The following is a 140,532-nucleotide window of genomic DNA, read 5'->3' on the forward strand; positions in this document are numbered from 1 at the left end:
CAGAGAAGCTTCATCTCATGGCTCGGCATTGTTTGTGAGACAAAGCAACATTTACATCCTGCTATTTCTTTCCCATGGCAATCAAAAGAATTAAAATGCAGTTCAGCCAAGGACTGAGTTTAAAGTGTTTAAATGCACACTATTCTTATAAACATACACTCTATTGTAAATACACATACACAGTTTTTTTTTTTCCACAATATAAACCTTTCAGCAAACAAAATAAATTATACCATACTATTCAGAATATAGCTTGGGTACAAAGTGTTTCTATTAAAAAGCCTGTGACTATAGGCTGGGCTCAGTGGCACACACCTGTAATCCCAGCATTTTGGGAGGTCAAGGCGGGTGAATCACAAGGTCAAGAGATTGAGACCATCCTGGCCAACATGATGAAACCCTGTCTCTACTAAAAATACAGAAATTAGCTGGGTGTGGTGCCAGGCACCTGTAATCCCAGCTATGTAGGAGGCTGAGGCAAGAAAATTGCTTGAAACTCGGAGGTGGAGGTTGCAGTCAGCCAAGATCGTGCAATTACAATCCAGCTTTGGTGACAGAGTGATACTCTGTCTCAAAAAAAAAAAAAAAAAAAAAGGAAAAAAGCCTGCAACTTATTATTCTGAAAATCCTGATCCAAGGATCTACGTTTTTAAAATAGAGTAGATAATATCTACCTGTATTTTCATTCTGCACCTCTAAATTCTACTTAGGATTTTGAAGTCATGGGGTAGCACCCAAATCAAAATAATTTTTTTAATTCATCTAGTTAGATTTTCTTCAATGAAAAAATTACAGAAGATCTTAATTTATGATGAAGTTATGTCCCCATAAACCTATAGTAAGTTGAAAATACATTTAATGCACCAAATATCATAGCTTAGCATAGTGTACCTCAAATGTTCTGAGAACACTTACATTAGCCTCCAGTTGGGCAACATCATCTAACACAAAGCCTATTTTATAAGAAAATGTTGAATATCTCATGCAATTCATGGAATACTACACTGAAAGTGAAAAAAACATAATAGCTCTGTAGGTACTCAAAGTATGGTTACTACTGAATTTATATCACTTTTGTACCACTGTAAAGTAAAAAAATAGTAACTAAAACCATGGTAAGTCAGGGATTGTCTATTGTGAAAGGAGGTGGTAATATGTACCTAGCAGAGAGTTGTTATTTCACTTCTACTAAATCAAGGTAGTAACAATTAAGAATGCATAGCTATAGGCTGGGTGTGGTGGCTCACATCTGTAATCCCAGCACTTTGGGAGACTGGGAGGGGTGAATCACTTGAGCCCAAGAGCTTGAGACCAGCCTGGGCAATATGGCGAAACCCCGTCTCAACTAAAAATACAAAAAATTAGCCTGGCATGGTGGTGCACGGCTGTAATCCAGCTACTCAGGAGGCTGGGGTGGGAGAATCACCTGAGCCCAGGAAGTTAAGGCTGTGATGAGTGAATATGGCACCACTGCACTCCAGGCTGGGTGACAGAGTGAGACCCTGTTTTAAAAACACAAAAACAAATACAAACAACAACCACAACAAACCCAGAATACATAGCTGTGTATCAGGAATTATATACTACATTCCAAGGTCCCATTGGATGTCTGAAACCATGGATAGTGTCATACTCCATAGACACTATGGTTTTTCCTGTACATATGTACTTATTATAAAGTTAATGTATAAATTAGGCACAGTAAGAAATTAACAACAGTAACTAACAATAAAATAGAACAATTATAACAATATATTGTAATTTAAAATATACAAATATGGTATCTCTCTTTGTCCTTCAGAATATCTTATTGTACTGTACTCACCCTATTTGTGATGATGTAAAATGGAAAAATGACTACATGATGGGATGAAGTGAAGGCAATAACACAGGCATTGTGACGTAGGTGGAAAATTCCAGAAGTAAACAACTCATAAATTTCAAATGGTGCACTATTGTGAGTAGTGTGATGAAATCTCTCACCCTCCTGCTTTGGTCCGCCGGATGGCAATGAGTCTCTGCGTAGGCGCCTCGGCTATTAGAGCAACCGTGGCAGTATGGCAGTGCTTGTGTTCAGGTGACCCTTATTGTACCTAATAATGGCTCCAAAACACAGGGTAGTGATGTAAGATTTTCGAACTATAGTTGGCCCCGAGTAACTGAAACTATGAAAAATGAAACTGGGGCTAAGGGAAGACCACTGTACTATACTTCTAGCCGTATACTGTTTATCACTGGTTATATAAAATGGTAACATGTTATTAGCCATTACTGTGGCATGGATTAAGTCAGGTTGTTCGCATAGTAATTTCAAGTTACATGATTCATCCATGTATATGTAAAAGTCCTCCCAAAAGTCTTAGTGAAACTGTAAGATTTAGTACCTTTGGAAGCATAAATGCTACAAATTTTTATATAAAAGTTTCAAACAAACTTTATTTAAAAGTGTAATGACTTACATATATTTTACATTTATACAGCTTTGTTAATTTTGAATAATACTTTATAAAATTTTTAGGTTTTAGTCTCTGGTTGAAGATGGGAAATGTTGACTGAAACAAGAAATTATGTCTTTTAGGACAACTTGCATTTCCAACTTGGGCTTATTAAAATGCTTAGTAAATAACCAGAATTGTGGCTGTGGCCATTACCAAATTTGAAAGAAAAAAGTGGCTTGAAATGAAAGTGCGTTGCAGTTCCAGTAACAAATAACTCTTTTATTTCAGTTTAATTTAGTCAGTAACTTAAAGTTGGAGTTACCATAAAAATATTTTTTTCCTGAATCAATAGGTTATTGTTACAACAAAAATATTTTCTACATAAATACAACAAACCGTCAAAGTTGAGAAATTAACAATGGTAGCATCTAATCTTCAGACTCCGCCCAAGTTTTGCCAATTGTCCCAGTAACATTTGTCTTTTATGGAGAAAGGAACCGGTTCAGGACCATGCATTACATTCAGTTGTCACGTCTCTAAGCTCCTCCAGTCTAAAACTGATCCTCTGTCTTTCCTTGACTTTCATGACTTTAAGACTTTTGGGTATTATTTTTGTGGCATGTCCCTCAATTTGTTCTTTCTTCATTATTAGATTCATGTTATATGTATCTATAACAAGAAGTATAACGAGAGTAATGCTGCAGTTTTGTCATTTCATCTTATTAAATGGAGTAAAATTTCTATTTAACGCGCTGCAATGGAATGTCATTGGAAATGACCACTTGATTAATGTGACATCTGCCAGACTTTTCCACTGTAAATTACTCATTTTGCTTTCATTATTCAGTAGTACTTTGTGGGAAATTACTTTGAAATTATGTAAATACCCTTCCTTATCAAAATTTTAATTGGTTCATTATTTAGCTCATGATTTATTATTTTATTCCTTTACTGCCTTTATTATTATGATTCTCAAAATTTCACAGATTTGGCCAGTGGTGTTCCCTTCAAGCTGGCTTTTGTGCCCATTTGGTATGTCCCTATTTTTTTTTTATTACTTCCTTGCTTTTTGCTTCAAAAGATGTTCCACTTTTAATTGTCCCTTTCCTTTACTGTCCTGGCCCTAAAAGCAGCCATTTTTTCAAGGAACGTTGGTTTTTTTTTAGTGGAGAATGGCATCTAGAAGCCAAGATATGGTCAGTAGCTGTGCTCATTATTAGGGTTGTCTTAGTTTGAGCTGCCATAAAAAAATACCATAGACTGGGTGGTCTAAGAAATAAATATTAATTTCTCACAGTTCTGGAGGCCCAATATCAAGGGGCCGGCAGCTTGGGTTCCTGGTGAGAGTTCTCCTCCTGGCTTGTAGGCAGCTGCCTCCTCTCTCTGTGTTCACATGCTGTTTTTGGTGCACGCACATGGAGGCACAGAAGATAGTCTGGTGTCTGGTCCTCTTCCTGCAAGGGCACTTATCACATCATGTGGGCTCCAACCTTAAGACCTCATCTAAACCTAATTACCTGCAAAGTCCTCACCTCCAAATGCTATTATTAGAGCTTCAACATATGCATTGTTGGGGGATACATTCAGTCCATAACTAGGTGTTCCTGCTGCCACTTCCTCTCAGAGGAAAGCTGGTGTCTCAAGCCATTAGGTTGGTACAAACATAATTTCAGGTTTTGCCATTACTTTTACTCTTTCTTTATCTCTATATAAATAGAGATAGATCTAGATGATGTAGATATAGATATATTAGGCTGCTGTAAAAGTAATTGTGGTTTTTGCCATTAAAAGTAATGGCAAAAAAATGATTTTTATATACAGATAAAGAGCAAAATATATCTATACATATTACAGCTATTTATTGTATACTTTACAGATACTTACAATTCCATCTAGATATTGAAAACCGTGAGTCCACACAAATACTTCCAATTCCATACCAGAACAGTTCTTTCTTATTCCCTCCATTTGAATCTCTGTAACTCCCTTCTCCAACAGTGAGAAGCCTGGTTCCTATGATTATGGATATATTTTCTTGTTTGACTAGTAACCCCATGGTGACCCACCTCTTATATCTGCCTCTCCCCTCCCCATGAGGATGCCCTCCTTACCCTCCCCATGTTCTGATACCTCATACTAGGCCACCTTCCAACATATGGGTGTCCTCCTTACCCCACAAGGACTTGAACTGCCCATTCTGGGTTACCCCCCAGCCCCCATTAGACACCCATCTCACCGTATCTGGGCTCTAAGTCACCATGTCATAATCCCCTCCCCCTCTGTGTGGTGACCCTATTCACCCTCTCTGGGTTCTGACATCCCACTGTGTTCTTCCCTCCTCTGTGTAGATTCTTCCTTTACTCCCCCTTCACTCCACTCAAACTCTTATGCCCCAATTTGGGTCATGGACCACCACGGCTCCCCCTCAGTTCCCAGTGGTTCACCTGCCTACCTTGTTCTCTATCACTTCTAGGACTGACTTATTTATGAAGAAAAGGGAAGAGGAAGAGTCCAAGTAACTCCTAAATATGTGTGTTGTAGAGATTACCTTTGCTAAATCTTGTTGAATTAGAAGAATGAGCCAAAGGCCACATTTGTATGGTTTCAAATGCTGCTAATTGTGCTATACATCATTCTTTGTGTGGGGGAGGCAGTTATATTTACTTGTAAGGAGCCCTTAAGGCTTTGCTTTAAACATGGTAATCCTGTTAGAGTTTGGATGAGAAAAAGATAGCATTTATTGGAGTAAAGAATGGATTAAACAAGAAAAGTAACTAAGAAGAGCTGCCTTTTAAATCTCATCTCACTTCGCTTCTTAATGCATTCCTCAAAATAAATTGCTCTACAGATTAGTCCCAGAGAGCTAAATTACAAAAGATGTTGAACATCACACCACTAAATTCTTTCATTTGCAGTCAACAATGGCGAGTCACAGAAGGGGGATGGACCAAAAAAAAGGGGCATAAGATTGTGAGAAAAAATTTAATTTCTAATTACGAAGTTGGAAAAAATCATGACTCTATTGTACATCTCGTTAATTGTTTTCAGGATGAAAGCTATACAATAAATGGACTGGGTCAGGGAAATTGTTTTATAGTTGGGGTGCTAATAGATAAGCTGTTTTTATTGGTTAATCAAGTATTTATACCACTCAGACAACTCAGTATCACTCCCTCACTTGTTACTACATGATTGCTATCACAGAAACCAATCAACAATTACTTGTTTTTACACTTTGCATAAGGTAAAGCATAATAAAATGCAGTGCTTAAATAACCGGCTTCATCCAAGTAAGAAAAAAGGTATATAATCCATTTTTTCAATATTTACAGGAAAAACTATTAATCAAATATTTAGGCATTTGATTTTGGAGAAACACCTTCAGCACTGTTTAATTACTACAGAAGCTAAGATGCAGCAGAATTCAGTTTAACTTTTAACAGTCTGGAGAGACCAGCCTACATGCTCTTCTGGTGAAATCAGTGGTTCTTGGCCATCACCCAATACCAGGCATCAGAGCCTTCTTGGGCCTGAGTGTCAGTCCCAAAGCACACTTGGGGGACTGAGAGCCTGGTTGGGGTAGCAAGACCAAGGACAGAGTATAAGAACAACCAGGCAGAAGGAAGGCAGAGATTACTGGAAAGAGGAGAAAGGGAAAAGGGAAAGAAGGGAAGAGGGAACTTCAGGGAGAAAAAGCAGAAATGGAAATAGAGGAGAGAGCTATGGTTTGAATGTGTCCCTCCAAGGTCTTGTGTTGAAAACTTAATCCTCAACACAATTTTGAGAGCTGGGACTTTTAAGAGGTGATTAGGTCATGAAGGCACTGCCTTCGTGAATACATTGATGCTGTTATCATGCGAGTGGGTTAGTTGTCTTGGGAGTGGGTTTCTGACAAAAAAAAAAATGAGTCAGTCCTCTTCCCTCTTCCCTGTTCTTTCTCTTGCCCTCATGCCTTCCACCGTGGGATTGCACAGCAAGAAGGCCCTTGTGAGATTCAGGCCCCTCGACCTTGGAATCTCCAGCCTCCAGAATGGTAAGAAACACATCTCTGTTCTTCATAAATTACTCAGTCTAAAGTATTCTGTGACAGTAGCACAAAATGGACTAAAACAGAGAGGAAGAGGAGGAAGAGAAAAGCAGTTGAGAAGACATGTGAAGACAGTTATTGAAAGATGAGATTCATTATCAGAGGAAATATGGGAAATATAGAATGAGTGTTTAAGAAAAAAACAGGAAAGTATCTCACCTACAACACTTTGAAGGCATGCAGTTATTTTATTGCCTAAAATTTACATTTCTAAATTTGCAGAAAAAAATTCTCCGACCTATGACCTGTGGCCAAGGCTGAGTAGCCTGTGCTTTTAGTTTGTCCACATGGTGAAGTCCCACAGCCTCCCCCGACACTCAGGGAGAATTCTCTTGTGACGCAAATATAAAAGCAAACATTTGTATCGTATTTTCATTTATGGCTGCCTTAACTTATACAAGAAATAGGAAAAAAGCCTTAGGTGACATTGCTTAGAACTTATAGAACATCTTTAAAGACTGTTAATTGACATCATACTTCTTAATCTTTACAAATCATCCTGAGGTGGAGATCTATAGGTTTACCTCCATTCTACAAAAATAAAAATAAAAGATTAAATCACATACACAAAGTCTAGAAGAGGAACGATTAGCTTTAGTTGTCTTGTTTAATCAAGCATGAGAAAACTAAACTAATTCCATACATTGAGACTGACGAAAATATATAAAGTAAGTTGGTCCACATTACAAGTAGGTTCAATTTGGCCAAAAGACACCACGTTTCAAACTTAATCCCCTGAGTGCAAAACTGTAAGGATTATGCTCCAGTTAGACTTTTAGTTCTGTTTCCTTCATTTCAAAATTCCTTTTGCCCTAAATAGTAGCTGGTACTTGCTATCATCTTTTGACATCATTATTTTCACTCATCTGCTTCGGCTGAAAGTATGTCCATCCCACAGGTGAATACACAATCAAGAGCTGCAGAGCAGAGCCTTTATCTCCACTGTGGCCTCCAGCCTAAGTGCACTTCCAAGGATCCTACAATCATTTGTCTTTTTGTGACACCATAAAGTTCAGTAACTAGCAATGCATGGTTCAGTGCAGGACGTCCTGTGGGAGAGAGAAACGGGCAGAAGACACACTTCTTGCCTTTAGGGCTCATTCAATTGTCCACTGTTTCTTTTCTCATCTTGCTTTGCTTTGGCTCTTCTGTCTTCTAGTGAATATACTTTTTGAGTGTCTGTTTCTTTATATTATTATGCTATCCTCAATTTTCAATGTCGAAAAACCCTAGGGCTTTGCAAAACTGTTATTTCCCTCAGCAAAGAATGTGCTCCTCATCAATGCCAATGATTTCATATTCCACTGGCTTCACAACGAAATAAGCAAGACTTTCTTAGGTACATTTGTTTTTACATGACATTTAAAGTAAATTCTGTGGGATTGTAGCCTAACATGAAGCGACATCTTTCCCAGAAATACAGCCGCATTGGCAAAATTGTCAGCAATCACCCAACCTCGGGGCCAAATGTAGCAATATGGGAAGAACGACACTCTGATTAATAAATGTGACTGAAACACAAATAAAATGTGTGGTTTTCCAGACTCACAAAGTATTGGAAGACAAAACTGTGAGCAAATTCCATTATAATATGCAAGAGGAGCGCTGAAAAGTAGACCCAACCTATGTGTTTCTCTTTAGCCACTCAGCCATCCTGTCTCTTTGCTTCTTGATTTTCAGATTTTCATTCTTTATTGTCTGTAATTTGGTATGAACTTTGATCCTCTGATCTTCCTCCAACATGTTATTGAAAAGCTGCTGTAGCTGGAAGGACAAAGAGACAGCTGATCAGTGCAATCTAACTTCTCATTTGGACCAAATAAACGTCTAAATGCTAAAGTAGCAACACGATTTTGCAAACTGGTGATGATGAATGAGTAGAGATGTATACTCCTAGATTGTGTGTCCCTGGGGAGACTGTGACTGGACAATGTGATGAACACCACACCTACCCAAAAGAAGCAAATGTGACAGGAAGGTCCATGAAGCAGAAACTATGTCTCATTCATTGTTCTATTCTCAAAGCACACGTTAAGTCTCAACGAATATTTACTGAATGCGTATAGAGTGTTACCTAAGATTTGTCAACAGAGATACAGTGAAACCCCCCACTGTAAATCTCAAAAGAAACTGCTACTTCCAAAGCTCAAAACTGGTACATAATATTTGCATCTTTACAAATGTCATGCTTTACTTGAGAAAACTTAGATAATGGATTCATCCACTGGTAGAATTACCTCACTGGGTCAGGTCAAGCATTCACTCATCAGAACATTTGCTGCAATATTATGGATAAGTCATACTCCAAGTGAATAATAAATTATATTATAAAATATAAATAAGTTAGAAATTTTTTCAGTTTTCATTTTACCAAAACTCTATTTTTGTATCAGTGGATTAGAACTCCAAACACTTGCAGCCCTAAGACATAGCTCACAAAAGCTCACTTAGATCCTAACATATTTGAAATTGCATAGTAATTGGGCTATCAAGCCTAATTGCAATGTAAAAGAAATGTTTTGGAGGAAAGTAAGTTAAAGAGCCAGGAAGAATCCTCCCCGGCTCTTTAATTCCCTGCTCACATCTGCCAGGAGGTGGTAACCACCAACCCTCAACTCCACATCACAGATAGTGTGTCCAGGGCTCCTGTAGCTGTGGGAGGGGAGTGGGGTTGGTGTGTGGGATTATAGGTGGGTCTCGCATGTGCTTGAGAGTATGTCTAGCAGGGGAAGCAAAAATCCAGAGCCAGAGATGTGGAAGGTGTTGGAAAATTGTGGGGAGGGACAGGCCACACAAATCACTTCATTTTCATTTTCCTTTTTAGCATTTATTTTAGATACTACCCTGTGAACTGATGCAGCCTAGCAGCACTGCTGGACATGAATAGTTGTTCACAAGAATATTCATCTTAGTTAATTCATAAAAAAATTGCAATCATTTACTGCTAAATCCATTTTTGCAATTTTGAAAATCTGTCAGTGACTAGAGTTTTGAAACTTTAAAAATTACTAAATTTACAAACCTCGTTTATTCATTCCTTAAAACAACAGCAAAACATCACTAGACTCTGTAGAGGCAAAGGTTGAACCGATGATACACACACACACTGAGTCTTGATTCTCGGAGCTTTTTGTTCCAGTGTGTTCTGGGTGTGGTGCGCTTTTCTTTCCCTTGTCCAGGGAATCCCTGATAAATCAGGTCCTGACAGCTCAGCCTCAGGCAGGCCAAAACTCAAAAAATGATAGTTTCTTCAGGAATTAACACTTCTCCTTCTCTTATAATCACAATGACATGACTGTCACCTTCTCCTTTTTTGTTGTTTTTGCTTAGAATCAAATTTCAGGCTTTTATGACCTACACATATATTTGTTTATTTGCTTAGAGAGAGTTGATTTACCTTTATTTACACAGACCCTTCTTGTTCTTATTAACATAGTTTCAGGCCGTGGTGTTTAATGTTAATCAGTGTTACTGGGATTTAATTTATGTACAATAAACTAGATCTACTTGAACTGTACATGTCAATGAATTTTGACCAATGTGTACCCCTTTTAAATCACAGCCACAATCTACTACATTTCCTCTACCCCGCAAACGGGTCCTCAGGCCCTCTTGCAGTCCATTGCTCTCTGTCCCAGGCAACCACTGATCTGCCCTTTGTCACTATAGATCCATTTGCATTCCCCAGAATGTGATTTGCTTCTGTTACTAAGCATAGTCTCCTTGACATTCATCCATGTTGCTACACAAATTTTAACATTTCACTATAGTATCCCATTGTGTGGATATATTACTTTTCCTTATTCATTCACCTATGGATGGGCATTTAGATGGTTTCTAGTTAATATTTTTTAAAAACTGCCTCTTTTCTGACATGGTCGTGCCACATTACATTCCTCCCTGCTGTATAAAAAAGTCCCAGTTGCTCCATATCTTTGCCACCACTTGGTACCATAACTCTTTCTAATTTTACCTATGCTACTGTAGAGATTGTATTTATATTGTATCCTTGTTTTACTTTCTGTGAATGCATCTTTTTGTAGACACTTGCTTTTGCCAGCTTTGTTTACCTTCTGGTTACAGCCCTTTTGCCTTCCGGAACTACCCCTTCCCCTTCCCGGTGCCTGTGACTGGGGTGGGGCTGTTGCCTAGTGTGGCCACACGACTCTGGCTAGACCAATCAGAGTATTCCATCTCCCCCGACACAGCGATTGCTGCGTCTGACCCAAGTAGGACCAACTGAAGTGCTTTTTACCAGGGCAGGAGCTCCTGAAGCTCTGAGAAAGCATCCTTCCTTCTGCGACTGAGAGTGCTAAAGATTACGTAAGCGGAGAGCTATGCTTCTCTCCACATGGAAAAAGGCTGCCTAATAAATATTTAGCCTAGAGGACAACAAAGCCAGGAAATGGCAAGAATCTAGAACAGACAAAACTAAGATATGATCTCAGTCCTCAGGGAACTCATTATAGTCTCATGAGGTAGACATATTTACCAGTGATTACACTATAATGTAATAAGCACTATGGTAAAACTATATTCATAGGATGACTTGAAAGCATGGGTGAGAAGAGGGTATAAATCAGTTCATTAAAAAGTTCCTAGAATAGGTGGTAGGCACACGATCTTAAAGGATGATTAAGAATTATCCAGTCAGGAACAGGGATGAGGAGTGTTCTCCTGACAGAAGGCAGGGTGTTTCTGAAATTCGGAAAGTGTGAAGCAATGCAATAATTCAAGAAAATGTGTAAGTGGTACAGTATAGCTAGAGGAAAAGTGTTTAGGGGTGTCTGTCCATCTCTCTTGCTTTCTGACACTTGGCGGTGATGTGAGCAAAATGAAGACAAACCGTAAGGCAGGGCCAGATCATGAAGGGCCTCATGTGCTAATCACAAGATTTCAAAATTTCTTCGAGAAACTATGAAAAGCTACTGAAGCTTTGGAACAGGGCAATGACTGGAAGTGACGGCAAAGGTGGGATGAAGGGAAGCCCAGTTTGGAATGGGAACCCTGGGCCAGAGTCCACTGCAGTAATTCAGATGAGAAAGGATGAAATACCACCCTCCATGAACAGGTGATCTCTATTTCAGGAGCAGGATACACTTAAAAACTCCTCTCTCACAGTGATACAGCACCAATAGAAGCATAGAATGTAATGATTCAGATAAGCATATTATTTTTAATTTTAGCAAGTCCCAATTGCATAAAAAGTGGTTTCCGAATTATCATTGTATTTCATAATATTTAAAGTACTTACCTCCTCAATCTGTATATCTGTAGTTATGGCTCTCCCTATTGTATAGATTAGATTAATCAATGATTGTGTTCCATACCTACAAGGCAATAAATGTTAATCAAGGGTGGAAAGAATTTTGCAAGATAAAGCTATATTTTAGACAGCAGATGCATGCCAAGTGTACAGCCCCTATTAATTCCTGTCTTCCAAATCTAAGTAAAAATGTGTATGAACTAGTTTAGCTTTGTCTTTTAACAGAAAATCGTATTAACACTAAGGAAATATTTATAGTTAAATACTTAAATGTATTACACATATCTATTATTTACATCTAACAAGCTCTTGTTAGAAACAACCATTATCTTTTAAAATGAGGTAGTTGGAATACATGTCACATGTTCAAATCAATACAATTTATAAGGGAATAAATAAATATGTAAATGATACTCCTTAAAAAAACAGTAGTTTAAATAGAGGCTCAATTTCAGAACTGCTGACTAAAACCCCCGAACATGTATTTAAAATGTTGCATTTATGCATGCTCTTTTGGAGAGAGGATCCATATCTTCTGATGTTCTCTAAATGTTGGTGATCCTGAAGGCTGAGCACCGTGGCTCTACCTGTGCTTGTTTCAATAGGCACAGTAATGGAAACTTCCCCTCTAGGTTACTGTCCTTGAATATCCAGAAAAAAAAAAAAAAAAAAAATCTTAAAATAGCTGTGAAGTATTGCTATGAAAAAACAGGAGATACTTACCTGCTCAAAGTGTGGCTGTAGTTAAAAAAGTATATAAAAGACTTTTGGGTGCATTAAAAAAGAAAGAAAAATTAAAATAGGGTTATTATAATGGACTGACCAAGAGATGGTTGAATAGTTAACATATACAATTGATTTACTTCAAAAATTTCTACTTGAAATAAAAAATTATGAGAGTTAACTTTGGTATAATATATTAATAAAGATGAGAGAAAATAGTGCTGCTGTTTTTCTAAGTTCCTAGTTGTAACTTACAGTGTCTACCTGAGCAAAGCAAAGAACAATATAATTCTGCATATAATTTAGGCAAGCAAAACTGTTTCTATGAAGAAAGAGGAATATTTCTTAGTTCTCTGTTATAATTGGCCAGCTAGGCAGAAAAAGCCTATAAAATGACTCAAGAAATTTGAGTTTCAAAGAACCCAAATTCCAACCTTAAAAATAAAAATAGAGGCCCCGTGCAGTGGCTCACGCCTGTAATCCCAGCACTTTGGGAGGCCAAGGCAGGCAGATCACATGAGGTTGGGTGTTCGAGACCAGCCTCACTAACATGGAGAGATCCTATCTCTACTACAAATACAAAATTAGCCGGGCGGAGTGGCACATGCCTGTAATCCCAGCTACTCCAGAGGCTGAGGCAGGAGAATCGCTTGAACCTGGGAGGCTGAGGCTGCAGTGAGTTGAGATCGCCCCATTACACTCCAGCCTGGGCAACAAAAGCAAAACTCTGTCTCCAATAAAATAAAATAGAAAACAGAGGAAACCTATCTTTGGTGTTAAATGTGTGAATTTCTGCCAGACACAGGAGAAAGGTTACCCAAGGAGGCAGGACTGGGTTTGATATTACCTTGGACAACTAATAAATTGTAAAAATGAAAAATACCAGATCGTTAGAAGCATTGTTCTGGAGTGTAAATGAGATAATGCTCGTGGAAGCACGTATTAGATTACCTGGCACACCTCATTTCTTCCTGCTCTTGTCAACTTCAAGAGGAGTTACTTTTGAAACAGAGATTATTTATCATTCTTGTTGAGAAAGTAATCTCTTTCAAATATTCCTCAACAAAACTGCATTTCACATAGTTTACCCCCATCAGGGTTCGAATACATTCTCATTAATATAAAGTTAAAAGCCAATATGTGTCAATAGAGTAATCGTTTTTAAAAAGTTGATAACATCTAATGTTAGTGTGGGAACAGTGACTTGGGTACTCCAGTATGGCTCACCTTTCTACTTCTCCCCCTTCTCACATTTCCCCTGCTTCATCTCCCCTACTGTGTCTGATTCCTTGTGGAAAGGATGGTCACGAGTCAAGCATGGGGACACCAAGGCATCTGGCCTGATCCACACCATGGGACCAGGCCCCCCAGTGCTTGGACTCTCTGCTCTGATAACCTCTCACCTTGCTATGCTCCTGTTTAGCCTTTTCAGCTGTGTTCCCCATCATGAAATACAACCAAGTAGAAGTGAAAATGTTTTTAAGCTTAAGTTTTTAAGCTTAAGACTTTAGGGAATATAATAATATGTGGAGAAAGAAAATCAAGTGCTTAGTGAATGAAGAAGGTAAGATTCATTTTGGACAGGTTGAGTTTAAAACTGATCATGCTCTGTATTCTATATTCAAATTAAACTATGGTTTTTCTGTATGCTGTGAAGCCCATTTAACAGAGATGATAAAGGCACAAATAACGCTTCTACCACATCCAATGAAAAGTCACAAAAAAATCTATTGCTTCATCCCTATTTACATAGATAGGATCTATTCATAGCTAGGTGTACCTATTGACTTTTCTGTAACTTGAAAGATAGCTTTATGACCAGTGGAATCTTTGTCATTGGAATAAGTATTCAAGAGATCGTCTTTGGCCCAATAATTAAGTAAATTTTCCCACAGCAACCAGTGCAATGCTCTGTCTATGAGAGTTAGGGTAAAGATCAAGCCAAAAGTTGCTTTATTCAATCAAATATTTCAAAATGTATTTCCAGATTAGGCTTCCTGGGAAGAATTCTGGGCCTGACTGAAAGGGGCAGAGGTTCCTGCACCACTATGGATGATGTACTCAATTCCAACATGTGCCTCCGTGTGGAGATGATGCCTGTGAGCCTGCATGTTATGGTGAGATGTGTGCCCATGAGTGCTCTGAGACAAGGGAGAGACATCTTCAAAACCACAGCATTGTCCACTTCATGCCCAGGGCCAAGCTGGACGTAAGATGGTATTTGTTTGTTTTTGCATTTAGGCAAGCTGCCTCTACCAACCTGTCTCTCACCCTACAGAAGTGAAGCTCAAGATCCCAGCAAGCTACCACCTTACAGGAGGGGCACACAACCCTTCTGCTCATACTCATCCTAACTCTATCTCCCATAGCCAAGACCAAACCAGCAACCAAAAGCTCAACACATTAAAAAAATAAAAACAAAAATGGACCTAAACTAAGAAGATTATTCAAACATTTTTATAAAAGAGCAACTGACTAGGGGCAGAGGAAAGGATGAATAGGCACCGCACAGAGGATTTTTAGGGTAGTGAAAGTGTTCTGTATGATACTACAGTGGTGAATATGCATCATTACACATTAATACATCGAAATCCATAGAATACGCAACAACAAGAGTGAACCCTAATGTAAACTAAGGACTTTGGGTGATAATGATGTGCCTGCTTACATTCATCAATTATAGTACAGCTAAGAGCACATAACAATGTTTCAATCAACAATGGACAGTATGTATGAGGGTGGTCCCATAAGATGAAAAAGGACCCGAAAAATCCCTATTCCTTCACGACGGCACAGTCATTAACATTGTAGCGCAATGCATTACCCTTTCTATGTTTAGATGTATTTAAATACACAAATACTTACCGTTGTGCTACTACTCTTCCGGTATTCAGTAACATGGTGTACAGGTCTGTAATCTAGGAGCAATTGACTATACCATATAGCCCAGGTGTGTGGTAGGCTCTACCATCTAGGTTTGTGCAAGTACAGTTTATGTTGTTCACACAATGACTAAATCACCAATCGAAGCATTTCTCAGAACATATTTCTGTTGTTAATCAACCTGTGACTGTAAATGTAAGGCTTTGATGCAGGATGTTGACAGAGGGGGAGGTTATGCCTGTGTGGGGCAGGGCTATATGGGAACTCTGTCTGCCCAATTTTGCTATGAACTTAAAACTACCCTAAAAAATTAAGTTTATTAATTTTTTAAAAATCAACTGAAAAGCCACCTCATTTATTTAAACATTTTCTGGAATTAAGATAAATAAATCACTTCATAAGATGAACTTTCTAAGTAAAACAAATTTAAAATATTTGAATAAATCTCGGCATCTCAAAATGTTTAAAAGATACATCTTTTTTTTTTTTTTTGAAAAGGGGTTTCACTCTTGTTGCCCAGGCTGGAGTGCAATGGTGCAATCTTGGCTCGCTGCAACCTCTGCCTTCCAGGTTCAAGCGATTCTCTTGCCTCATCCTATTGAGTAGCTGGGATTACAGGCATGCGCCACCATGGCTGGCTAATTTTGCATTTTTAATAGAGACAGGGTTTCTCCATGTTGGTCAGGCTAGTCTCGAACTGCTGACCTCAGGTGATTTGCCCGTCATGGCCTCCCAAAGTGCTGGGATTACAGACGTGAACCACAGAAGATGTAGATGAGGTGTTAGTTAAGATCACATCAAAAGATTAAATATTTTCAGGAGTACTCTCAAAAAATAAATAAGAAGGATGCATCTTCTTACTTAGCAGGAAGTAAATAGCCAGGAATCAGAGCCAGGGGACATGGGTTCTAATTCAAGTTCTTTTATTTACTAAGTATTGAGTTTAAGTTATTTAATTTCTAAGTCTTGGTTATTGGTTGGTAATTATTTTATAAGTGGCCGTGAAAATGTAGTTATTGCATATATAAACACATTATTTTGTTTTTTGTTTTTCAATTTTTTTTGGTAGAAATAGAGTCTTGCTATGTTGCCCAAGCTAGTTTCAAACTCCTGGGCTAAAGTAATCCTCCTGCCTTGGCCTCCCAAAGTGCTGGGATTTTATAGGCATGAGCCACCATGTCCAGACTAAGTATGTTATTTTGAAGAACAACATTATTATGTGTTTTTCGTTCGAAACATGAGATTCTAATACTGCTGAGGGATGTTATCGATTTCATAAAATAGAAATTAACAATATTGAGAAAAAGAAATAAATCATATAGGGACTTGTAATAAAGCAGATACAACATATCATCTCAGTAAGATAATATAATAATGAACATTAAACATTCATTTTGTGGCAATCACTTTAAATAGCACATTATTAAATTATCTTAAAGCCTAATTATCATTATCCTCATTTTATGAATGAGAAAACTGAAGCCTACGTTAAAAATCTTGTTTAAGGTTACACATTTAGCACTTGATTTGATTCCAGTATCTATTGCCTTCACTTTTTGACATACCATGTCTCTAGTGGACACATGAAAAACGAAAAGCGCAATAAATAAAAGGACAAAGGAAAGTGATGAAGAGACACTTTCCATAGTTCTTAAAAAAAGAAACCACCACTTTGCTATACTACTCTAGTTTAGTCTGTCCCCATGCCCCAATTCTAGAATTGACCCCCAGTAGTGTTAACACACTGTCATATGCAGGACAACCTTAGAAACAGGAGATCACCAATGAAGATCACACAAAACTCCTTGACATGCTATTCAAGGCCTGTTATCACTGGTCCTTCTCCCTGACCCTAAACTTACTTTCCCAACTCCTATCTCCTCTCCAGTGCTCTAAGCTCCAGCCAGTTACTTTAATTAGTCCCAAGTCGAGCTCCCAGCTCTGCCTCCAGGTATTTCCTGGTGTTAAGTCCTCCAGGTAGAAGGAGGAGATTTGCATTTGTGCTTGTTCAAATCACATGCACCTCCTTTTCTTCCACTTAAACCCCCAAAGCCCTTGCCATCTCTCCTCCACAGCATTTATCAGATACCAAGTCCTAATCCCTTTACATCCCCAATAACAATTTGAACTGCATCTTGACGTAGAAAAACTAAAACTTTTTATTACCAGGAAGAATCTTAGAATTTATCAAATACATCTAGAAGAAACCAAGACCTAAATGTTAATGAAGGGGTTTTTTAGTTACAGTTCCAAATGAGGAGGTTGGAAAATTGTGTTTCTCCCATCTGTGTTTCTTCTGGAACGACTACTCTACTGGCAAAATTGCACTTTGTTTACATCAGCATATCCCAAGCTGGAGTTTAGAAGAACCATACCTAGAAGATGCTATGTAGTCAAACTGTATGGAAAACTCTAGGTTTCCTTCTGCAGGGCTTCTTGGAGACTTTATAATGCTAAAATACACTGTGAGTTTGCAAAAGTGAGGGTTAAAACAGTTAAACTGATTGAGCTATTGTCTCTGTCTGTCCCAGAAGGCTTATCATCCCCATCTTCATAAGTAGCATCCAGTAGGATGTGCTTGAGAAAAACTTGTTAGTGCTGTCACATTTTAGCAAATTCGGTATAAATACTTTCTACATTTTAATATAAAATTTAATTTGGCATAAGCGTTTTTTACTCAGAATTTTATACTATCTTCATCATTACATGAGGACTAGTGACATACATATTATCATGTCAAATATGTCTAACTAGTGATAATTAAATATTTAGATGTGCAAAAAACTAAGTATTCCTGTGCCATTTTGAGTATAAATAAAATTGTAATTATTAAGTTGAAATTTTATTTCCTTCTAACAATTCATAAATAATGTTATTGTCTATTCAAACAAATCTATTAGCAAAATTGAGCAAGACTGCTGAACATAAATTTACCCTAAAAATAAATGCATAAGATGTAGAAAGCAAATTAATTTGAGTCTGAAACACTTTTTGTAGCCGAATACACAAGAGAAGTGAACTAAGGTGAATTTACCAAGTAGAATAGGCATCCTCATTTTGCCAACTAAATGGTAAAAATATTCAAGCCGTAGTTAAAAGTTCATGCATTGAACTTCCATAACACAGGCAGTTCGTAATGAGAGTAAACACAGGAAAAACGATCACTTTTCTAGTCAATGCAAAGGACTTTTGTGACCTAGCTAGACTAAAACTGAGCTTCTACCACCAAACCAGTGACCTAAATCAAAGCAAGGTCTCACTTTCCTTCTTACCTTTTACTCACAGCTTTCCAGTTGTTGACTAAGAAGTCTTTTGCGACGTACCAGCCAACGTCAGATGATGCCACAACCTCAATTATATTTGTTTCATTAGAAGTGAATAGGGATGTGCTGAGAGCATACTCCATATATCTGCAAAGGCACATTTGCAAAAAACACATTTTAAACATCCAACATAAAGAGTTAATTTAAATAAACGAGATAAAATCCCACGGTTCTAAGGTAGTGAGGCACAAGTATGCATCATTTTAATACTTACATTAGCACATTTCTATTTTTTCCCTTTAGTTTATTAATTTCATTCCTCCAGCAGAAACTCTCAAGGTAAGCTGACCATACTCACCTGTTAAGTATCCATGGGTCTTTGCTGCAGCTCATTGCATAAGCAAGTTGAAACTTTTCTTCTTCCTTTGTTGTATTAGTGTAAATATTTAACAAGATGTCCCACTCTTTATCACTTCCCAAGGCAATGCCATAGCATAAAACCACTTCTTTAATTGGATAAGGTATTCTGTAAGATATAACATACAATGTTATTTTTCATAGTAGTTAAGTTATATGTTGATCCAGGTCATTATATTTTAGAAGTATGAATCTAGAAAAAGTATTTGAAGACACAGATAAAGTTCAAAAGTAGGGATCTAGAGAGGCAATTGTCAAAACTGTCATTAGCATTAATTCTATGAGAAGAAATCATCAAATTCCAAACTAAGGAGCTTTAAGAAAGAAGTGAATTAGAGTAGTATAGTGTATATTGATAATACAGTTTGATCTTGTATCTCATTATCACATTTCCTAAGAGTACATCTGGGTTGGTATATGAAAGCTAATAAAACCAAAATGGGTGTTAGTCTCAGCACTCAGTGAGGCAACAAACTAAGAGGGAGATGGAGAGAGAGGTGCTCTGCTGCACTCTTAGATAGGACAACCATAAACAATCATAAAAAACAACCTTTTAAGACTCAAAACAAGCATAGAAAGCTAAAAGTAAGTGCTTATTGGAAGAATGCACTGGGAATGAGAGGTCCTGGATACTCACTCCCTGACCCCACGCATCCCAAGTCCAAGCTGGTGGCAACAAGCTAGAATTCTGTGGAAGTGCAGTCTAACTCCCGAGGGCTGCTCTGAAGAGAACTGGCCCTGGGATGCTATAAAAAGTAGGTCACTTCAATCCAATTTAGGAGAGCCAAGGATATGTTTGGTTAACAAATATGCTCTCTGATTGAGCACACTGCTTACCCATTCACTCAAAGAGGTCCTGAGAGAATTTATTCATTGTATAAATTCTAATCTGTTGTTATACACACACCCACAATGAACACCGTTTTTTTTTTAAAAAAGGTATTTTAAAAGAATAGTAGGAGAAAGCGCTTAGCCAAGTGAAGGCAAAACACTCATTCCCACAGTGAGTACATCAAAAAGGGAAATTGCTCGTGCTAAAATACGAGGACAAAAACGTGAGGAATTATATTACTCTTACTCATTTTCTGGATGGTCCACCCATTTTGTGAAGAGTTCTTTTGACAGCTGAAGACAGTCTTCAAGGCCCAACCAACACACAGTTCCAAAAAGTTTTTCCAGTGATATTCTTGAAAAAAAAGTCAAAGAAAAACAGTTTATTTTGCATTACCACCTTCATTTTCTCTGCCTCCAAGAATGTGTGTTTTATAAAAGGATGGGTATTTTTAAATATCTTTTCAATGACATCAAGTTTGTTTAAAAAAATTGCTTTTGTGGATGACAGATGTATTTACAATTTGGAGAAATATTTCCCGAGAGCCTCTTAGGCACCAAAAAAAGCTTCTAAGACTAGTACTTTTTGAAAGAAACAAATTGCTGCCATCCTTCATCTCCCTCAAACACACATGGGTGTACCCAGAATCCACAGCTGTTGTCAATTTATTTTTCCTCCCTTTTACTAGAATTGCCTTATGGATAAAAAAATGATTTTAGAGTATCTAATCTAACAGACTTTAAAATAAAGTTCTTTCTCTACACAAGAAAGGGAAAGGGAATAGTTCATTTCTCCCTTTCTACAGTTTGTTTTCTCTTGTTTGGGAGTTTCTTCTACTCCCCCTGGCTGTTATGTACATGTTAAAAGAATAAAGAAAAAGAATAATGGTGTTTGGTGGGTTTGGTTGGTTTTTACAGCTGAGAAGGGATATACGTTGTACTTCAAAACAAAATAAGTTCAAAAGAATACAGTGAAGACCAGTAATAAATCCAGGTAAGTGATGCCTTGTGGTCCCTACTCCAGTTTTGGGGTAAGGGTAAAGAAACGCAAATTGGCCATAAGTTTCCAGAAAATGCAAGAGCCAAATTTCTGTTAGTCCATCCTCCAGTTTCAACCCAGCCTGACTTGACCTTCTGATAAACTAAAGAGGAATGTCCAAGGCTGGAGGCCCTCTGAGAGACAGTTCTAGGCATTCATCTACATGCCGTACTCACTCCCTGACCCCACCCATCCCAATCCCAAGCTGGTGGCAACAAGCTAGAGTTCTGTGGAAGTGCAATCTAACTCCCCACGGCTGCTCTGAAGAGAACTGGCCCTGGGATGCTATAAAAATTAGGCCACTTCAGTCCAATTTAGGAGAGCCAAGGATATGTCTGGTTAACAAATGTGCTATCTGATTGAGCACACTGCTTACCCACTCACTCACACAAACTGCCTGTCCTCTCTCGATCCCAGCTAGTCCTTACCAATGTCCACCTACTCATCCATTCCATTTTATGTCCTTCCAGTCACATCCCTAAAATTTTGGCCCTCTCAGAAGAGTACTATTGAGAGAGAATAATCATACTTTGTATATTTTGTATTTCTTGCTTGGTCTAATTGCTTTGAATTTGACCAGAAGTTGTAGGTATAGTCCTCTTACTGTTATTGGCTACAGAGTCCCTCCCTAAATCTAGAGACCATTCCACACACAAAACTTAGGGTACAAGAAAGACAGAAATACTACCACTCCATTTTGCCTCTTGCCTCCTTCCCAGACCACCATGACAACATGCTTACTCTCCTCACCCAACCAGTAATATGAAAGTCATTTGTGATATTAACTCATGCTCACACACCAGTAACTGATCTATATCGCTGTCTACCTACCTCATCTTATCTTCATAATGACAGGATTTCTGTTAACAATAATATACAGAGGGGACCCTTTCCCCTATGGCTTTTCCATTCCCATCAACTCACTGGTATAGGCTAGCTTTGCTGAGCAAATCTTCACCAATAGTAGGACACATTTATGATTTCAACCAGTAGTCTAAGCTTTGAGAATACAGAGCTATAAGCTCCTGTGTGTACATGCATGTGTTTTGCAGGTAAATTAAGATGTCAATTGACTATCTTCTCTTAGAATACATGTAGCCCACCAATCTCTGAGCTATTGTTCTCAAATATTAATAGCATACAAAATCTCTCAATGAATAACAGATATGAAGATTTTATTTTATGACTTCTGGAAGCCTATTAATATGAATGTATTTTATTCAATTACCATTTCTTAAAATATACTTACAGAGCTAAGTAGTCATCTTGTAATACCAACACATTTTCACGAATTATAGTTACATAAATATTCCATATTGAATTAAGTCTCTTTAATAGGTACTTCTATAAACAACAAAGAAAATACACTGTTAGTTCTGGCTTGCAAAACTGAATTTTCACTATGTTCCTATTTATTTATCTGAAAAGACATTGAGGAGTGGCATATACTTCTTCAGAAATTATCTGTTACTAAATATGTAACTGGTTTATTTTTTACATCTTTGGGTTTAGTTCCATTTTACATAAAATGTGGTTTACCATGATACCAATGTTACAGTGTATTATGAGGATTAAATAATATATTGCAAGCACATTGCCTGACACAAAGCAAGAACTCAAAAAATATCAGCTATTATTATCACTTCACATCATCTGATATATTTCCAGTTATGTTCAAAATAGAGAAGAAATGTCAAGAAGCCCTGATTTGGAAATAAAGTTTCTCCAACCAAGCTATCAGATGGTAAATATAAAATTATAAAAGTTAGACATTTATTAATAAATTCCTAAGAATTAACTAGATGCTGCTCAGTGCAATTCTTTAAAAACAAATATTAGTTAGACTTCTTTACCCAGAACAAGTCATCAGATGTTATCAATGAGCTCCCTCAATCCCACCAAAATTTCAATGCCTTCTTTTATTAATCACCATCTCAAGATCAGCTAAATTCCCACTGGTACTTTGATTATTAGGAAAAAGAAAATCTGGAACTGTAAGAGGTATTTGCAATCTCACCCTCAGAATAGCCTAGAAATTCACTTGAAATCATCACCTAACATACTTTTTGGTTTGTGTGACCCTTAACGCCCCGAAGAGGGCTCCCTAACTTTTGCATTGATTTTATCATTACCATTTTTCCCTATAATTACTCTTTAAAACCTAACAATGGATAATATATATTTTCATTTATGATGGCATGTCATTTCTCTGTTCACTAATTCTAATTTCCCCCTTTCTTTTCCTAACATCAAAAGCATCTTCATATTTTTACATTTTCTGGAATATATCTCTCTGGTTTTAAGTGCTATTGCTATGGATAAGAATATTGCAATTACAAACACAGAGTTGTTAAAAGTCATTCTGTTTGCCTAGCAATCTATCAGGAAAATAGGTGCTAATAAATATTATCCTTTTTCCTAAAAAAAAAAAAAAAAAAACCGGGCATACCATTTCCATCCACTTCTGGTTTCTTACGACACACTTACTTCAGCAAGAATGAAGTACCCTTCCAAACCTCACTCATCTCCTAGACCAGGTCTAGACTAAGGTATTTGCTTCCAAGAACAATCAGCCATTGTCAAGAAAAAAAAAAAAAAATATATATATATATATACATATACATACATATATATGTATGTATGTATATATATATATACATAGACATACATATATATGTATGTATATATATTATTTTAAAATATATTTTTATTTATATATTTATTTTCTTTATAAAATAAATGTATATTTACTTTCTTAACAATGGAAAAGACCTGTCTTACGGATGCTGGCTACAATATGAAAAGAAGAAGAAAGGATTTATTTAAAAACTACATAAGAAAGATGAAATTACCTTTAATAATGGATATAGATCAGAGTTCTTCACATCAGAAATAAGATCCTTGGTTACCAAGTTTACCAAGACTGTATGCCACACTATGATTTCGTCTTCTTCAGCAAGGTACTTGGTTAACTCAAGTGCTGTTTCAATTTCAATATAATTGTTTCTGTTTGATTTAAAAACACATACACTCAAAAAACCTTCACTTGCTAAATAATTGGCATGCGTTTGATATTTATTCCATGTTTCAGTGCCTGACTTCAATAAGGCATGTGACTACGTTAAGAAACAAGAAGGTAAACGTCTCATCTTATAGAAAAGATGAAACCGAAGCGAAGTTGATAAGCCCTCCATTTCAATTTGGTACTTTAACATGTCCAAAGTCTTGAAAGATAAGGAACATTCAGGCCAATGTTGGACTGATTATTAGGAAATAGAAGAGTTATGCATTTAGTATGCATTCTTATGAGAATATAATTTGCACTCGACAAGTATTAATTTGAAGTAATTCTCTATCTAATGCTCTGCCAGCTACTTATGTGCACATCAACTACAGGCATACCTCAGAGATACTGTGAATTCTGTTCCAGACCACCACAATAAAACAAATATCATAATAAAGAAATTCATATGATTTTTTTGATTTTCCAGTGCATATAAAAGTTATGTTTACAATATACTGTAGTCTATTAAGTGTGCAATGTCATTATGTCTAGGAAAAACAGTATACACACCTTAATTTAAGAGTAGTTTATAGTCAACAAATGCTAACAACAATCTGAACCTTCAGCAAGTTGTAACCTTGGCTGCTAACTGATCAGGGTGGTGGTTGCTGAAGTCTGGGGTGGCTACGGCAATTTCTTAAAATAAGCAAAAATAAAGTTTGCCACATTGCTCAATTCCCTTTTACAAAAGATTTCTCTGTAATATGTGATGCTGTTTAATAGCATTTTACCCACAGCAGAACTTCTTTCAAAATTGGAGTCAATCCTCTCACACACTCTGCTGCTGCTTTAACAACTAAATATACACAATATTCTCAATCCTCTGTTGTCATTTCAGCAATGGTCATGGCATCTTCACCAGGATTAGATTCCTTCTCAAGAAATAACTTTTCTTCCTCATTCATAAGAAGCAACTTCACCTCTATTCAAGTTTTATGACGAGATTGCAGCAATTCAGTTGCATCTTCAGGCTCCACTTCTAATTTTAGGTCTATTGCTATTTCCACCATACCTGAAGTGACTTCCTCTGCTTAAATCTTAACCTCCTGAAGTCATCAATGAGGATTGAAAACTTCTTCAAAACTCCTATTTATACTGATTTTTTTTTAACCTCCTTGCATGTATCACAAACATTCATAATGGCATTTGGAATGATGAATTCTTTCCAGAAGACTTTCAATTTACTTTGGCCAGATTCATCAGAGGAATCATTATCTATGAAAGCTATAGCTTTATGAAATGTATTTCTTAAATAATAAGATTTAAAAGTAGAAATTACTCCTTGATCTCTGGGCTGAAGAACCAATGTTGCGTTAGTAGGCATGAAAACAACATTAATCTCCGTGTACATCTCCATCATAGTGCTTGTGTAACCAAGTGCATCGTCAATGAGCAGTGATATTTTGGAAGGAATCTTTTCCTTCCTGAGCAGTAGATCTCAGCAATGGGCTTAAAATATTCAGCAAGCCATATTGTAAACAGATGTGCTGTCATCCAGGCTCTGCTGTTCCATGTACAGAACACAAGCAGAGTTGATTTAGCATAATGTTTAAGGATCCTAGGATTTACAGAATGGTAAATGAGCATTGGCTTCAACTTAAAACTACCAGTTACATTAGCCCCTAACAAGAGAGTCAGCCTGTCCTTTGAAATTTTGAAGACAAGCATTGACTTGTCCTCTCTAGCTATGAAAGTCCTAGAGGGCATCTTCTTCCAATATAAGACTGTTTCATATTAAAAACCTGTTGCTTGGTGCAGCTATTTTAACAATTTTCTTAGCTAGATCTTCTGGATAACTTACTGTAACTTCTACATCAACATTTGCTGCTTCATCTTGTGCTTTTGTTATGGAGATGGCTTCTTAATCTTCATGAATCAACCTCTCCTAGCTTTAAACTAGAACTTTTTCCTGTACCTTCCTCACCTCTCTTAGCCTTTATAGAATGGAAGAGAGTGAGGGCCTAGCTCTGGATTAGGCTTTGGTTTAAGGGAATGTTGTGGCTGGTTTGATCTTTTATCCAAATCACTCAGACTTTCTCCATATCAGCAATAATGCCACTTTACTTTTTTTTTTTTTTTTTTTTACCATTCATGTATTCACCGGAGTGGCACTTTTAATTTCCTTCAAGAACTTATCCTTTGCATCTATAATTTGGCTGTTTGGTGCAGGAGGCCTAGTTTTGGCCTATCTCAGTTTCAACATGCCTCCCTCACTAAACTTAATCATTTCTAGATTTTTATTTAAGGTGAAAGATACATGACTCCCCCTTTCACTTGGACCCTTAAAGGCCATTGTAGGGTTATTAAATGGCATAATTTCAATATTACTGCTTCTCAGGGAATGGAAAGGCCAGAGAAGAGGGAAAGAGGTGGAGGAATGGCTGGCCAATGGAGCAGTCAGAACACACATAATTATTGATTAAGTTTTCTGCCTTATACAGGCATGGTTCATAGCATCCCAAAACAATTACAGTTACAGCATTAACAAACCCTGATCACAGATCACTGTAACAGATATAACAATAATGAAAAAAAGTTTGAAATAATTTAAGAATTACTAAAATATGACTCAGAGACATAGCATGAGCACATGCTGTTGGAAAATGATGCTGATAGAATTGCTTGACTCAGGGTTGCCACAAACTTTCAATTTGTAACACATGCAATATCTGTGAAGTGCAATAAAGCAAAGCCCAACAAAATGAGGTATGCCTGTAGTACATATGACACTGCCCTTGAAAACCATTGAGAAGCTTCAGTGAAGAGCTGAGACTTATGCATAAGAAGCTACTAATGAAAGATCCTAGAAAAGGCAATGAATACTGTAAAACAGCCAAGAAGAAAAATATGCACATGGAAAAGTCAGGGGTAAAAGAGAAGAGTCAGGGAAGGCTTTATGGAGAAGGAACTTGAGAAGAGCAGAGAAGGATGCATAGGATTAAAATAGGTAGAAAAAAAGGAAGGCAGCCCAGGAAAAAGAAGATAAGGTAGGAATTAGTATGATGGGCAGACCAAGCTGAGGCAGGCTATTTCCTTTGTGTATAGTGAGAAATGGGGCCTAATAGGTAAGTTGGCTCAGACGTGTGCAGATCCTTGAATGTCAGGATGAAGAGTTTAGATAAGGTGGAAAGGTACTCTAGGCATTAAACAATTGGAATAGCATAATGAAATTGATGTCTGATAATTTTATTGCAATAGTGTTAATGAAGACAGATGAAATTCAAAAGGACTGAAGGCTGGAGGCTAATTTAATAGGCCAGGCAAGAGATGATGAAAGCTTGGCTTAGTGTGGAAGCAGTGAAAGTGGTAAGGTGAACCTCCAAAAGACATTGCCAAGAATGGAGAGACAGGACTTGGTGACTGTGCACGTAAGATGAAGGAAAGAGAGGAATCAAGGATATCTCTGTGGTTTCAAGTTTGGGTGATGAGAAGAACAGTAGTACCTTTAACATGCAGAGAGAAAGTAAGAGCAAGGTAGAGGCAAAAATGAAGTTCAGTGTTTACGGCACTGAATTTGGATGACCACATGATACACCCGAGACAGGTGGAAAGATAAGTAGCAATGTAGATTTGCAAGTCATCAACATGTCCTTCCACAAACGTTTAATGAGGACCTTACATCTGTTGGCACTCTACATATACGTAATAAAATGATCACCAAAACCCAAGAGTGAACGAGTTATCAAAAGAAAGACAGAAGAAAGTAATATAACTGCAAGTAGTGTTAAGAGAGCTCACAGCAGCGGAAGAGGAGTCAGATACGGGAGGTCCCGTCTCAAGAAGCAAAAACGACATTTTCAGGACGATATAGTAAATAATATCAATGTTACGATAATCTTAGAAAGAGAGAGAGAGGATTTTCAGCAAAGTATTAGACAAGGAAATGTGCTGCAGGTCACAGAGAGAAAAAGCAGTAAAGAAGGACAAAGTAAGTAGACATTTATTCAAGAAATATGGCTGGCCAAAGAAAGAGAAAAAATGCTAGATAATTTATTACATATATTTCTTAATTTTATTGGCTGAAAATTTAAATTTTGAACATTTATTAACCTACCTGGTTAAACACTTAGCAGCATATCTTACACTGAGTAAATCTAATATACATAAAATAAATAATTCTGCAATATACTAAAATACAGGCAAGATTGCATTAAAATTATAGTCATCACCCTTGGATAACAGAAATCACTGCAAAATCTCAATTGGTAGTCTTTTTATTTCCAGCAACTTATTATATTGTAAAATTCCACTGCAGCTATAGAACTTCATCCTAATCTTAATAAGTTAGGGCCTATATATGCTAAATAATCAAATTCATAGTGATGAGGCTATTATTTTTATAACGGTCTCAATGTATATTCTAAAATCATGAAAGAAGAAAACATACTCACTTAGACAAGAAAAAGGCATCATCAATCAACTGCAGTCTGTGAATAATAGGAATAGCCTGCAAAATTAGACCCAAATATGTGCAGAAAAAGATGAGAACATTTTCAGTAAAAAGTTTTCAAAATAATAACAATTTAGAGATTACTGCTGCCTATAAAGCACCTTCACATGAATTATCTCAACTGCAGAGAAACAATAATTACTAGGGACAGACCTCATAATCTATTTATCATACATCTGTTTTATTTTTTTTAATAAATGACCCCTCTGGACATCAATCATAAAGTTTAAATAGGGCAGAGAGTTTTGCCAAAATACTCCAGAAACACATAAAACAGGTAGAAGACCTTTCCAAAACAAGTATACATTAAATTGTATTACAACATCTAAATTAGTTTCAGGGAAGTTTTTGGCATAGAAGTCCTTAAATAAATATTATTTAGTGCTACTTTGGTAACATTGAGGTACCATATTTTTTCACATGGTATTTATCTTAAGATTTTACTAATGTGACAGAATGCCACCAACAGATCCCTTTATATCCATGAAACAGCAGGGGCCAATTGCCAGTGTACTTCTTTAGGCTTCTGTTTGAACTCCTTGGCACTGCCAGGCCACAGGACTCTGCTCTCAGCTCAGTCCCTAAGGGTGCCCAAGGCCTCCTACATCACACCTTCAGCAACTCTCGGCACTGTAATATATTTGGTCCAAAGACTTTATCTTCACAACATTTCTTTAAGCATCTGAGCAAGTCAAGTTTAATTCTTCAGCTAGTATAGTCTAATTTCTTCTCTGGTAATACTAACACATTTTCTCGATATTAATCGTAAAGATTCTCTTTTATTTGCTCACCAATTATGTTGTAGAAATAAGTTGCATTTGTTTTTCAATAAATAAATCTACAACAGTTTCAAGAAATTACTAAAATGATATAACCTCGTGCTTGCATGGCTTAGAATGCTCTTAGAATTGTTATAACTATTTAGCCACTCTGAAAAGATTAGGAAAAAAAATATTATTGTAAGTGACCTTTGTGGCTTTATTCAAAATCCCAATAATTTGTTTTAATTATTGAACATGTTATGAATCCCTGAATTGTGTCAGGCCTCTATTAAATATAATACATATATTATTTTATTTAATCTTCACAATAACCCTTCAAGTTTGGTATATTATACCCATTATTACACATATAAGAAACTGAGGTACAACCAGGATGCCTTCTCTAGCCTTTTAATGGTTGATCTTTCTGTTAGGAAGAGAGTCCACTTTAAATCCCACCCCACTCACCTCCAGGCATACTGAAGAGATTTTTTTTCTATATTCTTAAAAAGGGGAGATCTGGCTTGAATGTGCCATACATCTGGCAAACAATGAACAAAATATGAACACAAGTCTTTCTGACCCAGAACCTAAGCTCTAAACCAATATGCTAGAGAGACTGCTGTGTGTCTCAGAGAACTTTCAAACACAGAGACACTTAACATAGAGACATCTCTTAGTTCAACACTCAAGTTTTGTGAATGGAGTCTAAATGAACCACCCAAGGGTTCACAGCAAGCCACAGCGGAGCCAACTGTACGGACTCCTAAGCCAGCATCCAACTCTGCTCATGGAAATTTAGTTTAATCAATTAAAATCTGATTGATTAGAGATGGTCAACATTTTAGTGTTTATACACTGCATAATTACTTATAGTTATTTTATAATATAAAGTGATATTGGATTATTGTTGTTTTGTGAACTAAATTCTCTCTTTTGAGGTAGAGTGGAAATATATTTTAGAAGTAAAATTAGTATTTTCTAGCATTTACTGAGTACCTATTATGGGTTTAGAAATTTTAAGTATACTTTTACCTACATCATCTCTAATCCTCATGATGAATAAAATATGATAATATTCTCATTTTAAAATGAGGAAATGGAACCAGAACATTTAAGTAACTTGCCAAAGATCACAAAACTAATGATGAATAGAATGTATTCTGATCCTTACCTGGAAATATTTTGGAAAAGTAAGATGAATGTTCAAAAACACAACACATTTAATCAAAATCTCTACTTGCTAAGAACAAGAAAAAACATCTCCTTCATATGTCTGGAGATGAGGGGTGGGAATGGGGTTGGAATGTCTTCCCACCAGAATGCTCAATCTCTAAAACACTAGAATAGGCATTATAAACTATATTTAATTAAAAGTATCAAAAGTAACCTTACCTTAGGATCCTTTTCAAGTAGTTGATTTAATTTCTTCCAACCTAATTTATCATAATTAACTCTATAATATCCAGTCATATTCAAATTCAAAATCACCCAGTCATGGTCAGAATCTGAAACTTGCATTTCAGGGAATACTTCTATAAAGGAATACGGGAATAATTTGAAATGATACGATTTAAAAAGATTTTAATACCTATTTGTACTACACACTTGATTCTAAACAACAAACCAATAAAACAAAAATTTAAAGGAATTCTAGAATATATATTGCTCTTACCATGTAATTCTATATTTTTCACATAAAATGGCTTTTGATTTGACACTTTTCTTTAAAACTCTATGTTCGACAAGAGTGATATTTCAGTTTGAAATGAGATAGCTTTTCGGCCGAGCATGGTGGCTTACACCTGTAATCCCAGCACTTTGGGAGGTCAAGAGTTCGAGACCAGCCTGACCAACATGGTGAAACCTCACCTCTACTAACAATACAAAAATTAGTTGGGCGCAGTGGCGTGTGCCTGTAATCCCAGCTACTCAGGAGGCTGAGGCAGGAGAATCTTTGAACCTTGGAGGCCGAGGTTGCAGTGAGCCGAGATCACACCACTGCACTCCAGCCTGGGCAACAGAGCAAGACTCAGTCTTTAAAAAAAGGAAATGAGATAGCTTTTTAAAAGCTAGACATTTCAATATTTTATTCTCTGCCTTTATATACGCACATATGTAAAGATGTTTGAAAAATGCGTTACTTACTGCTGCTTTGATCTAGCCATACTAAAGATTGTGTAGTTCCATTTTTTATCCAAAGAATAGGGACAATCCACGTGCCACTTATTGGAAGAAAATAAAAAATTTAGTTACTTTTTGCACATGAGAACATACACTCTGAGCCACTATTAAAGAGATGATGAAATAGCACCCAGAACTCAGAGTGTTCGGTCATTCTCTCTGAATACGCAGGCCTTCGTTCTTAGGATTATTCACTGCTGTTTTTATAAACCAGTTTTACTTTGGCTATTGTTTACTCCTCTCTCCTGTTGAGTTTTATGGATTTACTTCTTTTTATGACTTAGGGAGCTACTAAAACTCTCTTATATCTGAAACCTTCAAGTCCTGTGTATGTTAAATTATAGACACCTGGCTTCGCTCAAGGGTAGTTCAAATGCTGCAAACAGAACCCGATCTAACTGAATCCATGCCCGGATAGATAAAAAGTAGTTTGGAAGAAAACACTTGACTAACACTTCAAAATACTTTCAACCTCAAGTGTTCTCCCCATCTGAAAAGTATTCAACAGAAACCAGCCAGAACGTTTATATTTATTGAATGCCTGCATTCTTCCCACATTGCTGAACGTGACCTGGATGAAGCAGGCAACCACAGGAAGCACATTTGTCATCTGAATATTGCCCAGAGTTTAGGCAATATTTCCAATCTTGCTAAGTTTCCACAAGCCTGGTGTCTTCAAGACTGTCAACTGTGAGTCTGTGTTTATCTACATAGCTAAGACACACACATCTTTTCAAAAGTCACAGAGTATTACAGGGAAAAGGAACCTTTGAGTCTCCCATTTCTCCCTCCTGGGGCTTTAAAGAAAGAGTAGAAATAACTGAAAATTTTCGTGATGGTATTTGAAAATTAATTACTCATTTGTGTTGATATTGCAATGAAATGTGAAGATTAAAATCATCAAAAACAGTTGAAAATCAGCTAACAAATTAAGAAAGGGAAGAGAAGAATAAAGGGATAAAGGCTAGGTTATTTTATACTCATTTCATTTTTACGCAATCTTTTGGAATACATGCTATTGCATCTATATAGATAAGGCAATGGAAACTCACAGAGCTTAAATAATACCTAAGGTTTGAATTTTGGGGAAGTCAGTATTTGAGCCCAGGTCTAATTGACTCTAAAGACCATAATTCTAATGGTGTGGGTATGGCTACAAATACACAAACGCATTCATGCACACACATACATGTACAAAACCAAAAAGAATTTTCCTCAGGGAAATAGTTACCATTCAGCTTCATTTCCAGGGAAGAGAAGAGTACTCTGCAACAGGACTCCCTTTCCTCTTTACTAACATGTGGCAATCTGTGGCTCTATCTTATTGCCTCCCACTCAGAATCCCAAGGAATGCATTACCTCCGTCTGAAGGACGAAGAGAAACACACAGTACCCCACAGCTGTGGTTGCCGATGTAACCCTAAATCTCAGGGTAGGGGCACTGTCTTGAATCCCTAACTTCAGGTCTCTGGCATTGCCCAGGACACAGGGTCTCTGCTTCACCCCAGTATACAGCCACACTGCAGAAGTGTATGTGCTCCTTCACCCACGGGCTGGATCCCATTGGACCAGAGCTCAACCCTAAGGAAGATGAAGACAAAGAGGAGCAAAACTACTTACTTGTTGGTTAGAAGAGTCTGATTTTTAACCTTTTCAAGATAAAATGGCTCCTGTTTCATGATGCCAGTAGACACATTTAAAGTGATCACTGGAAAACCGCTCTGGTGTGTCCAACTGTCCATTATGTTTTTTATTGTTGCTGGCAAAATAACTGTACTCTGGTCATCTATGGCCTGTTTTAAAAAATCATCACAAAAGCAAGTAAGATTATCAGTGAAATGTTTTGAAGTAGCAATCTCCAAAAGGAAACTTGGTATCTATTCACTTCCTCACTTATGTAGTAGTCCTGTGGTGGGTGATCTTCTGGGCCAAATTTAGAACTCTGTTTATCTGTATATAGGAACGGTTCTTAAGTTCATTAATTCATTCTCTGAACACATATTTCTTGTTCTAACATGTTTCATGCTCTGTTCTGGGCACTGGGAATACAGTGAAGACTAGAAACACAACCCATGACCTAAGGCAGTTCTATAACAAGGCAAAGTTGTTTTCCTATGGAACCGCCATTCACCTATGGCCTCCCAGTCATATCCTGTATCATACAAACCAACTCAGCAAGAACGTGTCAGAAAGTAGGACAATCACCATTTGAAAATGCCTCCATAGATCATCTTGCTCAGCATTTGAGTAGGAAAATGTCTTCAAATATGACTGTAAAAATAGAAGAGTTAAGGTTAGAATAAATAACATTCTAATGCAGTTTATGTTTACTGCCATCAAGGCAACAATTATTTTGCAAACTCACCTTGAGTGCACTGACAAATAAATGCTTATTCAAGAAACTGGAAAGCATTCGGGCCATAGACGCTCCCTAGGACAAAAGAAGTTGTCCATTATTTGAACGAAATTCAATATCCATATACTGACATATTCCATATTTGTAAGCAATATTCTGAGCTGTGCTCCTGATTGCATTTTGCATTTTAGTTGAATGTTTCAATTATTTCAAAATGTGTTAATAAAATAAAATAATAAAATAGTAGGCTGTCACTAATTGAGAGGTAAAGGGTAAGCAGATGTCCCACATGTAAAGAGTACACAAAATTTTAAAAAATTGAGATATTTACATGGCAAGATTAAATTTCCACCAAGAGGAAGGGTTCACCTTGAAAGTAGAAAGTTGTTAAAGTCTATGGTCAATGGTACTAAGCATTAATATGGGCTTGATTGATATTTGCAAGGTGAGAACTAATTTAATCATGTTTTCAGAAACTCATGAATTGAATTAAAATAAGGTTATTTTCATAAAATGTTTTAATTTGCATATTGATATTAGGACCTTAGAATCCATTTTATGCAACTTTCTACAAGAGTACAGAACCAAAGGAAATTTCTAACTGCTTTTACCTTGCTGTAAACAAATATGTCAAAGAGTTCCTCTATTTCACTTGTTTTGAAATTTTCCACCTTCATGGCCAAAGCTCTAGTCACCAGGGCGTGATCTTCTCTGAGGACATGACGTAAAATGTTAGAAAAAAAGACCTCATTCTATAAAGGAAAAGATTGAGCCACATTAACTCCTGAGGTGTCACAGAAAAACAAACTGCAATGGTCCTAAAATACTTTCAAAAACTGATATTGAAGAGAGGAAAAAATTCAGTAACTGAGAAGTTGAAATATGCCAAATAAGTCAGAATTCCTTGAATAACAAAACTGTAGGATACTTTCCCTCTTATTTGTATCCTTTTTCATTTCAATTTTTAAAAAGTCAATTACAAAAGTTAATGTGGTTCCCAAAAGCCACTGCATTTCCCATAGGGAGGTCCATGGCTCTCCTAACAAGGCCTTCCTTAAGGTGGTTTTAATTCTCTAAAATTTCATTGGTAATTTTATCAATAACTCCTTAAAATTAATCAGTCTCTCTTTCATGAATATTTACAAACCAAAAGCATGCCAGACCTATAAATTCACAAAGATGCTGATGTAATAATTGAAAATTGAAAACAAATCCATGAACTGGATACTATAGTTTATAGCTCATGCATTAAGAGAAAGCACTTTATTATATTTTAATGAGAACCATAGGACTCTTCAAAAGACCAGCTCTTTCTCTCAGACAAATAAGAGCAATTTCTTCCTGAAGTAACGCTAGAAGAAGAATCTAATATTTCTAATAAACTACCCCATGATGCTGATGTTGCTGGTTTAAGAATCACACTGAGTAGCAAGGATTTGGAGGAGTCATCTGCATGGGTCTGATCCTATCAGTAAGCATGGATTTTATTATTTTAACACTCAAGGCTTCTTGAGAGTGTCTCACTGGTGACCTATAAGCACAATGTGGAAAATAGAGAAAATAAAAAACATCCATAATATCACACCCTAAGATCACCACCATTAAAATGTTAGTGTAATTATTTTCCATCTTTTTTCCTATGTACTATTTATTCCCATAGTTGTAAAAACTTGTTATCTTGCTCATATACTCATTATAGCATTTTAAAATTTTGCTACCTCATCTTTATAATTATCCCTTATAATGGCTGCTGCATTATAAGGAAAATAGAAACATAAATTGAAAGGAAATAAACCAAAACTTAACAGTGATTATCACAGGGTGATCACATCACAGATGATTTTTTTTGTTTCAAAGTACAGCAGATGAAACTTTTGCAAAAGTAAAACCTTAAAATATATAAATACATAGCTCAGCTGTATAATAACCCATCAGGTCAGTGGACCATAATTGATTTAATAACTTCCTTTTTATTAGCTAGACATTGAAGTTGCTTTCAGCTTTTTACTATTTTGACCAGTTTTAATGAACATTCTTGTTCATACAGCTTCTCCATATTTTGTGGGTCGTCCCTAACCCCATCAGAATGGATTGTCTTTCCTTCTTCTGCCTGCCTGGTATAAGGTTCTATGTAACCTTCTTGATATCACTATAACCATATAAGGTAACTGATAAATGAGGCAACACCTCTTCATCAATATCCTAGAGGTCTTTCTACTCTGGGCCTCCCATCAAGTGATGCTGTCCGTAGCCTGTTTTGGTTCTGTTGGAAGGAAACACTGCATAAAACATGATGTCAGTTTTAAAAACACACACGCATACAAAAAAAAAATTAGATACTGCATATAGTGATTAGATAATATGAATCCATATATTCACCATTACTTTATCCCACAAGCTGCGATATGCCAGAGAAGACCTATCAAAATTTCTTCCTTCTTTTTTTTTTGGAGACAGAGTCTCACTTTGTTGCTCAGGCTGGAGTGCACTTCCATTTCCCAGGCTCAAGCAATCCACTCACCTCAGCCTCCTGAGTAGCTGGGACTACAAGGGTGCATCATCATGCCCAGCTAATTTTAAAAATTTTTAGTAGAGACGAGATTTCACTATGTTGCCCAGGCTAGTCTTAAACTCCTGAGCTTAAGAGATTCTCCCACGTTGGCCTCCCAAAGTGTTGGGATTACAGGTGTGACCCACCAAACGCAGCATAAAATCTGCTCTTATCCTTAGAAACATAACACTATTTATTGTAATAAATTTGTAGAGAAAATTATGGTGGTTAAAAACACAGGATTTGGAGTTAAGGTGTCTGTGTGTGAATTCTTCCTCAGCCCTTTAGGAGTTATGTGACTCATCAAAGACCACCGATTTTATCTCTCTGAAACTCAGCTGCCACTGGAAAATGGGTAAAACAACAATGTCCTCAATGGATTATTATGAGAACTAAATTAATTTACATAATATTCTGAGCACAATGGGTAGCAAATAGGATATGCTCAATAACGATTAACCACTGCTGTATTTACTTGTCATTATTTTTATTATGATCCTTCAGAATTATCCTGAGGATTGAATGAGATAATATAAATAATTCTAGCCGGGCGCGGTGGCTCAAGCCTGTAATCCCAGCACTTTGGGAGGCCGAGGCAGGTGGATCACGAGATCAAGAGATCGAGACCATCCTGGTCAACATGGTGAAACCCCATCTCTACTAAAAATACAAAAAATTAGCTGGGCGTGGTGGCGCGTGCCTGTAATCCCAGCTACTCAGGAGGCTGAGGCAGGAGAATTGCCTGAACCCAGGAGGCGGAGGTTGCCGCGAGCCGAGATCGCGCCATTGCACTCCAGCCTGGGAACGAGAGCGAAACTCCGTCTTAAAAAAAAAAAAAAAAAATTCTGTATAAGTACATAAAACTAGTGTTTAGTTTATGGTAGTTGTCTCAATAGTACCTAGCAGATGCCATTATCATCTGTGGAATGACTACATGAAACCCATTTTACAAGTGAGGCACTAAAGCTCAGAGGTGTTCATCTGCTTGCCTCAGCTTATGATCATAGTAAAGGCAGAGCAATATCTGATGGCTACAGTGCCCATATGTACCTTTTCCCTTCACCAAGTCTGCTGCTTTCTTAGATCAGGCAGCAGAAAGATGGAAGAACATCAGTAAGTGGCAATGTGAGGTCTAGAGCTTCAGAATTCCAGAAAGCCTTCCTCCTTAATGTTCTGACCTCTTGACCATAAGCCATTCATATCATGCTTTGGTGACTTTGACTTTCAGCTGAAATTAGACTTTGAAATAGAAAAAATTGAAAATCTGTTTCTGGACAAGGTGAAATTAGACTTTGAAATAGAAAAAATTGAAAATCTGTTTCTGCATAAGGGTCTAGGACTCGGTTACTCAATTTCAATCATATTACTAGATTAAAAAGAGGTTAAAGTTCTTGATCTCCAAAAACCACTGAAAGGAGAGCTTAAGCTTTTTAAAAACAAAGATCATGGCAAGGTCCTCAATTGCCAGGATCTGATGCTTTCACTCAGCTCCACAAGCAACTAAGAGATGTAGATAAGAATGGCTAAGAAACTAATGATAAAAAGAAATAATTAAAAGGCACAAAAAGAGATTACTGTTGTAAATCTTAGTTTCAAAAATACCAGAAATATGTTTTGGGGAAGTTTTGCTAGATACTGATAATACTTAAACCATTTTAGTTGTTATAAGAGGTAACTGAAATTGATGTTCATGATGGATTCTATCTACTTAGGAAAATACGGTAAATTTCATTGTCCTATGGAAATTAAACTTCTCCTCTTATTTATTCTATCCACAGAGTTAATTTAGGATCTAAGCAACTGCTTTTGAAAGCACTTAGAGATGGCACTAACCATGAGTGAATGAAAGCTATGAAAGAGAGACACAAACAAATTTGTAGGCATAGAGTAAGTGGAAAGGACTGTTCAAAACAGCTAAGACAATAAAGACATACTATATGTAGATAAAGTGTGTGTATATATATACATACAATTAAATATTGAAGACACACACACACACACACACACATACATCCCCCCCCACCACCACCAATTAGCTTCTTGGGGATAAGATCACTCCATTGTGTTTTTGCTATAGAGCACAGTGGTTAAAAGCATGGGCTTCACTGTCAGCGTGACCTGGAATTGAATCACAGCTCTGACATTTAATAACTATGAGACCTTGAGCAACTTCCTCACCTATAAAACAGAAATAACAACAGCACTTATATGGTTAGTCTGAGGTCTGAGTAAGATGATGTATGTATAGAGCTCACACTGCCTGGCACTTAAGTTCTAAGTACTCGTTGAATGGTAAATACAGTATTATTGCTGTTACCATCATTATCCTTGTCATCAGACTAGACCCAGACAACTGGTTATAATCTCAGTCCTGTCCCAATTGGGCAAATTACCTTGGCCAAGTCATTTAGAGTCATTTAACCTTTCAGTACTTCAGTCTATATAATGATGTCCAAACTTTCTATATAATGATGATCTATATAATGATGTCCAAACTTTTCTCCAGGACAAGCAGGGCCTGTGCACAGTCCAGGGAGAGGAAGAGAGAGGCTCTGCAGAGTGACTGGGCTGGGGGCATCTTATAGGATGCCTGTAAAGGGTGGGAAGACGGCATGGAATTCGGCTGTTAAAAGCCTGCACTACATCAGTGCTTCCCAGATACTATGATTTCACAAATAGATGAAAAGAGGTTTTAAAAAAGGTTTTTGTGGCACCAAGATAGGCTTGTCAACTTTTTTTCCTGCCAAACTATCAACCAAAACAAGTACCATCTACCTACCATCCATTATTAACTTCCATAAAAGAAGAAAAGCTTACTTCCAAAATAATAGAAAGAACATCATCTGAGAATCTCCTTCAGAATGAATAGATTTAGTCTGTATAGAAGATCCAAGAAGTGGAGATAGTATTTTAACATTAATAAACCTTTGAATAAGTGAAGGTAAAGAGAAAAGAGTTGAATAATCTAGCCTCAACTGGGAGCTGAGATGAGATGGAGACCAGCAAAGAAAGGCAGGAAGGAACAATCCTGAGGACCAGAGAGGAGAAGATGCAAACCAAGAAAGGACCTCTGGTTTATAAAAGAAGTAAGGTTTATATCAGAAGATAACATGGGCCGGGCATGATGGCTCACTCCTGTAAACCCAGCACTTTGGGAGCCCAAGGCAGGCAGATCATGAGGTCAAGAGACCATCTTGGCCAACATGGTGAAACCTCATCTCTACTAAAAATACAAAAATTAGCTGGGCATGGTGGCACATGCCCGTAGTCCTAGCTACTCTAGAGGCTGAGGCAGGAGAATAGCTTGAACTGGGGAGGTGGAGGTTGCAGTGAGACGAGATCGCACCACTGCACTTCAGTTTGGGCAACAGAACAAGATTTTGCCTCAAAATAATAATAATAATAATAATAATAACATGAAGTCTAAACATTTAAATATCTAAATTAAATCAATTTGGCTTTATCATGGCATTCTAAAAGCACTAGCTAATTACATAAATTAAATATCAGAAGTGAAACCTACAGTTGAAAGAATTAGATTTGCACATGTATGTATTTATTTTTCAATATTACTATTTACTCAAATTAGCAAAACAATATCAGCAATAATATTAAATATGAAATAGCATATTACTTATAGTAAAAGTCATACACTACCACACTACTTTTAAATATGGCCTAGGTTGGGCGTGGTGGCTCATGCCTGTAATCCCAGCACTTTGGGAGGATGAGGCTGGTGGATCCCTTGAGTCCAGGAGTTTTAGACTAGTCTGGGTAACATGGAGAAACCCAGTCTCTACAAAAAATACAAAAAGTATTTGAGCATGGTGGCATGCGCCTGTAGTCTCAGCTACTTGGAAGGCTGAGGTGGGAGGATTTCTTGAGACCAGGAGGTTGAGACTGCAGTGAGTCAAGATTGCACCATTGCACTCTAGCTTGGGTGACAGAGTGAAACCTACACTATATATGTAGTAGGAATAAGGAATATATATAGTAGGAATAAGTAAAAATAATATTTGGCAGTCATTTAAAATCTTCTCTTTAAAAAAGATCTAATGATTGATTGGTAGAAATGCTCATGATTATGAAATAGAAATATGAAATCGAATCTGAAGTAGAAAAAGCAATACAAATTTTTATGTAATTTCCTCTTTCAAAAACATCTGCAATAAATTAAAAGCCTGGAATAAAAAAATCAAAAAGATATCACAAATAATTTCTGGTATTACAGGTAATTTAGCATTTCTTGTATTTTTCTGTATTTTATACATTTTTAAGAATCAATAAGCCTTACTTTTCTAATTAGGAGAAAAATGTTAAATAAATTTAATAAACATACTTACTCTTGGGAATTTAGGATGAAAGTAGTTAATTACTTCATACTCAAAATAAGATGCGAAACCCTCCTTGAGCCAGACGTTGTTCCACCAATTCATGGTAACCAAGTTTCCAAACCACTTTTAAATGAGAAAAAAAAGAGTTTTCTTAAATTTAATTTTTAAGTTATATTCATTGTAATTACAGTATTCATTTATAAATAAATGTGAGGTTATAAGACATAATTAAAATGCATTTGCCATCAATAACAAAACTTGAAGATGGGACACCAGAAAACAAGATGTTGTTTTCACATAATGAGATATTAATCATGCATTTCTCTGAAATATTCCATGTCCAGTGACTAAAAGCAATTTTTGTTTTAAAAGTGCGATGTTTAAACATAAGGTCAGTTATAACAGCATTTCTTAAACCGTCTACTTGGCCCAAAAGTTGTTTTTAGCTCCATAAAACAGAAGCCCTGAATGCTGACTTACCACCTACTAATTCTAGCTCCTTATACTCTAAACAGGCTGCAACTGGATTTTACTTTAAACAGTTGTTTATGTTTTAAGATCCTTTTGTAATTTGATCTGTGCCTTGTACAAATCACTCAAGTAATCATATTGCAATATGGCTCAGCTGTAATTATTTTCTGTTTGAGCTAAACAGAAAAAAAAAAATCAGTGTCAAATGGATGATGAACAGGATTAGGATAGAAAAACAATGATTTCCAAACTAACAAACCCAAGCCCTGGATTTAACTAAATTCTTATAATGGTTATGATTACTAATAGCCTGTATTCCAAAACAATGTGTCACTTAGAATATAATAAAAAAATGACACTTTGGGTGACTTAATAAAACTTGTGAATGTGTGTGTTTTACTGTGTACGAGGGAGTTATTCAATCCTAGTAAACTGCTCTTTTCCAAATTTCTTATGGAGCCACATTGCTAAGATAACACAGTTGAGATTATTTCTTTCTTAACAAACTGGTATGAATGGAGTAGACATTGAAATGCAGACATGAAAATCATCATCAAATTAAACAGCTAAACTTCTAAAATCCTAATGCAAAAGCAAATAGATCTGATGAAATGAATTGTCATTTATGCCACCATTGGGAATGTGGCCCAAGGGCTAATTATTTGCACCTTGTTAATGTGTTACCTGCATCCATTTAACCTCTCTCCAACAACAACCACAAGTAGAAATTTATAACAATCTGCTGATGAAATGAGGGTATCTTTCAGTGATCCTTTTGAATATCCTGTATTTTAGGTGAAATGAAAAAAAATTACTCCTGTGTCTACATGGGTTACTTTTCCTGTAGGACTTTGTGGAGCAAAGTTAATTGTTGGATATAGATACCCAACCGTCAGCTCAACTGCAAGGTCTCTTCACTAGGATCTGCCACCAATAGCTCAAATCCACCCAGAATCTGAGTCTTCCCTGTTTTTACTCACTGCCATACTTTGGGGTGTTTTTCTTTTTAAAATGTGGTATATGGCAGGGTCTTATTAAGGTTTTTATGCTATTTTGGTAGAGCACTTGAAGAATAACTTCACATGAAATAAAAAGAACATTTTACCACATGCCTGGTGTGCAATCTCGTGGGAAACGATGTTGGCGATCAGAGTCTTTTTTTCTGTCAGTTGATCTTTTGGTTCCAGCAACAATACTGATTCATCAAATACCATTAGTCCCCAGTTTTCCATTGCATGGTTGTCAAAACTAGGCAAGGCAATTATATCTAAGTGGATTTAAATGGAGGAAAAAATAAAATAATCTCTTCCCCAAAATGGAATTTGTAAATATATCTCTCAAAATAAAATCATAAAATTATAAAAAAAACCAAGGCAATATTTATAATCTGAAGGAGAGAAAGCTTTTAAAAGACTAATAACAAAGACAAAAGCCAGCAAATAAATTATTTTGACTGTATTAAAATGAAATATTCTTGACAAAGGACTGTATTCAAATATACAAAGAATGCTTAAAACTCAGCAGTAAGTAAACAACCAACTACAAAATGGGCAAAAGATTTGAACATACACCTCACTAAAGAAGATATATAAATGGCAAGTACACATATAAAAAGATGCTCAACATCGATTGTCATTAGAGAATTGTAAATTAAAACAATGAGATACTACCACATACCCACTAGAATGGCTAAAATGCAAAACACTGGCAACACCAAATGCTGATGAGGATGTGGACCAACAGGAACTCTCATTCATTGCTCTTGAGGATGCAGAGTGATACAGTCACTATAGGTTGACCATAAGATCTGACAGTTACATTCCGTGGGATTAACCCAAATGACCTGAAATATTATGCCCACCCAAAAACCTGCACACAAATGTTTACAGAAGCTTTATTCATAATCGCTAAAAGATGGAAGCAAACAAGATGCCCTGAAATAGAATAATGGATAAACAAACCCCGCAGTGCACCAATACAACAGAGTGTTATTCAGTGGTGAGAAGTGATCTATCATGCTAGGAAAAGATATGGAAAACTTTAAGTGCATGTTGCTAAGTAGAAGAAACTGATCTGGAAAAGCTACATACTATGCGATTCCAACTATATGACATTCTGGAATAGGCAAAACTATAAAGATAATAAAAAGATTGGTGGTTGTCAGGGATTCGGGGGAAGCAGAAGAAGATAAATAGATGGAGCAGAGGGGATTTTTATGGCAGTGAAACTATTCTGTATGATACTGTAATGGTGGATACTGGTCATTACACACTTGTCAAAACCCACAGAGCTGTACAGTGCAAAAACTGAACCCGAAGATAACCTAGGGAGGTTAGTTAATAATAATGTTTCAATACTGTGACAAGTGTAGCACACTAATGCAAGACGCTGGCAACAGGAGGAAGGTGGGAGAAGGAAGGAAAGAAAGAATATATGAGAACTCTGTATATTTTGCACAATCTTCCTGTAACCTAAAACTGCTCTTTAAAAATAGCCTATTTCAATTAAATACTGTAGCCAGGCATGGTGACTTCTATGCATAATCTTGGCACTTTGAGAGGCCTAAATGGGCGAATCACTTGAGGTCAGGAGTTCAAGACCAGCCTACCCAACTAACCTGGCCAATGTGGTGAAATACTGTCTCTACTAAAAATAGAAAAATTAGCTGGGCGTGGTGGTGAACACCTGTAATTCTGGCTACTCAGGAGGCTGAGGCAGGAGAATCACTTGAACCTGGGAGGCGGAAGTGGCAGTAAGGTGAGATTGCACCACTGCACTCCAGCCTGGGTGACAGTGAGATGCCATCTCAAAAAATGCATAAATAAAAATAAATAAATACTTTAGTTCACCAAAATATACTATAAACTAATTTAAAAGGCAAACAATAATCTAGGGGAAATATTTAAAGTATATATCACAAATAATTAGACACCTTTTTAATATTTAAAGAACTCAAACAGAGAAAAAAAAATGAAAGGTGAACAATGCAGCAAAGAAATACTGCAAATAGCCAAAAACCTTATTTAAAATGTTCATCAATTATCAAAAATCAAAAATTGAAATGATATAACTTAATATTTAAAATACATAGGAGACTAATAATTAGTCTTGGTATAGGTATAGAAAATCTGGCACAGCCTGCAGGTAAAGGTGTCAACTGGCACAATAATAACCCAAACACCTAGCTCTACCAGTCACTATAATATTTTGATATTCAATCTAACTTTTGACTTGAGAGTGAATTAAAATGATAGCAACATGAGAAAAAATACTGTTCTATTTAAGGAATATATGAACACAGCTCATATAATCTTAGATTCTAAAGTAAAAATTCATTGAGCAAGTTACAAGAAAATACGCTAAAAGAACAACACAGGAGAAATAAACCAAATAGTTTTTCACCGAGGGTAAGAGTATGGCATATGTGGGAAATACTGGTAGGGGAGGCATTTGCTTTGTTTTGTTTGTGATTCAACAAAGAATTAAAGCAATATGCAAGAATCCTGCATGATCTGCACATGTACTCCAAACCTAAAGAAAAGAAAATCCCCAAAGATCTAAAAATCAAAACAATTGAACTCATGGGGATAAAGAGAAGAAGGATGATGACCAGAGACTGGAAAAACAGTGGGGGCCTTGGGGGAGCTGGGGATGGTTAATGGGTCCAAAAAATATTAGAAAGAATGAGTAAGATCTAGTATTTGATTGCTCAACAGGGTGACTACAGTCAATAGTAGTTTAATTGTACATTTAAAAACAACTAAGAGAGTATAACTGGATTGCTTATAACACAAACGATAAATGCTTGAGAGAATGGATACCCCATTTTCCAGGATGCGATTATTATACATTCATGTGTCCCATAACTTTATATACCTATTATGTACCCACAAGAATTAAAAATTGAAACATTTTTTAAATCCCCAAAATAAAAAAAAGAAATATTAGTTATCTTTTTCCTAAAAATCCAGTAATAGAGGAATTCCTTATTTTAATCACCTATCAACAAAAATGAAGTTTTGATTGAGCACTTTCTATGGGTGCTTATAGGGTAGCACCAGTTGAGATGCTATGAAGTTTATGAAGAAAGTATCAAATGTATCCCTGATGTCCAGGAGTTAATAATCTGGTCAGAATTTAAGTGGAATTACTGAACTGATCACATATATTTATCTCCTCCATTCCCCCAAAAAAAGTTTACTGTTGACCACCTGACTGCCATAGGTTCTAGTGGCACAAGAAAAAAACAATCAGATCCTAACTCCAAGTTCTAATGAGGAAGACAATTAAAACACAATTGATCAAGAGTTCAGATGGAGAAATATGCAGGATGCTGTGGAAGTTGGAGAAGAGAGGTCAGGGAAGGCTTCCTGGATGAGGGGGCATTGAACTGAGAAATAGAATTGAATTAATCAGTGGATAGAAGGCATTTCAGGATGCGCAAACTGCATGTGTAAGGATGTAGAGGAGACAAGAAGAAGGTGAATGCATAGGAGAGGGCAGAGACAGTGCTGAAGCAGCCTTCCCACTCAGGAACAGCCAAAAGCCCTGAGAGGTTGGTAAAAGATATACCATTATAAGGACATGGCGCTGACTTTGGACTTAACCCTCAAGCCAATGGGAGGTCACACGGAGTTTTTAAAGAGAATAGTAACATAATCAGATTTGCTCTGGAAAGATCCTTCTGGCTTCATATGAAGCATGGCTTGGAGGGGGCAGGAGGGAATGTGGAGAAGCTATGAGAGGACAGCTGTGGTGGAGATGATGATGAAACTTAGAAAGAAATGGGGGACAGGAAGAAGTAAGTGGGTGGATGGATGCAGGGGATGATGAGGTGACTAATTAGATTGACGGTGTGCTTTGCGGGAACAGGGTATCAAGGATGACTCTGCACTTCTCATCTACATCAATACAAATAGAACTTTTCTTGCCAAGATAAGGGACATCTTGGGAGCCTCCAGCCCCAGAAATGCCAGGAGCTTGGTCTCCATGCCTGAGCTCCTGCTGCCTCCAACTTCCTAAGTGATAGGTGTCACCTCCAGTATTTCTGAATGGGCCAAGACTGGTTTCCGTCCCTTCATTTCCCATTATTCCTCGTTAGCCAGAATGCTTGAGCTGCAGAGGCCCTGGCTTCCTGGGGCTCAGGAGGTTCAACTTCCCAAATATTTACTCCTCACCTTCTTCCACTATCTGCCAGTATAGACAGACCATACTTTTTTAAAGTCTCCAACTCACATGTCAGAGGAACAAAACATATTTACAAGATACTTTCAAGTTAGAGAGAAAAAACATTGAACAACTTTCTGAGCTGAGTGGCTCATGCAATTTTAAGGACATACCACATAGATCTATGAGAGGTTAAATATTTACATATTACCTTAAGGATTCTATTATATTAATATATGATTCCAATTTTATACAATGAAAATTCACAGTTAGGATCACTAATTTTAAAAAATACAATTTACTAAAGGGAAATGAAGTAACTTCTGAAAGTCCACTAGCTAAAATGATCCAGACAGAGCATTGCACACTTGGAGTATGAGACAAAAGCCTCGAACACAAAAGAGGAAGCAGTGTCCAGAGGATGGGAGGCTGCCATTGAGCAGCCCGGAGAGACCTAAAAAGTCTGAGAGCTCTTCAGCAGCTGCTGAGCACATGGCTCTGTACAGAGAAAGAGCAGGTCGGCCTCTGTGTGTTTCCAAAGGTGTAAAACATAGGTCAGGAGGCTAACTCCAAAACAGCAGCTAAATAGCGACAGTGGATCCCTATGGGTTTGTCTCTGTATCGCCAGGCCTCAACCAAGGGCCCAAATAACAGAAAACCAAATACACTGAAAGGAAAAGAGTGCCTCACCTGTTTTTGGAAGAGAGTAACTGATATTAAACAAATCCTCCAGAAAAGAGAAGGTGGGGCCTGTGATGTTCAAAGCAAAGTCTGCTTTTCCACTTGCAATGGCATCTTTGCGGGCCCAGATGCGTATCTAAATCAAAACAGTTAAGTACTGATTAGGAAAACCAGTAGCGATTTTGAAAAGAGGTAGCCTGCTTGCTCCAATTCCCTGCTGCTCTAGAGTCAAAGTCTTACCTTTTCAGAAGAACCTACATAATAAAATGTTTGCGTGCCTCCATGTCCTGAGAAAACCCCTGAAGGCTGTTCACTAAGTTATAAACAGTGATTTCCCTTCAAAGTACGTTATGTCAATCTTTGACAATAGCATGTACAACTCTGGAATCATAAAACAACCCTTGGAGTGGGTCATACCACCATCTACCCTTACAGTAAGTGTAGATTCTATAGACATTTTGTGCTCTCTCAGCCCTTGCTTCCTTTTCAGGATATATTACTAAGGATCCAAACAGAATTGCACTGTTAGTGGGGGTTATATAGTATGTTACATATTAAGCAAATTTAAATCATACAAATTTAAAATGATTTGGCTATTAGAATATTAATAGTCCTACTTTTAAAATTTGAAATAAGGTTAATTCTCCTAATTTTAAAAAGTTCATCAAATGTCTTATAATTTTAAAGCTGTTGAAGCAAGTAAATTATAGTTCTCTTTGTACTCTATTGCCAAATGACATTTCCATTTTAGCAACTACTGTTTGTGTATTTACAGCTTATTTGTGTGATTTTGGTGAGTAATAGCCTATTGTTTTAACGTTAATTATTACTGTAAATTGAAAGTATTGTAAATGCTACTAAAATATCATGTAAGCAATTTTAATAGAATTGCCAGCATTAATGTTAAAGAACACATGTAAAACTTAAAGATCTTGGAATGAAAGTTACCGGGTGAGATAATTAAAATATTTGTCCTGTTGTGAATGCAGTTATCTAAGAAAGAATGTTCTGCAAAACATTAGAGAAAAAAATGCTAAGGAAATGACTTTCCTTTTATTTCTGCTTAAAAGTTTTTCTTGAATTACATATATCCTGAACTACCTACATTGCTTACGCGATAATTTTGTAGAGTCTGCAATACTTTCAATTTACAATGTTAAAACAATAGAATATTACTCATCAAAATCACACAAATAAGCTCCAAGTACCCAAACAATAGTGTGGTTACACAAAATGAACAAAACATGGCAGAGATTTCCTTTTACTTGCTAACGTGGAAGTGTCATTTGGCAACAGAATAATGAGAGAATTATAATTTACTTGCTATCTTATGTTTATCCTCATGCCAGACATTAACCACACTTTCCATTTCACCAAATCTTTATCTGTTACTTAATGAGAAATTTGTAAATGGGCTGGACTCTATTCCAAGTATACATTTTTGTTTTTCTGTAGAGTATATAATGCACTCACTAACTTTGTAAAGCTGAGCTGTAGCCAAATGCTAACATTCCACTGATAGACTCATGCCAAACTTCAGTGTGCTGGCTAAGAACATGACTTTCTTAGGCATGCTTCATTTTCTTGCTGCTTCTATGGCAGCTGGCATCCTTTGGGGTGATGTTTCACAGATAAATAGAGTTCATCCCTCTACAAGAAATGTTGGCTGTGCAGCAGCACTGACCGCAACAAGGCACATGAGATAATGGAGCCGAGGGATCACCTTGGGTCTGTCATTTCCTGTGGGAGCTATGGCGCCTGTTCCTCCTTGCCAAGCTCGAAGCACACGCTTCCAAATCAGGCCTGAGCAGATTTAACAATGTAAGCCACGCATGTTTAACTTGGCCAGTGCTATATCTGTGGATGTCAAGGATCTACTAGTAATTAATTATTCAATGAGGAAAATCAGACTAGAGCCACCAGCATAGGAAGATAATAAGCTGTCGTTTGCATCTAACACAGTATTATTAATTTATAAAGTTAGGAGGAGCTTTGAGAATCGCTCAACCAACACAAAGTTGTTAATTTATCACTGGGTTAGGAGTTGTAAAGGAGGAGTAGCTCTGACTGATTCTCCCCTGATGAGCGGCTTGGCTCATCCACAGCTTTCTTTTTTCCACATGTAGCAGTGTAAGCCTGAAGATCTTGGGGTCAGGAGAGTATGTTAGGCAGCTCTAAGGCCTGATTTTTCTCAGCCCCATGAAGTCTATGTGTCTAGAAAGAACTGGGTGTAAGGCCTTCTGTGACAGGGAGTGAACCAGTATATAAAGCACTGCCAGTATAACCACCATGTTTTTCTAAACGATTATTATAAAGAGGGTAATTGGGTGAAAACCAGGTATTTCAGGACAGAGTACCAATTTTACACAACTCAGAAAAAGTGTTGCATGCTCCAGAGCTGAAGAACATGGCAGTTCAGCTTCTGGATTAGTATGGGGACAAGAGTAACTTTATTTTAAATGCCAATCCACTACGTAACTTCTAACTATCCTTCAATCTAAAATGTCTAGTTAATGTGATTCTCAATATGTAGAAACATCTATTCATTCTAAGTTTCCTTCAAAACCACCCTTGTTCTTCTGGAAATCATAGGCTGTGATGCCTGTGGGTGGGCAACTACACATTCCTCCCAGAGCATGTATGCTTTTTCCCCCAAGATATAAGCCCTGGGTCTGGGGAGTTGCAGAGCAAAGATATAACTGTCTTGTGCCACCCAAGACCATGCTTCTGTCTTTACGTTCACTTAGTAAATCACTCCAAACCAACAAACTAGATTTGTCTGCCTCCTTCTTCGGATTCTCAGCTCCTTCTGCATTTAGGGGTCGCTTTGTTTATATGACCGTTTCATAGAACAGTAGGGATGAAATTTAACCTGCATGCACCATTTCAGCCACAGCGTTTGTTCCTGGCTAGTGTCTGTTTTGACTGGTTGATGCCCAGCCACAATGGTTGCTGACCGTTTTGAATATCACCCAAGCTTCAAGACTCCTCTAACCCTGGCTAAGTACACATGACATACGAAACCCAAGAATCAAGGTTTCAGGGCAGTAGTGCTCCCCATTCTCTCCTGTCTTCTACAAAAGCAGAACCACACTGGGAAGAGGGAGCACAGACCCTGTCTTGAGGAGTGGGTTTAATATGCATTCTTTCCATGGAAACCTATCCAAAGAATGGCAATAGGAAATGTTACATCCCATTCTGCAAAGCCACATTAAGAACTTTAACAGGACTTGGGAGAGAGAACTAGGAAGCAATTATGGGATATGCAGGCATAGCCACTGGATGCAGAAAGAGCAAATGAACAGTCTGCAGCCAGTACACTCTCCCTTACCTAGAGAACCTTCCTCACTTACCTCCTTGCCCCTTTCCGTTCTATTGACATGGTCATAGTCACATATAACAAATGCAACTAAGTAAGTTGGCATCTGGGGCGTAGTGGAAAAGGTAGTAACAGTCCATTTGCTTCCATTCACATCTTCTTTTTCAGACTGACCTAGAGAAATTTATTTTAGTTCAAATCACAGCAAACCTAAGCAATAACAAGACTTTGAACTAATTTGTCAAATCAGTTGCCACCCAGCTACTCCTTTCCAGCTATTCCTCAGAGCCTAGCAGTTCAGATTTCTTCACGTACCCCTAAGCTATCCAAAGCTACATTAGGAAGATCTCAGAATAGCATCTTTGGCCTGAATCAGCATTTTGAATAATGTAGGCTTGATTGAGGGCCAAATCCACGAGCACTAAAGCTTAGCCCCTGATCTGCCTCCTTTCTCTCCCTTCACCGACTTCTATTGTTTTCTAGTCCCTCCCATTTCTCACAACACTTAATCTAGAGCTGTCCCCAGGCAGGTCAACAAGGTGCAATTCTACTATTCTCAGGTTTCAACTAAGACTTTAGCAGAAACAATCTGGGACCTTTAAAGCTGTAATCACAAACTCAAATGCCTACAAGGCCAGGCACTTGAACCGAAACGGGTTGGTGTATGCTAATAGGGAGTGCTGGGGATCATCTGAGAAGAGGCTACAGGAGACAGCCAACCTCCTGCTGGCTGCGGCAAGACTTGCTGTCCTGGGAACCTGCCTTTAGATGACAATTGTGGAGGCTAAATTCCTTTTCAACTAAGGTCCTGAGACTTAGAGCCTCCTCTTAAATGTAACTGATCACTGCCAGGTAAGAGCCATAGCCACCGTGTTGTTAGAACATTTAAATTTTGATGTAAAATCTCTAGATATTTTAAAGTTGGAAACTGATTTAATCAAAAGAAAAAAAGGCACGTGAGCTAAATAAAATACAGCTGTGCACCAGATTCAGCCCAAACCCACCAACTTGTTATCACTAATGATCAGCAGTTGAAGCCCAAACAAATGGGCAGGCAGACTGTCTATCTATAAGAACAGTATAATATCCCCAGCTTCTAATACAAAAGGAATCAGGATTTACCATCTCCAAGATGTGGGTGCTCACACATACTCCAGGTGACTGCACTATCTAATTATAGGAGACTGTACTTATAATACACCATAATACACTGCCTAGAAAAAGCCACTGGCGTAAACGTGATTACAAAGCTTAAATAGCTAGCTAGCTAGATATGGACAGAAAGGATTACTTACCTAGCTTTGGCATGTTGGAAAGGGCCACATAACTTGGATGATGAATAATTGTAATATTAAAAGTTGCCTTCAGAGCTGGCTCATCAAAACAAGGGAAAACAAACCTGGCAAATGTTGGTTCCAGCTGGGATGCTATCAGGACCCTGAAATACATTATGGAAAAATTTTTATTTATTTTTATCTCAACCCAGTGGAATAAAAAATATTGAGAGATGAGCGCTTGTAAGCTAGCCTGGTGTGTGAGAGGAAGTTTCCTCCCATCTTCCTCACTGCCCATCCCATCACACCAACACACTCCAATTCTCATGGCACCTAAGAGTTCTCGTAAGACCTAAAATACAAGCACACTCTTTCATTTTCAACACAAAATAATATTTGCTTTATTACATCATAAATCTTTAAAACCTTTTATAAACAGAATAGAAACAAATATAGCAAATATGCAGCACCAGTCTTTTGAAAACCAGGTCTTTATAAAGCTAGGGTTACTTATTTGAGAATGGTCTATTGCTTTCATCATCCACTAAAGTAAATGTCAGTGGAAGAATGTCTATATGTTTTTCCTTTTTCTCACATGACTGCTCTTCTTCCTAGCCAAAATTTACACAAAGTTTTTATTTAGACACCCTTGGGAGTAAACAATTTGGGTACATGCTGACTGAACAAAACAACTTTCAATTACATATGGGTAAATTTATCAAATCCCTACTGATTCTTCCTCCATCTCCATGGCAAAATACAAAGAGCCACATTATCCCACCATGCGCTGATGACTTACATCAGCGCATAAGCTGTCCCTGAAAAGCTTGGTGACAAGAATACCCTTAGCAGACAAGAAGATGTCAGGTTCACCCTCTGCAAACACTGCCTGAGACTGATGACAGCATAGGTCCCAGCAGACAACTTTCTTCTCAAAACAAAACAATCCTGCAGCCTCGTTATCCCATTTGCCAAGACTTGCTTACCTGGGAACCTGTTTTTGGATGACAACTGTGGATGCTAAATTCCTTTTTCAACTAAGGTCCTGAGACTGAAAGTCTCTAATACATTTGTTTTTGCATCAGCTCCAATTCTTGGATAAATAAAAGGTGAATTCAACAAAGATCTCTCAAGAGGGTATACCATACATTACTTAGCTTTGTGATCTCTCCTTCACTGTTACACGGTTGCTGCTCGCATAAAAATTCACACAGCTTTAGGTCGGACACACAGGACAGCTGGCACATGCAAACACCGCTCAGTCAGCTATTTTTAGGTATCATGACCTCACCGTGACAAAAACAATGATTTATAGTAAGCCCATTTTGGCCGATTTGCCCTTGCCCACATTATTATACTCTTAGTCGCATAGACTCGAAGGATCCTTGTGGGCTCTGATACCAGCTACCTTTGCTGAAAGACCCTACTCCATTCCATCTACTATCAACTCTGCACTCCTGGACGAGTCACATAATCTTGTTAAGCCTCAGTTTCCTCATCTAGAAAATAATGACACTATTTACCTGGTACTGCTGTTTGAGCTTTTATATTATTGGTAATTAAGTTTACCCACAAAACACCTTTGGATTCTCTTATATCCCTTCCAATCTCACAAACCATTCTTGATACAGATGAACTATACAAGAAGTCAAAGAGAGATGAGTTACAGGGTGGAATGGAGGCTTGGAAATCACTAATTACAGATGCATCTTTTTTTTTTTTTTTTTTTTTTTTTTTTTTTTTTTTTTTTTTTTCCGAGACGGAGTTTCGCTCTTGTTACCCAGGCTGGAGTGAAATGGCGCGATCTCGGCTCACCGCAACCTCCGCCTCCCGGGTTCAGGCAATTCTCCTGCCTCAGCCTCCTGAGTAGCTGGGATTACAGGCACGTGCCACCATGCCCAGCTAATTTTTTGTATTTTTAGTAGAGACGGGGTTTCACCATGTTGACCAGGATGGTCTCGATCTCTCGACCTCGTGATCCACCCGCCTCGGCCTCCCAAAGTGCTGGGATTATAAGCTTGAGCCACCGCGCCCGGCCACAGATGCATCTTTAAAAGTCCCAGGGTGGGGGGGAGGTGGGGATGGTAATGGGTACCAAAAGAAAAATAGTTCGAATGAATCATAACTAGTATTTAACAGCACAACAGGGTGACTATAGTCAAAATAATTTAATTGTACATTTTAAAATAACTAAAAGAGTATAATTGTTTGTAGCAAAGCAGATAAATGTTTGAGGGAATGGATATCCCATTCTCCATGATATGATTATTATGCATTGCATGACTGTATCAAAGTATCTCATGTACCCCACAAATACATATACCTACTATTATACCTGCAAAAATTTAAAATATAGAAGAAAAGTTCTAGGGGTTACAGCTGGCCACAGGTTAAACATGAGTCATATTTGTCTCCCTAGTAAATTTGAAACTGCTAGAAATTAGAGTTAATGTATTTTTTATTCTGTATCATTTATAATACTTGGCAAAAATCTGGGTTCATAGCAACTGCATAAGTATTTTGTTTAGCCAAGTACTAGTATAAAAGAAAAACAGCATGATATTAGTATATACAAAAGAATATAAAGTACTTTGGCAGAGTGTGTTATCCTGGCATTTGTTTTCTGGTTTTGGTTATTGTCTATAAGGGGACGGGACAAAGTAGAGAAGACTCAAGTCATTGACAATATAGTGGAAGAATAGGAGTCAACAGGAAATTCGGTCACCTGAGTTCTTGCTCGGAATCTGTAGTGTAAAGACAGTCGTGTAACTTTGGGAAAGTTGCTTAATATACCACTTAAATTTTCTATAAAATGTAGACGATCTCTAAGGCCACTCACAGCTCTAAAACTGATTCTAAGAGGGATTAAGATATCCAGCAGGATGGAAAATGAGCCCATGAGGTGGCCGTGACTGAGTCATCTAAAGTTGAGAGAAACAACCCCCTTGCAGGTTCATGCATGGCCTTCAGAAGGTCTTCGAGCCCTCTGAAACTATAGGACATTTTGTACAACCGGTGGTATATTAAAAAAATACGTGCTCTCTGAGGGATTCTCTCCTATTTTAAAAAATATATAAACACGTATATAGAAAGCCAAAAAATGACTATTGTCTTTGTAAAAGAAACTATAGGAAGTAAAGCTTGATCACAGATTCTTAGCTGCCATGACTTCACAAAGCTTGTGAATCTCAAAGAGGCTGCAAGGTGGAGGTGGGGAGAAAATTAGACACTTTAGGGAAGTGGGAAACTTTTATTCACTTCAAAAAGTGAACCTGGAGCACAAAAGCAGGTGGGCGCACCAGGTTGAAGAGTCACCACTTCAGCAAATCAAACATCAAGCAAACATTTTCCAATTCCATAATTCAGGTCTCCAAATAAGTAAAATAAAAGAAAATCTCTTGCATTTCAGTCAATGATTTCCCTCCCTAGTTTTACACAAACAAACACAAAGTTAGGGGGAAATCCCTACAGCCCACAACCTTTGGCTCTCAACCTTAACTGCAAAAGTCGAGTCTAATCAGTAGCGCATACGATCAGATTATGCCGCCTCTGGGAACCTCACAGTGATGTTTCTTTCTGTTTTCTCTGTGCTTTGGACTCAAGCAACCCTGCAAAGATATTCTGACCTCAGAAAATAAAACCATCCTCCACCCTCTCTTCCCTTCAGATCTCACTGAAACATGCTATTATGGTGTCCATTAAGTCTGTGTTTAGAATGGTCAGCTGGTGAGGGAGTTAATTTGGGAGAATTTGTCTTGTTGTGGGTCAGTATTGCAGAGCCACTTTCCTGCCCTCCTGTCTAGAAAGAGAAAAACAGATTCGCTGCTTTCTTATGCTGGAAGTGGAGCATGGACTCTCTGCTTTCTTCATGATTAAGAATCACATGACATTCTTGGTGAATAAATCTACTACCATATAAAAATATCCACTACATCCACTTAGTAAGCTATTTTATTCCAAATTATTTTATGAACTTTGTATTCCTACAGCTCTAGTTAACAAGTGCTGAATAGCATAGCTGATCAAGTATTAAATAAAACTCTTAGGAAAGTTGTCCTCCTCCGCAGTTTTTTAACACAATAACACACTGAGAAATCAAAAGTTTTAGTAGAGCCACATGTTACCCCACTGGACCGTGGTTCAAAGGTTGGCTTATGAATCATGTTTGTTTATAACTTGTGTAATAGGATCTGAAAACTGACATTTTCACCATGCAACAAAACATAATAGATGTAAAATTCCAGAGAAAGGTGCCAAAATATGTTACAAAGATATTAAAAATAAATGGCCTTGAGAACCTGGGGGTGCCTGTTGAGCTTCTCAGCTAGATGAAGGCTACAGAAGAAGGGTCAGAGAATGGAGACAAAAGAGATCGGAGAAGATATCTCTTGATGGAGGGGAGGGGCAGGCATTATTTTGCCAAGCTTTCCATGCTCTCAGGGAATTGGGAGGAGGGGCAACCTTCTAACTATGAGCTTGGAGGAAAGAATCCCTCAGAGAGCAGTGGAAGTGTTTCCTGGAAGCCCAACTCACTTTTGAGAAAGATGAAATTGACGATATGGCCAGGGTCTAACTACTACCAGGTGGCGATCTAAAAAGCACGAGAATAGCTGACTTCTTTGGAGTGCTGTTGCCTTGTGACACACGCCAGTCCCTGGCCAGGGATGCATGAGTGTTCCTTGTAAGAGCTGTGTCCCCTACCACACAGAGTAAGTCAGTAAGGGGGCTGTCTTGGGTCAGTCCTATAGAGCCACCTGGAGGAGGTTGGAGGAGCTTTGGAATACACTGCTCAGTGTCCAGGGGCTAAGGAAGAAGTAAGTCATGGTGACTATCAGAACGAAGACATAGGAGAAGTTGCTGAGTCAAGGAAATTGTAGACAAAAGAGGGAAAACACTGAAGAAGCCAGGAAAACGACATCTCAAGGGAAAATTCATCTGTAAGACCAGAATGAGACCAAATGCCAACAGTACTAGTTCAAGTAAGAAGTGTCCTATTTATCACCTCTCCCTGTCACCCCCAGCCCCACTGGACTCTCGTGGAATCAAAATAGCAGCTATCAGGAGAGGCAAAGAAGAGTAGAAATGTGAGGTAAAGAAAAGGAGACGGACTACCCCCTTTAAATTACTGCCGGTTTCGATCCTAAAGCCAGCCCAAGAGTAGAAATGTAGCATGGGAGAGAATGGAGGTGGGAGAGGAGGTTTAACAGCAAATTAAACTCAAAGATTTGACTATTACACAGGATTGGATTTTCTAATTTTTGCATCTGACTTACTTGTGACTTACTGACTGTAGATCATCTGTCACCTAAGAATAAGCAGGAACTTATAGGCTGCTGGGGTCCTCATGCAGAGCAGAAAAGTTACCCTGCAGACTAAATTTCACACTGTAAAAGGATAATGGGAAAAATAAAGTTTTGTTTTTACTAAACTATAAGCTGTGCTTTTTCAATATGCTAGCTATACTTATTTTTCAAAAGACATAGGATCTGAATTTTTGCTGTGCAAAACCATCTCCCAGAGAGAACTGCTCAGCCACATGATGTATATGGGTATGACACCTCCATAGGGTAATGAAATGATGCCTTTCTTCTGTGACACCAGCATCATGTGCCTGGCACATGAGTTCCCTGACCTTGTTTTGAGACTTACAAGTTATTTCCTAATACTGTTCAAATTTCTCTCTTGTGTGTCATACCCTAATTACCATGCCAGATTTCTTAGCATAAAGAGCAAATGCAAGAAAGTGTCTTTCTATTCTCTGTCCACTCTGCCTATACCTGCACACATTCATTGATTTTAATCATGTTGCTTTCATGTTTATTTGCACCCCCAAATATCTTAATTTTCACCAAGGATTTCACACTTGCTTATTTGATCTTGGTCTTTCTATCTTCATTTCTCTAAATACCTTTCAGTTCCTTCTTCTCTTTAATCAAGGGAATACTAGGATCAGAAATGCGAAAAGAATTCTGGGAATCTGTGAACAAAAGTGGGATTATATGTGTTCTCTTATTAAATTTCACTTGATCTTAGCCAAAAGCCTGAGAAGCGATGTCTCTTACTAAATTTCGAAAGTGAAGAGACCTTAAAGAGTCCCACCATCTTAATTTACAGGTGTGAAAACCAGCTCCCCAGGAGTTTATGCAACTGATTAGACAACCAGCAAGTGCAAGGTGGTACCCGAATCAGGGCTCCAGCTCCCAAGCGTGGGGTCCTTTCCAACGCATTGCCTGCTTTGAAGTACATAAAATAATAAATACTAAAACTAAACTAAGATGTCATGAAGATAATTGGAGATTAACTTTATAATTAATAGCTGAGATTACAGGCATGAGCCACCTCACACGGCCAAGCTCTTTCAAATAAGATTGTACGAGTTGATGAGCTGAATATGGCCAAATTGCACTGGACATAATAGTCTGCCTATCTGGAAAAAAAGTTGGTAGATGAATAACACCAGGTTTCAAGATTTATTGTAAAGGAACAGTAATCAAGACAGTACAGAATTGGCATAAAGATACACAAATGGATCAATAAAATAGAATCCACATAAAAAAATACCCACAGATATATGAAAAACTAACTTTTTACAAAAATGCAGACACAATTAAGTACAGAAAGCATGGACTTTTTAACAAATGGCAGTGGTACAGTTCAATGTCATATGCAAAAAAAAAAAAAACCAAACAACTATTTAATCCATACCTCACACCACATGCAAAAATTAACTCAAAATGGATTATACATCTAACTATAAAACTTCTGAAAGAAGATATAGAAGAAAATTTGTATGAGCTTGGGATAGACAAGCTCATTTGTATGAGCTTGTTTTCTTAGCTACAACACCAAAAGCTTGATATATATAAGGAAATATTGATAAACTGAACTTCATTAAAATGTAAAACTTCTGCTCTTTGAAAGACACTGTTAAAAGAATACAAAGACAAGCCTCAACTAAAAAATTATTTGCAAATCATGCATTTGAGAAAGAATCTTCTCTAAATTCAACAATAAGAAAATAAACAGCCCAAAAGAAAAATGTACTGAAGATTTTATCAGACATTTTGCTACAAAAGATGGATGACTAATAGTTACAGGAAATGATGCACAACATTATTAGTCATTAGGAAAATACAAATTAAAACTGTAATGAAGAACACTATACATCTATTAGAATGGCTAAAATGAAGTAGTCTGGCAATACCAAGTGTTAGCAAGGATTTGGAACAACTAGAATTCTCCCATATGTTGATAAGAGTTTTAAATTATCAAACTCCTTGCAAAACAGTTTTGCAGTTTCTTAAAACACTAAACATTCATATAATCTAACCACTCCACTCCTAGGTATGTACTCAAGAAAAATGAATTCATAGAAAGACTTGTACATGTTTATTCCTGGAAGCTTTATTTGTAACAGCTCAAAACTGAAAACAATCCAAATGTCTTGGTAATTTGTTGGATAAACAAGTTGTGTTATATCAGTACAATGGAATGCTACCAGCAATACAAAAGAATTGATAGACACAAAAAGAATGTATATCAAAGTAATTCTACTGAGAGAAAGAAGTCAGGCATGAGAGCAAATATTGTATAATTCTATTCGTATAAAACACTAGAGAATGCAAATTAATCTACACACCCCTTGTAAGTTGTATTCCTAGGTATTTTATTCTCTTTGTAGCAATTGTGAATGAGAGTTCACTCATGATTTGGCTCTCTGTTTGTCTGTTATTGGTGTTTGGGAATGCTTGTGATTTCTGCACATTGATTTTGTATCCTGAGACTTGGCTGAAGTTGCTCATCAGTTTAAGGATATTTTGGGCTGAGACGATGGGGTTTTGTAAATACACAATCCTGTCATCTACAAACAGAGACAATTTGACGTTCCGTTCTCTCTTCCTATTTGAATACTCTTTATTTCTTTCTCTTGCCTGATTGCCCTGGCCAGAATTTACAATACTATGTTGAATAGGAGTGGTATTCTTGTCTTATACAAGTTTTCAAAGGGAATGCTTCCAGCTTTTGCCCATTAGGTATATTACCCCATTCTGTAGGTTTGTCATATATAGCTCTTATTATTTTGAGAAATGTTCCATCAATACCTAGTTTATTGAGAGTTTTTAGCATGAAGGGGTGTTGAATTTTATGGAAGGTCTTTTCTGCATCCGGTGAGATAATCATGTGGTTTTTGTGATTGGCTCTGTTTATGTGATGGATTACGTTTATTGATGTGCATATGTTGAACTAGCGTTGCATTCCAGGGATGAAGCCGATTTGATCGTGGTGGACAAGCTTTTTGAAGCGCAGCTGGATTCAGTTTGCCAGTGTTTAATTGAGGATTTTCACATCAATGTTTATCAGGAATATTGGCCTCAAATTTTCCTTTTTTGTTGTGTTTCTGCCAGGTTTTGGTATCAGGATGATGCTGGCATCAAAAAATGAGTTAAGGGGGAGTCCTTCTTTTTCTATTGTTTGAAATAGTTTCAAATGGAATGGTACCAGCTCCTCTTTGTACCTCTGGTAGAATTCAGCTCTGAATCTGGTCTGGTCTGGTCCTGGACTTCTTTTTCGGTTGGCAGGCTATTACTTACTGCTTCAATATTAGAAATTGTTATTGGTTTATTCAGGGATTTGGCTTCCTGGTTTAGTCTTGGTAGGGTTTATGTGTCCAGGAATTTATCCATTTCTTCAGATTTTCTAGTTTATTCGCATAGAGGTGTTTCTAGTATTCTCTGATGGTAGTTTGTATTTCTGTAGGAACAGTCGTGATATCCCCTTTATTATTTTTTATTGTGTCTGTTTGATTCTTCCTTCTTTTCTTCTTTATTAGTCTGGCTTGTGGTCTATCTATTTTGTTGATCTATTCAAAAAATCAGCTGTGTCTTTTAAATGGGGCATTTACCCTGTTTACATTTAAGATTAATATTGTTATGTATGAATTTGATTCTGTCATTATGATGCTAGCTGTTTATTTTGTCTGTTAGTTGATGCAGTTTTTTCCTAGTGTCTATGGTCTTTACAATTTGGTATGTTTTTGCAGTGGCTGGTACCGGTTGTTCCTTTCCATGTTTAGTGCTTCCTTCAGGAGCTCTTGTAAGGCAGGCCTGGTGGTGACAAAATCTCTCAGCATTTGCTTGTCTGTAAATGATTTTATTTCTCCTTCACTTATGAAGCTTAGTTTGGCTGGATATGAAATTCTGAGTTGAAAATTGTTTGCTTTAAGAATGCTGAACATTTGCCCTCACTCTCTTCTGGCTTGTAGGGTTTCTGCAGAGATCTACTGTTATTCTGATGGGCTTCCCATTGTGGTAACCCGATCTTTCTTTCTGGCTGCCCTTACCATTTTTTCATTCATTTTAACCTTGGTGAATCTGACAATTATGTGTCTTGGGGTTGCTCTTCTCGAGGAGTATCTTTGTGTTGTTCTATGTATTTCCTGAATTTGAATATTGGTGCATCTTGCTAGGTTGGGGAAGTTCTCCTGGATAGTATCCTGAAGAGTGTTTTCCAACTTGGTTCCATTCTCCCTGTCACTTTCAGGTACACCAATCAAACATAGGTTTGGTCTTTTCACTTGGTCCCATATTTCTTGGAGGCTTTGTTTGTTCCTTTTCATTCTTTTTTATCTAATCTTGTCTTCATGCTTTATTTCATTAAGTTGATCTTCAATCTCTGATATCCTTCCACTTGATCAATTTGGCTATTGACACTTGTGTATGCTTCACAAAGTTCTCATGCCGTGTTTTCAGCTCCACCAGATTAGTTATGTTCTTCCCTAGTGGTTAGTCTAGTTAGCAATTCTCTAATCTTTTTTCAAGGTTCTTAGCTTCCTTGCATTGGGTTGGAATACACTCCTTTAGCTCAGAAGAGTTTGTTACGCACCTTCTGAAGCCTACTTCTGCCAAGTTGTCAAACTCACTCTCTGTCCAGTGTTGACCCCTTGCTGGTGAAGATTTGTGATCCTTTGGAGGAGAAGAGGTGTTCTGGTTTTTGGAATTTTCAGCCTTGTGCTGGTTTCTTCCCATCTTCATGGATTTATCTACCTTTGGTCTTTGATGTTGGTGACTTTCAGATGGGGTTTCTGAGTGGACATCCATTTTATTGATGTTGATGCTATTTCTTTCTGTTAGTTTTCCTTCTAACAGTCAGGCCCCTCTGCTGCAGGTCTATTCCAGACCCTGTTTGCCCACATGCAGAGGCTTCAGAACAGCAAAGATTGCTGCCTGTTCCTTCCTCTGGAAGCTTCATCCCAAAGGGGCACCCACCCAATGTCAGCTGGAGTTCTCCTGTATGAGGTGTCTGTCAGCCCCTGCTGAAAGGTGTCTCCCAGTCAGGAGACACAGGGGTCAGGGAACCACTTGAGGAGGCAGTCTGACTCTTAGCAGGGCTTGAATGCTGTGCTGGGAAATCCACTACACAGATCTGGCAGACAAGTCTGCTGAAGTTGCACCCACAGCCACCCCTTTTCCCACGTGCTTTGTCACAGGGAGATGGGAATTTTAACTATAAGCCCCTGAGTAGGCCTGCTGCCTTTTTTCCCATAGATGCCCTCCCTACAGAGGAGGAATCTAGAGGCAATCTGTCTACAGAGGCTTTGCTGAGCTGGGGAGGGCTCCACGCAGTTGGAACTTCCCCGAGGCTTTGTTTACACTGTGAGGGGAAAACCGCCTACTCAAGCTTCAGTAATGGCAGACACCCCTTTCCCCACCAAGCTTGAGAGCCCCAGGACAACTTCAGACTGCTGTGCTGGCAGCTAGAATTTCAAGCCAGTGGTTCTTGGCTTGCTGGGCACCATGGGTGTGGGATACACTGAGCTAGACCACTAGGCTCTTTGGCTACAGCTCCCTTTCCAGGGGAGTGAACAGTTGTCTCATTGGCATTCTAGACACCACTGGAGTATGAAAAAAAAACTCCTGCAGGTAGCTCAGTGTCTGCTCAAATGGCCGCCTAGTTTTGTGCTTGAAACCCAGAGCCCTGGTGGTGTAGGCACAGGAGGGAATCTCCTGTCTGTGAGTTGTGAAGACCATAAAAAAAGTAGTGTCTGGTCCCAGGTGCTCAGTCCCTTATGGTGCAGTCCCTCCAGGCTTGCTTTGGCTAGGCTAGGGAGTTCCCTTACCCCTTGCAATTCTGGGTGAGGCAATACCCCACCCTGATTCAGCTCACCCTTTGTAGGCTGCACCCACTGTCTAACCAGTCCCGGTGAGATGACCTGGGTACCTCAACTGGAAATGCATGAATCACTTGCCTTCTGCATTGATCTACCTGGGAGCTGCAGACTATAGCTGTTCCTGTTTAGCCATCTTGCCAGGTCTCTGCTGGGAGACCCCTCGAAAGGAGAAGACATTTTGAATTTGTCAGATGCTGTGACTCATGAACCATTCCCTCATAATAGTCAAGGCTCAGTGGTTTCCATTGATCATGTGTCCCTCATCTGGGCTCTTACTTCAATGGCCAGTCCTCTGAGCCTGGCCACAATTTCTTTTGGAGTCACATCTTGGATAACCATGTTTATCAACACAACACAGTTACTTTGAACCACTTCTGCACCTATATAGAAAAATATGTAATATGGTAGACCCTCTATAGCTCTCTAGTCAGTATCCTCAGCCCATATATAAAATCCTAGATCCCCTTAGGCATCAGATGGATTGCAGGGACCACCTTCAGTGTCTAAGGCCCATTGTCCTAATCTATTATTCTATGAATTAGAAGCCACTGGCTGCAGAGCCACACTGATCATAAAGGGAAGAACAAGGCTCCCTGTAGAATCTCTTTGCCTGCATTACTGAAAAGCAGACTACTTGGGAATTAACTTAGTCTCAAGGCCAGGCTACACCCAGTGTAGAGGGAGAAAATTCCCCTGCTCCTTTGCTCCCAATACCTCCAGTTCTAAGAGTGGTTCACACTCTACAGAACTTTACTCCATGGAGCTTTGTTTAATTGCATATTCCAGCTTGGCCTTCTTTTGTCAGTCACACTTGCTCATTCTCCAGCTGGTTTTTTCTGGGAATACTTCCTGAAAAATTACTTTCATGAAAAAAAATGTGTCTGAGGGACATACCCTGTCAGAAGGAGGAGGGTAGAAAGTAAAGACTCTGGCTTTCTCCATTTGTTCTTTTCTCTGTGTTTCCCACCTTCCTTCCTGCATTGAAAGGACTGTCCACTCTCCTCTACTGTATAGCAAAGGCTCTTATCAAAAAGGGTGGGGCACTAGCCAGCTGCCTGTCCTTCTAGCTAGTCAGGAAGCTGAGGCAAGAGGATCACTTGGACCTGAGAGTTTGACTGAGCTATGATCATGCCCCTGCACTCCAGCCCAGGTAACAGAGTGAGATCCCATCTCTTAAAAAAAAAGGGAGGGTGGGGCACTAAGCCTGGCTCACTATATTCAAAAATCAATCAATATAATACCCATATCAACAGGCTCAAGAAGAAAAAACTCACATAATTATATCAATTTATGCAGAAAAAGTGGTGGAAAAATTCAACATGCATTCATGCAAAAAAAAAAAACTCTCAGAAAAAAATATGAATAGAGGACAACGTTCTGAATATGATAAAAAAGAAACACATATGGAAACCTACATTTAATATTGTACTTAGTGGTTAAGGCTAAAAACTTTCCCCCTAAGATGAGGAGAAAAATCAAGAATATTCATTCTTATCACTCATATTTAACATAGTGCTGGAAGTCTTAGCCAACACAATAAGACAGGAAAAGAAAACAAATGGCAGATAGATTGAAGTGGAATAAATAAAACTGCCTCCCTTTGTTGATGACATGATGATCTATGTAGACAATTCCAAAGGCTCTACAAAATGAAAACCACAAAGCTCTAGATTTCATGACTTCAGCAAGACCACAGGATACAAGATCAACGTACAAAACAGGATTTCTATATAGGAGCAACAGACATGTAGAAAACCAAAATTAAACATATAATACCGTTTACTAATTCTCAAACAAAATTAAATACTTGAGTGTAAATCTAACAAAACATATGTAGGATTTGTGTGCTAAAAATGATAAAAATCCTGATAAATAAAAAATCTAAATAAATGGACATTTCATGCTCATAGAATAGAAGATTAAGGACAGTAAAGCTATCAATTCTCCCTAAATTACATAAAGGTTTACTATAGGTCCTATCAAAATTCCAAGAAAATTTTTAGTAGCTATATATAAGAAAATTGTAAAATATATAGGGAAAGGCAAAGAAACTAAAATAGTTAAAACAATTCTAAAAACAAAGACAATTTCAAGACTTATTATATAGCTACAGTAATCAAGACCATAGTACTGGCAGAGGAATCAACACCGATGTTGATGGAACTGAATAGAGAATCCAATAATACTGTGGCCAACAGATTTTTGACAAAGGTACAATTCAACAGAGGGAGGATAGATAGTTTTTTAACAAATGATGCTGGAAAAAGTGAGTATCCACAGACAAAAGAATTAACCTCAACATAAACGTGACATCTTAAAAAAATGATCTCAAAGTGGATTACAGATTTCAGTGTAAAACACTTTTGGCAATATAGAAAATCTGCAGAACCTAGGGCTTGGTGAAGAGTTCTGGGGCATGACACCAACAGCATGATCCACTAAAAATAGATTAATTGGACTTCATCAAAATTGAAAACTAGCATTCTCTGAAAGAACTTAAGATGATGAAAAGACAAGGTGAAAGAAACCATATTTGCAAACCATATATATCTCACAAAGGACTTAGATCTAGAACGTATAAAGAACTTTCAGAATTCAACAGTAAAAAATAAAATCTATTAGAAAATTGAAAAAGACATGAAAAGACATTTCACTGACTATGACAAGCAGATGGCAAATAAGCACACAAAAGGATGTTTAACATCATTAGCCATTGGAGATGTGCAAATCGAAACCACAATGAGTGTTACCTTACACCCATGAGGACAGCAGAAATATAGTGACAATACTAAATGATGGCCGTGATACAGAGAACCTCTATCACACATGCCTTGCTGGTAGGAGTGTAAAATGGTATAGCCACTTTGAAAAACAATTTGGTAATTTCTTAAGAACTAAACAGGAGACTACCACATGACCAGCAATGACATTTGTGGACATTTGTCCCAATAAAATAAACACTGTGTTTACACGAAAACCTGTACAAATGCTTTGGAAGGCAAAGGTAGGAGGATCCCATGGGGCTGGAAGTTTGAGGCTAGCCTGGGCAACATAGAGAGATCCTGCATCTTAAAGAGAAAAATCTTGCCGGGCGTGGTGGCTCACGCCTGTAATTCCAGCACTTTGGGAGGCTGAGGCGGGTGGATCACAAGGTCAGGAGATCGAGACCATCCTGGTCAACACGGTGAAACCCCATCTCTACCAAAAATACAAAAAATTAGCTGGGCATGGTGGTGTGTGCCTCTAATCCCAGCTACTCAGGAGGCTGAGGCAGGAGAATTGCCTGAACCCAGGAGGCGGAGGTTGCGGTGAGCCGAGATCGTGCCATTGCACTCCAGCCTGGGTAACAAGAGCGAAACTCCGTCTCGGAAAAAAAAAAAAAAAAAAAGAAAAAAGAAAAAAAAAAAGAAAAATCTGTCACAATTCTTCATAGAAGATTTATGTGTAATAACAAAAAACTGGAAACAACCAAAATACTCCTCAATAGATAAATGACTAAATAAACTATACCATGGAATAGCACTGAGCAATAAAAGGACTCAAACTATTGATGCTTACAACTTGGGTGGATCCCAGGGGAATCTTGCTGAGTCGGAAAAGTCAATCCCTAAAAGTCACATGCTATGTAATTCCATTTATAGAACATTCTCAAATGACATTATTACAAAGATAGAGAACAGATTAGTGGTTGTCAGAGGTTAGAGATGATTAGGTAGTGGTATGAGTGAGTATAGAGCAGAAGTATGAGGATGATCGTTGAGGTGGAACAGCTCTGTATCTTTATTGCCGTAGTTTTTGCACAAATATATGCATATGATGAATGACATAAAAACACAGGTATATACATAGTACCAATTGTACTATAATTATGTAAGAGAACTAGATGAAGGGTACCCAGGATCTCTCTACATTATCTTTGCAACTTCTGGTGAATCTATAATTATTTCAAAATAAAAAGTAAGAAAAAAGTATTAGGTACTGTATAAGTTTGTACTCGTGCTGCTATGAAGAAATACCCAAGACTGGGTAATTTATAAAGAAAAGAGGTTTAATTGACTCAGTTCTGCGTGGCCGGGAAGGCCTCAGGAAACTTACAGTCATGGCAGAAGTTGAAGGGGAAGAAAGGCACTTCCTTCACAGGCCAGCAAGATGGAGTGAGTGCAAGCAGGGGAAATGCCAGATGCTCATAAAACCATCAGATCTCATGAGACTTACTCACTATCAGGAGAATAGCATGGCGGAAACTGCCCCCATGTTCCAATTACCTCCCACTGGGTTATAGGAACTACAATTCAAAATGAGATTTGGTTGTGGAACACAAAATGATCAGGTGCTAATTGAAGCTATCAGAATTATCTGAGACAGTTGTCAAAACATACAAATCTCCAAATCCCATTCTAAACTCACTGATCTATAATGTATTTTTGCTCTTTAAAAGTTTTGAATTCTAGTAAATTACACATAACATAAAGTTTACCACTTTAACATTTTAAAGTGTATAGTTTAGTAGTGTTAAGTACATTCACATTGTGAATAAGTTCTGGAGATAGGTTGTCAACATATCTTCAGAACTCTTATCATCTTCCAAAACTAAAATCTATACCCATTAAGCAATAACTCTGCACTCCCTCAGCTTCTTCCTTCTTCTCCTCTGGGAATCTTCTTAGACTCATATATACTAGGAACTTGGCAGGTTCTGTGTTTAGATAACAAGGAAGCTGATCATAATGATAATCTGAACTAAGGATAGCAGTTTCCACTAACCAGGCTGTATGTATCACTGTGTACTCCCTTTTTCAAATTAATTCTCACAGTACTTTAATAGTTGACAGTTATTATATCTGCTCCATGAATCAGGAAACAGATTCAGAGAGGTTAAGAGACTAGCTCTCTTCACACAGCTCAGGTTCAAACTCAGACCTGCTGGGCTCCCAGAATCTGCTGTACCACAAGCCATCCTTCTGTTGCAGGTTCTCCATGACCCTTACTTCAAGCTTAACCTTAGGTGTCTTTTCCTTGTGGTTTCAGAAGCAGAGACCCAGAGGATCTTTTGACAACTCTTCCAAAACATCACAATTTTGGCGCTCTACCTTGGTTTATGAACATCTAAGATTTCTTCTAGCTTGAATTTTAATGTTCTGAAAATATAGTTTCTAGTTAACACTAGAGTTAGCATCACAATAGAAAAATGGAAAGGGACTTTCCTTTCCCATCTTTGCAAGCTTATCTGGGCTATAGCCCCGCTGAAACAGCACCAAGGAAAAGATAGCTGAACAGAGAAAGATTTACTGATCTACCGCATAAAAAAAAAAAAGTCAGATATGTAGGCAAAATGTTTCCATTTTTTCTTCTGAAATATTTTGCACCTTGACGTACACAGTAATTTCAAAAGATTCCTTGTTCACGGAAGTTGAGTAACACATCATCTGAATAAGAAAATTTCAAAACTATTTTTTCAAGCATTGATGTATTTTTTTAAGAGAAAAACCAAACACACTGCCCTTAAAAACAAAAGTTACAGATTACACATCCACTAGGGTAGCTCTTTAAACTTATTTTTAAACCTTTGAAATTATGAAGGCGGTGCAGGAGATGGTTTAGGGGGTAACGCAGTGGGATTCTTTCCCTCAGAGAATATCTGAGAACATTTTCTCTAGTACTAAAGGACAAAGTACATGCAGTTGTGTAGTCGCAAATACTCCACCAGTGTGTGAGTGGAGAAAGAGATCTCCAGTTGGAAAAAAATTAAGTTTTGATATCTCCCACTTAAGCCATTTCCCCAGCGTTCGCTGGAGTACAGTATAGTGGTTTCCGAGCCTGGCAAGAGACAATTCTTGCGCAGGGACAGGAAACATTCCGTGTAGGAGATACTATCTCAAATGACTGTAAAAAGAACACATGTACATTATATGGGCTTGCAAACTCGGAGGGTAGGTCTCCTATTATCCTATTATCCCTTTATTGTCCCCCCCCACCCCACACCTCCTTCACTCAACGGCAGAGAAACCCCAAAAGTGCCGGGCTTTGACATTCTGCAGAGCTCGACCAAGAGCCCGGAGTGGGTAGGGATGCAGCTGCTCTCCCGCAAAAGCTGATGCTGACTCCAAGCAGTTGTGGCAGGGGACGACTTAAAGGCGATTCCTAAGTTTTGGAAAACCTTAGCAAAAATCAAAAGATATTGAAACAAACAGCCCCAACGTGCGTATATTTGTTGTAAGAGCAGCATACGGAGTGCTTGGAGAAAGAGACAAAGCAGGGAGATGGGCTTGGGGAGGGAAGATCCTCAGAACCCGGCAGGGTACTTTTAGCCAGACGCGTTCCAACTTTAGCGCGCCTCAATCACCAGGAGATCTGCTTAAAACGGAAATTCCGATTCCCTTGGTGGGGCGTGCAGTCTGAGATTCTGCATTTTTAACAAGCTCCCAGTTTACAGCTGCCGCTGGTCTAAAGACCAACCTTGGAGGGCCAAGGGGTTTGTTGAATGGGGTGAAGAAATTTAGGGCTAGAGAGGAAAGGTGCTTTCTGAAGAAAACGATAAGCTGGGGATACCAGCGGCCTCGGACGGGGCAACAACAGAAGCAAACTGCATGAGCAGGAATAGGTTTGGAAACTGGCCAGAGGAAGGACTGCGGTCTCCACTGTCACTTTATTCGGAGCAGTCTTAAAGGGAGAAAGGAGGTGCTCGCACTCTGGCTTTGGAAGAAAACGTTGCAAGGGATGGGCTGGGGATTCTTTGGAAAGGGCAGCAGACGCGCACCTGGATAAGGTAGGCAGCTGGACCCGCAGGCTGCACGAGGACGGAGAGGGCGGAGGGGAGGGGAGAGCCGAGAGGGGCCCCGGGCTGTTCAGCCCTTACCTGCGCTCGCCGTGGTCGGTGTAGACGCTGAAGAAGAGTCCCTCCCTGAGGTCTTCAAACACCACGCCCGAGAAGCTGATCTGCAGCTCGTAGCTGCTACCAGGTTGCAGGGGCTCACCGAGCTCCAGCACCATGTATTCCGTGTCCACTGCGAACCACACCTTGTCCACTGGTACGCGGCCCACGGTGGTGTTCCCAGTGACCGGGGACAGGGGGCCCCGCACCTCGGCGCCCTCGCAGTCCTGGAAGACGCTATGCAACAGCAGTCGAACAGTGGCCATGGTGCAGCGCACCGTGATGTTCACTCGGCCATAGAAGAGCAAAGACCTCGCCGGAAGCTTGTCTGGCCTCAGTAGCGGCCACAGCACCAGGTCGTAGTGCAGCGGCAAGAGCCAGGGCGGCAGGCGTAGATGGTCCCAGGGCCCCGGAGGTCTCTCATCTCTAGGGGTGGTGGTCACCGCTAGCTCGTCTGCACTGCCGGGTGTCGGGGTCGGCGTCTGCTTCTGCCTGCGAGGAGAACACTCTGCTTCCGAGTCCCCGAGTCCAGGCAGCGCCGACGGTGGGACGCGCGCGCAGTGGCCGTAAAAGGCGGCGAGTATGGCCAGAGCCAGCAGGAGGGCGGCTACCAGCCCCGCCAGCAGCAGGGCCACCGCGCGGCTCACATAGAAACCTGAGCTGGAAGGGGGTCCCATGACCGGGACCGGGTTCGGCGCGAGGTGGGAGTTCAGAGACGGCGGTAGCCGTCAAAACCCCGGCAAGGGTATTAAGAGTATTCAGTACTGGGACCCCTGCCCTCCTCTCTTGTATGGTGCCTCTTCCTCCTGAAAGAGCCTGGAAGGACTGGAGCGCAGCGGACAGCGATTGGGACCGTGGCTTCCCGCTCCCAGATAATCAGACACAGGTCCCAGCCTACCCACCCCGCCCCTGGCCAGCGCCAGTGAAGAGGCGGACCTGGCACACACAGGCGCGTACCCCTTGGGGTTCGAAGAGAAAGAGCCCACGCAAGATGCCTCCAGGGTCGGCGCGGGGAGGGGTGGGTCAGACCAAACTCGAATCTGGACACCTTAAACGTGGATATTTGGATGAGAGATGTGCCTCGGTACGGTTTCAGATGTTATCGGAAATCTGACAGGTACGGAGCACGTCTATCTTGACGCCAGCGATGAGCTACCAGCAACACAACCGCTCCACCGCCAGCCAGGGATTCGTGTGCTAGGGGGTGGCAAGGGCTTGAGAACCAGGATATTTGGTCGTTCGGAAACGACCCTGCAGGGGGTCGGCCGCGCCGTCAGAACAAATTTCTGGAGCCAAAATGTGTGGCCTTAATTTCGCTTCCTAAATAAGCCAGGGAGGCATGTGGCCCAGGCAGCGACTGCGAAGTTGGAAACAAGGTCTGGAGTCCGGGGTCTTTCCGAAGCTTAGGAAGCCAGGCTGGAGGAAGAGGCGATGAAGTACTAGGGAGCCTGGCGTCTGTGTCTCCTGGGTGAATCGGGGTTGTGGGGCAGAGTCCGGTTAGGAACGCGTTACCACAGGAAGGGGCCGGGCGGGATGGTTTTTCTTAGCTCTGCAACCGCCAGGAGTTGGGGTTTCCCTTCCTGAAGCTAGGGGAGAGGGGACACTTGCTTTCAAAACCGGCTCCAGTCAAGCAAAGAGAATTAAACAACCCGGCGGCCAGTTTTTCTACTCAGAAATTCCTGGGCTGGAACTGGTTTTCCCGGAGGTACCCCAGTCTCTGAGGTTTTCCGCATGTTTGACATGGCATCTGTTTGCTATTTAGCTGGTGCCCCTGGTCAAATTCTTGGCCTCTGTGCTGGATCTGGAGTCTGCACTCACACACGCTGGTGAATTGGGAACGAGATTGCAAGCATCCGGAGGCACTGGGACGGAAGGGAAGGTAGTTAGATCCCGCTGCAGGCTGAAGATTTTAGAGTGCCCCATCTTGAGATTCCTCTGTGTGTGTGTGTGTGTGTGTGTGTGTGTGTGTGTGTGTGTGTGTGTGTTTTACAGCGAAAATATACAGCGCAAATTTTTCTATAGCAGGTATAAAACGGTGTTCGCTTTACTACTGCTTTGACTGTATCTCACTTCCAATGAGGAAACCCTTTCACCTGGGTTCAGAGACTGGGTAGACTACGGTGATTCTCCTGGGAAATGCGTGCTTTCTTATTCCTTGAACTGAAATGAATCACGTTGACACCACCACCATCACTCTCTGGAGTAAGACAGGGAAGTGAAAGGAGATTTAACATTAAGCTCACGCAGGTAGTTTTGCTGTAATCTGTGGACCAGTCCACATTAAGACCATATGACAATTTTTTGGATTTGCTTTCTTCAGAAACGGAAGAATTATATTTAACAATAATTATGACCACACGCATCACTCTCAGAAGATCACAGGTAGAGCAGAGAGAGTAGCGCCTTCTATTTCTGCATACCCACTACAAGTTCTGCTGCCGGAATGGTGAGCTACTGTGCTAGCAGTGGCGTCTCAGTTTAGGTCACGTTCAGATTGGGATTGTGACAACTGTGGGGCTAATTAACTAATTACTGGACAACAACCCCTGGACAATTTGTTGAAGGATTTGAAGAATTCCAGACCCTCAAGGAAAGGTAAAAAAGAAAGGAAGTCAGTAACAGGATTATTTCAAATATATTAAAGATATTCCTCCTCTTAATTAAGTACCTATATGGACACTAGTATTAAATTCCATTTTTCAAATATCAGTAAAGAAATAGAGATTGGCTTCCACACAAAAAGTTTCAAAGTAATAAAGTCACACCAAATGATTCAGCAATTTAAGTATCTTATTAAAGGGAAAATATTACTGGTAAATTGTTAATGTCACTCCAAAGAAGTTACAAAACAACATACTGGTTGCATCAAGATTACAGTAACAATAAAGAACTGGAAAAGTATTACATGAAATATTTGACATCTCAATGAAAAAGTGGTTCTGGAATATAGACCAGTTGCTAGGAAAACATTTTCTAGAGCTGCCCAGAAAAGCTACTTACTTAGAGCAATGGTTCTTAACTGGGCACAGTTTTTGTGCTCCTGCCACCACCGGCACCTCATTTGACAATGTTTGAAGATATTTTTGGTTGTCACAACTCAGGGGAGGAAGTGCTACTGGTATTTAGTGGGTAGAGGCAGGCTGTTCTCTGACAATGCGCTGGACAGCCCGCCACAACAAAGAAGTATCCTGCCCAAAATGTCATTAGTGCTGCTGTTCAGAAGTCCTGAACTAAAATAATATAATATAATATATATAATAATAATATAATCCAAGCTCGTTCCATGTTACCCAGGTAAAACTTCAGCTTCCTATCTTGTGCTGCTGTTTTCTTTTGTTTATGTTTATGCTTTGATGTGTCTATTATTTTTCCATCTTTATTTCTTGGTACTTATTTGAAACCATGTATATTTTTATTATACCTGTTAGACAACACAACTTATTTTTTTTCTTTTTGTTTAATTTGAACTTTTAATTTTTTGAGTGTGTAATGAGTTTCAAACATCAAAACAATATGAATTTTTAACTTTTTAATTATTATATTTTCCCATAAGTTATGGGAGTATAGATGACATTTGGTTATATGAGTAAGTTCTTTAGTGGTGATTTGTGAGATTCTGGTGTACCCACAACCCAAGTAGTATACACTGCACCATATTTGTTGTCTTTTATCCCTTGCTCCCTTCCACTCTTCCCCACAAGTTCCCAGAGACCATTGTATCATTCTTATGCCTTTGTGTCCTCATAGCTTAGCTCCCACATATCAATGAGAACATACAATGTTTGGTGTTCCATTCCTGAGTTACTTCACTTTGAATAATAGTCTCCAATCTCATCCAGATTATTGCCAATGCTGTTAGTTCATTCCTCTTTACAGCTAAGTAGTATTTCATCATATATATACACCACAGTTTCTTTATCCACTTGTTGATTGATGGGCATTTGGGTTGGTTCCATGATTTTTCACTTGTGAATTGTGCTGCTATAAACATGGGTGTGCAAGTATCTTCAATATGAAAATTAATTGTTAAAATATCTTGCTTCCACCACTTCAATAGTTAATCATTTTTAATAGGTTTTTTTTGTGTGTGTAATCTTCCAGTATTTCCTCATGCAAATCAAGCAAATACAATTATATGACCTTGTATTTCTCTCGTGTCTTAAAAGAAAAACAGTATACTATATCGCATTTCCTCACCTACATTTTCATTTTACAACATATCCTGGATATCTTTTTATATCAGTCCACAGATATATTCCACATACTTTTCTGCAGCTGCATAGTATTATATTGTACAGATATAGCATAGCAAATATTTTTCCAGTTTGGTTATTTGAAATGATTCACCAGACTCCACAGAGTATATTCATATAGGCATTTATTTAAAGGCAAAGGATATGATATAGCAAGAGAAAGAGAGTACAGGCAAGCATAGGAAGTCGGGGAGACATCCAATGTGCAAAGAGCCCTTATTTGCACAAATGGCCATGCTGTGTCATCAGCTTGGGCTACCATTGTCTGTGAGAGGAATTTTTTCTAGAAAGACCTTAAAGTGTAATGGCCCAATGGATTTTTCTTGCCCACTGCGCAGATAGAGTTGATGTATCAAGACAGGAGAATTGCTGTAGAGAAAGAGTTTAATTCACAGAGAACCAGCTAAATGGGAAACCAGAGTTTTACTACTCGAATCAGTCACCATGAACATTTGGAGATGAGAGCTTTTAAGGAGAATTTGGTGGGTAGGGATCAGGGAGTACGAAGTACTGATCGGTCAGATCAAAGATGAAATCATAGGGGCTTAAATTAGCTGCTTCTTGCTGCCTTCTTTTCCTGGGTGGGATCACAAAACTGGTTGGGCCAAATTTCCAGTCTGGGTGGCATCAGCTGGTGCATCAGGACTCAGGGTCTGAAAAATATCTCAAGCACCAATTTTAGGTTTTACAATAGTGATGTTATGCCTAGGAGCAACCGGGGAGGTTTGGAATCTTATGGCCTCTAGTTTCATGACTCCCTAAACCATAATTTCTTGTATTATGGCTAATGTATTAGCCTTACACAGACAGTGTGGTCCCTAGGCAAGAAGAAGTTTTGTTTCGTGAAGGGGTTATTATTATCTTTGTTTCAAAGTTAACCTTAAACTTGTTTCTCTCAAAGCTAGTTTGGCCTATGCCCAGAAATGACCAAGGACAGATTGGATGTTAGAAGCAAGATGCAGTTTGTCGGGTCAGATCTCTTTCACTGTCAATGTTCCCACTGTTATAATTTTTACAAAGATAGTGTCAAGAGGTGCAATTATTAGTTCTTTAAATAATCAAGCCAAGTTTTTCAAACCCATAAGTTCAGTTGCAAATCATCAATTAAAAAATAAACAACCTAGGAGGCTCCGGGGAGAATTTCAGACCTTAATCACCACATCGAAAATTGGCAGCTACTGAAAAGAGCAGAAAGGTGTCTGAGCCCCTTTAAAGCCTCACAGAATTGTCATTATTTGAATTATCTGATAATTTCCTGGAAGACCCCATTTACAAAGCTGTCTTTATTTAATATACTCAGAGTTCACACAGTGTGAACAGCCTTTTCTCAGGGTCATTGGCTGAAAACAAGAGGCAACTGTTTAGCATTGCAACTACCTGAGACAGACAAACAATTGGGGCAAATAATAAGCTCATTAAAAAGCTTATAAAGAAAAGCTCAGGAATGAGATATCTGTAGGGGGCTTTAAAAAGCACCAAAGTATTTCTGAAAATCTGTAAGGCCTTATACATGTATAGAACTATACATATGACCAGGACTATAGATGTGCTCAGGAAATATCTGAAAAGTCCCTAAGCTCTCACTTCTAGCTAATCCTGAAGCACTGCTTGAGCTAGATATGAAGGCTAAGGCAGAGGTGTCAGTTGTCTGCTGACTGTTGATGGGATGCCTCAGCACACACACAGAGCCCCTTTCTCAAAGACTGGGAGATGACTTACTCATCCTAGGCATTTAATAAAATCTCTGTTTAATTATTAGTTGACTACAAGCAAACCGAGCAAGGACATCGGTGGCCACCACGACAAATCCTGGAGAGAGAAGACAGTCTGATTTTCAGAGTTGCCACATTATTTAAAATATCATGTTTCCAACAAAGAAATTATGAGACATGCAAAGAAGCAAGAAAGTATGCCTATAAACAGGAAAAAAGCAGTTAATAAATGTCCGTAAAGAATGTCAGACACTGGGCAAAGACTAGACAAAGGCTTTAAATGAGCTTTCAAAATATGTTAAAAGAACTAAAGGAAACCATGTCTAAAGAACTAATGGTAAGTATAAGAATAATATCTCATTATTATTATATTCTCTCATGGAAATACCAATAAAGAGAGAGAAATTATTTAAGAAAAACCAACAGAAAGTCTGGACTTGAAAGTACAATAATTAAGAAGAAAGAATCAATGAAATTGAAGATAGGTATTATGAAATTATTCAGTCAGAGGCACAGAAAGAAAAAAATGAAGAATCATAAATAGAGCCTCAGGGACCTGTGAGAAAACATCGAGCAGACCAGCGCACACAGTGTGAAGTTCCAGAAGTAGAAGAGAAAGAGAAGGGGATAGAGAGATTATTTGAAGAAATAATGGCCACACATTTCCCAAATTTGGTGCAAGTTATGAATTTACAAATCCAAAAAGCTGAACAGAATTCAGGTGGGATAAAAATCAAAGGCCCATACCAAAACACATTATAACCAAACTATAGACGCTAAATACAAAGAGAGAATCTTGAAAGCAGCAAAAGAGAAATGACTTGTCACATACAAAGAATTCTCCATAAGACAATCAGCTGATTTCTCCAAAACCGTGGAGATTAGAAAGCAGTAGGCTAATATAGTCAAGTGAAAGAAAAGTGCTATTCCTGGAAATTCTATCTAGAGCAAAATTATTATTAAAAATGAAGGAAAAATTAAGACATTCCCAAATAAACAAAAACTGAGAAAGTTTGTTACCACTAGACCTGAACTGCAGGAAATACTAACAGGAGTTTTTTCAGATAAAATGAAAAGACAGTAGGCAGTAAATCAAAGCCATTTGAAGACATAAAGATCTTTGGTAAAGATAAATATTTGGGCAATTATACAAGCTAACATTTTTATAATTTTGGTTTGTAACTCCACTTTTGATTTTTTATGTGATTTAAAAAACAAATGCATGAAAACAATTATTAATATATGTTACAGGACACATAGAACATAAAGATATAATTTGTGACATCAATAACCGAAGCAGAGAACAGAACTCTATAGAAACAAGAGTCTTTATATGCTATTGAAGTCAAATTAGTATAATTTCACATTAGGTTATTATAACATTAAGATATTAAACATAATTCCTATGGCAATCACAAGAAAATATTTATAGAATATTCACATAAAGATCAACTAAACACAAAAGAAGGCAGTAATGGGTGAAAAGAGGAATAGCAACAAAAAACTATAAGGGATACATATGGGAACAAATAGCAAAATGGCTGCAGCTGACCTTTCCTTATATCTAATTACTTTAAATGTAAATGCATTAAATTATCCAATGGCAGAACAGATGTTTTTAAACATCTAAAGATCTATAGTATAGGTCTATAAGTATATGCTGTCTACAACACTTCAGATCCAAATACACAGTTTGAAAGTAAAAGAAGAAAAAAAGATATTTCATGCAAATAGTAACCAAAAGAGTACTAAGGCAGGTAGACTAATAGCAAATAAAATAGATCTCAAATCAAAAAAGATATGAGACAAGGATATTACATATTAATAAAAGGTTCAATATAAGATATAATAATTATAAGCATTTACACACCTATATACCATACTCTTAAAACATGAAGCAAAAATTGACAGTATTTAGGAGACAAATCGTTCTACAATAATAGTTGGACAATTCAGAAACCCACTTTCAATAATGAATAGATTAACTAGACATGCTAAGAAAATAGAGAACTTGAACAACACAATAAACCTCCTAGGCCTAAAAGACATATACATAACACTCTACCCAACGATAGCCGAATACACATTCTTCTTAAGTGAACATGAGACTTCTTCATGGACAGACATATGTTAGGCCGGAAAACAAGTCTTAATATATTTTAAATGATATCTATCATATGAAACATCATCAACAACAACAGAATGAAGTCAGAAATCAGTAACAGAAGGAAAACTGTAGAATTCATAAATACATGGAATTAAACAACATACTTTTAAACAACCAATGGGTCGAAAGAGAAATCACAAGGACAATTAGAAAATACTTAGGGTTGAATGAAAACAAAAACACAACATACCAAAACTTATGGGATACAGTGAAAGCAGGGGCTGGTAGGGCCTTCCAGTCAGAGATATCTGAGGCTGGATTGGGACATACATGGGCCTCAGTCTCATTTTCTCCTTTTTGAGGTATTTGGAGCTCCTCAACCTACATGACAGACTTAACCAGAGTACCTGTAACATTTGCACCTAAGGGAGCATCCTAGGGTTTCATGGATGGGCTCAAACGGCTAGATCCTGGTTCCAGAAGTGTAGCCTGGTAAGCTGATCACTCCTGAAAACCCATGTAGTATTTCCTCTGTGAGCTCACACAAGATTTGGCTACCAGAATGGTGTTCATGTGATCATTCTAGGTAACTCTCAAACATGTACACAGGATGAGTTCAGGGCCCTGGAGTACTCGTTGTCCACTATTATCCCTTGGACTTGAGCCATGTATCTGGATCCATGTGTTGGCTCTTGCTTATCCATGTTGTGACAGCAAGATCATCTGCAGTCTGCAATACCCGAAGGCAGCAAGATCATTTGCCCCATTCCCTTCACAGGCTCCATACTACATATTAGGCCACCCCGGGAGTGGCTGCACCTCTTTCTTCATAAGCATTTTCAGACTGTGGCTCTGCAGTGCCAATGGGCCCTCTCAGCTGATGTTCTCTCTTGCCTCTGATCAATGTGACATCATGCTCTCCCAGCTTGGTCTTAAGGTATGTTGGATAAGTGAGAGACATTTCTTGCCCTGACGGAAAGACTCCTTTTATCTCTCACCTGGGTGGCAGTGTGTGGAAGGCAAGAGCGTGGTCAACATGTAAAAATATCACATTCTAGAAATGCCAGGATTGTGATCTAAAGAGTTTAAAGAAGACGTAAGAGTGGAAGATGTGTTGTTTTGTTTTACACCATACAAATGCGAAGAGTAAATTTAACAAAATCAAAACAAACGATCATTTATATTTTTGTGCATCCTGTGACTAAAACCTGCATATGTAGGCATTGTCAATAAGTATAATACGAACTTTTGTGTGAGTCATTAGAAGCCAATATTTATAGCCAGCACAATGAATGATATGGTGTCAGGAGCAATAAAGTAATCAGCACTAACTAAATGGAGTTCGGGAACTCAAGAGGAAAGAGGCTTTTATTTTAAAAAATACAAACAGATGTGTAGAGCCATAGCATTGTGAGTAATAACAGCATTGCTACCTTTTTCTCCCAGGAGGCAGTATAAAAGCCAAAAATGTTGCAGATGTATATGAACTGATGATTCCTGTACCTGGACAGGAACAGATGGTACTTGAACACTAAGAAGAATCATCATATGCACTGAATGGAAAAGAAACCAATATGTTCTCTTTTCTACTCATCGTTCTATCCCTTCATTGAAAAATCACCATACTTTACATGAGCCCATGAATTTGTATTATGTTTTAAAGATCAAACTGGTAGTCTTAGACAAGGCCCTGCAAAATTAATTGCCAAGTACCTATCACACCCTGCGGATGGCCTCGTTGGGTAGGATACTTACTAGTGGTACTCAGAAAATAAGATGCTCTCTGTGCTGCCCACTGGAGAATTTGTTTTGCCCTTAGACTCAAAGCTGGAATTAATTCTCTCCAACAAAAAAAAAAGAAGAGGAATGTGAAGCACCCTGCTTCTCAGCAGAAAGAGAAAACAAAGGAGGAAGAAGATGAGGGATAGAGAGAGGAGGAGACAATGGAAGAGAAGTCTGCTCAGCTGAAGACATGTAAGAGAGATCATCCCTAGGGTGGAAAGTTATTGGAAGCTGCTATTATATTTAGCTAAGAATATTAGTGACAGTAAATTCTTGAAAGTAGAAGAACACACTATATTTTAAAATATCTGCAGTATGTAGTTGGGGACACAGAGATTCAGCATTTTCTGTAACTGGTAACCAAGAGCTTTTGCAGAATGATATGTGCATCCATTCTAGAGTAGACATACATGTGACAGATGACAATGTGAGAGACTGCATATAAGGATGGCTGAAAATGAACAATAAACATAAGGATAAATCCATATTATCAGTGCAACAGGCACCACTCTCACTGAGGCAATATTTTCTTTTGTACAGATCTTTTATGTCTCTAATTCACTGTAATTTTTCAAATAATTATTGACAGATTATTTACTCACATTTGCTGCTGTATTGTGTACATTTTTTCTCTGAGCTTGGAGGTTTGCATTTATTCAAAGCAAGCAGGTGCATCCTTAGGGTAGCCTTATCTACTTCAAGTTCTAATGCTTTATGAGGTACATTTTCATACTGCTTTTTGTCAGATCAAATAAAAAGATCCCTCTGGTTGTTTTCTGCCTTTTTCTTAAGCCTCAGCCCATTTTTTACTTTGATTTTTCTAGGCACTCTTACAGATTCATGCCTGGCTCGCAATACAGCCCCTCCTTCCAAGGCTTTTGATGGACTTTCTAAACAAAGGAAGCTCACCTGTGCTATCTATCCTTTCCACACACGGGAAAGTCAGACAAAGAACTCTAGGCTCCCGGATGGGGAGGTGGAATGGAGGTATGGTGCTGGGAGTTCTTGCCTTTGAAACCACGTCCCTTGTGGGCCTGGGAAGAGAAGTTAACATAGTCCCTCAGTCCCCACTCTGAACAGGAAGTTCAACTGCTGTTGGAACATGGGCATTGATCACTCTTTAACTACTTCCTGCTGAATTGGTGCATAAAGGGTCCTGCAGTTGAGGTTTTCTTTAGAGGGGAGTTTTTCAGGGGTGCAGGTTGATTCAGAGGTCCACCATAGTGCTTATGAGCCAAGGACATCTGGGGTTCCATTTGCAGGATATTTATGGCCTTATGGTTTTAATTCTAGAAGAAATGAATGTGACAAGAAGGTTAAAGATGAGAAGCCCAGAGGCCAACAAATATAGAATGGTTATAGACAGGCCTACGAGGGGATAGAATTAGGACAGCCAGTTGTTAAACAAGCTCCACGATACTGTTTGTTGGAGGTCTTTGGTCCTGTGTTTGATTGATCTCTCAGTTCTTTAACTTTGTTTAAGACAATACTTAATTGGTTTCCCTTTTACTTTGAAGAGCTACAGCAGCTAAAGAGTTAAGCTGTTTCTTCAGCGTGAGCTGCCTCTACAGAGAGAATTAGCAACGTTTTCCATGTTATTATCTGACTCCTGAGATAGCTTATGTTAAAACTGAGTAGAGGTAGTGACTTCTAATGCCAGTACCAAGTTTTTCTATTCTGGCTTTTCCCCCCAACTATGAAAGGAATAATTGGAGTGTGATAGATAGCAAAGTTAAGAGTGATAGTCTTGTTAATGCCAGGATGTAAAATAGACTTATGAGTAGTTACCTTCCTGGGGATCTTGTTGGAAGAGCAAACGCATAGTCTCTAATGGCCCGCAGGTGTCTGAAGGTTGTAATTTGGAACTTCAGGCTGCGGAATGGAGGGCCTATGATTTTCTTCAGCAGGTGTCCAAGACTTTAGTTGAGTGTAATGAATCCATAAGCTAATTCCCATCACCTTAACTGCTGTTGGGCTAGACAGAGTAACTGAAAGTGGTCCTTCCCAAGATGGGCCTAGAGAAGGAGGGTCTGAAGGGAGAAACTTAACAAGCACCAAGTCACCAAGAACTTTTTCTCTAGGGTGCTCGTTAGGTAAGGTTCTAAGAGCCTGTAGGTACTTAGCCAAAGAGGTTATTATTTTTTTTATTAGATCTGCTGTTTCTTTGTTTAATACAAGATTATTAGTAAGAAAGGAAAGGACCATTCATAAAGCATAGTATAGGGGCTGAGTTCTATTTTCTGAGGAGAGTTTTGAGCCCTTAAAAGTGCTATTGGTAATAGAGAAGGCCACAAGAGGTGGGCTTCCTGTGCCAGTTTTTTTAGGTGTTTCTTAAGAATTTTATTCATCTTTTCCACTTTGCCTGAGGACTGAGGCCTCCGAGCACGGGGGAGATGATACTGTATTTTTAATGCCCTGGAAGTTCCTTGGGTCACTGCAGTTTTGAAAGCAGGGCCATTATTGCTTTGAAGACAGTGAGTGAGTCCGAATCTAGGAATTATTTTATTAATCAGGACTTTTATTACCTCTTTGGCTTTTTCTGTCCTATAGGGGAAAGCCTCAACCCAGTTTTCTGTAACATATAGGGAGAAGTCATTCCCTGTAGGAGGGCTTAGAGCTGGAGCCTGCAGCAGGGCCTGCTTCAGGGTCTGAAAGGCTGCCTCAGCTTTACGGTCCCATTTTATTAGATGGGCGTTAGCTTTTTGAGTCTCCTTAATTAGAGTGTATAGAGGTTTTGCTATTTTACCATCTCTGGGAATCCACAATTGGCAAAAACCAGTTATTCCCAAGAATCCCTGCAACTGTTTTAAGGTTTTTGGACAGGGGAAGGCCAGTATGGGTTGGAGACGTTCTTTATTAAGGGCCCGAATGCCTTTAGACAAGACAAGCCCTATGTATGTTACCTCTTGCCTACAAAGTTGGGTTTTTGGTTTGGAAACCTTATATCCACGGGCTGTAAAGAAGTTTAGGAAGTCCTGGGTGGCCTGCCAACATTGGGTTTCTGAGTTTGCAGCTAAAAGTAAGTTATTTAGATATTGAAGAACCAGGATACCTGCATGTGAAAAATTACTAAGATCCTGGGCTAGAGCCTGGCTAAAGAGGTGAGGGCTATTTCTAAAGCTCTGGGGTAACACTGTCCAGGTGAGCTGAGAACTCTGGTTTAAATGGTTTTTAAAGGTGAACAGAAACTGGGAGTCAGGATGTAATGGAACACAGAAAAAGGCATTTTTAAGGTCTAGGACTGTAAATCATTGTGCCTTTTCTGGTATTTGAGAGAACAAGGTGTACGGCTTAGGTACAGCTGGGTGTAAAGGAATTACAGCTTTGTTAATAAGCCTGAGATCTTGCACCAGCCTCCATTGTTCATTAGGATTTTGTACTCCTAAAATTGGAGAACTACAAGGGCTGTTACAGAAATTTACTAGACCCTGAACTTTTAAGTTCTTTACTATATCCTGTAGCTCCATTTTGGCTTTCGGTCTTAGTGGGTACTGTTTTTGGTAAGAAAAAGAGGTGGAATTCTTTAGCCTTTTGCAAACTGGGCATGCATTCTTTGCCCATCCAAATTGTCCATTCAATCCCTTCTTGAAATAATGGTCAAGGGAGAGAGATTTCCTCCCTGATGAGGTTTATATAGATAATGGCTCCTGCTCTGGCTAACAGATCACACCCTAGTAAGGGAGTGAGACTTTCTGGCATGATGAGGAAGGCATGAGAGAAAAGTATATTTCCTCAGCTACAGCTTAGGGGCTGGGAAAAATATCAGGAGACTGCTTGTCCTAGGACTCCTTGGGCAGTTACGGACTTGGAGGACAACTGTCCAGGGCAGGAGAGTAAATTGGAGAAGGCGGCACCAGTGTCCAGGGGGAGATCAACCTCCTGGCCCTTTATGGTCAGCTTTACCTGGGACTCTGTGAGAGTGATGGCTTGTGCTGGCACTTGCCCCGGGTACCCTCAGTCCTGCCACTGGGTCATCTGGTTAGCCACCTTAGGCCCTGGGAACCTTTGTTCCCTGGGACAGTGTGCTTTCCAGTGATTCCCTTGGCACAGTGGGCAAGGATGAGGTGGTGGTCGATTTCTCTGGGGACAATTTTTTATGAAGTGTCCCATTAGACCACAATGGTAACAAGCTCTGCCAGACTGGCGGCTAACCCAAGCCTTTTCCTTTTTTGAGCCCCAGGTCTGATTGCCTGAAGGCCATGACTAGGGCTGTGGAGTCTTTCTGGTCTTTCCTGTTCCTTTTAGCCTGTTCCTCCTGGTTTCTATTATAAAACACTGAAGTTGCTAGGTTTAGTAATGATTCTAGACTCTGTTTTGGCCCCAGGGCCAGCTTCTGGCGCTTCCTTTGAGTGTCAGCTGGTGATTGCATAATAAACTTGTCCTTTAGTATTAACTGACCTCAATGGAATCTGATAACAGGGGAATACACTTTCTTAAGACCTCCTGCAATTGCTCAAGGAAAGCTGTTGGGTTTTCTTTCTTTCCCTGAGTTATGCATAGTTCATGGCTTCTTCCTAGTTTGCCTTAATCCCTCAAGTATGCAGATCAAGAGGTGTCTATGACTTCAGTGCCCCCATTCTGAGTCAGAATCCCAGGGAGGGTCCATGCTAGGAACTACTTGTCTACTTGTAGAACTACTCTTTTCCTCTGGTGTCATTTGGTCATGTACTTGACTACCGTACTTGTCCCCCAAACTCTTGAGCCACTGCTAGGGCAGCCTTTCTCTCACTGCTGATTAGGGTTTAACTAAGCAATAACATGGTATCTTTCCAGTCTAATTTGAAGGGCTGACCCAGGCCCTGCAGAACATCTATGTACTTGTCCAGGTCATTTGAAAAATTTCCTAGGTCTGCCTTGATTTTGTTTTAAGTCAGAAAGTGAGAAGGGAGTGTGCACCTGAGTCAGACCAAATTCTCCTACTGCCTGTAGGGGGCAGAGTCTGGGCATCCTAGTAGCCTGACATGCCTTGGCCGTTTTGGCCTTTTGTGGCTCCTTTTGGGTTATAGGAGCTGAGGAGGCATTGGTGAAGGGAGGAACCACAGGGAGTTCTAAACGTGGGGTAGTTCTGCGGAGGGGTTAGTAGGGTATGGGGTACAGGCCTTACATAACTGAGGATTATTCCTTAGAGAAAAGAAAACCTTGGAACTGGGGCAAACTCTGTAGAGGTGATAAAAAAGAAAAGAAAAGAAAAGAAAACGTACATGTAGGGGACCTTAAACCATTTAGCTTCACTCTTACAAAACAGGTCTAATTGTAGAATGGTATTATAATCTATACTTCCCTTACAAGGCCAGATTTTTCCACTTGGCAGGTGTATCACAGCCACACTGCTCAGCAGAGAAAAATGAGCTGCTGCTTCTTCAACGATTGTGTGTTAAATTGGTCCCAGTTCTCCAGGATGCATTTTAAAGAAGACTTTATCTTGGGAAGAGTAACACCTATCTGAAATTGAACATAAGAATGTCCGCATCCCTGGTTATTAATTGCAATCGCTAGGTCTGGGGCATCCCCAGTTATGGTGCAAGCCCTGGGGCGTCCCCCAGTTATAGCACCTTGTAGTTTTCTTTGTGGTCAAGATGCGTGATCATCTTTCCCATGCGCTTGGTTTAATCATGCTTACCAGTGTCATGGGTACTCCTGCTCACTGTCTATGTGCCTCCATTGACCACCATAAAGACATATGGACTGCTGGGATAGGTGATTTGTACCAGCGAGTCCCTGAACCAGGTCAGTGAGACTTGGGTGATGGGTACCAATATTCCTTAGCAAGAGTTCCATTAATATAGGCCTGATTGTAAAACTGCCCTAGGAATATAAACTTCTAGGGAGGGACCTCTGAGCACAGCAATCCAAAGAAGGTAGGGTGGACACATGGCCAAGGGTGAAACAATGCCCTCAGGACCCAGGCCTCCTCCTTCACCCCACTTTCCATTATAGGAAAATGCCCTAGGGTTGTGGGGCCTGTAATTAACTATTTGAGCCTAGGACCCAGTTTGATTGTGGTCTTCTAGATGGAGAAGTTCTGCTGCAGAGAGAGCCAATCCTAAGCAAGACAAATGGTACACCATTACATCCTGGCACCATCCTGTTGCATTTGGAAATTTGTGGGTGACAAAAAACACAACATCCTATAGCCTCCACCTTGTGGACTCCCCAAAATGTTCCAAAATCCAAGCACCAGTGAAGTCTGACCTTACCAGGGATTTGAACTGGCAACCTTATAGTTACCAGCTCTACACCTTAGCCACTGAGCTAGCAGGCTCCTCCTGTGCTGGGGGCTGCTGGGAAGAAGTCTGCCTTATGGCAATCCAGACCCAGGAGGTGTGAGTCTGAAAGTAAAAAAACTTCTGGCAACTGTGGGTTTGAAAGCCAGGTGTGTTCCACACAGGCAGAGCCGTTTGCAGCTTTTGCTATGCACGTGGCCCGGGGAAAGTGTGCCCCGGTCTGCCATGGCAGCTGTGGGGACCATGTGCATGCATTGGGCACCTCTCTGTGCTGCCTCCCAGCCGGGACGCCAGAGAGGCTCCCCTGGCTCCGCACCGCACCCCGGCTCCTGAGGCAGGCTCAGGGCCACCCGTACCTTAAAACTTGACCTCCACTAACTGCTCCTGAGGTCCCATGCAAGCCCCTCCTCTAGGACCCAGCAGTGGTTCCCACAGTCCATTTTTCCATTTTTGGCCGGCATGTGAGGCTAGCAAGAGAAAGGGCCAGGGAAGTGCTCCCCATTGGAGTGACTGAGAGACTGAGAGACTGAGGTGGGGAGACGGTTCCCAGGGGCAGGATCCCCCAGGCCAGGCCTGGCTTGGCCACGTCCAGCCCAGCGAAACAAGAGAGAGAGAGGGAGGGAGGGAGCAGGTTTGGAGAAAGCTGAGCACAGTATCTTTTAATTTGACCTTGGCGCTTTCTCCAGACACCTCCAGGACTCCCGCAGTCCCACACAGGACCAGTGGCCTCTGTGCCTGGTGCTTTCTCCTTAGAGGATTTAAGAAAAGTGATAGGACAGATTTCAGCAAGTGGGAGGGGTTTGATTCACTCACCACTCTAAAGTAACAGTCTCTTTTGACGTTTCCTCCTGGCTGGCTTGCCACAGATGTAACTGGGGTAGGGGGGCAGGTTGCAGAGGCATCCCAAAAGTGCTCACTATTCCCCAGATGTGTCTTTTCCAGGTCCTTGGGCTTTCACCCAAGAATGGAGAGGAGACCTGGGCGAGAGAGAGAGAAGTAGGGAGACAGAGAGAGAAAGAGCAAGCTCCCATGCTGTCAGGGGAGGGGATCCAGAGATGAAGTTTACACAGGTAAGGGGCAGGGGGACTTTTAAACTGGGAGTTACTCCTGCCCCATTCAAGTTCTTGTCCCATGAGAAGAGTTCCTTCAAATTTCCCCTTTGGTGATTGATCTTTGACTCTGATGCTGGATTGGCTGCCTGGCTGGAAACAGAGCCCCTCCTTCCAAGGCTTTTGGCAGGCTTTCTAAACAGAGGAAGCTCACCTGCGCTGTGTACCCTTCCTGTGCATAGGAAAGTTAGACAAAGAACTCTAGGCTCCCAGATGGGGAGGTGAATGGAGGTACGGTGCTGGGAAGTTCTTGCCTTTGAAATCACACCCCTTGTGGACCCAGGAAAAGAAGTTAACATAGTCCCTCAGTGTTATACAAGACACATGCAAATAGCTTCTCCATTCCATACATTAAAGGCATTTGTCATAGAAACCATGGCTTGAGTATTAATGAAGCACTGTGCACAGCTCCCTCACCACATAATAGTTTCAGTAAATGTTTGTGAAATGAATAAGGGGATTCAAATTATTAGTTTCCAAGGATTTTGTTTCTCCTACCCTGTCATACCACATGGAAGTTTTTTTTTTTTGTTTTGTTTTTTGTTTTTTTTTTTTTTGAGATGGAGTCTTGAGTCTTGCTCTTGTCATCCAGGCTGGACTGCAGTGGCATGATCTTGGCTCACTGCAACCTCCGCCTCCTGGGTTCAAGTGATTCTCCTGCCTCGGTCTTCTGAGTAGCTGGGATTACAGGTGCCCACCACCATGCCCGGCTCATTTTTGTATTTTTAGAGACAGGGTTTGACCATGTTGGTCAGGCTTGTCTCAAAGTCCTGATCTTGTGATCTGCTCTCCTCGGCCTTTCAAAGTGCTGGGATTACAGGTGAGAGCCACCCTGCCCAGCCTCAAATATAACATTTTAGTCATGTGTTTTAAATAAAGATCAACTGTGTATAAGTCACTCCTCTTTTCTTAAAAAGAAAAGAACACTGACTGGCAATTGATATACGATTGAGAATAAACCATAAAGAAGAGGAGGATAAAATCATGGGTGTTTTCTTCTCTGTAGTATCGAGCACACAATCTGGTGTAGAACCATGAATGTGAAAAACACTCACCAAAAAGGTAAGGAAGAAAAATACGTGAAATAGCAAGCCATCCTAGATAATAATACTGGAAACACATATTACAATGTGTTCATTATTTTTTAGTTATCAATTTAATTACATAAAAATCATTAAAATTTGATTTTCAATAAAATATTTTGTATGGTCACCTGTGTAGATGAGGAATTAAGGATTACTCGAGAACTTCTCAGACAAATTTGCATGAACCAATCAATTGCTATCTGTCACAGCCAAATGAGTCCTGATGTGTTAGTTAAGGTTTAGGTTAAGCTGCTACCAACAACAACAACAAAAACCAAAAGCAGTGGCTCAGGCAAGACAGGAGTTCATTTTTTTCACACTATAGTTCAGAGGTAAGTGGAGGATGTGGGATGAACAGGTGGCTCTCTTCCATGACATCATTCATCCCCCAATGGCGTGATCCTTGCCTGCATGGTCAACACTGACTCACCAACACCACGTCTGCAAGTTGGACCCAAAAGGAAAAAGAGAGAAAGTGGAAGGCAAGTGTTTTCCTTTAGAGAAATGATGCATATGTTGCTGCACATCAATCAATTTTTTGTTCATATTCCAATGGTAAGGAAATCATATGGCCACATCTAGCTCTAAGAAAGGCTAGCTATGCCTCTAAAATTCTATAGGGGGTTTCCATTACTAAAAGGAGGAAGTACCATAACAAAGTACTATATAAAAAATACTTAAAAATAAAAATTAAAAGGAGGAAGAAAAGAATGGACATTGGGAGACAATAAGGTGTCTTTGCCATATTGACAAAAGCAGTTTAATACAGTCACTCTTTACTCAGGATTTAAAGAATACACTTATAAAAAGGAAGAGCCTACAAAACTAAACCTCAGGGAAAATGTCGTATAGTGAAAAGCATTATTTTTACCTAAGGATGCTTAGAAAGTATTGTGCTGCTATCATTTGTTACACAGTTTATGAGCAACAGGACCCAAAATGTAGAGTCAGACCTGCCAACTGCACCTTCGCTTCTCCAGGGTTTCATACTAAAATTGCCACTTGACCCATTTCCCGTGTTTTGAAGGGTCAGGAGTTTTACTGTGCACTGCTCTGTAACTGGCATGTTACTGAGCCTGCTCAGAGGCCAAAGATCCTTAGTCAACATCAACTGAAGCTTCAGCATTTGGGTAAGTCAGGGTCACCATACAAAAGCAAAACAGGAAAAGTTCTAGAGTTCAGGAAAAGAATTGAAAGGCAAGCTGAGAGGTGGATAATTTCCCATCCTGGTTTTATTACATCACTAAGGACTCTTTCTATGTACTGATAGCTAAATAAAATCAAGAATAATAAAAAGGTGTTTTTAAGATGCCCATATTCTGGGCGCCATAAGTGATAAACTCAGGTTTCAAAAACTCAAGTCAAAAGAGGCTTCATAAAGGTCTGTTTTTCCCACTGCTGCAGATTTTTGGAAAAGAGATTGATATTTCAGAGTCATTATTCTCAGTTCTCCACTACCGAATCCAATCTTTGCCTTGTTTTCCATTCTGAGAGGTGTAGCTCTACTAATTGCATCAACCAGGGTTCCCTTGACTTCTGGCTTCAGTTGGATTTGGCTAATAGGAGGCAGCATTGGGAGATCAAAGGGCAGGAAAAAGAGAATGATTGAAATATTTCTCCCTGGCTCCTTTTGTGCCTCAGCCTTGTGATTCTGGCAAGGGCTGACCTGGTTTGTGGCCACTGCTCCTGTTGAGTGGCTCTTGTCTACAGTTTTTTTTTTTTTTTGAGATGGAGTTTTACTCTTGTCACCCAGGCTGGAGTGCAATGGCGTGATCTTGGCTCACTATGACCTCCCACTCCCGGCTTCAAGCAATTCTCCTATCTCAGCCTTCTGAGTGGCTGGGATTACAGAGGCCCACCACCATGCCAGGATAATTTTTGCTTATTTTAGTAGAGATGGGATTTCACCATGTTGGCAAGGCTGGTCCTGAACCCCTGACCTCAGGTAATCCACCCACCTCAGTCTCCCAAAGTGTTGGGATTACAGGCTTGAGCCACCATGCCCAGCCACAGTTCCAGCTTTCTTCAGACTCTAGTAATATTATTTCTTCTTGTCCATTCAGGACGAGGTGTGGTAATGATTTCTCATTGCTGCTAATCCCTGGATGTGTAATAATTATTTATCCCCTTAATTTTGTCCATACTTCCAGAAATAATTTCTTTATTAAATTCTCTTCAGTTAATCCATGATTGTGCTGTTTTTCTGTTGGATCCTGTTACGATAATTTTATCAGGAATTGTTCTAGAAAATAGACACTCAAAATGTGACTAAGGGATTGGGCAGCTCACATATTTAAAGAGCACATGAATATCCCCCTTGCTAGGACAGTGCTTACTCAAATTTTCATCAATGCTGACAGAGGATAGATTACAGTGAGAAAGCAAGGAATTGGGAGATTGAGTAGCTGTAGAATTTAGCTTTTATGGTGACAATACACACTCCTAAATGTGCATACAGCAAAAGAGTAGCACTCTCTCGATGAAATGACCCCTTTATCACTGTATTATGTATCTTTTTATATCTTGTAATATTTCTTATTCTGCAGTCAGTTTTGTCTAATATTTGTATAGCTACTCCAACATTTGATTAGTGTTTTTGAGATACGTCTTTGTCTTTATTTTACTTTAAACCTATGAAGGTCGAGCATCCCTAACCTGAACACCTGAAATCTGAAATGTTCCAAAATCCAAAACTTTTTAGGGCCAACATGATGTTCACAGGAAACGCTGATTGGAACATTTCGGATTGCAGATTTTTGGATTAGGGATGCTCAACCAGTATGTATTCTGTAAATATTCCAAAATCTGAAATAAAAAATATTTTGGTTCCAATAATTTCAGATAAGCTATACTCACCCGTGTATACATCTTTATATTCAAAATAGTAATATTGATTCTTCCTATCCATAAGCGTGGAATGTTTTTCCATTTGTATCATCTTCAATTTCTTTCATCAGTGTTTTGTAGTTCTCCTTGCAGAGGTCTTTCACATCCTTGGTTAAATGTATATTCCTAGGTATTTGCGTGTGTGTGTGTGTGTGGCTATTGTACATGGGAATGAGTTCTTGCTTTGGTTCTCAGCTTGAGTTATTGTTGGTGTGTAGAATGCAACTGATTTCTGCATGTTAATTTTGTATCCTGAAACTTTACTGAAGTTTTTAATCAAATCTGGGATTCTTGTGAAGGAATCTTTAGGATTTTCTAGGTATAACATCATGCCATCAGGGAACAGATATAACGTAACTTCCTCTTTTTCAATTTGGATGCCTTTTATTTCTTTCTTGCCTGAATGCTCTTGCTAAGATTTCCAGTCCTACGCTAAATATTAGTGATGAGAGTGGACATCCTTGTCTTATTCCAGTTCTTAAAGAGAATGCTTTCAATTTTTCCTGTGATACCGACTGTGAATTTGTCATATATGGCTCTTACTATTTTGAGGTATGTTCCTTCAATGCCTAGTTTGTTGAAAATTATTATCATCAAGAGATGTTGGATTTTATCAAATGCTTTTTCTGCATATATTGAGATGATCATATGGTTTTTGTTTCTAATTTTGTTCATGCAGTGAATCACACTTACTGGGTTCCCTATGTTCAATCATCCTTGCATCCCTGGAATAAAAACTACTCAATTGTTTTAAGTTATCTTTTTGATGTGCTGTTGCATTTGATTTGCTAGTTTTTTTGTTTTTTGTTTTTTTGATTTTTTTTTTTTTTTTGAGGATTTTTGTGTCTTTGTTCATCAAGGCCTATAGTTTTTTTGTTGTGTCCTTGCCAGATTTTGGTATCAGGATAATACTAGTTTCACTGAATGAGTTAGATATGAGTCCCTCCTTCTTGATTTCTGTGAACACTTTCAGTAAGATTGGTACTAAGCTCTTCTTTGTACATCTGGTAAAATTTGGCTGTGAATATGTCTGGTCCTGGGCTATTTTAGCCGATAGATTTTTAAAATAGTGATTCAATTTCATTACTTGTTACTAGTCTGCTCAGGATTTCTATTTCTTTCTGTTTCAATCTTGGGAGGTTGTATGTTTCTGGGAATTTATCCATTTTCTTTAGGTTTTATAATTTGCATGCACAGAGATGTCCACAGTAGTCTCTGATGAGCTTTTATATATATTTCTGTGGTATCAGCTGTAATGTCACCTTTATCATTTGTGATGGGGCTTATATGAATCTTCTCTTTTTTCTGTTAGTCTTGCTAGTGGTCTATCAATTTTGTTAATCTTTGCAAAGAATCAACTTTTCATTTTGTCAATCATTTGTATGATATTTTGTCTTAATTTCATTTAGTTCTGCTCTGATCTTTTTTCTTTTCTTCTACTAGCTTTGGGTTTGTTTCATTCTTGTTTTTCTAGTTCATTGAGGTGCAATGCCAGGTTGTTAATTTGAGATTATTTTTGATGTAGACATTTAATGCTATAAATTTTCCTCTTATCACTGCTTTTGCTGTATCCCACAGGTTTTGGTATGTTGTGTCTTTATTTTCATTTGTGTCAAAATTTTTTTGAATTCTTCCTTTTGTTGTTTGTCCAAAAGTCATTAAGGAGCAAGTTGTTTAGTTTCCATGTACTTGTGTGCTTTTGAGAGTTCCTTTTGATATTGAGTTCTAATTTATTTCCCTGTGGTCAAAGAAGATGCTTAATGTGATTTCTATTAATATTTTTTAAATTTATTGAGACTTCCTTTATGGCCAAGCATATGGTCAATTTTTGAAAATATTCCAGCCAGGCATGGTGGCTCATGCCTGTAATCCCAGCAGTTTGGGAGGCTGAACGGGTGGATCACCTGAGGTCAGAAGTTTGAGACCAGCCTGACCAACATGGTGAAATCTCATCTCTACTAAAAATACAAAAATTAGCCAGGCATGGTGGTGCATGCCTGTAATCCCAGCTATTCAGGAGTCTGAATCACTTGAACCCCGGAGGCAGAATTTGCAGTGAGCCAAAATCACAACACTGAACTGCAGCCTAGGCGACAGAGTGAGACTCTACCTCAAAAGAAAAGAAAAGAAGATGTTCCATGCACAGATGAGAAAAACATATATTCTGTGGTTGTTGGGTGGAATGTTCTGTAGATGTCTATTAGATCCATTTGGTCAAGAGTCTAGTTGAAGTCCAGAGGTTTTTTTTGTCAGTTTTCTGTCTTGATGAGCTGTCTAGTGTAGTTAGTGGGATTTTGAAGTGTCCCTCTATTACACTATGGGTGCCTAACTCTTTTGTTAGGTCTAATAGTATTTGTTTTATAAATACAGGTCCTTCAGTGTTGGATTTGTATATATTCAAGATAGTTAAGTCTTCTTGTTGAATTGAGTTATCATTATATAATGCCGTTCTTTGCCTTTTTTTTTAACTGTTGTTGGTTAAAGTCTGTTTTATCTGATAAAAGAATAACAATCACTGCTCATTTTTGTTTTTGATTTGTGTGATATATCTTTTTCTACTCCTTTACTTTAAACCTGTGAAAGTCTTTACACATTAGGTGGATCTCTGGTAAGCAACAGATGGTTCAGTCTCATTTTTAAATCCAATTTGCCAATTTATATCTTTTACGCAGCACGTTTACATTCAAGGTTAATATTGATATGTAAGGTTTTGTTCCTGTCCTAGTGTTCATAGTTGCTTTGTAGTCTCAAAGGTGTAATTGTTTTATGGAATCTGTGAACTTCATACTTACATGTGCTTTTATGGTTGCAATTATTGTCCTTTTGTTTCCTTGTTTAGAACTCCTTTGAGTATTTCTTGTAAAGAAAAATTATTCTATACTCTACAAATTTTACCATTTCTGCTGCTTTTCATTTTTAAAGGTAGATCCAAATTATCCTTTAGTATTATTTTCCATTTTCCTACAGAACTTCCTTTAAGATATCTTAAGGTATACATCTGCTGGCAGTAAATCCTCTTAGCTCTTGTTCACTTGAGAAAGTAAAGTCTTCAGCTTTAATTTCTTAAAGATATTTTTGTAGACACAGAAGTCTGAGTTTTCAGGAATTTTACAGCACTTTAAGTATGTCATTTTTACTGCACTTTGGTTTGCATGGCTCCTAATGGGAAATCTACCAAAATTTTTATCTTTGTTCTTCTCTATATGCTTCATAATTTCTAAGAAATTGAGACACACACAGATATGTCCTTAATATAAGAAGCAAACAAAGCAAATAGAAAAAGAGAGGCTAAATTAAGATGAACAAAACCTAGCTGTAAGCATTCCAGGAATGCTTATAGCATTCTGAAAATTCCTACTTTTAGAAAATTAAATTGTATAGTTCAGAAAATTTTTAAGAATTTTTAGATTTAGATTTAGAATTTTTAGATTCTAGAATTTAGAATTCTAAAATTTTTAGAATTTTAGAAAATTTTGGAATTTTAGAAAAATTTAGAATTTTAGAAAATTCTAAATTTAGAACTCAGAATTCTAAATTCTAGAATTTAGAATCCCTGGAATAAAATCCTGAGAAATTATTTTAATTATAAAATAGAATTAAATTAGAATTAATTTAGAATATAGAACTTTTTAAAATTTCTTTTTGAAAATTCCTAATTTTCTACTCTCCCTGTTTAAAGTGTTTTAACACTACGATTTTGGGCTTTTCATGCCCAGGATGAAAACGTCAGAAGCAGAAAGGCATTTTTTTTCTCTGGACCCCATGCTGAAGGTCATGACCATGTCAAAATAAGTTTCTACTCTTCAGAGCCAGGAGACTTTATAACTAGGGTTGTGGAGCCATGCCCTGCCTACACACTACTCAACATCATTAAACTGGCATATCATCACATCATAAATTCCAAAGTCAGATAATAAACCCCTGGTAGGATTACTAACTGAGATGGTGATCTTCACAAGCCCACCTACCATGCAAAACCAATTTTCTGGCAAATGCATCTTTCCACTTCCTCTGTTAGCATACTGTGCCTTATCTGTGCTATTTCCCATCCATTGGCCTTAGAAACACTGAGCAGATTTAGAAAACAGCACTGATAGGCTCTTCCCCTCACGTAGGTAGAGTTTTTGAACCTTCAATATGTATTTCAGGAAAAATAAATTATTTCCTTCAATAATACAGAACTTCCTGGGAATGATTTTTACTTAACGTTTTGCATATCTATGAAGAGGCACAGCTATAGCAAACATTTAGAGATAACCTATTTTTCCCTTATAATTTTTCCATGTTGTAAGTGTGCATATATTGTGGAAAATTACAAAACAGAAAAAATATGACTATTACACTAACATAAATCTCTCTGAACACTTTGGGGTATTTCCTTCCAACTATTACTTGTTCATCCATTAACAAAAGCCAGCAACAACAAACACAATCATAGTATATATAAAATACAAAATTCCTTTTCATTTAACTTATATAAGCATGCCTCATGTTACTGTTTTTCATAAAGATTATTTCATTTCTAATATTTGTATAACAGTTTTTTTGTTTATATAACCATTCTTCTACTGTTGTACATTAGATTATTTCTAAGTATTTGTTAATATGAATAAAGCTACGATATAAAATCAGGTATATTTCTAATTCCAAAATTATTATCACTTCCCTAGAAATGTAATTACAAGATATTACAATGTAACTATTTCTACTTCTAAGTAAATATCACTCAGTCGTCTTCTATCTAGGGGTGAATTAAAAATATTTAACACCTAGTATGAACACAGGGCAATCAGAACAGACTTCTACTGTCAATAACCAATCCAGAAGTCTTAGGGCACACTACTAGAATATTGACCTGCTTGTGCTAATTTACAAACCCACCAACTTTAAACCTTAACAGCACCGAGTATGATAAATAAATCCGTCTTATTGAAAAAGGGAGAAATCTCTATTCTTAAACTGGTTTATTTGAAATTATTGTGGGTACAAAATAGTTCCATATACTTGTGAGTACATGTGATGTTTTGATATAGGCATGCAATGTGTAATGATCAAATTAGGTGACTGAGGTAACCATCACCTTACGCATTTATCATTTCTTTGTGCTAGGAACATTTCAATTCTACTCTTTTCATTATTTTAAAATACAAAATATTGTTAACTATAGTCAACCTAATGTATTTCTGAACACTAGGTCTTATTTATTGTATCTGACTATATCTTTGTACTGATTAATTATCCTCACTTTACTCTCTCCTACCCACTATCCTTCCCAGCCTCTAGGAACCATTATTCTACTCTCAATCTCCATGAGAGTTTTTTGTGTTTGATTTTTGGCTCCCACATAAGAGTGAGAACATGCAATATTTGTGTTTCTGTGCCTGGCTTATTTTCACTTAACAAAATATCCTCCAGTTCCACATATGTTGTTGCAAATGACAGAATTTCATTCTTTTTACGGCTAAATAGTCTGTTGTGTATATGTACCACATTTTCTTTATCCACTCATCCACTGAAGGATACTGACACCCAGGTTAATTCCAAATCTTGGCTACTGTGAATAACGTTGCAACAAACATGGAAGTGCAGATATCTTTCTGATATGCTAATTTCTTTTCTTTTGAAGATATACCCAGCAGTGTGATTACTAGATCATGTGGTAGTTCTATTTTTAAGTTTTTTTTTGAGGAACCTCCATCCTTCATAGTGGTATATTAATTTACAATCCCACCAGCAGTGTATGAGGGTTCTCCTTTATCCATATCCTTGCTAGTATTCATTATTCCCTGTCTTTTGGATAAAAGTCACTTAAACTGGGGTGAGATAATATCTCATTGCAGTTTTGATTTGCATTTCTCTGATGATTAGTGATGCTGAGCATTTTTCATATACTTGGCCATTTGAATGTCTTCTTTTGAGAAATGTCTACTCAAATTTGTTTGCCCATTTTAAAATCAAATTGTTTGTATTCTTTTCCCTATGGAATTGTAAGAGCTCCTTATATGTTTTTATTATTAATACCTTGTCAAATATTTTCTCCAATTCTGTCAATCATCTCTTCATTTTATTGAGTGTGTCCTTTGCTATATCAGTAGCATTTCCATATGCCAATAGTGAACAATCTGAAAAAGAAACCAAGAAAGAAATCTTATTTAACTACAGGTAAAATGAAATTCCCAGGAAGAAACATATCAAAGAAGTGAAGAATCTGCACAATGAAAACTAAAAAACACTGATGGAAGATATTGAAGTGAACACACACACACACACACACACACACACACACACACACAAAAGAAGGAATAGTCCACATTCATGGACTGGAAGATTCAATATTATTAAAATGTCCATTCTTCAGATTCAATGCAATCACTATCAAAACACCAATGACATTCTTCACAGAAACAGAAAAAATAGGCCAGGTACAGTGGCTCACACCTGTAATCCCAGCACTTTGGGAGGCTGAGGTGAGTGGATTGCTTGAGTTCAGGAGTTCAAGACTAGCTTAGGCAACATGGCAACACCCAATCTGTACTTAAAAAGTATAAAAAATCAGCCAGGCATGGTAATATGCACCTGTAGTGCCAGCTACTTGGGAAGCTGAGATGGGAGAATCACATGAGCCTGGGAGGTTGAGGCTACAGCAAGCCAAGATTGTACCACTACACTCCAGCCAGGAAAACTGAAGTGAGACCCTGCCTTTAAAAAAAAGGAAAAAATTAAATTAGCTGGGCATGGTGGTGCGTGCCTGTAATCCCAGCTACTCAGGAGGCTGAGGCAGGAGAATTGCCTGAACCCAGGAGGCGGAGGTTGCAGTGAGCGGAGATCGCACCATTGCACTCCAGCCTGGATAACAAGAGCGAAACTCCGTCTCAAAAAAAAAAAAAAAAAAGAAAGAAAGAAAGAAAGAAAAAGAAAAAATTCTAAAATTTACATGGAACCGCAAAAGACACAGAATAGCCAAAGCCATCCTGAGCAAAAAGAATTAAACTGGAGGAATCACATGCCTGACTTCAAATTATACAATGCTATATAACAAAAATAGCATGATATTGGCATGAAAACAGACATAAAGATCAATGAATTAGAACAGAGGACCCAGAAATAAATCCATGCACTTACAGTCAACTGATTTTCAACAAAGTTGCCAAGAACATACATTGGAGAAGGGACAGTCTGTTCAATAAATGGTGCTAGGAAAACTGGATATCCATATGCAAAAGAATGAAAATAGACCTATATCTCTCACCATACCCAAATATAAAATCAAAATAGATTAAAGACTTAAGTCTATCATCTGAAACTATGAAAACACTAGAAGAAAACACTTGAAAAACACCCCAGGACATTAGTCTGGGCAAAGATTTCTTGAGCAGGGCCTCAAAAGCATAGGTAACCAAAGCAAGAATGAGCAGATATTATCACTTCAAGCTAAAACGCAGCTCATCTTTGTTAATAATTACTATTTTAATTTTTAATTTCAACCTTACTAGCAAGGTTGAAAAATAGTTTCTTCATACCAATTGGATTCTTTGGAACTTATGCATTCCTTTGTGCATTCTGTTGATAAAAGTCCTAATGTTTTATTTCTATATCAGAGAGGCTGTAGTAGTTGCATAGTAGTTAAGAAATCGGGTTCTGAAACTGGGCAAACAGGAGTTTCTATCTTCAAACTAAGGATTTCTAGCTAAGTAACGGTATTAGTCCATTTTCTCTCTGCTGATAAAGACATACCTGAGACTATGAAGAAGAGGTTTAACTGGACTTAGAGTTCAACATGACTGAAGAGGCCTCAGAATCATGGTGGGAGGTGAAAGGCACTTCTTACTTGGTGGCAGCAAGAGAAAATGAGAAAGAAGCAAAAGTGAAAAACTCTGGTAAACCCATTGGATCTCATGAGACTTATTCACTAACATAAGAATAGCATGGGAAAGACCAGCACCTATGATTCAATTACCTTCCCCGGGTCACTTCTACAACACATGGGAATTCTGGAGGACACAGTTCAAGTTCAGATTTGTATGGGGGCACAGAGATAAATCTCATCATTCTGACTATGGCCCCTCCAAATCTCACATCTTCACATTTCAAAACCGATCATGCCTTCCCAACAGTCCCCTAAAGTCTTAATTAATTTCAGCATTAACCTAAAAGTCCACAGTCCAAAGTCTCATCTGAGACAAGGGGAGTCCCTTGCACCTAAGAGTCTGTAAATCAAAAGCAAGATAGTTTGCTTTCTAGATACAATGGGGGTACAGGTATTCGGTAAATACAGCCATTCCAAATGGGAGAAACTGACCAAAACAAAGGGGTTAGAGGGCCCATGGAAGTCTGAAATCTAGTAGGGCAGTCACATTTCAAAGCTTTAAAATGATCTCTTTTGACTCCAGGTCTCACATCCAGGACATGCGGTGCAAGAGGTGGGTTCCCATGGTCTTGGGCAGCTCCAACCCTGTGGCTTTCCAGGGTGCAACCTCCTTCTTGGCTGCTTTCACAGGCTAGTGTTGAATGTCTGAGGCTTTTCCAGGTGCATAGTGCAAGCTGTCAGTGGATCTACCATTCTGGGGGCTGGAAGACCATGGTTTTCTTCTCATAGTTCCACTAGGCAGTGCCCCATTAGGGATTCTGTGTGGGGGCTCTGCCCCCACATTTCCCTTCTGCACTGCCCTAGCAGAGTTTCTCCATGAACACCCCACTCCTGCAGCAGACTTCTGTGGGGACATCCATGCATCTCTATACAGCCTCTGAAATCTATGCAGAAGTTTCCAAACTTCAATTCCTGACTTCTGCGTACCCACAGGCTCAACATCTTGTGGATGCTTCCAAGGCTTGGAGCTTCCACCCTCTGCAACCACAGTACAAGCTATATATTGACTCTTTTCAGCCATGGCTGGAATGGCTGGGACATAGGATATCAAGTCCCTAGGCTGCACACAACATGGGTACCCTGGGCCTGGCCCATTAAACCACTTTTTCCTTCTGGGGTTCCAGGCCTATATGGAAAGGGCTGCCATGAAGGTCTCTGACATGGCCTGGAGACATTTTCCCCATGGTCTTGGGGATTAATATTAGGCTTCTTCCCACTTATGCAAATTTCTGCAGCCAGCTTGAATTTCTCCCCAGAAAATATGTTTTTCTTTTCTATCATATAGTGAGGCTGCAAATTTTCCAAACTTTTATGCTCTGCTTCCCTAATAAAAGTCAAAGCTTTTAACAGCACCCAAGTTACATCTTGAAAGCTTTGCTACTTAGAAATTTCTTCTGCCAGATATCTTAAATCATCTCTCTCAAGTTCAAAGTTTCACAAATCTCTAGGGCAGGGTCAAAATGCCACCAGTCTCTTTGCTAAAATATAACAAGAGTCACCTTTGCTCCAGTTCCCAACAAGTTCCTCATCTCCATCTGAGACCACCTCAGCCTGGACCTTACTGTTAATATCACTATTGGCATTTTGGGCAAAGCCATTCAGCAAGTCTCTAGGAAGTTTCAAACTTTCCCACATTTTCCTGTCTTCTTCTGAGCCCTCCGAACTATTCCAACCTCTGCTTGTTACCCAGTTCCAAGGTCAATTTCACATTTTTGGGTGTCTTTTTAGCAATGCCCCACTCTGTTGGTGCCAATTTACTGTATTAGTCCATTTTCATGCCCGTGATAAAGACATACCCAAGACTAGGAAGAAAAAAAGGTTTAATTGGATTTACAGTTCCACATGGCTGTGGAGGCCTCAGAATCATGGTCGGGGTTGAAAGGCACTTTTTACATGGCACTGGTGAGAAAATGAGGAAGGAACAAAAGTGGAAACTTCTGATAAACCCATCAGATCTTGTGAGACTTATTCACTATCACAAAAATAGCACAGAAAAATTGGTCACCATGATTCAATTACCTCCCCACGGGTCCCTCCCACACATGTGATTTCTGAGAGATAACAATTCAAGTTGAGATTTGGGTAGGGACACAACCAAACCACATCAGTGGCATAGGGCAAGTTACCTTACCTTTTTGCTTCTCAGAGTCTTCACATATAAAATGAGGATATTAACAGTACATAGCTTAAAGGGGTTTTAAAGAGGATTAAGATAATCTTGTAAAAGCTTAAAACAGTGGCTAGCAAATAACAGATGTTAGTTATATTCTCCATTTGCATACTCTAGGTACTTAAAAAGCGTGAATGCTCAGAAATAAAAATAAAATCCTAAGCCCCATAACTGACTGAACAGAGCCCCTTTTGACCAAGGGGACCCCTGAGAAACCTTGAAAACTCAGTTCCTGGCCATGATGGGATGAGAAGTTGGACATGCCTCAGGATGCCCCTTTCTTATTAACCTTTAACCAGAATTATTTCCTAAGGAGTAAGCAGACGCCAATTCTGAAAAATAAGAAGCAAACAACTTTATCATCTTTAGCCAATCATCTGAGGCAACAATCTGACTCCTTCTCCCTTTTTGCAGTTTTGACATAACAGCTCACCTGTTTCACAATGCACTCCTTCCTAAAAAGTGACCACCATCTCTAGACCAGTTTTGGCTAACTCATAGAGAATGCACAGTGAGGGGATTTTTGTCTTTTGCTTCACCTTTTGACATCAGAGGGCTGAAAATTCCACCTTCCTTTCATTCTAACACTGCTATTTTTTGAACATGCAACCCATGAAGAGGCATGAAGCTCAATTGTGCATGTCCATGTTTCTCCTTTTATAAATATTTATGACTCTTTCTATAGCTTATTAAATATGTATAGTTGACAACCTTGCTCAGCATTAATTCCTTTTCCTTCTACCCTTCCCTCAAAGTGCTTGCTCTTGGCTTCTGCTAAAGGCTACACTTCCCAGCCTGCAGAATGGCCAGCCTAAAACCCTTTATGAAAAATAAAGCTCTCCTTTCCAAATTTATCAACCTTGTGATTCTTCAGTTGGCAACGCTAAACGAATTGGTTCTTTCAGGAATAAACAGATAGTAGGAGAAAAGCTGAAGGTTCAACATGGTGGAATTGGTTGATAGGCCAACATATAGGTATTCATATCACAGAGAAGCTGACAACTCTTCTGTTTGTTTTTCCTTACCCTCGCTTTGTCTTACCTTCATTCCTCCACCCCTACAATCTCAGGCTGCAAATTTACTGAAAAGAGTGTATAGGAAACAAAGGTTTTTTTTTTTCCTTTCACACTATCCTGTCACTTACGCACATTTCTCTTAAGCAAGAAGGAGACTGAAGAATATTTCTCTAGAGAAACTGAATAGCTTCAGAGAACACATCTCTAGAAACTGACTCTGGGAGAACCTGCCTAAAAAAGGCAGTTTTAGCTCATCATGTTACTGGACAATGAAAACCATCTAGCACCAAGCATAGGCCTAGGGCCACTAGACATTTGAGAAAAATCTTTAATATGAAGGCAAGAGACCAATTAGTACTAAATTTAATACCAATTTGTTGGTATTAAAACAGAGTATACAAACATAATCCTAACAAGCCAGTGTGTCTTGCTATCAGATGCTTTCAAAATGAAAACAAAATTTTAAAAAACATCCTAAATCCAAATGTTTTTAACTTATCAATTAACTATAATAAATTAATATAATCTATTTACTCTATGTGGATCAACTTAATGCTTTTACTTGAATATAGGTCTTAGGATAAGTCTCTTGTCACTGAGAAAATATTAAAATAAACTTTGTACTTTTTCCTGAAAAATAAAAGTTCATTGTCAGATGATGTTATAACTGTTCCTTTTTGAAGATTAAATTATTTCAGCAAAACTAGAGATTTTGTTTACTTTGGCAAACTGGGGTAAAACAAGGAATCTTCAAAGGTGCTCAGAATAAATGTTTTGTGGATGGAACTGAGAGATGTTTGTATCAATTGATTAGAGAGGTCAAGTACTAGATACTAAGGGGAAAAACAGAAAAGTTATGAGCATCTGCACAGATGTCTTTTCATAGTAATTTCATTCATGAAGAACAAAAGTCGAAAAATCAAAAACAGGAAGACACTTTTAATTTTTAGTACATCATTATTTATGTCCCAAACCACAGGAATATAGTTCAGTTTCCTTTTGCTGGACTGGAATACATTTGAAGATGTTATTTTAGATTATCCACTCTGAACAATGCATTCTCAGAACTTAACATGATAACTACCTCGCTAACAATACCATGTTTCATTTTCAAATTACAAGCCAGAGTTTGGCCTTTCAAAGAAGTTTTCTTGGAAAGTAGAGAAGTCCTAAAATCATGGTTTCATGGTGTTCTGTTCTATGCCCAAAGCTGGAGCTGAACTGCAGAATCTCAATGAGCTGTGAGGTATCTTGTAAGTAATTTATCAACAATAATAATTAAAATCTCAACGTGGGATTAGGAAAAAAGTGAGATGATATAAATATCATCTAGGCTTTTAAAAAGGAGTTTTCTTCCCGTAATGCAAGAATCTAGTTCAACATTGCGGATTTCCCCCACACATTATAACTTCTTGTTCTCCAAACCCAAGACACAGAAAACTAATCTTAAAAGATAATTGCACAAGGATGATTAAACGCAAGAGTGGATAGGAAATTTCAACACATTTTTGAACACTTCGACAAGTTTAGGATGCTAAAACTCCATTAAGGAGAAGAGCAATGAAAAGCAGGGAGCTCCACCTCCAGAGAACCCCAGAAAGGCTTAGGATTTGGACATAACTGTTTCTATAGAAGGCAGCAATATGCTGTGGGAATAGAAACAGGGGACATGCTTGAACACATATGGAGTAGCTTGACTCCCCACACAACCTTTTATTCATTTTTTTATGTCTCACAGACTCCACACTGCATCCCTACCCACCTACACACATACACATAAACTGGAGATTTGTTCTTTGGCAGAAATGAACGGAAATGGCTCTGATCTCAAGACACTGCACCCAGCAAAGGGCAAGGGTAGGCCATGGGAAGGGAAATAGGAGGACTCAACATACACAAACTGAACTCCAGACCCTCCTCTCATTTTAGCAGATGGCAATTTCTTCCTTGAAAATAATCCACAAACCCGGGAGTCCTCCTTGATGCCTCTCTTTCTCCTATACTTCACACCCATTTTATCAGGAAATCTTGATTAAGTAAATTCAGAATCTGACTACTTCTCATCACTGTTATTGCAGCCACCCTGGTGCAAGCCACCCGCTGGTTTTTTCCTGGATTACTGGAACAGCCACCTAACTGGTCTCCCTGATTCTAATGCTGCTTCCTACAGTCTATTGTCAACATAGGTGCCAAGTAATTCCTTGAAATCTGAGGTCAGAGCCTGTCACGCTTCCACTTGAAAGCATATAATGGCACCATGCTGTCTTCAGTAAAAGCCTTCCCATCACTCACAAGGTCTTCCTTTCACTTCTTCATCCTACTCTCCCCTTCTTTCCTCCTCAACTACTCTCCAACTACTACATTAACCTTTTTTGCTGTTCTGCCAATGTAACAAATCTGCTTTCACCTCAGGGCCTTTGTATTCACCATTCCTATTCCTTTCCTCAAGTCTTTTTGTTCAAAAATTAGTTTCTTAATAAGGTCTATCCTGATCATCCTATTTAAAGTTGCAAACATGTAACACTCCTAATCTCCCTTAGTCAGCACTATTATTTTTCTTTTTCTATAAAATTTATCACCTACTAGGATACTATTTAATTTTCTTGTTTCTTGTATCTACTGCTTATTGTCTAGGTTGCTAGACTCTAAGCTCCATGAGTACAGGGATCCTTCCCTATTTTGTTTACTGATGGGTTCAAAGTGCGTAAAGCAGCGCCTGACACATAATACATATTCAGCAAATATTTGCTAATGAAATATTGAATGTTGTAGTGAAAGTCTATATAATGAATGGAAAGGCTGACTTTCCTTATCCTGGTTTGCTCATAAAATTCTAACAGCCTGCTATATATCCCAGACACAGGTGAGAGGAGTTTCTCCTTAGAAACTAAACAATTTGAAGAGAAGACTTCTGGCAAAAGGTATTTGAAGGAAAGAGCAACTCATGCACGTCCTGATGATCACTGCGGGAAGGACACTAGTCAACCTATCCCTGCTAGACTTCCTCTCCACCTTGACACACAAAACTTCTAATTGGCCATGTAGAATCATGTTCTTATATATGAATAGTAGCTAAGAATCACTGATTATTTGACCTCCAACATGAAAGAAAACAAACAAACAATTGAACAGCAAAGAGGAACTAAGAGGAAATAGAAAATGTGAGAAGCAAAAGTTAATGTTTTAACTCTGCAATTAACATTGCTATGGAGATAAGAAATAATATTGTGAACATAAAACAAGAATGAAAATAGACACAGTAGAAAAATCAAGATTAAGCTCTTGGAAATTAAACATATAGTAGCTGAAATAAAATATTTACTGTAAAAAAAATTTAGACATTAAAATCAAAATCTCCTAAAAGAGAAACAAGGTGTTTGAAGACATAGAAAATTAGGTAAGAAAATCAGAGAATTGAGGCTGGGCACGGTGGCTCAAGCCTGTAATCCCAGCACTTTGGGAGGCCGAGGCGGGTGGATCACGAGGTCAAGAGATCGAGACCATCCTGGTCAACATGGTGAAACCCCGTCTCTACTAAAAATACAAAAAATTAGCTGGGCATGGTGGCGCGTGCCTGTAATCCCAGCTACTTAGGAGGCTGAGAAAGGAGAATTGCCTGAACCCAGGAGGCGGAGGTTGCGGTGAGCCGAGATCGCGCCATTGCACTCCAGCCTGGGTAACAAGAGCAAAAAAACTCCGTCTCAAAAAAAAAAAAAAAAAAAAAAAAAAAAGAAAGAGAATTGAGAAAATAAAGGAGACACTTATTGACACATTTATATAAATCTAGATTGAAAGTACATATTGTATGACCAGCATAATCAATTGGAACATAACAACAACAACTCAAGGCCTATACCAAGGCATTTCACTGTGAATTTCAAAGCACCAAAAATAGACTACCTTCAAAAGGACCCAGAGAAAGAACAAAATAAAGAATCAGAATGGCATCAGACTTACTGTAATATTGATAGAAGACAGAACAAAATTCAGCAGTTTCTTCAAAATTCATAGTGAAAATTATTTTCAAGCTAGAATTCTATATCCAGCTAAAGTATCAATCAAGTATGATAGCAAGGTAAATATCTGAAATTTTCAGATATGTAAGGACTAAAAAAATTGCATTCTATGCCTTCTTTCTTAGAAAGCCAGTGAAAAATGTGCGTCCCCACACACAGCAGAAAGGTAAAGATATGGGACTCAGGAAACAAGGGATCTAACATCCTGGGGGTGAGGCCGTGCAGCCCACCTAGAGAGAAACCAGCCCAGCAGTGTGAAAAGCTGTGTCAGCTGCAGGCGAAGTTGAGGGGTGGGGTGATGGCAGGATTATCCCATGCATTCTATCCTTTAACAAACATTGCTGCAAGTTTGACAACTCTACTGGACCTTTTTAAGAAAATTGCGGCCGGGCGCGGTGGCTCAAGCTTGTAATCCTAGCACTTTGGGAGGCCGAGGCGGGTGGATCACGAGGTCGAGAGATCGAGACCATCCTGGTCAACATGGTGAAACCCCGTCTCTACTAAAAATACTAAAAATTAGCTGGGCATGGTGGCACGTGCCTGTAATCCAAGCTACTCAGGAGGCTGAGGCAGGAGAATTGCCTGAACCCAGGAGGCGGAGGTTGCGGTGAGCCGAGATCGCACCATTGCACTCCAGCCTGGGTAACAAGAGCAAAACTCCGTCGCAAAAAAAAAAAAAAAAAAAAAAGAAAATTGCAATGAATAGTTGGAAATAAATGAAAACAAGAAAATGATAAAACAAGCCAACATTAACTCCAGGAAGAAGAAAAAAAAATTATCTAAAAACAGAAATATATTCGTGGCTATACTGTTGGCTTAGCAGTGAACAAAGAATGTACCTATACATCATTACAGTTTTAACCTAAACTGTGGCATAATCAAATCAGGTGGACGGGAAGAAAGGGACTTAAAAACGGTGGTGTAGAAGAGAGCTTAATTCATCATTTGATGTAACAGAATTTCAAAAGGTACTTTCTAAAATTGACAAATCAAAAATAGCAGTCTATGCCTAGTATTTAGACATATGGAGGCATAGTGAGAACAAACAACTAAAACAGCCGTGGGGAGGGTGTGTAGAGGGGGTCTGGTAAAAAAAAAATTGCTGTTTTTTATTATAAGCTTTTTTAGAATTTGACTTTTAAAAATTATGTATACACATTTGCAAAAATATAAATTAATCTCGAAGTTAAATAAGTACACACATCTATGCAAGTGATGCATGCTTATTAAGAAAATGCAGAAAATAGCAGAAAATTTGGGATTGGGGAAATAAAACACAGCATCACAACCCCAAACAATCATTGTAAGAGTTTGTTGTATTTACTTCATCTTTAATTTAAAAACAGCATTGTAACTAGATTTTATATACAATTTAAATCCTGCTTTTTTTTAACAACCGCAATCATTGTAAGAGTTTGTTGTATTTACAGCATCTTTGATTTTAAAAATGCACTGTAACTAGATTTTATAGACAATTTAAATCCTGCTTTTTTTTTTTTTTAACAGCGTCATTCCAAAAAAGTTTTTCTCAAGTATTTTAGTAGCTTTGTAACATTCCTCTGATCTCCATTCTAAGGCCAACAGGAACGTATCATCGCCACTGATTCTTAGTACTCACATGGACAGCAAAGGTATCTCCAAACAAGAAATCACTGGAGGTAGACCCCTGCCTCCTTTTAAACAAATGAAAGTCTTCCATTAGGGAAAAAGCCGCTTGAAAACTAAACACAAACTAGCGCCAGTAAAAAGGGAAACTTACTGGTTCATGGCACTGAAAAGCACAGAGTATCATTTCGGACATTGCTAGGGCCAGGATGTAATTCCCCAGAATCCAATTTCTCTCTTTCTCCAACCTCAGCAACACGTGCTCTCTCAGTCTGTGCTCCGTTGGCTCCTCCTCATGGTCACAAGATGGCTGCGGCAGTTTCAGCCTTACCTCTTCTCACGGAGGTCTCTTTTTCCAAAAGTCCTGTTAGTCACTCTGATTGGGCTGACGTGGGACATCAGCCAATCCGAGCGCCTGTTACTCTGGCCAGGTGATGTAGTACTTTGATTAGCCAGGATGGGTCACGTGCTGCACTGCTCCTCCTCCTGGAGCCACAGCTGGACCCTATGGACTGAGAGAGCAGGTGGGAGAGGGTCTTTAAATGAAAATCTGGAGGTATTTCTGGAGGACAGGAAACGGATGCTGGGTAAGCAAACAACAAATATCTGCTACAAACTTTTGTTTTATTGTAAAATTCAAATCGAGAAGTAGGAAGACACAAAAATCAGCCATGTTTCAGGGTGCTGCCTCAGTTGCTTACCATCCTCTGCATACCGCCCCACACCCCTCACCTGTGGATGCCTCCTAACACTGGGCGGGGCCACAACGCACCGTGAATCCAACCGCTAGCTGTCTCCACACCTGCCCAGGGTGCCAAGAGAAGGTATGTTGGTAACACTATAAATTCATGGTGACCAGCCCCTGCTGTGCCTCCATGGCCCTACCCCTTTTCTTTAACGTCTTGCTTTTTCACTATCTACCACAACTAGTTTCACACCTTCACCACCTTTCCTCACTTATAAAATTTCCTCCTCCTTCCCCCTTACCTCTACCTCCTACTTCACAGAGAACACAGAAGTCAGTAACTGGGAACCACTTCAGCTTTCCATACCAGACCTATCTGCTTCCACACACATCTTTTCTTCTCTCTGGACACAACAAATAACATGTGCTTCTTGTCTAAGGTCAGTTCATTCACTTAGGCTCTGAATCTTATTCTCTCACATTTTCTTGGAAATCTTTTGCTATCTATTAATCTTACTCTTTCTCACTTTTACTCCTACTCTCTTTCCTCTCTTTCTGTGCTACTCTCTTCTCATTTAAACATGCTGACATCTGTAGGTTTATTTTGTGTGTTTTTTGTTTGTTTGTTTGTTTGAGACGGTTTCACTCTGTCGCTTAGGCTGGAGTGCAATGGCATGATCTTGGCTCACTGCAACCTCCACCACCCGAGTCAAGCAATTCTCTTGCCTCAGCGTCCCAACGATGCTTCCTTGATCTCCTATGCATGTCCGTCTATTATTCTATCTCCTCTATAGCAAAACTTCTCTGAAGAGTATGTGCTTTTGTTGTCTCTATTTTCTCACCTGTTACTCTTCAAATTATCCCCATTGAAATTCCAAACCTATCATCTCTTGAAACGTCTCACTCTAAGGTCATGATAATGTCCATGTGGCTAAAGCCGAAGCTCCCACCTTACTTGGCCTCTGCAGCATTCATCACAATGAATCACTCCCTTCTGTTTGACTTCTGAGACCATCTCCCCTTGGTTGATTCTCTCCTCTCTGGCCCGTCTTTTCAGATACGTTTCTTTGCCTTTTCTTCTACCCAAACATTAAATAAAGGAGTTCTTCAAGGCTTGGTCTTGGCACATATTCTCGTCTGACTCTGTGCTCTTTCCCTGTGCCATAGGTTCAGATATCACACACATGCTGAGATGAATCCTACATTTTCATGTCTGCAAGCTTAACCCCTGTATCCACTGGCTCCTTGGCATCGGTGCTGACTGTGTCACAGGCTCCTCAGTCTGAATTGCACTCAGTTCTTTCTCTCAACCTCTCACCCCACAGTATCTGCTGCTCTTCCAATTCTTTTAATGTTTTCTGTCTTGGGAAATGGTATCTCCCTTCCCATTCCCAATTGCTCAAGCCAGAAAGTTGGGAGTTAGCCATGTTTCCTCCCTGTTCTTCACTTCTCACATGGAATCCATTGCCAAGTTTATCAGTTTTACCTCCAAAATACCTCTTTAGTATTCTCTCTCCTCAGGGCCTCAACATGCCCGCCCCCACCAGGCTAACATCACCCCTGACGTGGCGCACTGCAAAAGCCTCTTAACTTTTCTCCTGATATGGGATTGCTTATTGTGAGGCCCATCTTATCCACAGAACTGTTTACTCCCATGAAAGCAAAGATAAGAGCTGTCCTATTCATCACTTTATTTACTGTTTCTGTTACACTGCTTGGCATAGTATATGCCTAATAAATCTTTGATAAAATTTGGGGAGGAATATAAGATTCCTGAATTCCAGTTAACTGCAATGTCACTTTGGGCAAACACATCTTCTACTCAGCCCCAAATCCAAAAGCAAGAAAAAAAAATCTTCTCAATAATGAGAGCAAAGATGTCACAAATTTATGTACTTTGCATCACAGCAGTCCTATGAAGGTGTCTTCAGAAACTTGGAGCACAGGAGGGATGTTTGTGGATGGGGAAATCATGTTACTTGCCCCTGTCACACAGCTGGTTGGTGGAAGAATAATATCTACAGCTCCAGGCTTCTGGCTCCCATTCCAGTCCCTTTTTCCCTCATTGCCACAGATAGGACATAATAATGCAGCAGTAGACTTAAAATTAATCTTACTGCCTAAGAACCTTATTTATTTAGCTTCCCCTGGAATTACCAATATATGTAGTAGAAGAGCGTATATATTGCTATCTCCTGTGGAGATCTACTCTGTGCTATTCACCTTAGCAAGCACTTTTATGTCTGTGCATTTCATTTATTCCTTAGAACAGTTCTACAGGCCTTTGTTTTTATCTCCATTGTACAAGGATGGAAACTGGGGCTCAATGAGCTTTAGCAATTTGCTCAAAAATACAGAGCTGAGAAAAGGCAGAGTCAGGATTTAAGTCCAGGTTTCTAAGCCCTGCCTGAAGTCCATCCTACCTCTATCACTTAGCATACGTCTCTTAAGAACCATTCTGTTTATTTACTAATGTTTGAAAATGGCATTTAAATGAAGCAAAAAGAAACACTTAAAGTGTGTAGAATATGCTCTTTTTAAAAAAAAAAAAATAAAGGAGATTTTTCGATATCTTCAAGTCTTTCATTATTCTTACCTTCTTTAACCGGCTTCCTCTTTTTCTTGAAGTTAGCTGATTTCAGGCTCTGCCTCAGTCATTCTCCCTCATCTCCAGTTACACTCTCAGTTCCACTTTCTCCTAATGGCAGCATTCTAGGTTTGTTTTGTATCACGCAGTTAATCCGATGGGCAGTTTAAAGCATTCTGTATTACCAAAGAAGTTATGAAAGACTAATGTTGTGTTTCATGGCCCTAATAAAAGGGACGTAAATCCTTAAACCTCCAAAGCCTGGAGAGTAAATGGTAGCAGCTGGGGATATGTAAAAAGGAAAGTTAGATTTTGCATGTTTTCCATGGAAGTTTTAGAAAATCACCTCAATTAGACAACTTATGCAGTCTGTGGAAACATTACAGTGTTATTACTGACTTCATTTGTGCTGCCCTGTGCCATCTTGCTTAATTCTGCCTAGGACTAGCCAGCTAGTCTGGCATCATCTCATTCCCACAGGGCCATTCCCTTCCATTTATTAGTATGTTTACCAATAGCCACTTTGGGAACTGTTTCTCTTTCTGTCCCTCCAGGGTTCAACACTAAAGTTGTGAAGAAAGCAGCAGTTAATTCATCTGGGTCATCATAAAAGTCCAGGAGAAGCAATATGAAAAGAAAACTAAATGACAAAACAAAAGAAATAATCTCCCAGCAGAGGTCCTGGTGAAAAGCAGTTTGATCCAATGGCCAATGATGTAACTTGGGGAAAATTTTGCCACAAGTATTTGCTAACTACTGAATTTAATTTAAGTAGCTTTGCTGACCAAAACCACAATCCACTATTAAAGGTTTGTGTGAAAAGCACTGGGAATGAGATCTGTATTTTGTAATAACCATGAAACTATAAGTACCTTCATGGGAAAAGGGTAGCTGCTGCCGTTTTTGCCACAGTGAGGTCCCTCTACTTGCTCTGTCGAGGCAATTTACTTCAATTAGATTTGGAATTTCATTTGGGTTTCTTTAGACACAATTATCTATTCAGAAATATTTATTACATATATGCCAGATTCTGGGTTGGGGAAGTCAAGACATGTGCACAAGTAATTATAATACATGTTTAATGCAATTGTGATCAGAAGACTATGAGCTATATTTAATACCAAAGAAGTACAAAGCACTCTGTGGACAGGAACCTTCACTGGCTATCAGACAGATGCCAGGAGAGGCCTAACTGCATAATAGTTAAGCAAATAGACCTGGGAACTGGGCAGACCTGGTCAACCTGTCTTTGCCAACAATCAGTTGTGTTGTCTGGGACAGGTTTATTGTCTTCTCAAAGATATAATTTCCTCATTCATAAAAGGTAGACAAAATGCTACTTACTTCACAGGATGCTTATGAAGATTAACTGAAATAATTTAGATTAAGAGTTTCACATAATGCTTGCTCACAGCAGTGCTAAAGATACAGTCCTATTAGTGTTATGGAGCTTGATGTATCTGTTAGGATTATCTGGTTTAATCAATAGAGACTGCCTTTGGCTAATATAAACAAAAAAATAAAAAGGAATTGATTAGTACTGTCAACCTAATAACAGAGAGGGGCTCTTTAACAGAAAAGATATTTATTTGGGAATAGAGCATTGTAGTGGGAATATGCATGCCATAGGAACTTTGTTCATATTTAGGGAAGTAAAGGAAGACAAAGCTTTTAAAAAGAAAAATGAGAAGGGTTACATAATTGTTTTAAAATAATTATCTTTGTCTATGAAGATCAATAACAAGGGTGATGCCAGTCTGAGGTTGGACAGGCAGTTGCTGGGCAGATGTCCTTATAGATGTAGGTAAAATTAATGGGGAGTCTCTTTGGGAGACCACTGTCACCATTTTTCAATCTTGTATCGCTTGTCTCAGATTTGCAATCCAAGGGAAACGTAGAAGATTGACCTACATCTTTAACTCATGATTGGCCACACCCACCCCTTGAACATGGAAAGGAAGGGGCAAAAAATCAGAGAAATCTTCTTGGAAGCTATGGTGTTTTCTGATCAAGGGAAAGGGAAGAGGGTTGAGGAGTCTAATGTTGAGGAGGCAAAAGTAAGCAGGCAGCATCACTGCAAAAGTGAGCAGGAAAAAGTAAGGAGGGTGAGTGCAGTCTGGAAGATTCATCAGGGAGGAGGATATGTGCTAAGTAGGACGAGTGGGGCTAAATTTTCCAGGGGTACCTGGAAAGCTAACAAGAGTTGTTCATAGATGGAGTAATAGCACGTTAGAAGCCACTGAAGAGATCTGAGGAAGACTAAATGGAAGTGAAAATATATTTCTTATATAGAGTTGGGCAGGGCTGCAATGTGATCTGGAAAAATAAAAAGCAGATTTGACTCCAGAATTCTGTGTGAGATGATGAAGAGCTAGACTGAGGTGGCTACATCAGGAAAGGAGAAGACGACCTAGGTAAGAGAGATGCTGCCTTCTTTTAGAGGAAAATAATTTTATAAAAGGCAACAGCATAGATAGAATTAAAAGATCAAACAATAACAAGTGTTGGAGAAGATGTGGAAAAATTGGAACCCTCATACACTGTTCATGGGAATGTAAAATGGTGCAGCTACTTTGGAAAACAGGTAGCTTCTCAAATGATTAGAGTTACCATATGACCCAGCAATTCCACTTCTAGGTCTGTGTGCAAGAAAAATGAAAACATATATCCACACACAAATTTGTACACTAATGTTTATAGTAGCATCATTCATGATAGCCAAAAAGTGGAAACAACCCAAATATCCATCAACTGAGGCATGAATAAACAAAATGTGGTATATCCATACAATGAAATATTATTTGGCCATAAAAAGAAATTAGTACTGATATGTGCTATAACATAGATGAACCTCAAAAACATTAGGCCAAGTGAAAGAAGCCAGTCATGAAAGACCACATGTTGCATAATTATATTCATATGAAAATTCAGAACAGGCAAATTATAGATACAGCATATATGTTAGCTGTTGCTTGGGGCTGGGGTAAAGGGCACAGGAGAGCATGAAGCTAAAAATATGGAGGGTTTTTTTTGAGGTGATGAAAATGTTCTAAAATTGACTATGGTGATGGTTGCACATATCTGTGATTACACTAAAAATTGTTAAATTGTATAACTTAAATGGGTGAATTGTAGGACATATAAATTATATCTCAATAAAGGTTTTTTTTTTTTTTTTTTTAAGTCAACAGCGCTGGGTGCAGTGGCTCACATCTGTAGTCCCAGCACTTTGGGAGGCTGAGACAGGAGGACAACTTGAGCCAAGGAGTTTGAGACCAGCAAGGACAATATAATGAGATCTTGTCTTTGCAAAACATTTAAAAATTAGCTGGGCATGGTGGTGTGTGTCTGTAATCTCAGCTACTTGGGAGGCTGAGGCAGGAGGATCTCTTGAGCTATGATCACTGTGATTACAGTGAGCTATAATCATGCCACTGCATTCCAACATGGATGAGAGCAAGATTCTGTCTCAAAAGAAAAAAAAAAAAGTTAACAAGGTGTGGCAGTTTGGTGCAATGGGAAAAGAAGTAAAGGAAAGAGTCCAAGCTATTTCCAAGGCCACCTATTTGGACCAGTGGGAGAAGGCAGCTTTAAACGTGCTGTCTCTGCAGTGATGGTGAAGGAGACACGTTGTTTAGTGAAGTGACCAGAAAATAGTGGCATGAGACTGCTCTTCCTACAGAAGGCCTGCTGGGGTCCCTGCTCCTTGGGGACCTGGGCTTGTTTCAGAATGACAGAACACATCAGGGATCAGATTTCAGAGGCTACTACAACCCCACAGAAGTTTAGATGTAGACAGAAAGTTTCCACTTTCCCAAGAGGACTAAATGGCAGGTTATTTAAAATATGATGTTTTCATTGCTGCAGGACTTTCTTGAATTTTATCTGTTGAATGCAGATCCTAGCTGGCTCTCCTCAATATATGCATTCTCACCGAGTTAACCCCCTGTGCTGCACATAAGTTCTGCTAATAATTCTTGTAGTAATTTCAAAAGTAGATTTTCACTTTTACTATTTTACCAAATGTTTGAAATACAAAGACAGTTCTTACCATCAGCTCAGTCCTGCCCAGCCCCATCAGCATCACCCTACAACTCTGCACAGACATTCAGCTTGCTTTTTTGTGATTTTGCATGATCTGCACAATTGTTCTTGTTGATTCTAACACATTTATATTTGTGGAAAATTATCACACATATTGGATGACTTCATCCTGTGTGTTTCTGGCATTTCTAGCCTTCCTCTATCTGGTTTTCCTTCTTTGTGACAAAAATCCAAGGGAAGCTAATAACTAATGGTGCCTAAAGAAAAAGGTGGGAAGCCCCACTTAGTGATCTGAAGATGCTTGTTAAATCAGGTCACTAACCAATCTCTACATATTGTGTAAACTTTGGAACCACACATCTATGTCATATTGGGTCTGACATAAGAAATGCTACAATGATTTTTTCCTACTGCAGTTGTGCTCCTTGATAAAAAAAAAAAAAAAAAAAAAAAAAAAAAAAAAAAAAAAAAAAAAAAAAAAAATCACCTTTCTCCCATTGAGGAATCAAGTAAATCTGTACGGTAATGAATGTTTCAAGGTCTGAACCTGGCACTTGATAAACATTGTCTTGTTTAATTCTCAGAGATGAGAAAACCATCCCAGAAAAGCAAAAGAAGTTGCCCAAGGTCACTCAGCCAGGTTTTGAAACCAGATCTTTCTGTTTACAAAGATGAAAAGGCTACATACTGTCATTCCAATTTGATGACATCCTGGAAAAGGCAAAACCATCAGTAAAAACATCAGTGGTTTATAGGGGCTGTGGGAGGGACAGATGGATAGGTGGAGCACAGAGGATGTTTAGGGCAGTGAAACAACTCTGTATGACATTATATTGGTGGACACACAGCATTATGCATTTGTCTAAGCCTACACTTAGCATGGAACAGACCATAGCAAATGTGAACCCTGATACAAACTATGAACTTTGGATGATCATGATGTGTCAGCGTTAGGTTCATAATGAGAGAGGTTACAAATGTGTGGAGGTAGGGATATATGGGAAATCTCTGTACATTCTGCTCAATTTTGCTATAAACCTGAAATTATTCCAAAAAATAAAATCTATTTTAAAAAATAAAGACTGGGCCAGTAGCTGATACATTACAATGGCTTCAACTGCTGAATACTTCCATTAGTGTTGTATCCTACAGTCAATATTGCCAAATAATTCACTCACTTCCTTCATTTTGAAGACAATGCTCATTTTAGAGGAAATATAATCCATATGTTTCTGGTTCCCTTATACTTAAATAATCAACAATATGTTCTTTTGCAATAGGCACTAGATGTATAAATGTCTCTGGAGACTTTTGTTTCCCATGAGGGCAGAAAGCTGCATTTGGACAAGCATAATTGCCAAAAGTTCACAACTTGAAAATTCAAGCCCATAAGGTTTAACTTCCAAATTTGCCCAGTCCTTATTCTGAAAAGACCCCAAAGAGCAATAATAACAAAGAGCTTGCAAGTATTCATACATGACAGCAGGAAAAGAGGGGTGAGGGTAGAATGAGAGAAGAGGACAATGACTGATGTGGACACCATGGGGAAGCCATGCTCTGCAGGGTCCTTTGACAATCCATGAGGCATGGTGTCCTTCGAGTCCGATGTTCTTGTTCTGGAGTTAGCAGGGGCAGTAGCAGCCAGAACAACACCCCAGGCACCATGAGGGAATTCTTGCTGGAAACAGAACTAGACTTAGATCCATATTTTATATAACACTGAAAAATCTGCAGCTGGACCCTAAGGCTTTTATTTGTTCAAATGTTACATATGAAGGTCTTTACTTTTGCTAGCCTATGACAGAACTTCAGTCTGGGATATAGGTAAAAGAGTATGGAAAGCTTATTTTTCATAGTCAGTGGATTAAACAGTAACTCTCTTAATTATACCAATATAATGTAGTAACTACTGTTTATTTTGATCCTGATTTAGAAAAGACTGAGGATTTTCTAAACATCATCAAATGGAAATTAAATTTTATTAGCTTGAAAAACTCAAGAGTAAATAAATTGTTCTTAAAATCACTGAAATGTAAACATATCCTATCAGTAATTGCAGATAATAAAGAATAAAGACTAAGTATGTATGAAATCTGACCAAGTGGGCATTCTCCTGGAGGAAAATTAAAATTACACGAATCCTAGTTAAAGGAGTCATGTTAAAGGATTAGTTGTGGAAGTAACAATAAAAACACGCATGATGGGATTCTGCTGTGACATCATGAGCCTCAGGCAACATAAGTGAACATGAAATTACTGTGGCCTAGACAAATTCTACATGGGGCAGTATGCTCTGAGTCTTATATTACTCACATATATTGTTCTGTAAAGTACTACTCCTGGCTTCCTTACCAAGGAAAGATGTAATGTGAGGAAGAGGGAGTTGGAGTGTGGGAAGAAGGGAAAGTGCAAGGAGGCTGTGGGAACCAGGAAGAGAAAAGATATTTAATGCAGCTTGAACGATGTTTATCCATTTTGTTGCCTCATCACTTCAAACCCATGGTCCTCAAGTACATTGGAATAGAAGAAGAGAGATCGTGGAGGAAGGCCACAGCTCTTAACTTCCTTAGCCCAGAGGTGCCATACATGACTTCTGCTCATAGTCTATGGGCTGGAACTAGTCGCATGTCCCATCTTAACTGCAAAGGAGACTGGGAAATGTAGACAAGTTCATGGACAATTGGTGATCCCTAGCTGGTTCCACCATAAGCAACTACCTATCTGTGCCTGTACTTTGACTTTCTTTGAGTGTCCTTGGTGTCATTTCTTGCTAATTCATTGAATTAGGTCTGCTATCTTTCAACAATTCCCAACTCCAAAAAACGAGTCAACAATTGAGGGAGGTCACAGAAGAAATTGCAGTACTAGAAGTCTACTACATACACACCACATTGGGCTTGAACTATAATGATGGGGAGCAAACAGAGAGCTCCCCTCAGTGTCTCTGCATCATTTATGCCATCTCTGGATCAGGTAACATGGAAATTGAGAAAAAATCGTTCCAACAGATGCTCAATTCTCATTCACCTTTTCCATGTTTAAAGATAGAAAGATACATTCTTTTTACTGGAAGAGAAGCCTGGCAGAGACTTCAGGTACAACTTAATGGAAGGAAAAATAAACCCCCTGAGGATGGTGTTCAGGAATGTATGGATGCAAGACTGCATAAGCATGTGCCACATAATTCTATATGTCTCAGTCGTGCAAGAAGTTGGGCTGCAATGCTGCAGAGGGCATACTCCTATGATTCTACCTCACATTGTCCAATGTGGAGAGTAAACAGAATTAGAGATCAGCAAGAAAATTAACCCATTACTGCCTGTCAACTCAGCCTGTACCACAAAAACTCCCTACTGCTCCCTAAGCTACTGTAACGCCAAGTGGGGCCACCCTGAAAGAGCAGAGAGTGGGCGGGAAACAAGGAAAATGAGGCTCTGTGCTTTCTATCTGGCCTAACAAACATGGAAGCCAAGAGCAGTAGTAAGTAACCCAGAGAAGAAGTCTGAGGGCTCAGGAATTCCGCTGCCACCAAATGTTGACCTTAAAGGTATCTATATGTCCTGGCCTTTGGATATATCCAGTCTTTGTGCACATATGAGGTCACATGTATGGTAATGCCCCAAAGATACCACTTTGCCCACTTGCTAGCAGAAATTCCAGTGTTTTCTGCCCAGGGATTCTCTGGCCCTAGATATCTTCCCAGTGGTATTGTCAATAGGAATTAGAAATTTACTGCCATCACTAATGCTACTCCTCCTAAAATGATTCTGGAATAGGCTCCTTGAGGCTGGTGAGGGCTAGGCCTGGGTGCAGAAGCTGTACATTCTTGAATGACCCAAATTTTCCAATTCATTATACGTATTTGATAAATGTGGGGAATGCAGTATTGTAAGTTGAATGTTGCAGGGTTAGTTCTTCAGAAGCAGATGCTGATATGGAGTTTGGGGTGCAAGATGTTTATTAGCAATCAACACCTATGATGGCCGGGAGGGGGATTAAAGCAGGAATAGGTAGAGAGAGAAGTCAACAGTAATGTAGGTCAACCCAGCAGGGAGCTTTAGAACGGTTGTGGTCCTTCAGAATTGTCCCAAAACAAATATACAGGGCTTTATATTCCTGAAATAAATGGCCTTGTTCAGTCACCAGATGCACAGTGCCCAAGATGGGCATGATCTTTGGCAAAGTGACTCTCTGCAGCTGAGGCAAAACCAGAATCTAACAGCTGGAGCCTGTTTCTGATTGCACTACTCATCACTTGTCAGCAAATCCTTCCTTGAAGAGGGATCTCGATGATACATACCTGTGTCTACCACATTGATGGATTAGTCCAAATCAAGGAGGGAGGTATGCAGCTTTATTCCTTGTTCCATTCAAGTCTTTTATTTTCTGATCTCTTGAAAAGGAAGTCAGAATCACAGACATGAGTGCCTTTACATGTTAGGCAGTGAGACTGAGCTTGCCACTAGCATTTATTTATCCATCCAGCAAGTAAGCATTTATGGAGCATCTATTCTGTGCCAGACACTGTGTTAAGTGCTGGAGATTGAGACAGTAATAATTGACCTCAAGGGCTGCAACCAGCTGAGCAGATACCTCATGGATAGGCTTTCCAGTCACATGGATTCCTTTTACTGTGGGAATAGCTTTGATGCACAGTGGAACCCTTTCATCAAACCCAATTGATCCAGTGTTGACACTCAGCCCAAACTAATGCAATCCAATTTCCTACTCTGGAATGTGTAAATTGTAGTGGAAACACTCATGAATGGGGGGTGTCAAAGCAGAGAGGCATTAATGTCAGAGCCCTCAAGAGAAGGTTCATGCACATCACATATCATTGTTTTAATATCAAAACAATGAAAATAACTCACATGCACATTAATGGAAGATCAAGTAACATGCAGTCATACAGTACAGTATATGTAGCCATTATAGTTATATTGAAAAGCTATATTTATTTCTATGGAATATATCCATATGATGTTATTTGAAAAAGCAGCATTTAAATATGTTAAAATAAGAAGATTCGATGCATATGAATTGAATCAATGCTTATCTCTGGAGTATAGTCTGTGTTTCACTTTCTTAAAATCTTTCCTCATCCTCTGGATCTTCTGCAACAAACATATTAATGTTTTAATAAGGGTAACATATTTTCACTTTCAGAGAAAAAAAGGAAGCATAACAGCTTGTTCATTAAGTCCCTCTTTGTGCCAGCTCAGATGCTCTCAGCTTCGTCTGTCTCAATCCCTTGTCCCACTTATTCCCTTCCATCTTCACTGCAATGACTGGCTCTCATGGCGGCTCCAGCAACCTGAAAGCCCTTGCTTTCTGCTTACAACTCAGTCCTCTTGCCTTGGGTTCCAGCTTCCTCAGTGCTGATGAGGCATGGAAGCAGTCACTGCCTACATGTGTACAACTCAGACTGGGGAAGTGAAGGAGCTGGTCCGTTAATTTAGAACTCGTTGACCAACAGGAGGCAGAAGATAAATTCTTCTACCCTTCTCTCAGAAGACAGTCCCATGAGATTGAGCTATCAGTTGTGTTTGCCACCAGCCTCGCAGCTGGTGATGCACTTTCACGTTGATCCTCCTGATCACCTGTTCTCCATCTCACTCCTCTCTTCCACATTCCTTTCCTGAGATTGGTTTTTTTTTTTTTTTTGAGACAGAGTCTAGCTCTGTCACCCAGGCTGGAGTGCAGTACCATAATCTCAGCTCACTGCAACCTCTACCTCCTCAGGTTCAAGGGAATCTCCTGTCTCAGCCTCCTGAGTATCTGGGACTACAGGCATAAGCCACCAAGCCCAGTTAATTTTTGTATTTTTAGTAGAGATGGGGTTTCACCATGTTAGCCAGGATGGTCTCGATCTCCTGATCTTGTGATCTGCCCACCTCAGCCTCCCGAAGTGCTGGGATTACAGGCGTGAGCCACCGCCCGCCCTGCACTCTTTAATAAAGCGCTAGGACATAAGCTCCTCCTTAGGCTCTGCTCTTTGGGGGAACTCAGCCTAAGATCCTTTGTTTCTTAGGTTAGGGCAAAATGTCTCAGGGCAAAATTTGCCATGCAGCAAAACAGCCAGTAATGTGCAAATATTACGGCTGACCCCAGGACCTCAAGACTTTTGCTGTGTGGAAAGAAACTCCCTGCCCCAATCCCTCACCTATCAAAAGCAAAAATATAGATTCTGATCTTGTTCCTTCCCACTCCGCTTTGTAATTAGAGCTTTAATGCATGCAAATTTGCCCTGTTCCCTTTCCTCTCACTCCAACCAAGAAGCTAAGAGTAGAGGAAATACTTATATCATTTTTCCCCCAAATCAGAATACTGGAGCTATTAAGTATGTTTGTGTTTCTTCTTTTAGGGTGGGGAACTCAGAATATAGAGAGCAAGAAACATTTCCACATCCGTAACCATCATCTGGTATCTGGTATCCAACGCAGAAACATTGCTCTCATTGTTCAGTCAATACCCAGCCTCCAGACACCTCCCAGAGCACTTTCAGATGTGCCTTTATGAGGAATTCCCTGGGGCCACAGTGGAACCAGGCCAAATGAAAACTAAAGTCTATTACACCAAGTGGTATAGTTTACAATTCCAGATAGATTATTACCAGACCAATGTGATGCACCAATGGAGCCTCTTGCAATAGGGGTTATTGTTAAGTGTCACTCACAGAATACAGCAATTGCTTTGCACCTAACTATATGATGAAGCTGAGTCACTTGCTGAAGATTGTATATGTTTTTCCCTCTTTAAGACATTGAAAGCAGTTCCATTTTAAGGGGACATCCTGAGGGAGCTATTTTTGAAATATAACTATTGCCCCGTTTGCAAAATAGAGCAGGATCAGCCCTTTGGTATCCCTGGCTGTTACATTCCCAGAACACTACCAGACACCATGAGCCTTCAGAACACGTAGGAGTTGGTTAGAACCTACTGCTAACCTCAGCCAGAAGGTGAGGAGCCCATAATCTAGGGGTGACCTGGGACCCAAGGGACAGTGGGCAGGATTTTTATTTTTTTAGAGGTAAGGATTTCACTATGCCGCCCAAATGAGTCTCGAACTCCTGGGTTCAAGCAATCTTTGCACCTTAACCTCACAAGTAGCTCAGACTACACTGCACCCAGCTATAGTGGACAGGGTCTCTCAGGACCACCTAAAGCTACGGAAGCCTTAAGCTCTATTGCCTCCTTCTCTCCTTCTCATTCCCCTCAATCTTTCAACATTACAGAAACAGGAGTCTCCCCAAAGAATTCAGCATGAGGCTCAGAGGAAATACTAAAAGATCAAGAGAGCTTGTCAAATGTTAGGTTGCCATGGTGCTGAGTCATAGGCTGAGCCAGCTGTCCAGATGTTTGAACTTCCATTTCTCCTTTACCATGTCCTCTTTCCCTTCTGCAGCCAGAGCTCCTTTCTGTGAACAGCGCCCTTTCTTTGAAAGGACATCTTTTCCAAACAGGTGAAAGAAATAAAACAAGAGGCAGAATAGCTCCATTTGAGTTAAATGCAAAGAAACAGAGTGATGTAGAAACCAGAGCACTGGGCTGAAAGGCCACTTGGATCTAGCTCATCACTCCCAAAGAGAGATGGCTGTAAGCATCCTGCTAAGGCCTACAACTCTTAGAACTGCAAAGCTGTCATCTGTGAGGATGAGGGTGTCATTGCATTTCAGAAGTTTTCAGATTTGTTTGCTGTAAAGCATAACATTTTTTATTCAAAACAGCTTTTTAAAAAGAAAAGAAGAAAAAAATGTAGAAACAATGGAAAACTCCTGGCCTTAAGGACTGCTAAAGTCCTTGACTAAAAATGCCCAGGCAAAAGATACAGCCTGAGGACTCCTCTCTTACACCCTGCACCCTGTCCCCACAAACAGATGACATTTGTCCACCAGGTATATGCAGCATAAATTCAACCCTAGTGCATTTTAAAGTTGCAAAGCAATATTCAAATACAAGAACTACTATTCTGTTCTGGTAGAAAAGATGAAAAATGATCTGTGCCACAGTTTGTGGCCATTAGTTGTAAATATAGTCACAGTGGGAGTGACCCTTGATTAATAGGAGAATGTACATTAAGGAAACTTGTCCTACTTGATATCCCCTGAATTTGCATGACAGGAAGTGGGAATGCTAAATGTGGCTCTACAGTTGAGATCCCTAGTTTGCTCAAGATTAAAAGAGTTGATGAGGTCGCCTTTGCACTACAGAGCAGCTAGCTCTTCAGTCCCCATGGGTCTTCTTTCTGCCATTACGGATACTTTCATTCTATCTTGGCTCATCCCAACAGATCAAGAGTTCAGAGACTTCCCTAGATGAATGTCAGTAGTTTCTGGCCTCTGAGAATCTCCTTCAGCATGATGCTGTTTGCTTCTGAGGGTTTGGTTTTCCTTAGACCCTGAGGAGGGTTACCATTTTCTGCCTCCTGATTCACTAGTTGATAAAATACAAAATAAAAAAGTGGAATTCTAGGCATGTAGCTGGTTGGGAACTATGAATTTTCTAATCTGTAGCATTCCTGATATTATCCAAAAGTAGAGCAAAGCATTTTCTACCTTCCTCTTGGGAAGTCAGTCTATCAGCACTGAACATAATTCTTTGGAGCAAGGTGATATTCAAAATATTTACTAATTACTACATTATGTTTGCTGACAAGTCAGAACAGATGAGGGACCGGAGTGAATCCAAAGAACCTCCTGTGGTCCAGGTGTTGACTTTTTGTTATTAGATGGTTCTATGGGTCGATTTTTATCTTCTCAACATACGCACGTTGAAGTCCTAACCCCCAGCACCTCACAATATGACCTTATTTGGAAATAGGGTCATTGTAGATATAATCAGTTAAGAGGAGGTCATGCTGAAATAGGGTGGGACTTTAATCCAATATAACTGGTGTCCTTATTAAAAAAAAAAGGGAGGGATTTGGACATACACCTGCACACAGAAGAATGCCATATTAACATGAAGGCAGAGATGAAGGCCTTGGTGCCCCCAATGACTGCCAGCAAACCACCAGAAACTAGGAGAGAGGCCTGGAACAGATCCATCTCTAAGTACCTTTAGAGGGAACATGATCCAGCTGACATCATGATCTGGGCCTTCCAGCTAGTCTCCAGAACTGTAAGACAGCGAGTTTCTGTTTTTTTTTTTTTTTTTTTTTTTTTTTGAGACGGAGTTTCGCTCTTGTTACCCAGGCTGGAGTGCAATGGCGCGATCTCGGCTCACTGCAACCTCCGCCTCCTGGGTTCAGGCAATTCTCCTGCCTCAGCCTCCTGAGTAGCTGGGATTACAGGCATGAGCCACCATGCCCAGCTAATTTTTTTGTATTTTTAGTAGAGACGGGGTTTCACCTTGTTGACCAGGATGGTCTTGATCTCTCGACCTCGTGATCCACCCACCTCGGCCTCCCAAAGTGCTGGGATTACAGGCTTGAGCCACCGCGCCCGGCCGAGTTTCTGTTTTTGAAGCCCCCCCGCTAGTTTGTGGTACTTTGTTACAGCAGCCTTAGGAAACCAATACAGATGGTGAGGATATCTAGGAGTCCCAGGGGTGGAGTCAGAGAGGCAAAGGGAGAACATCTGGAGCGGAAGTGCCTAGTTACCAAAGAGTATGAGTGGAACATCTGGTGGAAGTGCCTAGTTACCAAAGAGTATGAAGGTATTTCAGCATTTGACCAATCAGCTTGGCAGTGCCATTGCATATAAGCTGTTATCAGGCCTAACTGAAAAATCATGGGATCATAGTCTCTCACTTCCAGAAAAGTGAAAGAAGGGGAGAGGGAAATATCTTTTCTAGTGAGTTAACGATTCCATCTTTAATAGGGGGTTGGAGGAGAAGGTTTTTATTGGCTATTATTTTGTTTTGTAACTCAAGCAGCATTCCGTATTGTGTACCTACTGGTAGGTGCTTAGCTGGTGAGGCACTGATAGAGGACACAGAAGTCTAAGACTGTGTCTGATCTCCCGGAATTTTCAGTCTAATCAGAAAGAAAAGATTGAATCACTTGAAAAAAAAATTATATAAAGAAATTGAAATTTATGATTCCATTTGAATTATATGAACCAATATGATTTATATAGGTTGCTAATGGGAAACCAGATCCCAATATAGCAACGTGGATTCAAGATCTCTCAAAGTGATCGAGTGGTCAGTGTAAAAGAAAAAAAGACAAAGAGTTTTTGTGTGTTTTTTTTTTTTTTTTTTTTTAAATTAAAACTGGGCCCTTGGGAGACACCACGTAAAGCTGCTCTGTGGATGTCTAAAATTCCCCTTAAAACCTCAGTTTTTTATTAGGCTCTTTCCATAGGGGAGGGTGAGTGAGGTTACACAACATTGTAGTGACGATCACACTGGTGCACAAAAATCACAACGTGGTATTGTAAAAGCAGAACAATGTAAAGGTTACTTTCTGTGTGTCAGCATAGAAATCATATACCTTAGCAAGAATAGAGGTTAAACATAAACTTATGATTATCAGCAAGAAAAGCATTGGGCTCACAGCTGCAGGGGGAACAGGATCTGACACAGGACAACCAGCCTGACCACAAAGCTCCAAGAGGAGGGGCCTCCATGCAGGCTGGAGGAGCAGTGGGAGAAGAAGGACTTTTACATCCTTATCTCCACCACAGAGGTTTCTCCTCACAGCAGACGGCCCTCATGTGTTGTCTATCAGCTCACCATAAGGGTCGCATTCCCTTTCCAGGGCCATAATCAATATGCCTTTCCTGGGAAAGGCATCTGGGTAATAAGCCTCTCCATTACACATCTGTTTATAGGCTCTCTGCAACGAGAAGCTTATTACGTGCTATTATCTTTCTCCAGCAGTCAGGCTATGTGGCTTGTCTTTTACACAAAGTTCCTGTTTTTATAAGAACAGCTCAGCAGGGCCACAGTTACAAGCTGCATTTTAATTTTTTACACTATTCTTTGTGTCCCCAAGAATGATCAGTATAAAGCGTAACAAGAATAGTAAAGCAAATAACTCACCTCAGGCAAACTAAGTTTAAGACAGCACAACAAATGAAATGTCAACCACGGTTTCTTCTTGAAATCTCAAATGTGTCAGATTTCGCCAATCTTTCCAGAGGCCTGGGGCTGCTCGGTTACCATTGAGGAGTCTGGCACGTTCCCAATAGTTGCTATTAATATTATCATTATTATTTTAACTATGAGCTCAGATGACTCAACTGGAATTAAAGATTCCTATCAGCTCAGGAACTCTGCTATGAGATGAATGTCCATGAAACGCTTGGGCTGACAGTTCACATCTTCTCCTTCTGCTCTTCCTCCCCCTGCCCCAGTGTGCAAGTTGCTCAGAACACTCAGCTGTAAGCATCTCTCAGCTGTGAGCTGACTCTTCCTGAAACAACTGGAACAGACGCCTATGCTTCCCACATGGGATGTCAATGCTCTTCTCACATTTTTTTTAAGTCTCAATCTTGATATTTTAATTCATTTTCCATTTTATTTCTGTAAGACTTCCCTGGTTGTGAAATGTTAGAGTGGTCAGTTCATGTTTCATTAACTTCCCATCAAACCTACGGAGATTTCTAGTTTGCTCAGGACATGTGCAATTGGGCCAGGCCCACAAATGTTGGCTGTGTACTGACTCTTTCCAGCAGAAGTCAAGGGGAATTCTCAGTGTGCTGAGAAAGGCATGTCTGACTGAAAGGAAGAGGGAGGGAAAGGGTGAAGCTGAAACATAAGCAACAACAGGTCTTCCCAGGAGCGGCAGTATCGGCTAAGGGATGTGTTAGGAAACAGGGATGGCCAAGAACACGGTGCACTTGTTACTCTCATAGGAGCCGAGCACAGCCTCAGCATTGTTACCTCTGGATAAGAACATCCATGAATTTAGAGGCCAGGAAGGTCTGATCTCTTCAAGGATTAACTTAGACAATCCTAAGGGATAAGAGTCTGGCCATACAATTCTAGGAAGAAGCTCCAACATTTATTCCATCTGTGTCTGAGCCCAGAGTGGGACACCATGAAGCCAACTGGCAAAATGTACGATTTCCCCTGGCCAGAAGCATAGCATCTTTAGAAATGTAAATTCTACTTGACTTTTCTTCCTATTCATACATTGCTTTCATTACTGGGTTCTGTTTTTCTTCTTGTCAGATTTTCTAACTACTTCAAACCTTGACCTTGGATACACCTCAAAAAGCAAAATGCTGCCACCACAGATTCTGTGAGCTGGAAGCAGTAGCTTCAGGAGGCAGGGAAGAGAATCAAGAACAATCAGATAAATTCTGATCAATCTACTATTATTTAGCACACTTGAATTTCATCTCATGAAGCTCCTATAGGATCTGCCTGGATCCTTCCACTACCGTAACAGTGCCTTAGTGGTAACGATGGTGTGATGAGTAACACTTTATCATTTCTACCCTAATTATTGATCCTTTACAAATAATCACACCTTGACTTGCACACAGCTGCTTTGCTTCTGTAAATTAAGAATTAAATTGTGTTTCCTTTTGATTTTTATCCCTAGTCCTGGAGTTGATCTATTAGTTTTATAAACTCCCCAAGAACTTTCACACTCTATGATTGTCTATAGGTAAATAACTTCTAGTAAGGTGAAACCTTCAAAAGAGTGCCCTGATAGTTACACTGGCTTTCACATTCCCCCTGCTAGTAAAATCTTAAAACACTCCTTTCAAGAAGATCAACAGCAGAATCACACTGAATCCCAGAATGTGTGATTTTCTGAAAATTACAAACCAGTCATCTGGGTTAATGAAAACATTAAGATACATGCCCACCATACAACAGAAATCCAAAATGAAGGCCAGTTGAAGAGTAAAGGAGTTAGAAAAATTTTAGTATTTGTCTCCTTTCTAGTTCATTTCTATTTGGGTTGGTTTTTTTTTTCCTTGGAAATTTGCGTATGTGACCTCTTACTCAGACGTTTGCAGGCTTTTGGCCTGGTGCACAAGGAAAGCATTGAAGGGGAGGAAAATGTGGAGGACAACGAAGGCGCTAGGAAACGCAGTGAGACTCAAACAACGGTTTTGTTGCTTGTCCCTGGACTTGGTGATTTCTGAAAACCATTACATCTTGTTTTGAGAGCACTGTCAGTTTTTAGGACAAATAAAGTTTTCTTCAAAGTCATGTATTACTTCACAGTGGAGCTGGAGTCCTGCAATCCCTGTGGTGCCTAACACAGAGCTTTGTACACAGGAGACATTACAGAAATGTGTATTTGCTAAATATAGGTGAATTCCTGAAAGTCGTGTGTGAATTCCATTTTACAAATTGAATAATACTTTTAAAACATATGGGGGACATATTTAAAGAAATATTGCATTGAATCATTTTGTAAAAATGAACATCTACCTCAATTTATCTATTTTGCCAGCAGAATTGGGTCTATCAGGTTTCCTTAAAACTCAGCACGAAGAATGGGTGCAGTGGCTCACGCCTGTAATCCCAGCACTTTGGGAGGCTTTGGCGGGAAGATCTCTTGAGGCCAGGAGTTCGAAATCAGCCTGGCCAACGTGGTGAAACCACATCTCTACTAAAAATACAAAGATTAGCCAGGTATGGTGGTACACGACTATAATCCCAGCTCTTGAGGTAGCTGAGGCAAAAGAATTCCATGAGCCCAGGAGGCAGAGGTTGGAGTGAGCCAAGATTGCTCCACTGCGCTCCAGCCTGGGTGACAGAGGGAGACTGTCTCAAAAAATAAAAACAAAAACAAAAGTGAGCATGAAAATCCTTTGTTCCTCATCTGCAACATGAAGGGCTTAGACTCTTGGATTGATCTTGGTTATTTCTACCAGTACTAAAATTCTGCAGTTTTAAAAATCTGCCTCCAGTTAACCTAAACGTTTAAAAGTTGAGAGATCTGGTCACCTTTGCTGTTTTAAGGTGTAGGAGAAGAAAAACAAATTTTTCTTCAACACTCATAGGTTCTTAGTTGGAACAGCTCCCTGTAACAAAAGGTAGATTTAAAAGAGAAAAAAAGCAGAAATTTATTTGTATATATATTTCTTTTCTTTTCTTTTCTTTTTTTTTTTTTTTTTGAGACGGAGTTTCACTCTTGTTACCCAGGCTGGAGTGCAATGGCGCGATCTCAGCTCACCGCAACCTCTGCCTCCTGGGTTCAGGCAATTCTCCTGCCTCAGCCTCCTGAGTAGCTGGGATTACAGGCACGCGCCACCATGCCCAGCTAATGTTTTGTATTTTTAGTAGAGACGGGGTTTCACCAAGTTGACCAGGATGGTCTCGATCTCTTGACTTCGTGATCCTCCCGCCTCGGCATCCCGAAGTGCTGGGATTACAGGCGTGAGCCACCGCGCCCAGCCCTTTATATATATTTCATATATACATGGGAGACACCCAGGGAACGAGTAGTTTTCAAAAAGGTGGCTTTGAATTCCAGCTAAATAGCATCGTCAACAAAGAATAGTCCATTTTTAAGTACTAACAGGACAAAGTGAAAGGATTTTGAGTCTCTAGGGATGGCAAGTGTGGAAGGCAAATAGATGGCAGATAAAGGCCAGTTAGTAATGCTTGTCCATGCTCAGGTTCATAAGGGTCTAAAGCTGTCTTCAATGGTTAACCTTTATTCTCCCTGGTAGAGAAGCAGGCAGGATTCCTTTTGTCTTTGTGAGTTTGTGTCCTGGTTTTAGGAAAATAGAGGAAAGGCAAAGAGCTTTCCTGATTCTTATTCTTCATTGCCTTCAGTTCAATCCTTCATATTTTAGGGTGACACTTTCTGGTTTTCCACAGAGGGATAGGGAGAAAAGGCAGTGACTCTTCTTAAGATTTGTCTTCTTTCCATTTGATCATAACAAACTCCTTATTGCAATTATATTATCCTGAAACAACTGTTCGTATCAAGTCAGAACTACCTCTGACATTAGGCAGAGCTCTGTTGTGAAGTGAGTAGTGTATTGTTTGCTTTTAGATATATTTAATTCTTAAATAGAAACTGAGCTCTCCTGTATATGAATAGGATTAATTGAGCATTTCTCTTTCCTGTGGGGGCTGACTATAAAATACGTGATGTACCTTAATAGCAAAATCACACAATTAAGACACTGTGTGTGTATGTGTTCCCACAGGAAAAAAAAATTAAACACAAGGTTTCTTGTTTTCATTTTTTTCTTTTTTAAAATCAGCCCTCTCAGGTTGAATGTTTTTGGGTTTTGATTATGTAATTAACTGCAATCAAATGTACTGACGAATTATGATCATTCAGCAAACCTTGTCTTAGATCAAATATCCTGCCTATCTTTTTAAAACGAAATAGTGTTATTTCTGTTACAACTAGCATATTATTAGGAAATATAAATTCTTAATGATTAACATCTCTCTCTCCAACTTCTTCATTTAAAAAGTATAGTGACCTAATACTTTAATAGAAGTAGCATGATCTTAAAAATAAGTCAAACAGTTCAGAAAACCACTACAAAATCTGCCATTTAGGTGCAGCGGTCCTTAAATGTGGTGGATGCTGTTATAGACATTTCTCCATGTATACACAGAGAGAAGAATGGATGAAAGAAGACATGGATGGAAGTATGAATGGATAGAAATAAAAGAAAAGAAGGAAGGAAAGAAACTCATGCCATCTATGTGTTCCGGGTTGAAAAAATTTTGTTTTAAAATATTTTCTAATTTTTAAATAGTTTTACATTTACAGAAAAGTTACAGAGATAGTACCAAGGGCATAAGGGAACCTCACAGTTTCTGCTGTTGTTAATGTGTCACATTAGTATATCTGTCAGTTAAAACTAATGAATAAATATCGATATACTATAATAAACTAAAGTCAACATTTTATTTGAATTTCTTTTCACCTGCTCTTCTTTTTCTGATTCAGGATTCTATCCAGGATACCACAGCATACGAAGCATCGTGCCTTGGACTTTTCTGGGCTGTGGTTTCTCAGACTTTCCCTGTGTTTGATGACCTTGACAGTTTTGAGGAGTGCAAGTCAGGGTACTTTGTAGGCTGGCCCTCAATTTGTCTGATGTTATTCTCATAATTACATTGAGGTTATGGGTTCGCACAAGGAAGAGAACAGAAGTAAAGCGTCATTCTCATCACATCATATCAAGGGTACATGCCGTGAACACAACTTACCACCAGTGCTGGGCTTGATCACAGGGCCGAGGCAGTATTTGTCAGGTTTCTCCACTCTTTGCCCCCCCATTCTATATTGCACTCGTTGGATGGGAGTCACTGTGTGCAGCCTGTACGTAAGGGGCAGGATGTTATTATGCTTTACCTACGTGAGGGGATAGTGCATACTTTGCTTGAAGTGCTTTTGTTCAGATTTGCCTATTCTTATTTATGTATTTATTTATTCACTCAATGTATTTATTTTTTCCACTATGGACTCAAGGATGTACTTTATTCTTTGGGTTATAATCCAATACTGTTATTTATTTTGTTGCTCAAATTGTTTCAGCTTTGGCCATGGGGAGCTCCTTTTGTTGGCTTCTGAGTTCAGGTGACACACCCATTGCTTTGTTATTTGAGCATCTCCTTACTTTCCTTACTTTCTGGCACCACAGGATGCTGCAGACTCAGCCCTGCCCCACTCTAGTATCAGCCATTTCTCCAGGGAGCCCTGTTTCCCTTTACTGTAGAATGGTATTTAAATATAAGATCTGTGTGATGGGTGTCTTCACTGCCCTATGGGGTAGCACTTTTTTTTTGTTTTGGTTCTTCTAGACTCGCTCAGTGGCAAAGCAAAGAAATGTGTATATACTAACTAGTGTATATACGTGTATAGGGAAAATTCTCAAACCATGTTCTTCCTCTGTTCTCACATTACCACAACAATCATCAACAGAGAAGACGACGTCTGTAAACAAATGTGTGGGGGGTTCCCTCACATACCAAGCAGTGGACACCAGCTGGGTATCCTGCAATTCAGTTCTCACACTGTCTACACATAGATAACATCAGATCCCACAGGTTGAGGACTCACTCCCAATACCACCCTGTCCTTCCCTTTGAGGTGCAAGTCTGAGGCCCCTAGAACATCTGACCAACTGGATTCAAGTTAGGGTTCCCATGACCCCTTCTGGGTTTGACTAATTTGCTAGGCTGGCTCACAGAACTCAGGGAAACATGTAGGTTTACTGGTTTATTACAAAGGATATTATAAGGATACAAATAAACAGCTAGAGGAAGAGATACATAGAGCGAGGTCTGGAAGGGCCTTGAATGCAGGAGGTTTTGTACCTCCTGTAGAGTTGGGGTGCACCACCCTCCCATCACGTGGATGAGTTCTTCACCCTTCTATTGGCCTCCAAGTGTTCAGATTCTCTGGAAGCTCCCCAAACCCTATCCTTTAGGGTTTCTATGGAGCCTTCATTATAGCAAGATTAACAACCATGTAGAAAGGTGATTCAACAAAAAGGATATGATCTCATACGTGAGCTCATACCTGGACGGGGAAAGCCAGGGAGGCCTGACCTTGTACAAATTCTTCCTAGCCTCTCTGTGCAGCATTCCTTCCTCTAGAGTACAGGGCAGAAGCCTCTCTGGAACGAGGGCCTCTTGATCCACAATCAGAGTAGAGTCCTGCCTTGCGCAGGCAAGAGGAGGACAGGAGGTCACAGAGAGAGAGATTCTGTTTCCTGAGGCTTGCTCCTGAGGCCTGAAGTGCCCCAAGATTATAACAAGAGACTATAACAAGTGTAACAAAGGCTATAGGAGTTATAAGCCAGGAACTGTGGACAAAAGACTATTTCATATATGTATGACAATTATATATATATGCACACATAATATATGATATGTTATGATTATATATAATCATAGTATCACAATAAGCATATGTATAAGTATTTCTATATGTATCTAGCTGTATCTACATTCAACTAAACATGAGTTCACACAGATGTCTCCAATCGTAATCCATTACCACATATTTTGTAGATGCAACTATGGAGAAGTATAAAGAAAGCCTGATTTTCCCCTTTTTTACATAACACACTTTTCCTATCAATTTTTCTATTTTTGAAATTTAGCAACGTCACCAGCCATATATTGGAGTGAATTTGCGTAAATATGGAAATACACATTTTTTTCAAGCATCTCATGTGCCCTTTCAGCCTGCAGATTCAATACTTTGTTTACATCTACAAAGTTTATTTTAAAAATCATATTCTTGGGATGCTGGCAAGATGGCTGAATAGGAACAGCTCCGGTATGCAGCTCCCAGCAAGATCAATGCAGAAGGTGGGTGATTTCCACATTTCCAACTGAGGTACGTGGTTCATCTCATTGGGGCTGGTTGGACAGTGGGTGCAGCTCATGGAGGGTTAGCCAAAGCGGGTGGTGTGTTGCCCCACCCAGTAAGCACAAGGGGCTGGGGAACTCCCTCTCCTAGCCAAGGGAAGCCATTAGGGATGGTTCCCTGCACTCCAGCCCAGATACTACACTTTCACCACAGTCTTCACAACCCACAAACCAGGAGATGTCCTCTGGTACCTATACAACCACCAGGGCCCTGGGTTTCTAACACAAAACTGGGCAGCCGTTTGAGCAGACAGCAAGCTAGCTGCAGCAGTTCTTTTTTCTTCCTATACCCTAGTGGTACCTGGAATGCCAGCAAGACAGAAATGTTCATTCCCCTGGAAAGGGGGCTAAAGCCAGGGAGCCAAATGTTCTGGCTTGGTGCATCACACCCCTATGACAGCAAGTTAAGATCCACTAGCTTGAAACTCTTGCAGCCAGCACAGCAGTCTGAGCTTGACCTGGGACTTTGAGCTTGGTGGGGGGAGGGGCATCCACCATTGCCAAGGCTCCAATAGGTAGTTTCAACCTCACAGTGTAAGCAAAGCTGCCAGGAAGTATGAACTGGGCAGAGCCCACCACAGCTCAGCAGCTGCAGGCAGAATGTCTCACTAGATGCCCTCCGTGCTAGGCAGGGCATCTCTGAAAAAAGGCAGCAGCCCATCAGGTCATAAATAAAGGTTTCACTGTCCTGGGACAAAGCACCTGGGAAAAGGGGTGGTTGTGGGTATAGCTTGAGCAGACCTAAACGTCCCTGCTTTTCTGAAGAGAGCAGTGGATCTCCCAGTACAGTGTTCGAGCTCTGATAAGGGATAGACTGCCTCTTCAAGTGGCTTCCTAACCTGCGTGTATCCTGACTGGGAGACACCTCTCAGTAGGGGCAGACAGACACCTCCTTATACAGGAGAGCTCTGGCTGGCATCTGGTGGGTACCCTTCTGGGATGAAGCTACCAGAGGAAGGAACAGGGAGCAATCTTTGCTGTTCTGAAGCCTCTGCTGGTGATTCCCTAGAAAGCAGGGTCTGGAGTGGACCTCCAGCAAACTCCAGCAAATCTGCAGCAGAAGGGCCTGTCAGAAGGAAAACTAACAAACAAAAAGAAACAGTTACAACATCAACAAAAATGACATCCACTCAGAGACCCCATCCAAAGGTCACCAATTTCAAAGACCAAAGGTAGAAAAATCCATGAAGAAGGGAAGAAACCAGTGCAAAAAGGCTGAAAATTACAAAAACCAGAATGCCTCTTCTCCTCTACACAACTCCTCACCAGCAAGGGAACAAAACTGGATGGAGAATGAGTTTGACGAACTGACAGAAGCAGGCTTCAGGAAGTGGGTAATAACAAACTTATCCAAGCTAAAGGAGCATGCTCTAACCCAATGCAAGGAAGCTATGAACCTTGGCAAAATGAAATGCTAACTAGATTACCCAGTTTAGAGAAAAACATAAATGACCTGATGGAGCTGAAAAACACAGCACAAGAACTTCATAAAGCATACATGAGTTTCAGTAGTTGAATTGATCAAGTGGAAGAAAAAATATCAGATATTGAAGATCAACTCAATGAAAAAAGTGGGAAGACAATATTAGAGAAAAAAGAGTGAAAAGAAATGAACAAAGCCTCCAAGAAATATAGGATTACAGGAAAAGACCAAATCTATGTTTGATCCATGTACCTGAAAGTGATGAGGAGAATAAAACGAAGTTGGAAAACACTCCTCAAGATATTATCCAGGAGAACTTCCCTAACCTAGCAAGGCAGGCCAACATTCAAATTCAGGAAATACAAAGAACACCACAAAGATATTCCTCAAGAAGAGCAACCCTAAGATAAATAATTGTCAGATTCACCAAGGTTGAAAGGAAAGAAAAAATGCTAAGGGCAGCCAGAGAGGAAGGTCAGGTTACTCACAAAGATCCTAGTAGACTAACAGTGGATCTCTTGGTAGAAACCCTACAAGCCAGAAGAGAGTGGGGCCAATATTCAACATTCTTAAAGAAAAGACATTTTCAATCCAGAATTTCATCCAGCCAAACTAAGCTTATAAGCAAAGGAGAGATAAAATCTCTTATGGACAAGCAAATGCTGAGAGATTTTGTCACCATGAAGCCTGCCTTACAAGAGCTCCTAAAGGAAGCACTAAACATGGAAAGGAAAAACTGGTATCAGCCACTGCAAAAACATACCAAATTGTAAAGACCATCAACACTATGAAGAAACTACATCAACTAATGGGCAAAACAGCAGCTAGGATCATAAGGGCAGAATCAAATTCACATATAACAATATCAGCCTTAAATGTAAATGGGCTAAATATCCCAATTAAAAGACACAGACTGGCAAACTGGATAGAGTCAAGTCCCATTGGTGTGCTGTATTCAGGAGACTCATCTCACATGCAAAGACACACATAGGCTCAAAATAAAGAAATGGAGGAAGATTTACCAAGCAAATGGAAAGAAAAAAAAAAAAAAGATAGGGGTTGCAATCTGCAATCCTAGTCTCTTATAAAACAGACTTTAAACCAACAAAGATAAAACACACACACACACACACACACACAAAGAAGGACTGAACATAATGGTAAACGGATCAATGGAACAAGAAGAGCTAACTTATATGCACTCTAAATATATATTCACCCAATAAAGGAGCACCCAGATACATAAGGCAAGTTCTTAGAGACCTACAAAGAGACTTAGGACTCCCACACAATAATGGTGGGAAACTATAACACTGCACTGTTAATGTTAGACAGATTAATGAAACAGAAAATTAACAAGGATATCCAGGACTTGAACTCAGCTCTGGACCAAGCAGACCTAGTAGATATCTATAGAACTTTCCACCCCAAATCCACAGAATGTACATTCTTAGCACCACATAGCACTTATTCTAAAATTGGCCACATAATTTGAAGTAAAACACTCCTCAGCAAATGCAAAAGAACGGAAATCATAACAAACAGTTTCTCAGACCACAGTGCCATCAAATTAGAACTTAGAATTAAGAAATTTACTCAAAACCACACAACTAAATGGAAACTAAACAACCTGCTCCTGAATGACTACTAGATAAATAACAAAATGAAGGCATAAATAAAGATAATCTTTGAAACCAATGAGAATGAAGACACAACATACCAGAATCTCTGGGACACATTTAAAGCCGTGTGTACAGGGAAATTTATAGCACTCAATGACCACAAGAGAAAGCAGGAAAGATCTAAAATTTACACCCTAAAAACCACAATTTAAAAAAATAGAGAAGCAAGAACAAATTCAAAAGTCAGCAGAAGACAAGAAATGACAAAATCGGAGCAAAGCTGAAGGAGATAGAGACATGAAAAACCCTTAAAAAAAATCAATGAATTCAGGAGCTGTTTTTTTTTTTTTTAAAAGATCATCAAAATAGATAAATCACTAGTCAGACTAATAAGAAAAGAGAGAAGAGAAGAATCAAATAGATGCAATAAAAAATGATAAAGGTGATATCACCAACTCCACAGAAATACAAACTACCATCAGAGAATATTGTAATCACCTCTATGAAAATAAATCAGAAAATCTAGAAGAAATGGATAAATTCCTGGACATTTACACCCTCCCAAGACTAAACATGAAGAAGTCAAATCCCTGAATAGACCAATAATAAGTTCTGAAATTGAGGCAGTAATTAATAGGCTACTCACCAAAAAAAAGCCAGGACCAGGTGGTTTCACAGCCAAATTCTACCAGAGGTACAGGAGGAGCTGGTACCATTCCTTCTGAAACTATGCCAAACAATACAAAAAAAGGGAATCATTCCTAACTCATTTTATGAGGCCAACATCATCATGATATCAAAACCTGGCAGTGACACAACCAAAAGAGAAAATTTCAGGCCAATATCCCTGATGAACATTGGTGTGAAAATCCTCAGAAAATACTGGCAAACTGAACACAACAGCATATCAAAAAGCATATCCATCACAATCAAGTTGGCTTCATCCTTGGGATGCAAGGCTGGTTCAACATATGCAAATCAATAAACGTAATCCATCACATAAACAGAACCAATGACAAAAATCACATCATCATCTCAATAGATGCAGAGAAGGCCTTTGACTAAAAGCCCTTCATGTTAAGACTCTCAATAAACTAGGTATTGATGAAATGTATATCAAAATAATAAGAGCTAATTATGACAAACCCACAGCCAACATAATACTGAATGGGCAAAAACTGGAAGCATTCCCTTTGAAAACTGGCACAAGACAAGGATGCCCTCTCTCACCACTTCCATTCAACACAGTATTGAAAGTTCTGGCCAGGGCAATCAGGCAAAATAAAGAATAAAGGGTATTCAAATAGGAAAAGAGGAAGTCAAATTGTCTCTATTTGCAGATGACAAGATTGTGTATTTAGAAGACCCCATCATCTCAGCCCAAAATCTCCGTAAGCTGATAAGCAACTTCAGCAAAGTCTCAGGATACAAAATAATGTGCAAAACCCACAAACATTCCTATACACCAATAACAGACAGAGAGTCAAATCATGAGCAAACTCCCATTCACAATTGCTACAAAGAGAATTAAATACCTCTGAATTCAACTTACAAGGGATGTGATGGACCTCTTCAAGCAGAACTACAAACTACTGCTCAAGGAAATAAGAGAGGACACAAACAAATGGAAAAACATTCCATGTTCATGATTAGGAAGACTCAATATCATGGAAATGGCGACATTGCCCAAAGTAATCTACATATTCAATGCTATCCCCATCAAGCTACCACTGACTTTCTTCACAGAACTGGAAAAAAACCACTTTAAATTTCATATGGAATCAAAAAGGAGCCACATAGCCAAGATGATTCTAAGAAAAACAAAAACAAAAACAAAAAACCAAGCTGGAGGCATCACACTACCTGACTTCAAACTATACTACAAGGCTACAGTAATCCAAACAGCATGGTACTGGTACCAAAACATATATATACACCAATGGGACAGAACAAAGGCCTCAGAAATAACACCACACACCTACAACCATCTGACCTTTGACAAACCTGACAACGACAAGCAATGGGAAAGAGATTCCCTATTTAATGAATGGCGTTGGGAAAACTGGCTAGCCATATGCAGAAAGCTGAAACTGAATCCTTTCCTTACACCTTAAACAAAAATTAACTCAAGATAGATTAAAGATTTAAATGTAAGATCATAAAATCCCTATAAGAAAACCTAGGCAATACCATTCAGGAGATAGAAATGGTCAAAGACTTCATGACTAAACCACAAAAGTAATGGCAACAAAAGCCAAAATTGACAAATGGGATCTAATTAAACTAAAGAGCTTCTGCACAGCAAAAGAAACTATCATCAGAGTGAGCAGGCAACCTACAGAATGGGAGAAAATGTTTGCAATCTACCCATCTAACAAAGGGCTAATATCTAGAATTTACAAAGAACTTAAATAAATTTACAGGAAATAAACAAACAACCCCATTAAAAAATGGGCAAAGGATATGAACAGACACTTCTCAAAAGAAGACATTTATGCTGCTAGCAAACATAGGGGAAAAAAGCTCATCATCACTGCTCATTAGAGAAATGCAAATCAAAACCACAATGAGATACTATCTCACACCAGTTAGAATGGCAATCATAAAACAGCCAGGAAATCAGGAAACTACAGATGCTGGAGATGATGTGGAGAAACAGGAACACTTTTACGCTATTGGTGGGAGTGTAAATTAATTCAACCATTGTTGAAGACAGTGTTGCGATTCTTCAAGGATCTAGAACCAGAAATATCATTTGACCCAGCAATCCCATTACTGGATATATACTCAAAGGATTATAAATCATTCTATTATAAAGACACATGCACACACGTTTATTGCAGCACTTTTCACAATAGCAAAGACTTGGAACCAACCCAAATGCCCCTCAATGATAAACTGGATAAAGAAAATGTGGCACATATACACCATGGAATACTATGCAGCCATACAGCCATAAAAAAGGATGAGTTCATGTCCTTTGCAGAGACATGAATGAAGCTGGAAACCACTGTTCTTAGCACACTAACACAAGAAGAGAAACCCAAACACCGCATGTTCTCACTCATAAGTGGGAGTTGAACAGTGAGAACACATGGACACACGGAGGGGAACATCACACACTGGGGCCTGTTGTGGAGTGGGGGGCTAGGGGAGGGATAGTAGTGGGTGGGGGCATAGGGGACAGACAGCATTAGGAGAAAAACCTAATGTAGATGATGGGGTGATGGATGCAGCCAATCACCATGGCACATGTATACCTATATAATGAATCTGCGTGTTCTGCACATGTACCCCAGAACTTAAAGTAATAACAAAAAAATAAAAAACATTTCAAAGATAAAAAAATCATATTCTTAAATATATTTGGGGTTATATTTATTCAGTTCTGTACTTTAGAAATACTAATTGTGGGACTGTTGAAGTTCCTTTATCTGTCTTCCATAATCACATTCTTTAGAATCAATTTTTATGTCCTTTGTTTTTTCTGTCTCATTGTGTGATATTTTTTAAGCTAATTTTTTTCACTAATCTTTCTTTCTTCCATTCCTCCCTTCCTTCCTGCATCTCTTCTAAGGTATAATTATTTTTTCTTTTATTTCTTTTTGAGTATTCCAGGTCTCATTTCCTTCTCTTATGTTCTTTAAATCCTCATGTCTGTTCTTTGAGTTCTCTTTTTAGAGAAATCATGCTATCTAACATTTCTTTGAAACTCTACAGGACTTAGTTAATTACTATGTCTTTGAGTGCGTTTTGCTCTTTTCCTCTCTCGCTCCCTTTTATAGTGATATGTATATGTACCATGTTATTAATTTAAAATCACTGCTTATATTGTCAACTGGGGTCAAAAAAAAACAGTGTGATGAGGGGTAAGAGAGTGAACTAGGGTGGTTGTCTTCTTCATTTCAGATTATTTCAATAATCACTTATTTCCTCTGGAAGCATGTCTTTTTAAAATTTTTAGTTGTCAGCATTCCAGAGGCAATGTGGCACCCCAAGCTTTAAATCCCAGGCTCTGTGTGCTGGTGTCTGAAGAGGAGGTCTTCAAATGTGGATTAATGTGATCTCCCCAGACAAGGAGGCTTGATGTGGGTGAGGGTGGCACATCAGCACAGCTCTCCTTCAGCCGCATGGACTGGCGTCCTGTGGTTCCTAAATTGTCTCAAAGGACATTCCCTGCTTCTCCCCTGGGCCATCTACATCCTTAGGTATGAACACATTAAGAGATTTTTTTTTTTTTAGATAAAGCTTTCTACAACATAACATTTCCTTGCAGCAAAATGTTTCCAGGTAAAGATCTTAGAAGATAGGTTTAATTTTCACTTTTCTCCCTCCCTTTGTTTTCACAATATTTCAAGTATGCTTTAAGTTTGTGGTCTGGACTTAAGACCTTTTCTTTATTTTACTGAAGATGGAGAGTTTTTTTGCTTTGTTTTTTGTTTGCAGGGGTGGGAGGATCTTTTTGTTTCTCTC

General features: G+C 39.1%; 1 protein-coding gene across 1 annotated transcript; it reads right to left on the bottom strand.

Annotated features, from left to right (window-relative positions):
- Positions 1-6,021: 6,021 nt before the first annotated feature.
- On the bottom strand, positions 6,022-70,416 carry LVRN (laeverin). The gene is made up of 20 exons (XM_003920679.4): positions 69,582-70,416; positions 51,580-51,722; positions 50,319-50,458; positions 46,975-47,101; positions 42,231-42,385; positions 40,657-40,770; positions 34,374-34,514; positions 33,772-33,837; positions 33,612-33,677; positions 33,027-33,199; positions 31,371-31,447; positions 30,618-30,757; positions 28,403-28,458; positions 23,800-23,953; positions 22,197-22,291; positions 20,156-20,263; positions 19,019-19,186; positions 18,670-18,807; positions 11,780-11,855; positions 6,022-8,289 (listed from the first exon to the last, which is right to left on the bottom strand). Exons 1-20 carry the CDS (start codon positions 70,271-70,273, stop codon positions 8,149-8,151), a joined length of 2,970 nt encoding a protein of 989 aa, XP_003920728.2. The 5' UTR covers positions 70,274-70,416; the 3' UTR covers positions 6,022-8,148.
- Positions 70,417-140,532: the final 70,116 nt, after the last annotated feature.

This window comes from Saimiri boliviensis, chromosome 1 (genome assembly GCF_048565385.1).
Source record: "Saimiri boliviensis isolate mSaiBol1 chromosome 1, mSaiBol1.pri, whole genome shotgun sequence".
In the NCBI taxonomy this organism is placed as follows: domain Eukaryota; kingdom Metazoa; phylum Chordata; class Mammalia; order Primates; family Cebidae; genus Saimiri; species Saimiri boliviensis.

Coding starts and splice junctions, on each gene's coding strand:
- LVRN (XM_003920679.4), bottom strand. CDS start 70,273: ATGGGACCCCCTTCCAGCTCAGGTTTCTATGTGAGCCGCGCGGTGGCC. Junction 20,264..22,196: donor CAAGATGACTACTTAGCTCT/GTAAGTATATTT, acceptor TTTTTTTTCAAG/AATATCACTGGAAAAACTTT. Junction 19,187..20,155: donor GTGGACCATCCAGAAAATGA/GTAAGAGTAATA, acceptor TATATCTTACAG/AATACCTTATCCAATTAAAG.